Here is a 144,179-nt window from a genome sequence, read left to right on the forward strand (position 1 = left end):
TGCGTTTATTTATACATTCATCACGTTCCATGTCTTCGTGATTAAGTTATAAGCATACTGATATATATCTGTATATATATACATAATATATATACATCATGTATCTTATTATTTGCAATGTCACTCTACTTGGAGAAAGTATAGGAAACAACGGCCGTAATGTTGATGATTTCTTGAACTGAATTGCCGTATTGTTGATATCTTTCGTTTTGAGGAAGACGCCTTTTAAAGTAGTATCTAATTTATATTGGGGTGAAGCTTAGATATCACTCCAGTAAATAACTGAAATTTGAAGCCAATTAAGGCTTCGCATGTCTCTCACGGGTATAGATATTCGATGGATACTCAAGATGACTTTAATAGCTCCTGAAACAGAAGCGCAACTGAGCCACAGGACGAAAGGTGGAAAGGTCAGCTCTTGACGAATTAATTTCAGTCTTTTATGGAACCTCTCTCTCTCTCTCTCTCTCTCTCTCTCTCTCTCTCTCTCTCTCTCCAAGTACATTTATAGATATTATATATATATATATATATATATATATATATATATATATATATATATATATATATATATATAAACATATATTCACGAATTTTCCGCCACAAACGTCGTTTGATATCCAATGCACCCTTCCTCAGGAATAAGTGTATATATATATAATATATATATATATATATATATATATATATATATATATATATATATATATATATATATACTGTGTGTTTGTATGTTATACATATATGTATGTAAACGTAGCCTATACACACACACACACACACAAGCATGCACATCACCTGTCCACTCATTTTTCCCCCTTGAAGGAGGTGGCCGCAGAAAGCGGCAGCTTCCGGTCTTAAGCGTTGATTTTGTGAAGGGGTTTCTCGATCCATGGAAATAACTACCGGGTATTTTGCTGATATCGTCGACAGACTTTGGTGATGACCAGTCGTGTCCTTATTTGACCGAAGAGCAGCTGTTCAGTGGAAGGTATGTTTGAATTCAAGGGAAGAACCACACAAGAATGAATGAAAGCAAAATGTGTAATATCATATACAACAAAAGATGGATGAAATGTGTATAAGCCATATACGCATCATCTTACTTTAAGAAACCTGATAAGATGAGTGGAAAATTCCACTGAAGATAGCATAATAGGAAAATAGCAGTTGTATCTTAGATGGTAAAAGAGCTCTTGTGATCTGAGATCTTGTGACAAAGACGTGCAGTAAACAGAATGATCCGTATATAACAGAGATTTTCTTGCGTAAGCATATATATGGCGACTCTCCCGGGATAATAGAAGTGAAATGTCTAGCAAGTCTGGAGATGTTTGTCATTTTTAGTAAAAGGAATCATATGATGAGTCCTTTTACCATGGCAAGGTGTTTAACAAAAAAAAAATGAAAGACCTTTGTTTTCAATGCCGGGTAATAGTTTGTATGAGAAAAACATCTAGAAATCCTGATAAAATTAACGATAATGCATAAAAAGTAACTCATATTAAAAGCATTAGATACTGCAAATGACTGACTTGTACGGCCAAATAAGAATAGATCTCATATCACAAATAGGAATGGAGTGAGACCGAAGGGAATAATTAAGTAAAAACTAATGATAAGGAAATAGTTGATTTTGTGAGTCCTATACATCTTTTAAATTAAATTACAAAAGAAGGACATATTCCTATGCTCTCTTGGATAAGATTTTGAAAGCAGAAGTTCGTATACATCTTTTAAATTAAATTATAAAAGAAGGACATATTCCTATACTCTCTTATTCTTATGCTCTTTTGAATAAGATTTTGAAAGTAGGAAAAGTTCGTATACATCTTTCAAATAAGATTATAAAAGAAGTACATATTCCTATACTCTCTTGAATAAGGTTTTGAAAGAAGGAAAATTTCGTATACATCTTTTAAATTAAATTATAAAAGAATGGCATATTCCTATGCTCTTTTGAATAAGATTTTGAAAGCAGGAAAAGTTCGAAATCTTATAAATTAGATTTTGAAGGAAGAAAAAATTCTTATACGTCTATTAAAATACATTGTGAAAGAAGGAAAAATACGTATACAGCTTATAAATTGAATTAATTTCCGCGAAAAATGTATAGAAATGACTATGAAGACTCATCGATACACTTTATAAATTTTAGGGGGGGACCAAAGTGGGACAAAAACCATACATATAGGGAAATGATTGACCGATCGACGGAGAGACCGGTTAAAGGGGATTATGGTTACAGAACAAAGAAATAAGAACAAAAGGGCAATGACTGTATATATTAGATTTATAAATAAATTTCTAATGCGTAGATTTGTGAAACTCTCGCACCTGGTGACGCCTCAACACTTGTGCCTTATTGTGAAGCGGGTGGAACCGAGGTGTTGGTTTGCCATCGCCGCCCTTCTTTTTTTTTTCCAGTCTCTGAAGTCACGCCCTCCGTGGGAAATGGTCTTTTAGTGGCCATACTCGTAGGGTAGAGATGAGAGAGCCCGTTGCATTCTGCGCCTCCGCTCAGGAGTGGGATACGGCTGCATGAGAAGAAGAGCTATAATTCATTGTATTGAGTTGTAAATAACAATGACGTCATATATATATATTATTTATAAGCGTGTGCGTGTGTACATGACCTTAGCATCTCAATTTTCTCAGTCTCAGGAACCCCATGCAGTTACAACCCTTGAATTCAGATCGGTAATAAATGAAGATGTGTCCTTCAGCGGTGAGATTCGAACCCACGTCCAGTAGCAGCTAGAGTGAGGTAGTACCACTTAACCTACTATACTACGAAGAAACATAGCGTGGTGGAACCAGAATGACAGGGGAAAAAAAGATGTTTAGGCAAGATGCTAGTCAGTGGAGTCTTTTGAAATTGGGTCACACGGTCCGAAAGAAAATCATGCAACCTGATACAACAGCAGCATCATCTCGGAAGCGTACGTCTATGAAATCATACGCCTAGCAACAGGATGGTAAAAATATCAATAAATAAAAGAGTGAAACACGAAAACTAAAGTATATGATTGGAAAAATATACAATAAAATTAGACTTTTTTTGTTAACAAATCAATCAGAACTCGGTGTTAGTATTAAAACTGAGTCAAGTGGTTACTGTCTTGAGAAGACACTCCGCTAGACTAAATACTTATAAGACATTGCATGATTATTTTATAAAAAGAACAACGAAATGCATTTTCAGACTTCACTGGATTGATTAGAGAATCACTGTTATCAAAGTTTCGGGAAAAAAGCAGAATCCAAAAGCTATTCTTAATGTTTCCAAAAGCTATTTTGGAAATTTCCAAAAGGACTTTCTGTCAGTGGCATCTTGCAGATGTTCTAATAAACCCTCTTGAAGTGTTATTCTATAGTTTTGAAAATTATGCCTTACTTTTTTCAGAGTTTAACAATAATATATTCAGGTTAGACCAATGTCCTACGGTGCCTTCATGGCTTATCGAACACTCTACGACTCTCTTAGAGCTCACAAAACTACGATATTGGGACTGTTACTTAAAAAACTGAATTGTGTGCCTGGTAAGTAGTTGACTGCGTGAGTCGTAGCCAGGATGGAGTATCAGGAGGTTAGTACTTTGCTACCCCTGATATATATATATATATATATATATATATATATATATATATATATATATATATATATATATATATATATATATATATATATATATATATACTATACATATGTGTGTGTGTATTCGTAATGAGGAGACACTCCGAGATAGATTGAACAAAATGAAATGGTATGAATTGGCTCACCAATCTTTCACAAAGTACTTGTATATGAAAAAAGGGTGAAAAGATAAATAAATAAAAATCAAATATATTGTATTTGAGTATATATATATATATATATATATATATATATATATATATATATATATATGTGTGTGTGTGTGTGTGTGTGTGTGTGTGTGTGTGGTGTGTGTGTGTGTGTGTAATGAACAATATAAATTTTGTTATAGATGCAGCTGCTTAACAGAAGAGATCGTGTCCGTGATACAATATAGTTAATACATTTGAAAAAGAGAGAGAGAGAAAGAAGAACGTAAATAGTGAAAATACAACACTAAATCCAAGCAATTACTCGTACTTACGAGAAAAAAAAAGTTATTTAAGGTAATAAATACAGAGAAGGGTTGATGAATGAATGAAATGTGCCCTAGACTAAACGCTGTTGTCCGATGCGACTGCGATCCTCGGTCGATGAGACAAAATTCGGAAGAGTTGTTGAATGTGAATGATGGAGGAGAAGCAGATCTGAACGACGCAAGAGTGAATAAGGCAGTTTATGGCGTTACAAGGGAGATGCTCCGGTACAGTGGTGATAGTGTGACTGAGTGGCTGACTGGGGTTTTATAAAAGTACGTCAGGTTTCGAAAGGAAAAGAAGAATATTATTTTGTTGCATTGCAATAAAGGTGATAGAGGCGTCTGTAAGAATTATACGGGCTTGGCATTATCAAGCACACCTTTGGGTACGTTTAGAGTAGGACTTCGATTGTGAAAGTAAGAGATAAACTTACAAGCGAATGATGTTGGTTTAGACAAGGACTGGGGTGTAGAATTCGTGTCCGATACGAGATAGTGATGTGAGAAGCCTTAAAGTAAAGGGATGAAGCTTTATGGGGCAGAAAGGTACTTAGGAAAAGCATATGATAGAACTGCTAGAGGAACTTGGACGGTTTTGAAGAGCAAGGGTTAGAAAATGAAATTGTCGAGAGTTTTTGTATTGGAAGTGACGAGTTTCTTAGAATATATAAGTGGTTGAATGAATGTCTAGGTGCAAAAGTAGGTAGGTCTGTGACGATCCTGTGTTATGTTCCATGGCTGTTCAACATCTTCATGAACAACATGATCTGTGAGAAAATAAACGAACGGACGAGATATAGGTCTAATGTTGAGAGAAGTACTAAATGAATCGTGAAGGAGCGTGGAACAGTTGTTGTTTACACGTATACAGTACTGACCAGGGACAGTAAAAAAAAATGCATAAGAGTAAAACAGTTTAAAAATGTTTACAAATGGAGGACGGTGAGAACAAATATGAATGACAATTTAATGAGGATAACTGGAAACCGTTGAAATGGAAAAATAAATATTATTATGAAAGGTGAAATAAGCAGGCAGTTAATTTGTATACGTATTTCACAGTGAATGCAAAGAATGATGAAAACGAGAGAGAGAGAGAGAGAGAGAGAGAGAGAGAGAATGTTATGGAATAGGCAAAACGAGAAAGGTAATCAGAGTATGTGTGTAAAAGATTGAAAAAAAAAAAAACTCACTTTGTCGATGTAAACGAAGGCAAAAAAGTATTGTTTAGGGTAAGTATTGTTAAGGATAACTGAAATGATGTTGAATGTGAATGAAGGAAAAAAGATGGAAGCTGTTGGCATGAGCTGTGCGTCGCGTATGCGGCGTAAGATGAATCAAAATGATGAGAAATATGAAGATACTTCGTAGTGGTGAAACGGTTGTATAAGTGAAATAATGGATCATGGTGTTTATAAATGGTTTGTTAATGCAAGAAGAGTGGAGAACGATGGACTGATGAAGATGAAAGGACCAGATAGATAACATGAAAGATATATTTCAGAGGCAGGATCATAATGCCCAGGAAGAGTGGTGGTGTGTGCAAGACAAAAATCATAATAGTGAAGGGTGCAGTGTATATAGGGGGGTTCAACACGCTTCTGGTGAACTTTCAGTGTGTGTGGAGCAGCTATTGTTACTGAGGCCTTCTAATACAGAGTGCATCATCAGCTCATTTGTTAAAGCAGGTGAGAAGCAGTGGCTTCTGTTGCTCTTTCTTTAGGCCTGCCTTCCTGTAAGGTAAACGTCTTAATATACTGTATACACATATAAATAATGCATATATATCTAAGAGAGAGAGAGAGAGAGAGAGAGAGAGAGAGATCGAAGGAGGTTTGTAGCAGATACAGTAGATGAAAGAGGCTCAAGTGGAGGATCATAAGAGCTTCGAAAATCAGTTGCTGATCAAAGGAAGGAAACTGCGAGAGATGGAGGAGAACAAAGAAGAGGAAAAGAAATGAAAAGATCTTCAAGATGAATTGCTCAAGGACAGTGAATCTAAGAGCATAAAAAAAATTGCGGGTGGGTTGTGGGGGGGGGGGGGGGGGGGGAGAAGCCAATTTATAAGAAGTTAAAAGAGTTCGTGGGGGATGTGAAAACTACAGTCGTCCTTTTGTCAGTCCAACCTTTGGTTCTCTGCTTGGTCAAGACAGGTTGGTTTGCAGGTATTGCCCTGGCATATCCTGATGCTGTACATTAACAGAAAATACAATATGGGTACAGAATAAAATGAATATTGCTCAGACCAATAAATGTATGGTAAGTAAACCATAATGAAATAAGGAACGGTATTGCGAAGAAACGTAACCTTGTATGTATATTATATAATATTTATAATATATATATATATATATATATATATATATGTGTGTGTGTGTGTGTGTGTGTGTGTGTGTGTGTGTGTGTGTGTGTGTGTGGTACTGACTGAATCATGAAAGCTTGGAACGTGATAAACGGATAAATAAAATGAAACACGAGCTACTCCGGCGGTGTTTCACTTTCCTTTGTGGCTTATATTTACCTTTATATATTCTATATCTATATATATATATATATATTATTTATATATATATATATATATATACTTGTAATAGCTTCAATACTAGTGTGATAACTCCGTGCATCTTCAAGATATGACTTCATTTCTTAAAACCGGTTTCATCCTATTGCGCAATAGTATTCACGTCGCACCACAGATTGCCTTCATATTACTGCTGGTCTGCAGTGTATGGAATCGGTGGTTGGCTGAGAGTTAAACCGGAAATTTTCAAGGAATAAAAAAAGAAAGAAAAAAGGGATGGGGAGGGGGGGAGTGAGGAATCGCCACAGGTGGAGAAGAAATGTAGTAATCAGGATGCGTCATCCCATGTGAATGAAACTCACGCTTGCCTGTCTGATCTTCCTGCAGTGAAGACTGGATAAGGTGACATCAGCAAAGAAACATGGAGCGCAGTTCGAGAGAAAAAGAATAAACTAATCTGTACCCGAGAACTGGTAGCGAGGCGTCTTAATTCGATTGGTATCATATTTGGCGTGCATTTTGTTTGGTATGGATATTGTGTATTGTTCGGCCAAGTACGGCACTGATCCATTTGATTCTCGGGGCGAGACTTGGCTGAATACAGATGTGGAACTAACTGCCGCAGCCAGGACAGACATCGGGATATAGCAAAAACAGCCATTTAGTGTGCAAGTCCATACACGTATTAACGAGATGACCTTGAAGGTGTACTGGCTAGACCATTTCCGTCGGAAATGAAATGGATTTAAAACAAACTTGTTATTCTTTACATAAAGACTGCTGTGCGATCTAAATAAATTTTCACACTTTGAGTGAGAGAAAACGCTAATTCATTATCCTGTGACGCATTTATAAATTGGCAAGTTTGGACGCGTGTTTGCAAATATGGTAATGGTGTTAGTAAATTGTTTGTTTTTAAAGGCAACACGTGCAAATATAAATATACTTCTGTCATACTCGAAAGAAACGATTATGTCTGTTACCCAATGAATGACGTATCTATTGAGTAATGCACAGTGATTGCGCGTACGTGCGTGTAGGTACAACGTGAAACTGGTAGTGTTTACTTTCTAAGAGATTGCATTACGACGTCTTCATAAATATAAAGAGAATATTCCTAAGACAGTAAGGAAAACTGACCGCTAATCTTCTAATCTACGATACATTAACACCATAAAACTAATATGTACGAATGTTTGTTCGTACATGTGTTTGTGTGTATAATGTGGATGGATGTGATGCTTTTGGTCGGCAGCAGATGGCAGTAAGTGTGCGCCGCCCCACGCAACCTTAAACATGGAGCAACTAGAGAAGGCGGCGCAAATATTGATGGTTAGTGGAGTCAAATTTCATCTTGGTTTACTGTAACCGAAAGAATAGGTCATAAAGATCACGTGGATACCAAGAAAAGAGTGAAATTCGGTTACATGAGAGGTCACGAGACGAGTGAAATGAGAGGTGCTGGCGGGCGGGTGTGAAGTTGTGTCTGGTATAGACAGGATGTAAACAAACGGGTAGGTAGAGGGGCTCTCTGTCTCTTTGTGTGGTGGTGCATCTGGTTCGGTGGTACCTGTTGCCCACGCCCACCACACCCATGCCATGGGGAGGCCTGTGGTGTCTGTTATCTCCATTCAATGCAGTTTTTTGACTCAACAAGGCGACCATAAGGCTTAGGCACGGGTGCCCCGTCGTCGTCGTACTCCCCCTGCTACTCCTGTCATTTCCTGGAACGACTGTCGGAAAGGCGTGACAGAGCGACCTACCCTAATAAACGGGCACCCAAAATTTTCGTTCGGAAATTTCTGTGGCCTGTCTCTTTAGCTTAGGCCAGCCGCGTTTATAGCCTTTCGACTGACCTTTCTTGTAAAGTCTACCTCGTAGGCTAGTTTACAACCTTAGTTTACCATTGGCTAGTTTACAGTTTCTTGTCCAGGAAGTCAGGCCTTAGTTAGCTGTTGACAGGGTTAGGTTAAACTGAAAATACACATACTATATTATGGAAGGCTCACTGGTTTGGATACTAGGCTTTAGGTTAACCCACTAGGTATAAGTTAAACTTTTTGGTTTGCCAGTATTCCAATCTTTAAGAATACATAAAATTATGTTACAGTAAAATACTGAATGGCCGGCCTCTACCATAGAACGACCACCTTCTCGAAAATCGGAAATTACATCCTTAATATTTTACTTGAAGAAAAACTTATTTCAAAAGGAAAGTAGAGGTCTTGAGGTGCTGCTGCGACGGACGCTGGCTCTTGACTAATGTCTATCCTGGGTTACAGAACATGTTGAAGTACTAGTGTTTTGGGAAGGTGGTCGTGCTACGGTAGAGACTGGCCATTCTGTATTTTACCCTATTAACACTCACAGTACCTGCAGAAACACATGCCAGAATTAACCTTATATGTTGCTCAGCCCAAGTTTGAGGACTTAACAGTTCCGAACACCAAGCCACTATAGTAGTGGTTTACTTCAATTAGCTAAGGAATGTAATGATTTTCCTTGATGGGTGAAGGATTTCCCCCATTTGTTATCACTATACACTTCTTGTCTAAGAGTCATGATAATTAAATAGAATTAGCCTGTATTTGATTTATATGAGTGGGTAAGGGTGTTAATAAAGAGCGACTTGCTTTAATGGCTGAAGAAGATGCTGGAAATCTTTTTGCTTGTATTGCAACTAGAAGTATTTAAATTTTTCTTATTCTAATTGATAGTTACATCCTAATGCATTATACATAAATAAACAATCAATGCAGTGAAAAATAGCCATGCTGTATTGTTTATTTTTAGATTTATGAAAATATAGAAAATGAAATTAAAATGAAAAATTATGTAGGTGTATAGAATATTTGGCAAAGATACATCATAATGTTGGCCAAAACACAGACTTTTAAATGCACCATATTTTAATAAAATATGATAAAAGATTACAAAGTTATTAGCATATAAGGGAAAACAATGAATCTGTTGGACACGTAAATTTTAGCAATGTGGATACCACTCGCCTCCCATTTACGTGTGTTACACTGATAAACCTTTTCCTTCCCCACATTCTTTACATGACAACATAGCACGGAGAGATGCTGTGTGTCATTGCTGTTTTGGATAATTACTCATACCATCACATGTAACAAGGTCAGTTACTATCAAATTTGGAAGCGAAGCCTTGGCATATGCAAGGTGTAATTGTAAATTCATGAGCAATGTTAGGACACATCCAGTAAGTTGAAGATCATCATTGCCTCCAATGTCATGTGCCACAAAGGTACTATGTGAAGTTCTGCCACTGCTCTCGCCAGCGTTTTATCTTCTACCAACCTTCCACGGCCTTGTGTGTTGTCGGCCTCATCCATATAGCCTAGGTCTGAGTCTTTCAACTCTTTTGGTGCTCATAGGAGCCAGATGGCACTATCATTTACTGTTCTCCCAGGGTTAATGTTTTGGACTCGTCCAAGCCATCTATGTGTGATCATTATCTCACTTAAAATGGAACTTCCATACAATTGTTTAGTTATACAGAGCAGTAGTTTCATGATTTATATCCATAGAGCAATAAGTATATACAAATTATGTCAGCCATGTCTACTTCTAATCTTTTGTGTGTAGTTTTAGTCGTATTTGATTTCTAGATCTTGATCAGCTTGCCCATTATTTTATTTACTTTTTTCTTTTAGTCTTTTATACAAAAGTTCCATATCTTGTGAACTTGTGCTGGACATTGATCCTCAATATTTAGATTCTACACATCTTTAATCCTTTCCTCTTATAGTGCTATTTCATCCCTTTGTACATAAGCTTCATTAAATTTGATCCCCATCCCAGAAATTCCATACTAAAGCAAGGTTATCCATTTTTAAGATTCACATCGCTGTTTGGATGCAAATCTTGGTTAAAGCTCCATTAGCAAGTGTATTTGAATACCAAATCAATTTTACAATAATACTAATTTTAAACTTGATATTGGGCAGCCTCAGTGGTGTGACCAGTAAGGTCTTGGCCTGCCACCTCAGTGGCCACAAGTTCGATTCTTGGGCATTTTACTGAGGGGTTAGAGATGTGTATTTCTGGTGATAGAAGTTCACCCTCGATGTGGTTCGGAAGTCACATAAAGCTGTTAATCTTGTTGCTGAATAACCACTGGTTCCATGCAATGTAAAAACACCATACAAACAAAAATGCAGTATATAAGAGGTTTTTTGTGGATAAGAAAGTGTTGAACTTATTCAGGAAAATAAGGAATCATAAAAGCTGTAAAGAAAAGTCTGTTAAACAAGCTGTGCATAAAGTTTTCTTGCTTGAGTTCCAATACCACTTCAGTGGTAACCAAAGGTGTGTGAGAGAACAAACAGGAGCTCTGTCCCTCCTGCAGTTAATGGTAGATAGTATCTCGGCTAATATTGTAGTATCAATTCTCATAAGAAAAACAACCATAATTTTGTATGACCAGTGATTGATTATTATCATGTTGGGTATGTGCAGTGTAGTGCAATAAGAAGCAACCTCAGGTAGGTTTCAGTGCAGTTCCTGGTTCCTGTCATGAAAGAATATCCAGTTCATTATTTGACAAGTAGTCCTTAATCACATGTCATTTTTATATGAGCTTCACCTTCAGGAGGGGTGGCGTGCACACTTGAACAGCATGTATGCTTCAGGTACACGTGTGGACAGATGACAAACCTCAACTGACAGGTAAACTTAAGCGTGAATATCTGGCCTTAGACAGAATGTTATTCTTGGTTAGTACTGCTAGCAAGACAAGGTGTTAAGGAACACCCTTTCTGGCTTCCTGCTGTAATAACACAAGTTTACAACTCATCTGACAAAGTGGACAGTAGTACAATTCAGACGAGAGCTCATAAGACTGGAGATGGGATTGTTCCTTGAATTTCTGAGGAACTTTTTAGTAGCACAGTAATGAGAGCAGTTTCTAGGGACGGCAGACATCCCATACCCCGTTCTACATAATGGACATCTTCCACAAAGTCATAATACTTTCTTGGGACCTGTGGTGGTTTTCCAGTGGTTTCTTTAAGCAACCAGGTTCCTCTTGAATAGAAAAGCATCGTGCCTAAGATACTTTTGGGGGTATAAGGCTAGGGGTGAATTTTGAGTGACTGGCTCGCATCTTTCCTCCCTCTGCAAGGCACCAATTCAAGCAGAATACATTCTGTATCAATTTTATGGGCTACATTTAGCTGCCTCCAACTTGCGGTGCCCCTCACACGGGTGATACTTAGCCCTCTAAGATTTCCCTTGTTAGTCAGAGCCCTCTTAGATTTTCCTTGTTAGTCAGTTGAGAGATAAGCCTCCATATAACGAGTGAGTGTCTTAGTTAAAAATATGATGGTTTTCATTTTTTGTAGGAACAGATCACAAATTTTTGAAGTATCCAAAAAAGGCCTTATATCTTCATCCAACCTCAACCTCTCTTCTTAGCCTTTGATGTTTAAATTTAAATTTCCATCTGATGGCAGACGAGGGGGTTGGTTGTTTAATGACTGATTCCAGCCCCTGCTAAGGAGTAGTCCTATAGGGATTGAAGGAATAGCCCTACATAAAAAGCTTTGATTTGTGTAATTAGGAAAAGTACTGATTACTTTAAAATTCTGTGCTTTTTCTTGTATTGCTTACAGGTAATTGAGTTTGCATGGAATTAATCTGGCTTTAGTGTTGTATGGAAGCTGAATAACTACTTTATTCTCTTAAAGTAAAACAACTGGCTCCAGCTTGCACTGAAAGTTAATCACCTATTGAAAGACCAAGGGTTTGTATGCTAGGAAAAATACAAATTTGCCACGTTTGATTTTGTCATGTATGCAAGACGTTCTGTAACGAGTGCGGGAAACTTGGCTCTGCAGACACGTTCAGTTCAGAGCTATTGCACTGAGTTGCATAATGCGTAAATGTTATAAGTATGTATAACCAATTATTATTGTGTTAGTGTCGAGTCCCGACACACAGGCTTCGATCTTATAAATTCTACCTCATGTATGCAGGGTATGATTCCTTATTGTGTATAGAGCTCTGATGCTCATATGTTTGTTATGATTCTATTAAACATATACGCTTTTTGTATTTTGTATATTCCAAATGACGACAAAACAGATTTATTGACCAATTTCAAGTAGTTTAGTTTCTACAAGGGAAATTTTATGGAAATTATATGATCTGCTCACTTTTTATACTGGGATGTCTTTGCAGCATTTTGTTCTGCTGAAATTCACAGATGGTATTTCATGGAGTATGGTACTAATATTGATCAAATGGTAATTATGCAAGTAACAGATGCCCATATCTGAGCCTCAGTATGCAGATTGTAATAACCTACTAATTTCTTGTGTGATTTTATGTCCTCTGTAGAGTAGCCACTTGTATGCACATATCGTGATTTATATTTAATTTTCTTCAGGCATCACCAGATTTGGTGACATCAGAACAGCGACATGAGGCAGAACAAGTGTTTCTTCAGTTACGTAATACAAAAAATCCTTTCAACTTGTGTAGACAACTCTTAGGTAAGTACAGTATATCATATCTTATTCAGTACTTCATTTTTGTTACCAGATCATAAATCATTAGTTTACTTATTATCATCATTGGTGAACTGTACTTTTAAACAAGTTAATAACCTGACTGTTACAGACACGGGATGAAGACTCAAGGACTTTGATTTGTGAATATGTTCTGTAGGCTTAATATTGTATATTTTTTTATTACCAGCTAGTCCTAGATTCTGTACAGTGAATCTGCAAACTCCTCCATATTTTTACTTTATGTATGTAGTACATTTTAGCTGTTTCAACCTGAACTGTATTAAGTTGATCATGAAATTCGTAGCTGTAACTCCAGAATGGTTGTAAGAAGATGAGTTTATAATTGACTTTTTTCACTCATTTACAATCATTGAACAGGTGTCAAGTCACTAATACATTATTCTTCAAGTTACCTTCTACCTAAGTTACTTTGAGATTGCGGTTTCATATTACTATCATGTGCTTTTATTTTTATTTTCAAGGTAAACTTTCTTTTAGTAGTTATGTAGCTATAGTAGTAGATTCACATAACGCTCCTGATTGGCTGTTGATAAGCCATTCACAGGACTAGAAACTCAGTCTCTCTTGAGAGTTCACATAGGCAGGATGTGTGTTCCACCTCTAGTGACGTATACTTTTGAAAGACATCTCCCTCAGGAGAGGTGGAACATACATCCAACCTATGTGAACTTTCGAGAGAGATTGAGAGTTTCCAGCCCTGTGATTGGCTTATCAACAGCCAATCAGGAGCGTCATAAGGGACTGGCCTAGACATCAGATGCAAGGATGATGTGAATCTACTATGTATAGTTTTCAGAAGTATTCAGCTTCTTCAAATCTAACACAAAAAAAAAACACCATTATGGCATTGACTTTTATCTTTATATACAGCATTATGAATATATTCATGAACCGAATATTATTCATGAAAAACTTTGCTGTTTGGAGCTATTAGACTCTGTTGTTGTGAATTCTATAATTTCATTGTTTTTATAAAAATGTAAGTCAGGGGTAAGATATGTTTGTATGATTTGCTTTGTATATAACCACATAACCACACAAATAAATGCAAACTACATTTATTTGTTGTTTTCTTGTCATTATTTTTATTAGTGATAATGCAGTTCTAAAATTTTCCTTGTTTGAAGAAGGGAAGAGTGCTTTAGTTACTTTGATAATATAACCTTACACACTATGCATTATAAAAACTTTTGAGATTGCATAATTCTCAATTGAAATGCTTTCGGTGCCTTGTAACAGGTAGGTAATACATTACTATTGTAATTTGTGATATTAATTTAATGTTTCAACTGCTGTGTTGTCATGATGCATAACTACTTTTACAGAGGGATCGCAGGTTGACTACTTGTTATTTGAAGCAGCTACTCTTTTACGTGTTGGTGTTATTCGGGAATGGCGAGACTTGAGCAAAGAAGATATTTTACAGCTCCGTCAGTATATTGTCCACTATGTTGTCAGCCGGCATAATCTCCCACATTATGTGAGAGAAACATTAGTACAGGTAAGTGATGCACATTAATATTATTAATGTAACAATTCATTTTCTCACCATCCCCTTCCATATTGCTGTAATTTTATCCTACTTTAGACACAAGAAAAATTGCCCGTAATCAGCAATTTTTGTTGTAACTCTTAGCTAAAAACAGATTTTTTCTTAATTTGAAAGAGTCAATTTAATTTGAATACTCTCTCCATTCCATTAAGTGTTATTTTATTCTTTTATGCTTACTCTTGTTCTCATTATTTCTATTTTCCTTGAATTGTAAGTCCTCACTTTACAAATAAAATGTGTATGATACATACATATATATATATATATATATATATATATATATATATATATATATATATATATATATATATATATATATATATATATATATGTGTGTGTGTGTGTGTGTGTGTGTGTGTGTGTGTGTGTGTGTGTGTGTAGATAAGATTCTCTCTCTCTCTCTCTCTCTCTCTCTCTCTCTCTCTCTCTCTCTCTCTCTCTCTCTCTCTCAGACACAAACAGATGCTTTCATTGTTTGAAGTTACCTCTTAAGGAAAGAGAAAGATAATCTGGAGATTTTACATTTCTAAACTTACTAAGATTACCTTGTAATATACAGTGGTTTGTGCTAGAATTAGGTATGTTTGCTGAAATAAAGAAAAAAAAAAGGGGGGGGGGGGAGAGATAATAGTCTATGACATAATCCAAAAACAAATAACTTTTAAAGACCATTGTTATTTACTGAAAAAATTTAAGTCACCTGCAGTAGCCTTATGGCTGTGAATGATGCCACAGGCCAAAAGGCAAACAAAACCTATTTAAAAAAATACCCAAGAATGTAACAATCGTTAAGAAGAACTGTATGGCACATTACACAAAATGCCAAAAAATACTGATTTTGGAAGAGTAGCTTGAGATGTCAATACACAGTGGAGTTGCATGGAAGAATGGTGTTGTTTAAAAGTGGAGCATCGTCGAATACATAGTGAGGTCCTCTGTTTTTTAAGATTTGTTCCAGTTGTTGCAACTGGAGAACCTTTGCATGGAATAAGGCTATTTATGAACAGGTATGCAGCTATAATAAGATCGTATGTGTAAAGTAGGCTAAATAGAGTGCATATAAGTAACGGTGGGGAAGAGTGCCCAATTTCCTGGCTTATATTTAATGGCTGTGAGTCTAACTTCTAATTGGATTTTTTCTTGTCATACAGTAATAAACAGCAGAGAATAAATGATGCTGTCAACCATTATGAAATTTTTTTTTTTTTTTTACTTTATGGGATTTATCTCTTAGGTAATAAATAAAATAAATAACTGTAAAAATGAGGCAAAAAAGAGGGTTCATTATGTTGTACACTTGCCTTTTTTGAACTATTTACAATTTAATTTTTATATATTTGTTTCAGGTTGTTGGCATAATGGTAAAAAGAGGCAGTGTAGAAGATCAGGGGGAGGATAGAGGAAGACTTCTAACTGAAGTGGAACAACTTGTGTCTGCCGGTGATAACACTATGGTATGGCTTGCTTTTCATGAATTCGGTATTGTTGATATCCAAATTTTTATCAACCATAAACTCACGCTGGGAGTTTTCATTACCATTTCAGGTTGATTGATTATTATCATTGTTATCTGTATTATAGGACTTGCATCCCCAATAGGAGGGTTTAAAAACATGGGAATTGGCACTTTTCTATGAGAAAGGCTCTTTAGAGCCCTGATACGCATATCTGACCAGATGCAAGCCCCCATTGTGGAAGTGTGGCTTGGAGCCCTGTACCAAAAAAAATAATTATTTTAAGGTATACTTTGCAAAGCACTGATTCTTAATACTGTACTTACTGCCTTTTTTTCAGCGTATGATTGGTTGCAGTATTTTAAGTGCCCTCATGCAGGAATATGCTGTGACAGTAAAATCCACTGATGTTGGTTTGACATGGGAAACTCACTTCAAAGCAAAAAAACAGTTTGAGGTATAGTATTAGATTTGTATTATAAGATGTAAATTTTTGCTCTCCTGTCAATTGTTTGAATTTGTTCGAGGTATTTTCAGTAATTATTAATGCATGTAAATGGAAGAAGCCTAGGTATTTTTGGTAATTATTAATACATGTAGATGGAAGAGGTATATCTTTTCTTGTAATAGTTGCTGAATTGATTTTTGTTGTTAATTTGCTTTGACATATTGCAGTACTGTAACTGTACCTCTACTTTCTCAGAATAGGGAAGTGCTATGTTGGATTTAAACAAATGTAATTGAAAGACTATACTCGGTTGTCTGTGGAAGGGAAAATATTAGTGGTGTTTCTTTACCAATAAAATTGGAACTTCATATAGTACTTTGCATTCAATTTAACATGGCTATAATGTAAAAAAGCTTCAGCTATTTAGCAGTTTCTGGATTTGTAAAATCCTTCTATTTCATCTTTTGGTAGTTAGCTGGGCATAAAAGCTGACTTATGGAAGACTATTTTTAAGATTTTTGAGCTTTAAAGAACCACATGAAGCCATCAAGATACATTTCATACCATATTAAATACTTAAACTAGTATTCTTTATCTTTAATCATGCTGAAAGCATTTTGTTTTCTTTCATAATTTTCAATACTTTGTAAGTTACTAGTGATTTCATAATTTCTCCAATAACAGGGGACAGATTTGCGTCGTATCTTCCATTTTATGGTGAACCTACTGGGAGAAGTAGTAAAAGTAGAAGGGAAGCTGAATGAAGAATTGTCAGCTTTGTTGATGAAGCTCTTGCTGATTGCTGAAACTACGCTTACCTGGTCATTTATATCGCTACACTATATCCTTTTTTAGCTTGAACTATAAGGTTTCTACACTGTTTCAACTCATATGGTGCCAGAAAATGATCATTCTTTGACAAAAGTATTCAGAGAGAGACAGACTTGACTTTTTGTTCTAGCATTGATTAATTGAGGAGGTTTAGCATTTTTGTGTGTAAATGTTGAACATTAAAAAATACCTTACTTTTTAAAAGTTAAGGCTCATCAATAAATGTATAAGTTTTACAGTAAGGCCTAGCTTTTCATAGTTATTAGCCTTCATTATTGTTACCTGGTGTGAGGTAAAGTTGGCATACTAATGTTTAGTGATAAATTTTTCCTGTGTTAAGTACAAGAGAAGGGAGGATGCATTCTTGTAAATAGGCTTCTACTGATTTTACCTTACACGTTTACTGGGCTTGATATTTGTAAAGCTAAATGTGAGAGATAGATATATTTCCAAATCTGATAGAGATTAGTTTATATCTTACAGTTTTTTCTTCAGGGAAATGACATTCAGTATGCTCGTTTTAAAATTTTAAAGAATATGGCACTTTGTTTGAATGCATACAGTATAAAGATAAATGCTTTTAATTTTCGTCATTGCTTCTGCCAAAGGCTTGATTTTATTTGTTTGGTTGTCTAAATAATTCCTTAAGTACATCACTTATTGGAAACTATTGGACAAACTTTGATGAGATTTTTAGAAGAATCAGTATTTCACAAAATAATTATTTGGATTTTAATATTTAAAATTTTCTGATTGCTTTATTTTTGCAGTTGTGAATGAGAAGCTCAGAGTTCTTGCGAAAGAAAAGTTAGATGATATAGTCTTTGGTAATCATATATGCATTTATGAAAGGAAATGTGATGCACTTGAATATTTCCTTAACTTTTGCTCACTGCCTAAACGTTTAATGAGTGTTTTTGAACAAGATCAGAACCCATCCCTTAGGCCAGGACAGCAATGGAGGGAAACATTCCTTGATCCAAGTATTGTACAATTATTTTTTAAGGTGAGAATAGCATGTTAAATTTCTTTAGAGCTTCCTGTATTTATACAGCTGTGTTCATACTTGGAGCAAATATAATATTTATAATTTGTGATTCAATTTTAAAATATAATAAGAAAGTGCATTGATATTTTATGAAATACAGCTACAGTGTTCATGTAATTTTATGAGTGATTGTATTACAGTTATATTGGCGCGTAAGAGAGGATTGGGAGCTTGGACATCATGCATTAAATTGCCTAGTCCAATTGGCTTCTTTAAATGGTGCAGTGCTTATAAATCGTCAGGTTCGCATTAAGTATCTCACACAGTATCTTGAGTGCCTCTTCTCTTTGCTCTCCAGGTAAGTTTTATTCTTGTAAAAGTAATACTGTATTGCAGTAATTTCTGTAACTATATTTATTTAGTTCAGATTTATTGTTTTGTATGGTACTATAGAATATCATTGGTTGTTTATTAAAGCTTTTGGTAGCAGCTTTGATTATAATACAATTCTAGGACTTGTGAGTCAGTGGGATTTATTTTTTCTTACAGAGGGTGCTATGTCAGGCAAGTTTAGTTACGCTGATTACCAGTTCCTTTTTTTTCTGGGCTAATTTAGTGTGAGTGACGTAATTTTTTCATGAATGTGTGTTTGGAGTGTTGTTAGGTCATCAGGTTTGTGGTTTTGATTTTTTTCTAATTTTTGAAGTGATTGTGTTTGGACTTGGACACACCATGTGGTATTTTTGAAATAACACGCTTTGCTGTGAATTCCCTCTCGTGAATAACTTTCAAGCAGTGCTTCTTTCCTCCCATAAAGGGTGTTGAGATGATTATGTATTATGTAATTGTAATGTTGATGCACCTGTTCTTAGATGGACTAGATATTCACTCTCAGCAGGTGAGTCGTATATGAAATGTACCAGATAATAGTTATAACTAGCAACTAAAAGAATCATGAATAGAATAGATTTTTTGTTAATCTTAATATTATATGCTTCTTGTACCTTCAGTTCAACATGAATTTAGTTTTTGTTCATTATAATGATGTTTCTAATGTAGTGCAAACTACTCCTAAAGTGAAAGTGTAGAGTAGATATTGTATTGCAATGAAAAGGTTATTCAATTAAAATATTTTTCTATAGTGCTCAGATCACAGAAGTTGAAGCTTTAGGCATCAGCAATATATTCCGCAAGTTGCTGCTGTTCTTTCCGCCTTCAGTTTTGGTTGCGCTCCCAGAAGAAATGTTACATCAACTGGTTGAAAATCTGACTGCCCTTACCTGTAAATTTGCTCAGGGTGCAGCTCTGGAAGAAATGGTAAGCTCTTACTGTACACTGTTCTTTTAATATAGAAGTTTATACTGACATGAAATATTTTGTTGTGTTTAAGAGTAAAGTTAACACCTCACTATTTGTTGTACATATTTATGGAGGAAACCCACGTGAGAGCTGTGAGGTTACGCTAAGTTACTCAGATTTATAACCTAATGTATGGCTAGCTAAACCGAATCTAAAGTTGTTCTGAAGTAATAAATGGATGAAAGATGCAATGCAGTAGTTTTTTAATTCCGATAACACTTTCAATGCAAGCTTACTTTGTTTTTAGGCTATACATTGGCTAAAAATTGGGGGTCGTCTTAAACTACTATTCTAAGAATCAAACCTTGAATTCTTAAATGATATTTATAGGTAGGCCTCGATGTTATAACTACTGACATACTTGAGAAGACTCACATTGATGTAAACTGATGATATAGTTATGATTATTATAAAGGATTAGTTTATCCAGACCTCTGAGCCTAACAACAGCTGTTCTCAGGCTGGTTGTAAAATTATTGGCATGTGTGAGAAAAAATTCCATATCAATGAAGTCTGCTTTTATTCATGGGAGCCCAGCTGAGAAAATGTAAACATCAAGTTAAGGTTGCGCTCACAGAAACACTTATCTTTCGGTAACCTTTCAGAAATTTTGGTAGTTTAATTACGATAATAATAACATTTATGATAATATAATGCTTAATTTTTCATTAAAAATTCAATATCATTTTGGTTAAATAACACAAATTTGGATTACATACAACTATAGAACAATTCAGTCATGTGAATGATAATTATGTTTGATGATTATCGTACATTAGACTAACCTCTTTGCCTCCATCGCTTTATCCTATCCTCTATTTAAGTAAGTTAAAAAAGTAAAAGAGAATGATAAAAGTATCATTAGTAATGCTGTACTTGTGTACACACATACAACCATAAACAACTGAATGAAAGATAAAAGTATAATTAGTAATGCTGTACTTGTGTACACACATACAACCATAAACAACCGAATGAAAAACAGACATTTTGGTATGAACAACTAAATCAGATAACAAAAGCTGATTTGCTTGCATTTCAACCATTGTACGATAGATAATTACCGTATGTTTATTACAGTTGACTTTAGGTAGAATAGAATAGATATATGTTTACATTACAATACTTTATACCCTTATTTGTGATGGAGAAAAGATTGGCAAGGAAATATACTTCTAAATTTAAACTGTAAAATGTAGCTGAAGCTGAGAAAACAATGTTCAAGCTTCTAATGACCATAAATTATTGTGCATCGGCAACATAGGTGAAACTCCCCTAAACTTCATTGTGCCCTCAAATTCAACCATAAACAAAATTTGAGAGAAAAATATTTTAATCGGAACTACTGGGCATGAATGAACACATTTTAAATTCTGGAATATTTTGATGTATTACTAAATTGTCAAATAGTCAAAGGCTATGGGAAATATGAGGTGGAAAGCATGTAAAACTTTATAATAATCTTTAAAACTACTTTTTCATCTTGATATTGTGAAACAATAAATGGATGAATAGGTTTTGTTATTATACATGTTTAAATTGTTTTTTATGTATATCTATCTATATATCTATCTATCTATCAGTAAATGCTTCTCATTAATAGTTTACAGGTCTAAACAGTAGTAAAGCATGTTTAAATTGTTATTTATGTATATCTATCTATCTATCTATCTATCTATCTATCTATCTATCTATCTATCTATCAGTAAATGCTTCTCATTAATAGTTACAGGTCTAAACAGTAGTAAATTGAAAATTTCCTTTTTTGCAGTTGGATCATGAAGACCAGCTTTACATGGAAGCATTTGAACAAATGTTGCAGTCATGGGCTTGTATACTGCAAGAAAGTAGTAATTGCAATAGTGCACAGATAAAGCAGAGTGCAACTTTAATCTTCGACACATATTTAAAATGTCATCTTGCGCCGCCTGATGGATCACGGAGACCTGTGAGTCTTTCTTTTTCCATGTACAGTACAATTCTAGGTACCAATGTAATTACTTTCTCAACTTTTTTTTATTTTTTTTTTCATTTTTAATTGAATAATGCTGGATCATCTGCCCACTTCAGAAGTAAACCAGGGGCAGAGTAAAAATTTGAACTCAATGATTTTAAATTTCTACTGTTTTATTAGTTACCTGACCATTTCAGGTACATCCAAGTGAAATTGCAAAAGTGATGAGGAATGGTACAGAAGGGGAAATAGACCCCATTGTTGCCAAGATCTATTCAGATATTTTAATTTTTCTGGGCTGGCACCCAACCTCAGCAGATTTGGAGGATCATTTCTGTTCATCTAATTAGCTGGTTGTTCATGCGCGAACAAACCTTCGATCTTAATAATAGGATCATTTTTCTAGAGCCCAGCTGGATCTGGTTAAAAATTGGAGTTGAAAAAGCAAGGAATCTTGCGAGATCTGGCAATTCGCGTGTATATCGGGTGAAAACTCGTCAAAGACCGAGCACCCACACTATCGAAGTTTAGTCTTTTGTGCTTGTGTTAAAATGGCTTCCTCTGCTTCATCTCGGCCTCACCAACATACGTATGTTCCTGGGAACTCAAGGTTTCCTGTGCTATCATTTCCTGGCTGCTTCAGCTACAGACCCACACTCTACATGCAGTAGGTGTGCTGATGTTTGCTAGAGTTGTTGTCCCTGTGTCTCCTTCCTTTTCTTCCGTCGATTCATCGTTGGAAGTATCGGGAGGCCCTCAGGCTGATTTAATGTGAAATGTTGCCCCCTCATCCTCAGAAGTTAATTTGCTTCCCGCAAGGGCTACGGGGTTCACCCTCCTTGGAGGGTTTCCTGAAGCATTTCATGGATGCTCACCTCCCCAGCTCTTCCTCCTCCCCATGGTCTTCTCTATGTTGGTGCCCAAGGTCAACCAGTTTGTATTGCTCCGCGAGTGAGGCTGTGATGTCTCTCTCAGCACTGCTGGTGACATCACTCCCAGCTCTTATCGGTTACGTCACTTCCATCGATAACGTCACTCCCAGTCGTTACTATGTCGGCGTCGTCGGTTGGGGCTGCTGTGCTGCCTCACTCCTCTGTGCCGTCATTGTTTGCTCCCTTGACGTCATCGCTGCCATCCAAAACGTATCCTCTAACTTTGTGTCATCTGCATCCTCTCTTGCGGATTTGTCTGAGGCTTTATGTCAGGCGGTTCATTAGAGATTGGACTCTGTTTTGGAAGATAGGTTTCCTGCCTTGTCGGCTGAGAAGGCTGTGAGTAAGTGTGTTGCGTTGCCTCCCCCCCCTCCTGCCAAGAGGATGTGTATGGAATCAGTGCTATCATCCTCTCCTCCATCACCCCCATCTCCGCTGCGTCGGCGTATCAAGCGTTGGAGGGTTAAGGACTTTGCCTTTTCTTCATTGACGAGTGAGGAGCTCCACGTCTGTGTTTCCGAGAGTGTTAGTGTTTCATCCTTTGTGCAATCTGCTGTGGCTGCGTTGTCGTCGTCTTTGAGACATGAGTGTGTTGCAACCTCGCACGTACGTGTGTATGTTGCTGATTTTTCTGCTGCTTCTGCTCCAGAAAGTTGTGAATGCAGAAGTAGTGCAGCCAGTGTGTTCGCCTCCCCCTCCCATTGATGCTGTTTGGGGTTCGACTCTGAGGAATTCTCGCTCTGCGTCGTGAGTTCAAGATGCTTCTCCATCACATGTTTGTTTGTCGCGCTTCAGCTACGAACTCTGCTCGTTGCCTTGTCATCTTAACCCAGATATATGTCTCAAGCCAGGGTTGACTTGGAGCAGGTGAGGTCGGTGGCACCATCATTGTCTCCGCAGGATGCCTCGGCTTTGGAGTCTACGGCAGCCTTCATGTTCCAGACAGTGTCATGGTTAGACTTGTGGTTGACAGCCATTGCCAAGATTGCGTCTGACAGGTCTCCAGAAGGGTTGGTGAGTGCTTCTTCTCTTACACCAGTTTGTTGCAGTCTGGGGGCAAGGCATTCTTGTATCTTGCATGTGTCAATTTGTGGGCTAATCTTCTGATCAGAAGGGACGCAGCAATGTCCAGGATGGCAAGATCGGTTGACCCTGAGTCCTTGTTGACGCTCAGGAATGAGGATCTATTGGAAACTCAGTTCCTTTATCCTCGGACTGAGCTGGAGGATGCGATAGACCAACAGCGAGCTGACACGAAGGACAGGTTGGTGCACCAGGCTGTGTCCAAGTTGGAGTCTCGTTTTCAGAGACATCCTGCCTCTCCTCCTCCTCCTGTTCAGCAGCAAGTGCAGAGATCGTTGCCTGGTCAGCCATCTAGGAGTTCAGTTTCAGTGGGGCCCTCTCATTTGTCTCAGCCTAAGTCAGAGGACCAACGTCCCTTTTGGTCCCATTCTTACAGGTCAAGAAGGGGCTCCAGGGGTAGAAATAAGGGCATCGTCGACAGGTTGGGCGCCTCTCCCTCTCCTTTGCCACAGGTGGGGTTGCCTGTGGGCCGAAGTGGGTAGTAGATGTCTTTCAGGTGGGGTATCTACTACCGTTGGACTTCTCTCCCCCGCTCTCGAACAGACCTCTGCTCAGGCGAGTGTATCCCCCAGATTTTCTGAAGTTCTTAGCTCTCCGGGAGGAAGTGCGAAAAATGCTGGACAAAGGTGCAATAGAGGAAGTGGTGTATCCGTCTCTGGGGTTTTACAGTCACATCTTCTTGGTGCCCAAGGCGTCAGGGGGATGGAGACCTGTGATTGGCCTATCCACCTTGAATCATTTCGTCTTGAAGATGAGGTTCAAGATGGGGACCCCGCAATTGGTGTTGGCAGCTGTGAGGGAAAACGACTTCATGCTGTCGATAGATCTAAAGGACGCGTACTTCCAGATCCCTATTCATCCGTCGTCCAGGAAGTTCCTTCGCTTCTCTCTCGGAGACAAGGTTTTCGAGTTCAAAGGCCTGTGCTTTGGGTTGACCACGGCCCCTCAGGTGTTCACAAGAGTCTTCTCTCTTGTCTCAACTTGGACTCATGCTCAAGGGATTTGTTTGCTGAGGCACCTCGACAACTGGTTGGTCTTAGCGGGTTCCATGGAGAAGCTGCTGCAGGACAGAGATTGCCTGCTTCGGTGTTGTGTCTGGTACTCGGCATCTTGGTGAACCTAGAGAAGTCAAATCTTGTACCTAGTCAAAGGAATCTCTTTCTAGGCATGGTCATTGATACGGCAGTCTCGAGGATTTTCCCGTCTGATCAGAGGCTGGAGAAGTTGTGAGTAGTGGTGCTCGACTTCCTGTCGCAACCGGATCAGTCAGCTCATCATTGGCAGATTCTTCAGGGATTTTGTCTTTTCTGGAGAAGCTGGTCTCTCATGGGCGACTTCATCTTCGGTCTCTGCAATGGAGATTGAAAGACTTTTGGTTTCCCGGGGGGAACTCACCCCTGATAAGGGTACCTCTGTCTCTAGAAGTGAGAGTAGATCTTTGTTGATGGTTGGATGATCAGAATCTCTTGAAGGGTGTTCCTCTGCTTTCTCTTCCGCTGGACTACCTTCTGTTTTCAGATGCTTCCCTTGCAGGTTGGGGTGCTCATTTAGGTGGCCTCATTACTTTGGGCATTTGGAGTTTGGAGGACTGACAGCAGCATATAAACGTCTTCAAGTTAAAGGCAGCCTTTCTGGGTCTGAAGGAATTTTGGGAGAAAGTAGAGATACATTCTGTTTGTTCTCATGTCGAACAACACCAGGGTGGTCGCTTATATGAACAAGTAAGAGGGGGGGACTGGTTCCATGTCAACTTCACGCCTTGACATCCAAGGTCAGCAATTTGGTGGAGCTCTCAGGCAAAAGGAATGTGGTTGTGGACAAGCTCAGTCGTCAGGATCAGGTCCTAGGCACAGAATGGTCTCTTCATCAGGCCGTGGCAGACAGGCTCTTCCAGGTTTGGGGGAGACCTATGCTAGACCTCTTTATGACCCAGTTTGCTAGGAAACTAGAGGTGTTCTGTTTGGTGGTTCCGGATCCTCTGGCGTTAGCGGAGGACGCATTCCAACATCCCTGGGACAACCGGGAGGTGTATACCTTCCCTCTGTTTTGTTGGATCCGCCAAGTCCTGAACAGGATGATGAGTTTGCAGTCTCAGAATGACATTGGTAGCTCCTTTGTGGCCGCAGGCGGGATGGTTTCCGGATCTGCTGCTGTTGTCGGAGGTGCCAAGGGAGATTTCCCACATGGCAGCATCTTTTTTGTCAGCCACATGTAGAAAGATTCCACCAGTCATTAGAATCCCTGTTTCTTCACGGTTGGAGGTTATCAAGTATCTCCTCCGAGCAAGAGACTTTTCTCAGAAGACAGCAGGACATATGTCCAGCAATCTCAGGAAATCTACCTCTGCCGTTTACCAAGATAAAAGGGCAATCTACTGTAGTTGGTGTTGTAAACGGGGTTTTTCTCCACTCAGAACCTCTATTCAGCACACAGCAGACTTTTTGGTCTTCCTCAGGGATGAGAAAGGCTTGTCTGCTTCTGCCATTAGAGGCTACATGCCAGCCCTGAGTTTAGTGTTACATCTTAGAGGTATCAACTTCTCATCCTGGGAACTCTCCTTGCTGCTTTTTAAGGGGTTTGAGCAGTCGTTTTCTCGAAGGGAGCTCAAGCTTCTAATGTGGGATGTTTCCTTGGTCCTGAGAAGTGTCACTAAAGCGCCTTCTGAGCCTTTCATCGTTCATCAGACAGGAACTTGACACTCAAAACGGTTTTCCTCCTTGTCCTTGGCTTCTTCAAAGAGAGTGGGGGAGCTTCATGGCCTGAGCTATGATGTGAAGCACACCAGGAGTTTGGGGTCAGTGTATGAATTTGATCCGGATTTCGTGGCTAAGACCCAGAATCCCTCGGTGCAGGATGACAGGTTTGCCTCCTTTTCCCTTCCATCTCTGGATGACTTTGTGGGCAGTGATTCTCAAGAGCTCTTGCTGTGTCCTGTCAGGGCTCTCATTGCTATTTTAAGAGGACACGACTTCTTAGGCCAGGTTGTCGTAGGCTTTTTGTTAGCATGGGGTGCACGAAGAAAGAGGCGTCCAAAAATACAATCTCTTTTTGGTTACATGAAGCTATCAAATAGGTGTATTTGACTCTTGATGATTTTGCCGCCACGTCTGTGCAGGCTAGAGCACGTGATGTCAGGGGTATTGGTCCCTCTCTGGCTTTCAAGAAGAATTTGGCTCTTCATAGAGTTTTGATCACTGCTACTTGGTTACACCAGTCCATGTTCACCTCTTTCTACCTTGAGATGTTGCCCACAGATCTGTGGACACTTTTTTCCTGAGGTCCTGTGGTGGCTGTCCAACAGATTGTGTAATTCATCGTTGCCCTTAACCAGGCACGTTTGTATCTTACCGAGGATGATTGTGTGGAAGAGAGAATGAGTGAGTTGACTGGTCTCTTTCTTTCTCTTGTTCCTTTCCTTCTTCCTATGGGTAGGTTGAGGAATAGACATTTCATATGGTGGACTGGTCTGAAACAGGTGAGTAAGGTAGTCATACTGATAATTTGGTTGCTTTGTGTTCAAATAGTCAAACCCTCTATTCAGTAGCGTGTACTCCGCTCTCTAGCAAGGGGGAGTGAGGAGTAACAACGAACCCTGATGCATTTATTTGTTATCAGACAGTCAGAGTTTCTCTTTAGTTCCCTACTGCAATGAATCTTCCCATATATCATTGTATGTAACCCAGTGGCTGAGTTGTTGGATATCAGTTTATCTAGCTTCTCACAGGCATCAGTCCCTTTTCTGTAGATATTTCTTTTGGAGTTGGACTGGTGGGTAGGCCCCCAGCCAGTTTAGGATGTCTGTACCTCCCACCAAGTTTAATTCTATCCCATTGTGAAGACTGAAGGTTTGTTCGTGTATGAACAAATGACAAATTTTCTAAGACAATTTGTATTTATCATAGCTACAAACCTGAAGTCTTATGTTTTACTGCTGACCTCTAGCTGCCCCTGTCTTCTTATGACATCCTGGGTTGGGAAAAACTAAATAGGATAATGTGGGTGTGTGGTCTTTGACCAGTTTTCACCAGATATATGCACATGTTGCCAGATCTCACAAGATTCCTTACTTTTTCATCTCCGATTTTTAACTGGATCCAGCCAGGTGCTAGAAAAATGGTCTTATTGTTAAGACCTCAGGTTTGTTAGTTATGAAAAATACAATTGTTCATACACAAAAACCTTCGATGTTAACATTAGGATTTACTAGCGCCAAGGTGGAAACCGGTAGAATTAAAATTAAACTTGTGAGATCTAGGGACTATTGGCCTCTATACCAGGTCACAGGGCATGTATTACCCAGAATGCCCTTGGCGTCCCGTGACCCACTAGTTATCTTTCTACCGCCTTTAAGATAGGATGTGTTAACTGTCTTATCTGTTTTAAAGCCTGTTTTAGTTGCCCGTTTTTATCCATTTCACTTTCATTTTTCTTGTTAATTTTCTTTCTCTGAGTGTGCTCAGTGTGGGCGTGATCTGTAAGAGTGTATAATTGGTGAGATGGAGATTTTTGCTTCACCATCGAGATCTTCTTCCGTTTTGAAGAGAAGACAAAGGAAATGCCCTGGAGTCAATGGTTTTCCGTGTTCAAGATTCTTAACTTCGGTGTCGACGGATCCTCATCCAACATGTAGTAGGTGCAGAGAAAATGTATGTACGATTACTAATCGTTCTGTTTGTCACGGTTGGTCAGTGGAACAGTGGAGGAAGTTTTACGAGAAAGGCCAGTACAAAAGAAAGGAGACGACGCCAAGGTTGGTAGGCCTAGCGCTGCCCACGTACCTTCCCTCCTGTGCGCGTCGTCTGGAGCCAGCACCTGGAACAAGATGGCGATGCTCCCCCCCTCCCTGCTGAGAACAACGGAACGTAAATATTATGCATAAAATTACCCAAAACCCCTCCTGGAGTTTCCAATAACGAATCGCTAGGAGAAACCGAAGGGGTATGGGACAAATCAAAAGCAGGTGGCGAAACATGTGGAGCAGTCTGGTTTATTGCCGATACAAAAGAAGCTGCCAACGCTTGATCATCCAAAGATGGCGTCATTTCCTTTCTTTTGTACTGGCCTTTCTCATAAAACTTCCTCCACTGTTCCACCGACCAACCGCGACAAACAGAACAAGGAATAGTAATTGTACATAAATTTTCTCTGCACCTACTACACGTTGGATGAGGCTCCGTCGACACCGAAGTTAGGAATCTTGAACACGGAAAGCCATTGACTCCAGGGCATTTCCTTTGTCTTCTCTTCGAAACGGAAGAAGATCTCGATGGTGAAGCAAAAATCTCCATCTCGCCACTTATACACTCTTACAGATCACACCCACACTGAGCACACTCAGAGAAAGAAAATTAACAAGAAAAATGAAAGTGAAATGGATAAAAACAGGCAACTAAAACCGGCTTTAAAACAGATAGACAGTAAACACGTCATATCTTAAAGGCGGTAGAAAGATAACTGGTGGGTCACGGGACGCCAAGGGCATTCTGGGTAATACATGCCCCGTGACCTGGTATAGATGCCAATAGTCCCTGGATCTCACAAGTTTAATTTTAATTCTACCGGTTTCCACCTTGGCGCTAGTAAATCCTAATGTTAAGACCTCAGGTTTGTTAGTTATGAAAAATACAAGTTAGTTACAAATTTGTCATATTTGTTAAAAATTTGTCATATTGTTGTAGAAAATTTGTCATTTTTGTAATTTTGTCATTTTGAATGTATGATGAAAATATTAATAAATAAAAAAAATTCAGTGTCAGTGACAAGCCTCTCTTCCCCAAAGGTTTTATTACTTAAAATCGTGGAAAATTGCAGCAAGAGCACACTGGTAGTTAGACTGCTTGCCTGGAATATTATTTCTTATGTGAAACAATTAATATTCCATGTTTGCATCTTTAGATTCTACAGTATTATGCTGGATTAAAGGAATGGTGTATATTCTGTGAACCATGAAATTTTCCATGAAAAATAATTAATTTTTTATTGTTTATTATAGATTGATGCTGATGAAATCCCGGAAACTGTTCAGCAAGATCGTGTAGCCTTCAAGGATCAAATGGTGCTAATTGGTCTCTGTGGGAGGCAGGTGAGAATTATTTGTTTTATTAAGAATGGAACTCTCAGAGTTTCAGATAGTTCAGACTTGTCATGAGAATAGGGATGGAGCAGTTTGTCAAAAGAATAGCAGGCACAGAAGTAGCAGGATAGTCCACAAAGCAGTAGGAGGTAATGACAAGTAGCAGGAGAGTTCTCAGAGGAGTAAATGTTTGAGAGCTCTAATTTCTTATGTTATTAAATAAAGGAAATATCTTATGTATAAACATTGATGCTGGTGGTAGTTATATCTGTTAAGTTGCATACTAAAACTGACGAGATGATTAGTTCATGATGTATGTATGGCATTTTAGAAGAAATTCACTCATACATCTCGCAAATTCAAATAATTGGTAACCTGGTCCCAAGGGTGCTGGTTAGGAGGGATTTTACTGTATGTACTTACGGTTTTATGAACCTGTACATAACATTTTATGAACCTGCATTGTGCTTGTAAGGGCTGTGCCAGAACTATGACTTTAGTAGTTCCTCTTATTCTTTCATTCTTGATCCTGTCCTTTTTTGGTACTCCACACATCCACCTGAGCATTTTCATCGCTACCGCATCCAATTTTCTCTTGCACTTACTTTACCGGCCATGTTTCTGCTCCATACATCAAAGCTGTCTCACTACTGTCTTATACATTATTCCTTTAACCTTCATGTTGATTCTTTGGTTGCACAAGACACCTGACATCTTTCTCCAAGTTTACCATCCAGCTTGCACTCTATGTTATTACTACATTCAAATTTCCAATATCAGCTACTGTAGAACCAAGATAGTACTTTTATTTTTCTATTCTGTTCAACCTTGTCCCTTCCATACTAATCTCAGTCTTGATCTTTATTAAAACTTAAGTATTCAGTCTTCTTTCTACTGAGCTTTAATCCTCTATCTTCCAGTAACTTCCTCCACTGCTTTAGTTTTGACTCCACTACCCCTCTTGCAGTGCTGCATAACATAATGTCATCAGCAAACAACATACACCAGGGGGGCTGATCTCTTATTCCTTGAGATAGCGCATCCATAATTAGGTCAAAAAGATATGGACTTAAAGCAGATCCCTGATATAAACCAACTCTTACTGGTATCCATTCAGTTAACCCAACACTGCTTTGATCCTGTGTTTTTGCTCCTCTGACTACCAGAACTAGATGCTTTGAAAAATGTCCTTTCATTCACAAAATTTGTGAACAGTTTAAATTTTTAATTCAGACATTTTGAAGCATTATAGCTTAAAAATTCTTTGGTAGATTTCCAGATGAATTTGTGAAATTACTTTAGCATCCCATAAACTAGTGGATTGCTACAAAAAAATTTGAAGGAAAAATTTCTGACTTCTGAGTAGAAAACTTTTAACTAGTTTTTCTCACAGTTCCCACACATCACTAGTGTAAACCTTCAGATGTCAGGAAAAGGAACCAAGATGTATGGTTGGCCTTCATTTTATGTAGTTGAACAGTAGCCATGCAACCTCGACAGCCTTCAGGACTGTTCCTTGTAGGCTTGTTGTCTAATGACAGCAATGGAGGTTATATCAAAGCACACATCAGCTCCTTTTCACTTGATGTTGACCAGCTGAACCAGCTGGCGGTGCAAAACCTCGGAGGAATATGATTTGCTGTTATACTTTTATTGCTATCTTAGAATGGTCACATATCCTCTAGCAAATGTGCCTTTTTTAAAAGAATGATAAGGCAACCAAGGGGAAGTTAACCTTGACATCGATCACAATATCATAACTTTATCTATGGCAGCATGTTGCTGCCCTTGGATCAGTACCCATCTTCTTTTCCATTGTCTGGATAATGGAAGTTAAGAGGCGCACTTGAGTTTATTCTTTTGCACAGCAGTTTGACTCCCAACTAGCTTTAAGCAGTTTTCTTTCCAAGAAAGGACCATTGCAATTCCAAAGAAACCTTTAACATCAGCAGTTTGGTGCAAAAGGTGCCTGTATATTGCACACACCTTCAGGGATTTATGGATTAAATTTTTGTTGCACAAGATTTATATTTATGAATTGAATATTTGTTGCACAAGATTTGGTTGTAGAGCATTAGGTTATTAGATTTTTTATGCCACCTGTAGACAATGTCTTGTTTCTTAGCCCATAAAAGTCAGTCCAGTAATTAGAACCAAGTTTAATGTGAGTCTTTTATGATATTCTTTATTTGAAATCAGTTTGTTTTTATGTACATTGATGTATGTGTTCATGTGAGATTCTCATCAACTGATCTGTTTGTAAGTGAAAAGTGGACAGGAATAGGCTGAAATGGGTCAGTGATTTGGGAAATGAATAGAGCGATTGGATAAAAATTAAAACTATTAAAGCTTTGCATCTAGTAACCAAAGGGGGACTGCTGAGAACCTTTAATACTATATGCAGTATGTATTGTTAAACTTCAGGAGTGATCCATGATAGTGTATTATGTGGATGGTAAATTTAATTGTAGGGTTTGGATATTTGAGAATGGATGTAAAGTTTCAGAAATGTCGGAAGTAAAATTTTTTATGTTATTAAATATTAATATTCAGATCAATATTTTTCATTGTCAGGCTCCAGAACACAGTGTACCATTGCTAACGCAACTCCTAGAGGACAGAGTTGGTCGAATGCGCACACAGCTCACACACATTCTTAGTAACAACCTGACCATTGCTGAAAATTCGCAGTTGGACCAGTTGTATGAAGATATTCATTGGCTGTTACTCATTGCAGGTATGAAATGTACTTGTTCCATTAGTGATTAATGTCAAGATGCTAAATGTATCACAGTGTAGAACCTTAAGAAATGTATTCATAAAAATTGGTTTTTATCACTAGGACATGTGACGACAATGGACAATGAAGGGGAGACTGCATTAATTCCAGCAGAAATGGTGTCCTACAGTATTAGTGCTGTGCCAAATGTTAATTTAGAAGCTACGTTAAGATTATTAGCAGCACCAGCTCAAATGCCAGCTGACATACCCAACAGTTCATCATCAGACCCTCTCATAAGGTCAGGGAATTAACTTTTATGGTAGCATTTTAATTGTTGAGGAATCATTTTTAGTTTTCCTTATGGAAAATTTTCAAGAGATACATTTTTTTTGTATGTGCCCTTTAATTTTTTTAACTTTTTATACATTTCATCAACAAGTGATGTAATTCTTGTAATTTCTGTGTCTCATGCCTTGAACAACAGATCTGCTTTCTTTCCAGGATGATGAGCACAGTGCTGAGGTTGTGCGAAACAGAATCACAAGCATTAAAAGCAAATTTAGGCCATTTACTTAGTCCTGAAGTTTCATCATCATTAATGTGGTTCTTAAGAAGATTCTGTTTGTCATATCTGTTACCAAATGAGTCTTTCTATACAGAGGTGAGTTATCCTTCCATAATTAGATGCATTCATGTTAATAGTACCGGCAATTTAGCTTACATCAGGAGTGAAGGGTTTAAGTTGAACTAAGTCAAATGTTGAGTGTTTCCATGTTGTTTACTATATATAACTGAAATATACTTCAGACTTCAGAAATAGATAAGTTTCTTGTTATGTTGTCTGACTCCAGATCCAATCAGTATGAAAAATGGCATTTTAGTGCTGGATCATTTTCAGTTAACCTAAGCAGTTGCATATCAGGTAATTGTGACTAGAACTTTTGTTAGATAGTAGGGTATAGTCACTGGCATTCAAGGTCATCATGGCTCTTTTTATTTTATGCATAAGAAGCCATGTTATTTAGTTATCAAATGATTCTTTTCTCATTTGGTAGTACTCTGTTCATTTACTTGAGTCAAAAAATATATTAGCAAAGGTTTTTGCAGTTTGCTTGCTGAGTTAGCAATGCCCATCAGCTCACCTTCCACCTATATTGGTCTCTGTCCCAAAGATGGTCAGTTTATGGATTTTTACTTTCCCTTTTCCCCTTATCTTTGTAATATCTTCATGTATTCTAAGGTTTCCAGACTTATTGATAGGAAGATACGTCACTTCATGGAATGTAACTTATCTTTTTAGTTTTCTCCCATTTTTAATTATTCTTATTGGCCACATTGACAGGTCTATCCCCTCATTAAATATTTGCCTTCAGATTTTTTCTTTTCTCCCTATTCTGCACTCTGGTTTTCTGTAAAGTTTGGGGCTTGTCAAAGACATTTGGCTTTCATTTCATTGTCTCCATTTACAAGAAATTGAATCTTGGCTAGTGTTGGATTAGGACTGCTCTGCAATGGTATGATGATCAAGAACCTTGCTTATCTGCAAGTTTACTTTAACATGTCCTGGAATTTTGATATTTTTGTACTAATGTGTTGTTTGTGTATTGTATGTTGTGTTATCTTTAGGTTTACTGCATATTAAATTTCATAATTTGGAATAACTCTATGAGAATTTAGACTAGATTAGAAATGAGAATAAATTGTCTCTCCCTCTAAAGAATTTTTATACCTTATTTTTTAGTTAAGTTTAGCGTTAATATCTGCGTTTGGTCGTGACTCTGAGGGAGCTGCATGGACTCTAAATTATCTGCTGTCAGTTGTGGAACAGACGTTGAGATTGAGGAGTGCTGAACCAGGATTGGTTGAAGACACAGTTAACCTCCTAGTCACCATGGTGGATAGTAAAGAAAGGTAATGGAATTAACTTTAATTTGCTTTTGTGGTGTAATGTAGTATTGATACTTTATTTTGTAAAGAAAAATACCATTTATATTTGTTATCTTGCCCTGATTAACTGGCTCAACTATTATTGGATGTCAGCCAGTTTATAAATTATGTCATTAGGTATTGTGATTATGGTTTAATGCTAGTTTTGCTAATGAAATGTTATTTTGCAGAGGCCAGCATTTAGTGAAAACGGAGGGTTTGATGGAACTGGTGAAGTTACAGCAAAGCGGTACCCTTGGGTCACTATCTTCAATTGCTCAAAGAGGTCTTATGCAAGTAAGGGAAACATATTTCTTTATATATTTGGGTAGTTGGTGAAATAGGTTGAAGTTTTAGGTTATAGATATATATATATATAGATATATATATATATATAGATATATATATAGATATATATATATATATATATATATATATACTATATATTATATATATATATATATATATATATATATATATGTATATATATATATATATATATATTGTTACGTATATAGGGCCTTGTGAGAGACTAGATACGTAAACGGAAACAATTGAGGGATTTCAAGAGGGAATTGCTTGAACTTACCGTAAACTGATAGTTATGATTTTTCTTTCTTTAGAGGGAAGGTCGCCAGAAAACTCAGCTCGTTACTTTAAAACTATTTATTTACAAAAAGGCCCGTGCTGGCCTGGAGAAAAGTTAAATGATATTGGCCCCCACGTTGGGGCTTATAGTCTCATTCAAGTCAAGCTGATTTTCATTCACTTGGGTTAATGCACACTTGCGGCAGAGAGACGGCACGTGACTCATGGAATCTGGAAAAAGAATCCCAGATTAAACGAGATAAAAGGAAAAATGACTTCTTGCTTTGATTAATTAATTCTCTAATACTGGGGAGAAGGAACTTTTAAGGTTTCACTGAAGTATGCAATGACTCCATTGGTCTGGGACGATCACACAAGGGGAAGCATGCGGCCATGAGGCAGTGAGAGGGAACAAAGGGATGAATTCCTTTTGTTGCTGGAAATTGAATTGGGAGAATGAGGATCACAATGATAATTGGTTGGGAGAGACTGGCAATATGCTGTTCCACAAGACGTACCTGGATGTCGTGTTCAGTGTGGACCTTTGAAGAAAATGTGGCTCTTTGTAGGAAAGTATGGGGGCCCCTTTGTCTGAGGCCTGGGTCATCGGCGCGCCACTCACGCCCTGGGTAGGCCTAAAGGAAGGCAGGTAATTTGACCTCTGTCCGAGATCACGTCTCGCAGCCGACTGAGACAGAATTCAGTTGGGTTGCTTGGGGGTTGGAGGTCAGCTTAACCCCCACGATCAAAGGCAAAATCCTGGAAAACAAGCATACAGCCAGCAGAGGGTCACAGGAAAGAGAGCTTAAGGTATAGGTCTAAGAAGTACCAATCTGCCTACACCCTTCTCTTTTGAGAGATACGTCCCTACAGCTGATAGAACTCTTTTCCCCCAACTGGGGAAAATTCCTTATCTCTAGTGGCGGGTTTTGGGTTTCCCGCGGTTACTAAAAAATCAGCTGATATTCTAAAGAAATGGCTGCCGTTTTCCAAATCTAATTAATTAGTTAATTGCGGGGTAGACGAACGATCTATAAACGTCACAGCTCCCCCTGTTAAGAAGGCATTCACTCCCTTTCGGGTGTGAAGGTCTTGGCTTAAATAAATTGATCGTCTCGACTACCCCGTTCTCCTACTCCAACTTGAAGTTTTATTGTAGTGTCTTACCGAACAATTATAGAGCCGTGATTTCCACGAGCGGCAGGATACTAAATTCAAATTTAGCGCGTCGGCGTCGCCAACACTGGTGGTGATGACGTCATCTCCCTCCACTCGCGGGAGAACCAGGTACAACTGCCCAGGTGAATCCAATTCTTTTCCTGCCGGCGTCCGTGAACATCGGTGGTCGGTGCGGTTGGATGGACTTTGTGCTTCGCTTTTTTTTCTTGGTGAAATTGATCTTCGGAATTGGTGAAGTACTCTTTTTTGGCGTTGTTGTTATTTTGCTTTTTATTTAGGCGTTGCCATGTCGGATTCTAGTCCGTCGGGAGTTAGGTTTTGCATCTCAGGATGTAAAACTAGATTATCCAAGTTAGAATATGATTCTCACAATAAATGTGTTAATGTAGGGGACAGGTTTGTTCAGCAGATCGAACATGTAACGAGTGTAGTGATTGGACTGATTCTCAATGGAAGTTTTTAGTTCATACTCGGAGAAATTAGCTAAAGACAGAATTAGAAAAGCAGCGCTTAGGGAAAGTAGACTTAGCTCCGCTTCGTCTTGCGATGCTTCTGTTCCTTCTGTTTCTCCTCAAATTGTTATGTCTCCTTTCAAACTACACCTCCTATTCCTCCTACTAATCCCGCTTCTCCGGCTTCCCGTGTAGTTTCTTCCTTACCGACCATTGCCAGTCTGGAATCGAGGCTAGATCAGAAATTTTCGGTACTAGCGAATACGGTTTTGCAACTTGGTAATTCAGTTAAGACGTTTTTGGAGAAAGCGGCTTCAGGTAAGAGTGTAGTTGAGGGTGCGTCTGTCTGTCCTGACACGTCCTCCTAGACAAAGGTCACTGTCCAGCTCCCCCGCACCGGGGAGAAGACATACCGGAAGTCCAAGGGAGTCGATCGGGATTTGCCCACAGACAGGCGCCTCTCTTGTTGAGCCTGTTGCGCCTCAACAGGGCTCGGTTAAGCGTTGGAAAGGTGTTGCGGTCAGAACGCCTTTCGAATGATTCAAGCGATTCGTCTCCGGTCGCGCGGCGCTCTTGGCGAGATTCGCCCGTTTCGCGTCCCTTAAAGAGGCGTTCAGGCGCCGATTCTTCGCCTCCTCCAGTCAAGCGGTATAAGGAGACTGAGAGTAGGGTTGCGCCGCGACCATTAGCGGCTCGTTCGTCGCCTCAATCTGTGCCTTTTTCGGCTCCATCTACTAGTAGAGATTGTGGTTTTAGCGCTGTAGCTAGCAGTTCTAAGGGTGTTTCTTTAGGCGCTTTTTCGTCTGTTACGCCTGATGCGCCTGTTTCGCCTCGAATTTCGGCGGCTCCGAGCGAGGCGCAAGTAGTTTTTCCGCCTCCATGCTGAAAACATTTAGGCTCTTCCAAGCCTACGTTAACTGTTTTTGATTCGTCTCTGGCGCCTTTGCGCAAGCAGTTAGAGATGTTAACCAACTGGATGAATGAGTCCAAGGGTGGTTCGAAACCTTCAGATCCGGTTGTAGTTCCGTCTACTTCTTCGGCGGTATCGGAGAATGAAGAAGAAGTAGAGGAGGAGGATTCACATCACCTCTCGTGTTATTCACGTCTCCTTAGATTTCTTTCCTGGTATCTTATCCAGATTATTTTGGAGAAGCGGCCCGCGCTCCCAACTTCGACTTTTTTGATGAGGAGGAAAACTTTCAGACCCTCTCCTCCCAAAACTGTTCTATCTAAAGCGGTTAGACATTCGTTGAAAGAGACGGAGAAATGGATGTCTATGAAAAGAGACTTAGGGAAGGCTCTTTTTGCTTACCCTCCCTCTAAGTTTGCTTCGTAAGAGGTATAGGTTTTATGTAACTGGGGAAGCTCCTTCTCTGGGAGTTTCTGCCTCCTCCCAGGGAGACTTCTCCAGTTTAATCGACTCCTCTAGAAGATCTGCTTTCGCCGCAGCGAAAGTTTTCTTTACAGCGCCTGAGTTGGACCACGTTGTAAAGAATCAATTTAAACTTTTGGAAGTCTTTAGCTTCCTTGATTGGACTATTGGCGCTTTAGCGGCCAAGATCGAAGACTGTCCTTCTCTTTCTCAGGAGTTAGCGGAGGATTGGATTGGTGTTCTGTCCTGTGCGGACAAATCCATTAGGGATGGATGTGATGAGTTAGCTTCACTCATCGCCTTTGGTACACTTAAGAAAAGGCAACTTTGGTGCTCCTTTGCTTCTAAAAGGGTTACGTCCCAACAGAAGTCTGCTCTCTTGTTTGCTCCTTTTGTGAAAGATAACCTCTTTCCAGACGATGTAGTGTTGTCAATTTCGTCTGCGCTAGATAAGAAATCTACTTCGGATTTACTGGCACAGTCTACTAAGAGACCTAAAGCTCCTGTGGAGACTGTTCCTTCGGTTTCTCCTCTGACCCAAGCGCCTTTTCGAGGGAGAAAAACCCAAGCGCTTCTTTCGGCCGAAGTCGAATTTGCGACCTCAGTCTAAGGCCTCGGCCAAGGTTAACAAACCTTCCAAATGAAAGCTCGGTTCTTCATGCACCAGTGGGAGCCAGGCTGGCGCTGTTTTGGGAGGAATGGGAAAACAGAGGAGCAGAAGCCTGGGTAGTGCAAGTACTCAAGTTCGGCTATCGTATTCCTCTCGTTTCACCTCCCTCGCTCTCACCTGTGCCAATTCCATTCCAGGCATACTCTCCGCGGGCTCAGACAAATTTCTGGCGCTAGCCGCAGAAGTGGAAGCGCTTGTTCTCAAAGAAGCGATAGAACAGATAGAAGGGGATTTTCCCTCCAGGCTTTTACAATCGCCTTTTTGTAGTTCCCAAGTCATCAGGGGGCTGGAGGCCGGTTTGGATGTGAGCGCCCTGAACTTGCATGTCCAGAAAACAAAATTTCATATGGAGACCACTCGGGTCGGTTCTGGAGTCCATCAGACAGGGGGATTGGATGGTCTCTCTGGACATGCAAGACGCTTATTTTCACATTCCGATACATCGCGAATCTCGGAAGTACCTGAGGTTCATGTTCGAAGGCAAGGTGTTTCAGTTTCGGGCGCTTTGCTTCGGACTAGCAACCGCTCCTCAAGTTTTCACCAGGGTTCTATCCCCGATAGGAAGCTGGCTGCACATATTAGGAGTAAGAATCTCCCTCTATCTGGACGATTGGCTTCTCCGGTCGGAATCAGAGAGTCGGTGCATGAAGGACCTTGGAACAACTCTGGATCTTGCCAGAAAGTTAGGAATTCTGGTCAACAAACAGAAGTCCCAGTTGGTTCCATCTCAGAGCATCCTTTATTTGGGGATGATTCTGAATGCTCAAGTTTTTCGGGCTTTTCTGTCCCCGAAGAGGGTTCAAGCTGTCTGAGACAGTTCAGGATTCTTGGACAAAAAGGTAAGTTCTGCCAATCAGTGGATGAGGCTCCTGGGCAAATTGCGTCAGTGGAGAAATTTGTGACGTTGGGCAAGACTGCACATGAGACCTCTGCAGTTTTTCCTGAGAGCCTCTTGGTGCAGGAAGACACAACCAGACTCAATTACCTTTCCTGTCACAGATCAAATAAAAGAGGACCTAAGGTGGTGGCTCTCTCGAGCAAGGTTGGAAGAAGGGTTAGATTACGACCCATCCTCCCGAAACCTACAGTTCTTTTCCGACGCATCGAACACAGGTTGGGGAGCCCTACTGGGAAATCAACGGACTTCAGGAGCTTGGTCGGAGAAGGAGAAGAAGTTCACATAAATGTAAAGGAACTGTTAGCAATTTCAATTTCTTGGGGCTCAGACAGTTTCGGAGCTTAGTAGAAGGTCGAGTAGTGGCAGTGCATTCCGACAACTCCACGGCTCTCTCGTACGTGCGGAAACAGGGGGGGACTCAGTCTTTCTCTCTGTACGAAGTAGCCAAGGATCTCCTCCTGTGGTCAAACGAAGCGAAGGTTCAGCTAGTCCCGAGATTGTTCCGGGAAAGATGAACGTCCTGGCGGACGAGTTAAGTCGTCAACAGCAAGTGTTACCTCTGGAGTGGACTTTGGTACAACAAGATTTTGTCAGAAACTTTGCGCCTTTTGGGGACGACCGTCAATAGACCTGTTCGCGACATCAAGGAACAACCGTCTTCCTCTCTTTTGTTCGCCAGTCCCAGATCCTCTAGCTTGGTCGGTGGACGCAATGCTGTTGGATTGGTCGGGTCTGGAAGCTTATGCATTCCCTCCGGTTGTCGGTCTAATAAGAGAGGTGCTGAACAAGTTCTGTCGCACAGCAATGGTAAACGCTAACGTTAATCGCTCCCTTTGGCCAGGAAAGAGTGGTTTCCGGACCTTCTCCAGTTGTTAGTAGACTTCCCCAGACTTCTTCCTCCAGAGAAGTGGCTTCTCAAACAACCTCACTTCAAGAGGTTCCACCAAAACTTGTCCGCTCTAGCTCTGACAGGGTTCAGACTGTCCGGAATCTTGTCAGAGCGAAAGGATTTTCAAGAAGAGCTGCAGAAGCTATCGCTCGTTGTAGGAGAGAGTCTTCTAACAAACTCTATCAAGGGAAGTGGAGAATCTTCAGAGAGTGGTGTAGAAGTGCTAAAGTCTCTACTTCTGCGACCTCTTTAACAGAAATAGCAGATTTTCTTCTATTTCTTAGGAAACTCTAAGAAACTGGCTCCTTCGACGATCAGAGGATATAGAGCCATGCTCTCTTCGGTTTTTCGACATCGAGGTTTGGATATTTCCTCCAATCAGATCTGTAGGACCTCATTAGGTCTTTCGAAACCACTAAGCTCCCGCAAGATACAGTGGCTTGGAACTTAGATGTGGTGCTTAAGTTCCTCATGGGGCCACCGTTTGAGCCTTTGAAGTCGGCTTCACTCAGGAACTTGACTAAGTAGGCACTCTTTTCTTATTGCACTAGCTTCTGCTAAGCGTGTCAGCGAATTGCACGCTATAGACAAAAGAGTCGGTTTCTCTCAAGGCAATGCTGTATTTTCGGTTTCTTTGACCTTTCTAGCCAAAAATGAGAATCCTTCTAATCCTTGGCCGAGGAGTTTTGTGGTAAGGAACTTATCTGATTTGGTTGGACATGAGGAGGAGGAAAGGCTCTTATGTCCAGTCAGGGCTATTAAGCAGTATCTGTTTGCCACTAAGGGTATTAGAGGACAATCTTCTAAGCTCTGGACCCGGTCGGTTCAAAATCCCTCTCGTCCTTTTCTTTCTAAAATGCTATATATCGTTTCTTTATTAAGAGGCTTATCAATGGGAAGTGCGACTCGCAAGTCCGAGAACGACAATCTTTTCCTTCCTTCTGAGAGTAAAGCTCACGAGGTTAGAGCAGTGGCAACTTCTTTAGCATTCAGAAAGAATTTATCTTTAGCTTCGATTCTTCAGAGCACGTTCTGGAGATCGAATTCGGTTTTTGTTTTGGCGAGTCATTATCTCAAAGAGATAGAAACGGTTTTCGAGAATTGTAAAACGTTAGGTCCGGTGGCGGTTTCTGGCATGGTGTTGGGAGAAACGGCACAGGGGTCGTCACCTCTATGCTAACTTTTCACCTTGAATAGGTTGTCGAGTTCAAGGGAAGCTGGGGGTACTGAGTACCTGGGATACTCACCAGTCTGTTAGGTCAGATTTTACAATGGTTGGGTATATGTGAAATCTGTGTTGTGACAAATGTTTTGTATGATTGAATTTCTGGTCTTAGCCAGGGCAAGGGCAATCTTTGTTGTTACTATCCTCCGTCAGTCAGCCTTGACTCGCTTGAACTACGGAAGGATTCCACTCCTGTAGAGGCTAACTTTGGTCAAATTCCAATTCCTCTACATTAGTAAGAAGAGCACCGACCAGAGGCAGTAACAGTCTGCTGACCTTATAGCTCTCTTAACAAGGTAAGGGTTAACAAAACAAGACCACTTGAGTTTTTGTTTTACTGGTATTGCAATAAATGTAACCATTTAAAAATACTAGTGGTCCCACTGGAATTCCCACCTTCCCATAAATTGTGTAATCAGCTCTATAATTGTTCGGTAAGACACTACAATAAAAAATGAAATTTTCATTATTTAAAATGAAGTTTTATTGTATACTTACCGAACAATTATGATTATACCCACCCTCCTCCCCTTAGGTGGACGGACGGGCAGAAAGAATTGGATTCACCTGGGCAGTTGTACCTGGTTCTCCCGCGAGTGGAGGGAGATGACGTCATCACCACCAGTGTTGGCGGACCGCCGACGCCGCTAAATTGTGAATTTAAGTATCCTGCCGCTCGTGGAAATCACGGCTCTCTAATTGTTCGGTAAGTATACAATAAAAACTTCATTTTAATAATGAAAATTTCATTTTTTTTGAGCAGCGATACAGCTAACTACAGTGGCCTACCTAACTTATAGGCAAAGATGCTAAGTGTACTAACTTAATTTAGTGATGTAGTCTAGCCTAATTAATAACTACGGGTTGTCTTGTGACGACAGTCTACTCTACCCCTAGATAAGGTTACTTGAAAATTCTACTTGCTACTAACCTAATGCCCTGGTACTAAATCATTAGCCTAACCTACTCAATACAGTTAAATGAAGACGCAATCATTCCAGAGTGTGGTACGCACAGCAGTAGTTCAGCGACGGAACTGTTAAAATACATAATGAGAGGTAATGATGCGTGGGGATGATGAGTGGTTTAATTACCAGGAGGGAAATGCAATGAGGTAATTATATTTAAGTGAGGGTTAGTATTACAATGGCTAGGGGTTAGAGGGTTAGTGCTACTGGCAGAGATCAGGCTGGCTACCTTCTCTGGGTAGGTGCCAGGATCATTCTGCAAATGAATGCGACACTGTACCTCGGGCACAGGTGTCAAGGAGAGCATGTGGCTCTTTTGTGTTAGTTTGTTAATGACGTCCCTTCTTCTTCTTCTTCTTATTCCTCCAGGACCTGGCTATACCAGTCCTTGGAGTAGACGGAGGCACCGACTCTGGGGAAAGGCCAGAAACGCTGGCAGGAGCAGAGGCTAGTGGTAGCCTGAGGGATTGCAGGAGAACACCCTACTTCGGTCTCTGCAGCAACCGTCGTAGAGGTGGAACCTACTGCAGGGGAGGCCCTCACTCCGGCTGCTGCGGCAACCGTCGTGAGGGGAAAACTCCAGGCTGACTCCTGGTTGGGCAGTTCCTGGTTTTCCAGAGGAGGTATGAAGGTTAGGTCTGCCGGAGGTTCATCCTCGGGCGACAGTGATGAGGGTGAAGAAGACTCATGGACTTTGGGTTGGCCATGGGCTGCGGTAAGCTCCATGCCTGTTGGAGGATCTCCTGTAGGAGGATCCTTGGTTAGGTTTGGCGCCGGCACTAGCTCGGGGCCAGGCGCAGAAGTCAAGTTCCGTGGTTGCTCTACGTCCAGGCTGGACGGAGCTTGGCACTGCTCAGTGCTGCCAAGTGGCACTGGCAGAGGGTTGAGGTCGACTGGACCTGTGGCGGGTACCGGAGGTGCAATACCTCTCAGCGTGCCCTTGGTTATGGGAGACAGAGGGTCCTGTCTCTTTTGGAAGGCTAAGCCTTGTGGGACTTGGACAGTGCCCGCTGCTGGTAGTTTGCTAGGGCACCTAGGCCAATTAGTAGAGTGCCCTATTACGTTACAGGTTTTTGCAACGGAACTGCGAATGGTCAATCTCCCTCCTTGGTAACGGGGGAGACTGTTGGTGGACATACTTCCTAGAGGAAGTAGAATTTCGATGACTCCTTGCTTTGGAGTGATTTGTTGTGGGGTTAGGACCCCTAGGTTTTTTGGAATGCGAGGGAGACTTCATGTCTTGCCCTAGGAGGAGGTCATAACCTCCTGGGATGTAGCTTGCAACTGCAAGAGTACAAACTCTGGAGAAGTGAGGTCTGGTGACCCTCAATTGGACGGTCGGAAGGATCAGCTTAATATGGTTGATACCTTCAATGGTGATTAGTTGTCGTCTATCGACGGTAGCCCCTCGGGGGATTCTGTCTTCCCGTATCAGGGAGATTTGAGCGCCAGAGTCGTCGTAGGCTCTGACGTGGCTTGGCTGATAATGGCTTTGGAGGGGTGCGACGGTTATAGGGCCCTTAGCTGGGGGTCCTAGAGAAGAAGGATTGGTGACGGCCATTGCGATGGCCGGAATATTGTGGTTCGCGCACCCTCCGTAATTTGCAGACATGTGACCCTTGCGGCCACAGTCTCGGCAGAACTTGTTCCAGAACCTCTTCCGTGGCACTGGATGATAAGGCCGAGATGGCCCCACAGGTTGCGAATCTGCGGAGTCACCAAGGCTGGCAGTGTGCTCTGGCACAGGTGAAGAGTCCTCTCTGGCAGTGATGTGACGTGGGGAGGTTAAGGAAACCTCCGTTGAATCATCCTCGGAAAGCAAGTCCGGGGTTAACTGGTGGGCTTACCTCTTTCAAGTGGAGGAGGTAGGCGGTAAAATGTAAGAGGACTGAGATGATGCGGGAGAAACGTCTGGCTCTGACAACTGGGTCAGGGCCAGGTTCCCAAATAAAAGGGATGTCTGGGACATCGGAGGCACTAGCCTCTGAATCTAAATATTGAGGGTTGATTATGAGGCATGCTCCAGGGATCCGGTGCATCTGGTAGTGGGAGTCTGCGTCCAGGGGAGATACGGCTTAAGTAGATCTCGGCCCAATATTACCTGATAAACATCATGGAATTGGTCAACTACGTCCAGGCGGCACAATGTGGTTTCCTTGGTCACCTGGTCCAGAAAGGGCATTTTTACATTCAGAAGGACCGAAGGAAACAGAATAGAGGTTACCGTCAATCCATTCAAACTGAATTTCTTCGTTCGTCTGGATTTTGGCACCCCTAGGCAATGCCTTTCTGGAAATAAGGGAGACCTGGGCTTCGTGTCGGCCATGACTTGTACCCACTGATAGGCCGTAGGAGACTGTTCATCAGGCAGGGCTACATGGTAGCCTTGGAGAAGTTCACCCTGGAAGCTCTCCTCCCAAGGTAGAGACCGACTTGGGCACTGGTCGGAATCCACAGCATGCCCACGCACACAACAAGTGGTGCAGAACCTCCGCAACCACCTCTTACCGGGAGTCCAGCTCATGGTCTGGGGCTTGGAAACTAGCAGAGAGATTGCGTCATCTAGGAGAGCTAGCTCATGCTTTCTCTCTTCTTCTCTTTCCTTCCTCCTCTGCTTGCTCTTTCTTTTCTCTCTGCTTCTCCGGCTTTCTCCTCTGCTTCTCTTTCTTCCCTTTCTTGCAGGTGCGCAGCAGCCTGCTGCGCCTTTATCCACTGGTCAAGTGCTGGTCCAGTGTAACCGGCCTCCTTGCCCAGAGTTATGAGGGCTCCGAGCTTCTCTAGCTCTCTGGCAAAGAAGTCGCGGGAAGCAGGGGAAGACATTTCCCTTAGGCTGCAGTAGAGGCTCGGAGGAAAATGAAAATAATGGCCAGGAAAGGGTACTGAATGGAATAGGCTGCCTACTGTGGAAAGTGGCACTCACTTGGAAATGGGTTCTGCAATGTGGTAATGAAAAGTGAAAAGACTGGGTGCTCGGTGGCACTTTGTGAATGGCACCTTCTGCTGAGGGTGAAACAATCGAATGAAGTGTGCTGTGTACGTCACACTTACGGCGTTCCCAACTTGGGAGACGTTGGAATGGGCTACCTGTAGGTCCAATACAGGTGCAGCGGCACTTATGAGGAAGCGTTCCTTGGTTCAGTGATCCAAAATGGTGGATACTCTATAATGATGAGCGTTCCGTAGGACGGACGACGCAGGTATAGGGCTACCTGTACGTCTGTACAGGTGCGGCGGGACTTATGAGGAGGCGTTCCTTGGGCAGCACTAGTAGTGGCTGGTATTGCGGCACTTCGGGAGGCGTTCCCTGATTGGTCCGAAGGATCACTGACCCTTGTACACGGATACACTAATTATTTGGGCGTTCCGTAAGGACGGACACGCAGGTTTAATGGCTACCTGTACGGCCTGTACAGGTACAATGGCACTTATGGAGGCGTTCCTTGGAGCACTGGTATCGTGCTGTGTGTCCCGGACACTACATGCAGTATACTTAAAACTATACTGAGTGAAATGGCACTGCTCATGGCAGAGTGAAATAGTGGAGGAGAGAAAGTAAAAGGTGGGAGTACTTCAGCAGCCAGTCGATGGACAGTGTCAAGAATTAGTGGCACTGTAAAAATGGTAAGACCTGACGTGCACTGGTGGTGGCCAGTCCTAAACTGGTAACGACTTCCCTGTCTGGAAGTAATGAATTTGCGTGGCACACTGTGCGAATTGTGCTTGCGTACAACGCAACGTCTTTTGTGATAAAGAAAATGAAAAGACCACTCGGGCAACGACAGGTAATGGAAATTTTAGAAATGCTCAGTCACTCGCTGAAGTACTCGATAAATGAAACAAATAAATGTTTGCAAACTGCACTGGACACATGCGCGTACGTATCACGCTGTGTAAATGAAAGACACAAGAGACTAAAATAAGGTTAATTCGGCATGCTATAATTAATGGTAAGATGTAGTACTCTTGGCTTCGTGAATAATGGGTTCTGGTTTTCTCTCTCTCTCTCTCTCTCTCTCTCTCTCTCCTCTCTCTCTCTCTCTCTCTCTCTCGGAGAGGGTGAAAAATGATATGTGAATGAACTCCCTTATATTTGAATTGAACCACTAATGTTCGTTTAATATGACGCAACTTGCGTTAAATGATTTACTTACGTTAACGTGAAATGAAAGAATTGCTTTGGATAACGTTTTATGAAGAATTATAACGCGCTCGCGGTGAACGATTTTTACGTTACTAGTAGCGGCTCGCGCTTATGAAATGATTTGCGTTTCAATATGAATTTTACAACGACGCGTTTTACGTTAACAATTCTTGTGATTTACTCTACTTGAGATTTTACGTTAACTTTATGTAAGATTACTAGGTCCCCGTGAACGTGAAATGACGGTAAGGATTTTAAAACGATGTTACAAACAATTGTAAATGAGGTTACGTTAAGTGCGAAGTGAAATGAAGCTTCGCTCAGCGCGCGAGTGAGCGATGCGAGGCTTGCAACACGTGACGGCGAGAAGCGGGTTAGCACCACGGTGTGCTAGCAGTGATGGCGAATCAGCTGATTCTCTGTAAATGCGAAGGCAATTTACAACACAAAATACTACTTTCTTATTCAAGGCGAATTACGTTAATTTTTCTGGCAGGACGATAGATACTAGTACAGACATTGATATTATTTACGTTAAAACTTCGTGACTTACGTTACTTTGCTTAAATTGTTTAGATCATGTTGAAAGAGAAACACATGGCTGCCGCTGTGAATGAGACGAAGGTTGGTGTGAGACCGCGCAGGCTGCGAGAGAAGCGCGAAGCTGAATTTAAGCTGAGAGGTAGCGGTTACCAACACTTGGAATGAAAACTAAGTTTAAAAATGGATTCCCTAACATATCACAGACAAAAAAATTGTACACTTCTTTTGCCATAACATTAGTAAAACACTCCTAACTAGCTAGGCTTTCAAACACAGCAATAAACCCTGGCAAAGCACTTCCTAGTTTTGATCTGGTTCTTTCTGGCATCTATTCTACACACGTGCTCTGTCTCGTCCGACGAGCACAATGCGATTTATAAAATAACAGAATTCGCTCGGCGCTCTGGCCGTTACAATATAATAATATTTCTACCTTCACATTTGTTTAAAACACTTCTAAATAAAAATACTTAACGTACCTTAAGCTAACATAGGTTATAAATAATCATATTAATGAATGGAATACCTTACCGTGAGTCAGTGTGTCTTCTTTCCCTGCAAGTGTGCTTGATTTACGCTTTGTAAAATAATTTACAGTTTACGTTTTACAACGGATAACGCGATTTACAAGCTTTTTTTAAGCAAGCTAGGTTCAATCCAGGCAAGATTCGCCAATGTTACGTATATAGGGCCTTGTGAGAGACTAGATACGTAAACGGAAACAATTGAGGGATTTCAAGAGGGAATTGCTTGAACTTACCGTAAACTGATAGTTATGATTTTTCTTTCTTTAGAGGGAAGGTCGCCAGAAAACTCAGCTCGTTACTTTAAAACTATTTATTTACAAAAGGCCCGTGCTGCCTGGAGAAAAAGTTCAAATGATATTGGCCCCCACGTTGGGGCTTATAGTCTCATTCAAGTCAAGCTGATTTTCATTCACTTTGGGTTAATGCACACTTGCGGCGAGAGACGGCACGTGCTCATGGAACTGGAAAAAGAATCCCAGATTAAACGAGATAAAAGGAAAAATGACTTCTTGCTTTGATTAATTAATTCTCTAATACTGGGGAGAAGGAACTTTTTAAGGTTTCACTGAAGTATGCAATGACTCCATTGGTCTGGGACGATCACACAAGGGGAAGCATGCGGCCATGAGGCAGTGAGAGGGAACAAAGGGATGAATTCCTTTTGTTGTTGCTGGAAATTGAATTGGGAATGTAGGATCACAATGATAATTGGTTGGGAGAGACTGGCAATATGCTGTTCCACAAGACATACCTGGATGTCGTGTTCAGTGTGGACCTTTGAAGAAAATGTGGCTCTTTGTAGGAAAGTATGGGGGCCCCTTTGTCTGAGGCCTGGGTCATCGGCGCGCCACTCAACGCCCTGGGTAGGCCTAAAGGAAAGCAGGTAATTTGACCTCTGTCCGAGATCACGTCTCGCAGCCGACTGAGACAGAATTCAGTTGGGTTGCGTTGGGGGTTGGAGGTCAGCTTAACCCCCACGATCAAAGGCAAATCCTGGAAAACAAGCATACAGCCAGCAGAGGGGTCACAGGAGAGGGCTTAAGTATAGGTCTAAGAAGTACCAATCTGCCTACACCCTTCCCTTTTGAGATACGTCCCTACAGCTGATAGAACTCTTTTCCCCCAACTGGGGTAACTTCTATCTCTAGCGGTTGGGGGTTTTGGGTTTCCCGCGGTTACTAAAAATCAGCTGATATTCTAAAGAAATGGCTGCCGTTTTCCAAAATCTAATTAATTAGTTAATTGCGGGGTAGACGAACGATCTATAAACGTCACAATATATATATATATATATATATATTATATATATATATATATATATATATATATATATATATATATATATATATAGATATATAGATATATATATATATATATATATATATATATATATATATATGATATACAGTAGACCCTTGACTCACGAACGCATTGACCCACGTACAACTCGATCCCCGACCAAAATTATAGGTAAAATTTCACCCTTGACCTACGAACTAACTTTGAGATACGAACAAAAAAAAAATGCGGAAAATAAAAATTCTGTTTGGGTCATGAACTAATTTTGAGACATGAACATTTGAAAAATGCTGGAAATTTCTGGAAAATAACAATTCACTTTGTTTCAACAAACTAATTTTTAGACACAAACATTTGAAAAATGCGCGAATCGCCCAGCACACGTGAGAGCTTTTGAGTTGCCATGGGAACAGCCATCCTCCCAAGCCGCCCACAGTTGCACGGCGTCACCCACGCATCGCTCTTTGTCTCATCTCATTGTGTACAAGACGTTCGTCAATCGCTTAGCATTTTTTGCGCTAAAACTTGTGATTTTCTTCATAATGGGCCCTAAGAAAGTGAAGATGGTGGTGAAAGTAAGAAAGTGAAGAGTGATGGTGAGAAGAGGGTGCAGAGGAAGATAACCATTGAAATAAAGAAAGAATTATAGAAAAGTTTGAACGTGGTGTTCGCAGTGACCGATATCGCAAGTGAGTACAAGATGGGCCAAGTCGACAATTTCGACAATTTTGAAAAAACAAGGATGCCATTAAAGAAGCAAATGTTGCGAAGGGAGTACAGTACTAACCAAGATGAGATCGCAAACCCTCGAAGAGGCAGAAAAAATAATTTTGAAGTGGGTACATGAGAAACAGATGGCAGGTGATAGTGTAAACGAGCGATCATCTGCGAGAAAGCTCGGCAAGTGTATCAGAGTTACGTACCGCACATGAAATTCTGCGTGGCGGAAACTTTGGCCCCAGTGCGTAACTGTCCGTGACTTTGAGGGCTTCGATGCAGAGATTGTGCAAGAAATTGTGTCCATGGGCACAGTATGGGTCTACAAGTCAACGACGAAGATGTTGAAGAATTGGTCGCTGAACATTCAGAAGATTTGAACTGCGGACGAACTTGTTCAACTCACAAAAGAGCAGCAGGAGCAACTTGCTCGAGCAATCAACTGACGAAGAGGAGGCTGGGGAGGAAGGTTTACGATGTCAGCAGTGATGTGATAAAAGCCACATTGAAAAGTGGAATGATGTCCAGTGCTTCCTTGAATTGTATCATCCGGACAAAATTGTTATGAACAGGATCGTGAATATGCTCAATGAAAATTTAATGAGCCATTCAGAAAAGTTATGCAAGGAAGGAAAAGGCAACAGACATTGGAATAAGTTTTTGTGATTAAACGTCACCAAAAAAAACCTAGAAGAGTTGAATCTCCGGAACGAGATCTCCCCGACCTGGATGGGGGAGGGTCTCCTTCCGCACAATAACCTCCTCCCCACCCACCACCCTCCTCTTCTCTTGTCCGTCAAGCCAGAAGTCTCGCCAGTCATAGTAAGTGTTCACTTTACAAACGTTTTTATAGTGTTAGTTTACCATTTTAAATTATATTATTAGAATATATTAAGGTTTTTTTACACTGACTTTTACATTATCTGTGTAAAATAAGGCAAAATATACATAATATATATTGGTTCGTAGGGTCGAGAACCAATTAATATTATTCCCATTAAACCTTATGGGGAAATTAGCTCCGAGTCACGAACAATTTGGAACACGACCAAGGTCTAGGAACGGATTGTGTTCGTGAGTCAAGGGTCTACTGTATAGTAGATATAGATATATATATATAGATACTATATATAGATATATATATAGATATATATATATATATATACATATCTATATATATATCATATATATATCTATATATCTATATATATATATATATATATATATATATATATATATATATATATATATATAGATATATATATATATAGAAATATATATATAATATATATAATATATGTATATATATATATATATATATATATATATATATATATATATATATATATATATATATATATATATATATATATATATAATATAAGGATATTTTGGGAATGATAGGAAAAATTAGGCGTAAGGCATGTGATGTCAGACACTTTATTGTTATTATATTATTTCAGTTAAGATGAAAGAGATTATGTCAAGATAAGTGGACCCACTTTTTTTCAAGACTATTATACCAGTGATTTATATATATATATATATATATATCATATATATATATATATATATATATATATATATATATATATGTGTGTATGTGTATGTGTATGTGTATGTGTGTGTGTGTGTGTGTGTATGTATTTATAAACCAAATTGGCATATTCTTGAAAAATGTGGGTTCGCTAATCTTGATGTGATCCAATTAAACATTCACATGGAATAATCACACAGGGCCATTGACTTGATATTCAAGCTTCCAAAGAATGTTGGTTTAAACATCCCACCACAGACCCCACACTGCAGCAGTAATTGGTCGTGATACAAAGCCAGATGATTTTTCATTGGTTGGGGGAGACGTGAACTCGCGATATCTGAGCGGCATGCCACGATACTAGTGAATTTTTTTTGTAATACTTATCGTTGCTTTTCAATATTTTTATTTTATTAAATCACCAGAATGGGAATTTGAATGAAAGAGTGGAAAATGCAATACAATTGAAAATGATTCAGAATACAGTTGAAATTCCTAAGGGATTATTACACCTGTCTGGATAGGTATATATTGTATTAGGTAATGACCACTTGCAGTCATGAACTTATACTGCAAGTCATGGTTGTTTTAGCCCCATAAGTCATGGGGAAGAGGGGGAAATGGAATCAAGTTGCTGTATAAGGGAAGATCTTGGAAGTAGTAGAACATTCATGTTACTTTGTGGATACTAGATTGGGAAGTAGTTATCAAGAGGGTAATAAGGCAAGTAGTATCAACAGACTGCAGGAAATTTAGAGAAGTTGGCCCTGTATTTTTCTTTGCTGCTGAAACATAGATACTGGCACTGTGAATTGGGAAGAGCCAACTACAAATGAGGATCTTGAAAAGGCATATGACAGGCCACCAAGAAGAAATAGTATATTGGTGTATGAGAAAGAAGTACTGGAGAAGTTTGTAAGGTTAGTGAAGATGATGTATGGGGAGGCCAAGAACCACTGTACAGACTGTGGAGACTGAGGCATTCCCTGTGGAGGTTGGCCTTCATCAGGGATCAGCTCTCAGTCCATTCTTGTTTCTCGTCGTTATAGGTATTTTGACATCAGAATTAAGGAACAACAAAGAACTGTGGGAACTGGTGTTTTCTGATTATTTAGTCATTATAGCAGGCACAGAAGGACTGCAAGAAAGTTTTAGCATGGAGAGGAGCCCTAGAAGGAAAGGATTGAAAGAACATTAGAAAGACATGGCTAGTGATTATCAGTAAAGAAGGACAGAAGAAGTAAACATTCAAGTGGAAGATGGTACAGTGCTAAAACAGAAAAATGAGTTTTATATTGGTAACTTACCCAGGACAGAGGCAACATGTTTTTCTTTGTTAATAATTGGAATTACCCTTTGCTGCAAAGCACCCAGTGAAATAGTAGGCAACTCACGACTATACCGCCGCTCCACTTGTGAAGGGTAAGATGAGCGCCAACCAGAGGCAGTTATCTTCCTGCAGCAGCTCTTATCAGTGAAGGAAACAACAAGCATTATATTAATACTTGAAATTTTTTCTCTTCTCAATCTTACCATTTCTAATGTTTTGGGGGTAGATATACAATTTTATGATAAAATATAGTTTTATATATACTTACCAAGTACTAATTACATGATTGGAGCCTGCCCCCCTGCCCTCGTTGTAACATAAGGGCATAAACAAATTGGAACTCTTATGTTGGTTATTCCTCTCTTTCCCTGAAATTGAGCACGGCTAGTCACCTACCCAAATCAAAATAGCACGAACCGCGAATTTCAAAATATTAGCTATGACGAGTGAAACTAATAGCAATGTAATTACTTGGTAGGTATACACAAAACTTTATTTTATCATAAAAATGTCATTTCAACTACTTTGGATCAATAATAAGAGAGGAAGGAGGTACTGAGAAAACAGTGAGACAGAGTGAAAGAAGCATGGCAAAAATGGAGAAAAGTAAGAGGAGTTATTTTAGACAAGAAAATGCCATTAAGGCTCAAAATGAAGATTTATAAGACAGTTATCAGACCCATACTACTGTGTAGTGCAGAAACTTGGGCACTTGGAGGAAAGAGGAGGAAATGTTGGAAAGAACCAAGATGAGGATGATGAGGTGAATTGCTGGAATATCACTACGTACTGGAAAGGAGGGAGAGTCAGGATATAAGAAGAATGTGTGGTATATGTAATGTAAAGGAGAAGGCTAGGGAAGCTTGTTTGAGATATTATGGCCATTTAATAAGAAGAGAAGAGATGGAACCAATCAAGAAAGCTAAGAACATGCCAGTGGTGGGGAGGAGGAGTGTGGGCCATCAGCAGATCAGATGAATGGATGTGGTGAGGAGGGATGTGGGTGAGGTGGGACTTGGGGAAGAACAAGCAAGGAATAGAAATAGATGGAAAAAAGTTGACTTAAGCAGCCAATACTGTATACGTACAGTGGGACTAATAAGGTTGAAAGAAGAATTACAAATGAAATGGCAAAAAAGATATTTTGCCCAATTACTGTAAAAATAGATCAGAGATTTAAGTGTCTTTTGATTGGATGTTGTCTGGCTTCTTGACTACCAAGAATAGAATTGTCTTGGTCAGGTGATGGTAAGAGATGAGGTACAGTAAGCCTGAAAAACAATAGCTATGGAAATACCAAGGCCAAGACTTGTAGGAACCCGGAAGACATTTTGGGAAGACATAGGTGAACACCCGGATTGGGTTAAAAATTTGGCTGCAAGTGTATAAAACAAGGCATGGAGAAAACTCGGTTCTTGCCTAACCCCAGGAAGTGAAAAAGCCATCATAAGATGATGATGATGTAGATTCAAGGGATTTTTTTTTTACATTTAATTCATGAACAGGTGATGTTTAAATGTGAAATTAAAAGGTACTACTATTATCATTTCTATTCCTGTCCAGGGTTTGGTGATGTGTGCAGCAGCATTAGGTGAATCTGAAGCCCGTACTCAATTTTGGACTCATGTTTTAGATCCTCCAGTTACCTCATTTAAGCAACTTGTCTCAGCAGAGTCCTTTGCAAAACAATACCAGCAAGAGGAAATGAAGAAGCAGGTTCTGTATCATATTGATAATTTTATAGGTAAGTGATTAATTCCAGTATTTGAGATCTACCATATGTTAACTTTATAGTTGTTCTGAGATTTGATTGAGAAAGCTTGATCCTCTGTTTAAGGGGGGCCGGCCGGCTAATGCCATTTTTTAAGGACAGGACTTTGATATTCATACCACTTAATAAGGTGACTTGGGACATCTCCAAACCGCATATGATTTTCACCTCTGACCTTCAGTTTTGTGACACCAGGGCAATTTATCCCGAAAATAATCATTTTCCAAATACTATCCCCTCCCTTGATATTTAATATTAACACTTGGGATTACTACCATATATAGACCTGATGTAGACCTCAGTCAAATGAGGAGTTTTTTTTTTTTCTAAAAGTCATTATTTTTCTTGATATGAATTTTTCATTATGGTAATAAAATAAACCCTATAAATCTGGGGGGGAAAATTATAAAAAAAAGACGAAACAAAAAAGGGCTTGATTTGATTGTTCTATAATGTCTCTGAGTAATATACCAAATTTCAATGTTATAGCTTTAAAACTAAGTGAGAAGATAGATTTTGAAGGACAATAAGTATAGTTTTGAGATACTGGTGTTCAAAGTTTTCCTTCGCATTTTTATAAAGACAGTGTTAATAAATAATGATTATTATGAATGTATATTTCTTTTTTGTGTATCAATAAACCAAAACTATGTTACCGTAATTTAATCATAAATGATGATCCCTTTGCTCATATATTGTAGCCTGGGGCACTGCGTCAAGCAAGATGGAACACTCCTTCCTACACAACTCTCTCTCTCTCCTTCACTAACTCGGCTTATTACAGCGAATTTTCTTCTGTATGTTAGCGAGATGTTTTCCATGTATTTTCCTCTTTGGCATGATGAAATTCTTGCTGAAACTATGATAAACAAACGTAAATGCAAGAGAATGTCAGAGGTGAAACTCAAAGGTGTACTCTCTTTTTTCAGAGGCAATGTTAATAAATCATGATTATTATGAATTTCATATTCCTTTTTGGGTATAAATAAACCAAAACTATGTTATCAGAAATGAAGATCCCTTTGTTCAAAGATCGTAGCCTGTGGCACAGTGTGACGTGTGTCAGGCAAGACGGGGCCGTTACTACGCAACCCTCCCCCTCTCTCTTCACTAACTACGCTCATATCACGTATATTATGATATTCTGAATCATATTAGAGTGAATTTTCTTCGTCTGTATGTTAGCGAGGTGTTTTGCTTGTCTTTTCCTCATTGGCATTATGAAATTCTTGCTGAAACAAAGATAAACATATGTAAAAGCAAGCGAATGTCAGAGGTGAAACTCGAACGTGTAGACTACTTGGGGTTTGTGCTCGCACTGAATCGTGTTAGTACTTGGGAGTTGACTGACTTCCCTTCTGCGACTCATGGAATCTCTACAGATGCCACTGATCACAATTTCCTTGACAATAATTATCAAAATTTACGATAACAGAAGAAATGTTGCATTTTCTTGTACGAATCAATGTTTTTAGCTTATTGAGTTACGTTTACTAATTACCCTGTAACTAAGAAAGTAAGAGGAATTTTGACGAAATATTTAGTATATGTATTCTCAATTGCCATATGAAGCTCCATGAATTTTTTCAAGACTGCATTTTTCATCCTGTACCCCCGTAAATAAGGGTTCTGGCCGGCCCCCTTAAACCCTAAGGGACAAGGTAAATATATATCATGCACACCCCCTGACCAGGTCAAAGTTTAAGGTTGGCCAATTTAAAAAAAAAAAAAAAAAAAAACATAGTAATAGAAAGAGGAAGATAAAAAATGCAGATGATGTAAGAAAAATAATTCTAAAAAATTTTCCCTACGTGAAAGGAAAGTTGAAACTGACTATTTACAACCCCGTGTGGGTCCTCTTTTACAAGACACTTATAAATTTTACCAAGTTATACATGTTTTTTTTTCTAAATTTATTTTATTTTGCAAAATATTAATTGCAGTTCATACAAAATCTTAACAGATAAGAACTAAAATCCAAAACAAATTCTGAGTGTGTTTGTTATAGGATCAAGGAAATTATTATTGGAATGCATTAACGTATAGTGACAGGCACTATAATGAAAAAAACGCTTTAATGACTCTAGGTGAAACAGCGAAGCCACAGAATCATTGTGTTAACAATCAGGCATTTATGGGCCTAAACAGGTTTCCTTGAGAGTGCATGAAAGGACCTTTCACACTCAGCCCTCGCGTGACAAGGGAAGTTGTGTCAAGTGTTGAACAAAGCTTCACAGATGTCCCAGAGAATCAGAAAACCCAAGACACATTTTACACCTTCCTAGACCTATGTCACCCCACTACATGAAAATTAAATTGACGCTACGCCTCTTCTGACACCTACTGACACGTCCGAGTACCAAGAATTAATTTCGGATAGGCCAACGCAAGAGGCTGTCTGGCTTAGTGTTAGTAAGAAGAATTCAATGGCCTTTTGTTTGAAGGAGAAGTTTGAGGCTCCTCCCTGTATAAGACAAGCCTATAGACCTTAGCCAATAAGAGTAACAGTGCACAGTCTACAAAAGATGACCTTCAAAGGCCTTAACCAATGCCTATAAGGGCACACCCTCAAGGGTTAGAGTATAAAAGGAGGAGGCATTTCTCAATGAGAAACTTATCAATTACAATAGAAAAGACGACAGGAGGCGTTTTGAAGAAAAGGGAACAACCACTCACACATAATGGTTCTCACAGAAAATGCCACACCCAAAGTCAAAATCGAGAACCCAGAGGCAGTGCTGGAAAAATTACATCGAAAATAAAAGAGCTCGACACAGCCCTGAAGGAAAAAAAAGAAAGTAGAGAGAAGAAGAGAGAAAGGGGAAGAAGCCAAATTTGAGGGAGTGAGAAAGGGGCATGGAGGTGGGTGTGAAAGTGTTGATTACAGCACATAGACAAAGTGAAGCATATAATTCTTGAGTGCCAGTAGACAGAACGAACTTGCGAAGAAACAAAATGCCTTTTTAAAATAGTCTGTCTTGGTTCAAACACCCAAATCATAGATGGAAGAAGTTATAATTTTTAATATCAAGAATAAATATATATAAGGGACACATTAAATTTATTTTCCCAAGATAATAAATATTTCCGAAATTGTCTCCCGTATGCTGACGGCGTTCGCGAGTGAGCACTGAAGCGGAAAAAAGTTTTTTTTCAAAAAATCACAGCATGCTTAATTTTCAAGATTAAAAGTTAATTTTTGACTCCTTTTTTTGTCATTGCCTGAAGTTTAGTATGCAACCATCAGAAGTGAAAAAAATATCATTATCATATATAAATATTGGAATATCTGTCTTCTGCAGTATAAGCATCTCTGATCGTCTCCCTTAGCCAAAATGATATTGTATTCTTGGACACTTCCTTCTTGTTCCGTCCTGTACTTACGAACAACCTCTGGCACCCTGGCCTGAGGTGCCTTGTTCTCTTTAAGTACTCCCTTAGTGCCCTGACGGGGCACAGGAGCATTTCAGCTTTGTCGTTGTCTACAAAGTCTGCCAAGGAAGGTATGGTAAAGGAGTCGAATCTGCCGTCTACTATTGTTGGATTTTGGGTCTTTGCCACGAATTCTGGGACAAACTCACACACCATTGATCTCCAACCTCTCGAGTGCTTTATGAGATATGAGAGGCCCATGAGCTCCCCCTCCCCCACCCCGCCTTTTGGTTGAAGCCAGGGCCAATAAGAAGACTGTCTTCCAGGGTCAGGCTCCTATCCGTGGACTGCCTTAGTGGTTCGTAGGGGGGTTTTGTCAGACTACTCAGTACCTTGGTTAGATCCCAATCTGGGGCTTTTAGCTCCTTTGGTGGGCATGACTGTTCAAAGCTCCTCATCAGCATGGCCAACTCCCATGAAGACGATATGTCCACTCCTTTCATTCGTAAGACTGAGGCTAGAGCAGTCCTGTACCCCTTCACTGCAGATACAGACATATGTTTTTCTGTTCTGAGATATATCAGAAAGTCTGCTAACTGCTGAATAGTGGTACCGAGTGGAGACACGTTCCCTCTACGACACCAATCACAGTATGCTGACCACTTTCCTTGGTATACTGTCGCAGATGATTTTCTGATATTACCTGCCATCTGAGTTGCTGCTTTCTGCGAAAACCCTCGCTCTCGGAGGAGATACTTGACAGTCTCCACCCGTGAAGCGATAGGGACTTCACCGACCTGGTGGTACCTCTCCACGTGAGGCTGACACAGAAGGTTGCTCCCATGGAGGTAACTCTCTTGGCACATCTACTAGGAGTTCCAGTAGGTCTGGAAACCACTCTGCTTTCGGCCATAACGGGGCTACCAGGGTCATCTTGAGGTTCTGAGACCGCATTACCCTGTTCAGAACCTGACGGATTAGACAAAATGGAGGAAATGCGTACACGTCCAGATTGTCCCAGGGGTGTTGTAGCGCATCTTCTGCTACTGCCTCTGCGTCCGGGACTACTGAACAATACACTTCCAACTTTTTGTTGTACCTGGTTGCGAATAGTCTATGATCGGTCCTTCCCACAACATGAGCATCCTGTCCACTACCTGTTGGTGAGGGACCACTCCGTTCTCAGAATCTGATCCCTGCGGCTCAACTTGTCGGCCACTATGTTTCTTTTTCCCGGAATATACCTGGCCTTGATGTCTACCAGGTTCTCTATAGCCCACTGGTGAAGTTGAACTGTCATCACGTGTAACTGCGAGAAACTAGGCCTCCTTGCTTGTTTATATAAGCTACTACTGTGGTGTTGTCTGACATCAATACCACTGAGTGTCCCTTTACTCTCCCTGAATTCTTGTAGAGCCAGGAAAGCTGCTTTCAACTCCAGCACGTTTATATGGAGTTCTCTGTCCTTGCAACTCCATTTTGCTGACACCATCAACTCCTCCATATGGGCTCCCCAGCCTTCTAGTGACGCATCCGAGAACAGCAAGAGGTCTGGGGAGGATTGTTGAAGGGGGACACCCACTGTCAGATTGTCGTCGTCCACCCACCACAGCAAGTCTTTCCTCACTTCTGCCGACAAGGGAATTTGCTCGTACGGGTGATCTACTGTTGGTGACCAAAACTCCTTCATCCTCCATTGTAGGGACCGAAGGTGTAGCCTTCCTTGTGGTACTAGCTTCTCCAGGGAGGTTAGGATTCCCAGCACCACCTGCCACTGTCTTGCTGGCTGTGTCTGCTTTCCCAGAAAGGCATTCACCACTTGTTTGCATTTCTCTACTCTTTGGTCTGTCGGGAATACTTTGGCTTGTGTTGTGTCTATCACCATTCCCAGATATTCCAAACGTTGACTTGGATCCAGCTGCGACTTCTGCTGATTCACCACAATACCTAGGCTGTGACAAAGCTGCAGGAGGGCCGCCCTGTCCCTGAGTAATTTCTCCCTGGACTTTGCTATCACCAGCCAATCGTCCAGATATCTTATTAGCCTGATCCCCTGAGCATGCGCCCACGCCGACACGAGGGTGAACACTCTTGTAAAAACTTGAGGAGACGTTGTCAATCCGAAGCACAGGACCTTGAATTCGAAAGCTTTCCCTGCAAGACTGAAGCGGAGAAATTTCCTTGAAGACTGATGGACTGGTATCTGAAAGTATGCGTCCTTTAGATCGACTATCAGCATAAAGTCTCCGATTCTGACTGCTTGTAGAACCGTTTTCGGAGTTTCCATCTTGAAACTGGTTTTCCTTATAAACAGATTCAGCGTTGACAGGTCTATTACCCTCCTCCACTCCCCGTTGGCTTTGGGTACCAGGAAAATCCTGCTGTAGAAGCCTTTTGTCGGACTGCATACTTGTTGCACAGCTCCTTTTTCCATCATCTTCTTCACTTCGTCCTGCAGAATAGTGGCCTTCTGAGATTTGTGGGCATAAGTGACGTGGGGTAATGGTTGATCTGTCAGGGGCGGGGTTACCTCAAACGGAATCAAATACCCGATCCTGAGAACATCCACCACCCACTGCTCTGCCCCTAGTTCCTGCCACACCTTCCAGTGATTTGCCAGGCAACCCCCCACTGGTGTGGCCGAGTGATGGGAGGCGCCCATCCTATCTTCTTGAGCCTCTCCCTCTTCCCCTATTGCCCCTTCCTCTGTTGTTTTCTATTGTGAAAGGGCCGATGGGTTATCCTCTTTGGGGAAGAGGGTCTTGTGACTCTATTAGGGATGCTATGTCTCACTGTCTTCTTTCGAGACATCTGCTGTTGTCTTCCCTCCAAAGGAGTAGTTTGACTGTTAGAGGTTTTCCTAACTGCCTGTTGCACCAACCTATCGTTAGTGTCCATCCTTCTTCTATCTATCGCCTCTTCCAGTATGACCTCTGGCAACAGTAGTTGCGATTCCAAGATATCCCCATTCCTCATTGCTAACAGGGAATCCAAATCCACATTGCGGCTTAGTCTAGCCAATGCTGCATCTCTCCTCATTAGCAGGATATTTGCCCAAACATTGGCACTTACGTTTGTCAGGTACGCAATCGCCTTGGACCCTGACTGTAGTAATCTAATGAACAATGGTTCATCCACTACTTTCCTTGTTGCTTCCGAGGATGCAATTTTCTCCACTGCTGTTGACCAAAGGTCTAACCAGGACGCAGCCTGAAAGACAGAAGAAGCTGTTGCTTCTAACGTAGCAGCCTCTTGGTACGTCATCGAAGGGCACTCCATTTTAACCTGATCCAAGGTTAATCCAGGCCTTAACCTTACAACATTAGGGTTCATTTGTCTAGACAGCAAAGGGACCTTCGGTGTCGTATAATATTTCCTTTGCTTTATCATTGGAGGGGGAATAAATTTAAATGATCTATTAGATCTTAAGGAATTATCCCTCCTGCAATCTTGCGTTTACGTGTTGCAAGACCAATTCCGCATGACTCGAACAAGGCAATTCATACGACACCTTGGTATCCCTCTTTAGTCCAAACGCCATGTCAATTCCAGGAGGAAGCATACTGGCCGGTGTTTCTGTCTTCTCCGAAAGGCTATTGAATTGACGAATCAAATCAATAACCTCTGCATACGAAGCCAGAAACTCTTGGTTTTCTCCTTCCTCCGGCTCTAGTGTACCACTCTCCGTCACGAGAGATGTTGTCTCGCCTCTATCTTCTGACAGACGGCCCGGAATTCCAAGGCCGCCTGCCCCTACGGCCGCGGTCTCTTTGATCTTTGCTGGCCGCTGTTGGCTCGATCCCAGATAGTCAGCAGGGAACGAGAACGTCTCACTCTTTCTCTGCTCACGGATCTAGAGCGAGAATCTCGTCTAGATCTCCAAGATGAAGGCTCCCTTAAGACAGAGGTAAGTTCGTCTCTATTAGCATTGGCATCGTTTTCGAGCGTCGGCGAGCCCGGCCTCGGCCTTCTATCCAGACGGACACTGCCTTCCACGAACGTATCCGCCGAGGTTGCCAACTCTCTATTTTTCGTACTTTTAATAGGAGCCTTATCGTCCTTCGTACGTATTTTGAACGGCCTTACGGGCGAAACTGGGACCTGCATTCCACCCTCTGCTGCACCTTTCGCCGCCAACGTCGATTTTACCAGAGGTATCGCAGTTTTTGCGATCCGAACTGGCAAACTTTCCCCGGCCCTTTCTCCCCGGCCCTAAGCCCCCTTTTTTTTCTTTTCGCCCGGGCCCCCCCCCCCCCCCCGTCACCTCTCTCGCTTGTTCGGACTCTTGCGAACGGCTTCGTCTGCCAACCTTGTGCTTAATAGCCACTGATTTCCCGACCTTCTTGCTGACTTGGAAATGACAGTCTTGGTCCGAAGAAGAGGAAGAATTGATTCTTCTCCTCTTGGCCCGAGGATCCGCTAGGAACTCCCGAATCCTCCTCCAACGCTTGACTGGCGCTCGCCGTGACATTATCGGACTTAGCGATGACGCCGAACTAGAGGAAGAAGACGAAGAAGGCGAATCACACTTTTTCTTTTTGTCTCTCTTATTCATTCTCTCCTCTATATCCTGTAATTTCTGCATTACAGTTTGCATTGACGGGTCAGAAGGCGTATTAGCGTCTGGGTGCAGCGAAAAAGGCCGAGAATCGGTCTGTGACGTCATCACGCCTGCCATCTCAGAGTGTGACGTATGTTGTGATGTCATCCCTCTCGTAGGGAGAGACTGAGAGGTTTCTGCTGGCAACCGCACGTTTGCTGCCAAACTACCTCCCACGTTCTGCATCGCTGTAAATACTGAGTGGGATGGTGAAGCCGCAGCATTAATTTTCCCATAAAATTGCAAGCCCGGGGGATGAGGAACATTCAGCGCTGCCGGACCCTGCTGGAACCGTGACGTCATATAATGCGCAAGCCACCATCCAAGGTTGGTACGCCTGGTAGGCCTAGCGCTGACCACGTACCATCTAACCTATGCGCTTGAGTAGCAGGAGCCTGGAACAAAGATGGCGGATCTCCCCCTCTACTTGCTGGGAACAAAGGAGAGTGCAAATTATTCATAAAATTACCCAAGGCCCCTCCTGACGTTTCCGATACAGAACCGCTAGGAGAAACCGAAGGGGTATGAGACAATTCAAAAGCAGGTGGAGAAACATATGGAGCAGCCTGGTTTATTACCGATACAAAAGAAGCCGGTAAGGTTTGGTCATCCAAAGATGGCGTCACCCCCTTTCTTTTGTATTGGCTTTTCCCATAGAACTTCTTCCACTGTTCCACCGACCAACCGCGACAAACAGAACACGGATTAGTAACCGTACATACGTTTTCCCTGCACCTACTACACGTTGGATGAGGATCCGTCGACACCGAAGTTAGGAACCTAGAACAAGGGAAGCCACTGACTCCTGGGCATTTCCTTTGTCTCCTCTTCGAAGCGGTAGACGATCCCGATGTTGAGGCAAAATTCTCCATCATACCACGTATACACTCTTACCACACACTGATCACACTTGGAGAAAGAAAAGGAATGAAAAATAAAAAATGAAATGGATAAAGAACGGGCAAACTGAAAAACCGGCTTTAAATGAGATAGACAGTAACACGTCTTATCTTAAAGGCGGTAGGAAAATAACTGATGGGTCACAGGTAGCCGTGGGCATTCTGGGTATACATGCCCCGTGACCTGGTATAGATGCCATTAGTCCCTGGATCTCACAAGTGTAATTTTAATTCTACCGGTTTCCAGCTTGGCGCTAGTAAATCCTAATGTTAAGACCGAAGGTTTGTTAGTTATGAAAAATACAAATTAGTTACAAATTTGGTATTTCAGATATAATTGTATACAAATTGCACTGGGAACAAAAAGGTTAAAGCTAATGAGTTAGTTATTTTTTCATTGTATTGTACACTAAATTGTGATGATTTTGGTATATAACAAATTGTAAAACAATCAAAGCAACACAGAGAAAATGTTATCACAATATGATGCATGAATTTGTAACGCTCGGACGTAAAAAAAAGCAGTTTTCAAAAATTCACCATAAATTGAAATATTGTGCTAGAGACTTCCCGTTTGTTGCAAAATGAAGGTAATTGATTGAATATTACTAGACTTTAAGTGTTGTAGCTTACAATTACAGTTTTCGACCATTTCAGTTGAGTTAAAGCTGACCGAAGGACGAATTTTTTCTAGGTATCGTTGTTTATATGAAAATATCTCAAAACTAATAAAAGCTACAACCATGGGTTGTTTATTGTTGTATTTTACATGAAATTGCGCACATTTTCATATATAAAGCTTTATGTTACGGTTAATTTAAAATGGTGCAAACATTACGACAATCGGACGAAAAAATTATGATTTTTTCGGAAGAGTTACCGCACGGACATAAGGAAAAAGTTTACTCCATAAATTCACCATAAATCAAAATATTGTGCTAGAGACTTCCAATTTGTTGCAAAATAAAGGTAAATGATTGAATATTACTAGAATGTAATAGTTTTGGCTTACAATTGCGTATTTTTACCATTTTGGTCGAGTCAAAGTTAACCAAAGGTTGAAATTTTGGCACTTATCGTTATTTATATGCAAATATTTCAAAACTGATAAAAGCTACAACCATGGGTTGTTTATTGTTGTATTCTACATGAAATTGCGCACATTTTCATATATAAAACTTTATGTAACGGCTAATTTAAAATGGTGCAAACATTACGACAATCGGACGAAAAAATTTCTGATTTTTTTCGGAAGCGTTACCGCGTGGACATAAGGAAAAAGTTTATTTCATAAATTCACCATAAATCGAAATATTGTGCTAGAGACTTCCAATTTGTTGCAAAATAAAGGTAAATGATTGAATATTACTAGATTGTAATAATTTTAGCTTACAATTGCGTTTTTTTACCATTGCAGTCGAGTCAAAGTTGACCAAAGGTTGAAATTTTGGCACTTATCGTTATTTATATAAAAATATTTCAAAACTGATAAAAGCTACAACCATGAGTTATTTTTAGTTGTATTCTACATGAAATTGTGCACATTTTCATATATAATATTCCATGTAACAGCTAATATAAAATGGTGCAAAAATTATGTCAAAGTGAAGAAATAATTTCTGAGATGTGTCGCTGATGCTTTTTAGTGCGAGAAGAAAGAAATTCGAACTTGCGCGCCTGGTTAACTATTGTAAAGAAAACAACGCCTTGATCCGTGAGCTCCCAGCATCCTACAAGGCGCGTGATTCAAAAGTTTTTGCCTAGTAGCCCTATAACTATTTTTCCGTGAATTTTTAAAAAAACTTTTTTTCGTTGACGTACCATACGTCGGTTCGGCACCCGACAGACAATTTTCGTCGACGTTTAATACGTCCAATCGGCGTTAAACAGTCAAGATATGAAGATAACTAACATCTTTTGCACAAAGCAAACTAATTATATGGCCACCTACTTTAGATCAGTAGACCAGTCTACATATTTGTTGTAAAGTGTTACGAGATTTATGAGATGAAGTAACTTTTTGGGAGGTATACATGTTTCTTCTAATATTTTTACTTGCACTTTTCTTTGCAAAATTACAATTATAACTGACTATCTTAAAAAATGAGAACTAAAACTGGCAGCAATCCCTGGGTATATTTATGAGCAAATAAATAAAAGATGTCGTGGGACAGACAGTGGTGAAACATTCCCCCTCAAGTCTAAAATCATACTGAGAGCTACCTCTGACTCCTGACACCCCGAGCAGTGAAACCACAGTTGCCACAAGTCATTTATAGGGTTATGGCACAGTTATGCCTCCAGCCATCAGAAGATACACTGAGGTCAGACTCCTTTATGGATGTAGCAGTAACTCCTGTGCCAATTTCTTCATTGAAAATTTCTATCTGGTAGTCTGATGCAAGAAAAGATTACTCCTTAACAAATATCCATCTTGAGTAACAACTCTTATTCCACTGTGCCTACCACTACAAAAGGCTTAAACCCAAGATCTTCTTGTCCTTTGGTGACCTTTTTCAGTAGATTGAGATGCTCACATTAAGCTATGGTCAAAACACCCACCTATACTTTCTTGGACACTTACGTCCTCCAGGTAGAAAGGGCCACCCATCATCATTGCTGAATCCCAAACACCAGAGTGAACTCTCCAGACACCTTCCAGCAGTTCTTACCATCTGCTTCTACCAAGGATTTGAGGATGGGAGGAATTGGTTACACCTTTTATGGGGGAAAGTTTGAACATTTGCAGCTGTCTCCAGCAAGAGGTGAAGTAGATGAGGTTGCTGTCTACCCACATACAGTTCTTCAGCCAGTGGAGTACCCCAGAAAGATGAAAGAACTGGGCTAAAGATAGGGGCAGTTATGTGAGCCGTGGAGGATGTCTTTGAGATTTCATTATTGACTTGCCTCTTTTGGAGACAGTGATGACATGAAGAGGTGTTAATCCGTGGAAAGGTTTTTGAGGTTTATGTGAAAAAGTGAATTTTTTAATATTAAATATTTATTACATTAAACATCATATCAGTGTTTGTTATCATTTGATTGAATAACACTATTTATTTATGCTGTAATGTTATCAACTTGAAGCTCCGAAAAATGCATTTCTCATCATAATATATTATGTAAATTGCAGGTGCTGTTCAAGGTTGTCTCATGCCTACTGCACAGTGTCTTTTTACTCGTTTGGTTGGTGTTCTGAATGACAGTGTTCGACTGTTGGATTTGTATCATAACTATCCTACTGTTGTAGAAACAGTTTTGGAACTGTTTGTTGAGTGTGGGAGACGGATGTTGTGTTATCTTACCCCGGTAAGTGATTTATTCCTGCTTAATATGATAAAAACTAGATTATTTGTGAATAAGCAGTTTGACATTATTGTTTAGAAACTCTTAAGGATTTGTTAAGGAATTCATATACCTCTACAGCTGTATTTGTCATTACTGGTTTCAGTCAGGACATAAACACTCTTGCTATATATAAATATTTAAAGTTTGTTTATAACTTTGGGAATTTTTTCCACAATTTCTAAATGTTTCCCTTTCTTGTGATCCCCATTAATGGTAGTGCTGCAGTGTACCTCATACAATGCACTGTAGGCATTACCGAAAGGTGTTTGCTGTATCCAGTTATTAGCTTTTTACCTCCATTCCTACTTCTTTTCTTGCTGTTACCTCTTAGTGCAGTTGTGAGGTTTTCTTCCAGTTCAACCTTTAGCTTATTGTATTTTATTTCTTTTATGTTCTAGATCTGTTAGTTTCATTGTCGTATGTGATGTATGGCTGAAAGAACCCCAGTGCTTGATTTTGCAGACTAAATTTCATAAATCGTAAATCTTTCTTGTGATGAACTTTAGCTGATAAAACATTATGAATTTATTTGTTGTTTTAACTTTTTTGTTATTTCTTTATTTAAACTTTCACTAGTAAATTACAACCAAAAAGTCAGAGTCTGAGTATCTTCTAAACCTTTTTTTTTTTTTCAGAGTGCCAGTAAACAGCTGTATGAAGCATCTGTGCAGTTAGTTGGAACATATGCAAAGCACAACATTGGTCGGCGAACTGTAGAAGCTCGAGGAGAAGAAGACCAATGGAGAGATTTACAGTTACTAATGGAATTATTAACATCACTTCTTTCCAAAGTAAGTCAATTTTAGTCACTGTCAAATGGTCTTAGATAATTATTTTCAGTAGTCTTAAAGACTGATCACTATTTATTTATTTTTATTAATCTTCTAGTAGTTATTTACCATAAGCTGTGGCAGGATCACAAGCTAAAAAAACAAGCTGGCAAAATCCCCCCACATAAACTTAACCAATCCAGCTACCCAACTCACCCTCAGTCACACTTTCCTCTTTACACTACGGAACATGCAGGACAATTGACCTACCTACACACAGAACAAAAACACACAAACACATGTACTACCCAACTGCAGATACTCAGGGCTATGCTGTGCTGTCCGCTGGTCGAGGTCGCTGGGACACTAACAACAACCAAGAACCACAACCCCACAACTCAACAACAACACAACAACCAAGAACCACAACCCAACACCACCACCCAAGGACCACAACAACAACCAAGGAATACAACAACAACGCAACAAACAACCAAGGAACAACCACAACCCAACAACTAACAAGGAATACAATCACAACAAAAGACCACTGCACAAACAATCACCAATACAAAAAACAACACAAAAGGCAACACACACACCCACTAACAACATCAAGGTATCCCAACAGCTCGCTAACAACAACTCACATTCACACCAAGAAACTACAACAGCCCCCAACAACAACAACAACCCAACCCTCAACTATAACAATCACATACAACCCTCAGGAACTCAAAAGCACAACAAATCCAATAGCACAGGCACAACAACTCAAAGCAAACAACATCAAACTTAACCAAACAAACAACAAATCAATAACACACCTCAACTGACTTTCAATTCCTTCAATACTTAACAGACCGCTGCCGACACTACCTATTTCACCAGTTCTGACCAAAGACTGACTAAAAACTGACTGAAAAGACTCACTCTAAACACAGAACTCCAACAACTAACAGCACTAGCAAACAACCCAGAACCCACCAACAGCCAATTCAGTCGTTAGCCATCCAACCATCAATTACTCTCTCTCTCTCTCTCTCTCTCTCTCTCTCTCTCTCTCTCTCTCTCTCTCTCTCTCTCTCTCTCTCTCTCTCTCTAGGGGACACAGATGTTGTCAAATGGAACTCCATAACTCCATAAAGCAAACTGTACTGCATCCCAGTGTTTCAATTCAGATCAACATCTTTAAATTGCTCAGCTCTCTCCCTCTTAGGGATGATTTCTCTCTCTCTTTCCTAGAGATGATTCTGGATTCACAGACTTTTTCAGCTTTTCTGTCACCCAAAAGAATCGATTGCCTGCAGACTGTCCATCAGTTCATTGCTTTCCCGTCATGTTCGGCAGTTCAATGGATGAGTCTCCTGGGAACCCCTGCATCAGTAGATCAATGTGTGACACTAGGCAGACTGCATATGATACCCCTGCAGTTTTTCCTGAGGGCAAATTGGTGCAGAATTCCTTCATCTTCATGATTACATTGGAGATTGAAGAGGATCTTTGTTGGGGGTCTTATGAAGAAAGACTTCTGGAGGGGAAGTTGCCTCTTCGTGTGAACCCATACCTTCACTTTTATTTAGATGCCTCTGACCTAGTCTGGAGTGTGCTCTTCTGGATGGTGGGGAAGTCTCCGGTATTTGAACAACAGAACAAAAAGGCTCATGTCAACATGAAGGAATTGAGAGCAGCTCTTCTGGGTCTTCAGACTTTCTCAAACCTAGTCATGGGAAAAATGTTCACTCAGACAACACGATGGCCCTCTCTTACCTTCGCAGATGGGGGAGCATGCACTCCTCTCTGTACGAGACAACAAGGAGTCTTTCTGTGGGCGCAGAGAATCAAATTTCACTTTCCACCAGGTTCATTCAGTGGAGGATGAATGTTATTGCAGACCAACTGAGCCGCACAAAGCAGGGCCTTCCAACTGAATGGACCCTGGACCTGTTAGTTTACAACAATCTATGGAGGTTATGGGAGAAACCGATCACAGATCTTTTCGCCACGCCTAGGAACTACAGAGTTCCTCTCTTTTGCTTCTCTGTTCCAGATCCCCGACCATGGTCAATAGATGCCATGCTTCAGGATTGGACAGGTCTAGATGTTTATGACTTTCCTCCCTTCATGTTGGTCAGGGAGGTCATCAAGTTGTAAGCACATCAGGACACCTTCATGACTCTGATCACCCCCTTTGGGCCAAACAAGGAATGGTTTCTAGATCTAGTTTGCCTATTAGTGGATCATCCAAGGTTACTCCCACAAAAACGGTCTCTGCTCAGACTACCCCACTTCCACAGATTCCATCAAGGGTTGTCAGCTCTTTCCCTGACAGGCTTCAGACTGTTAAACGCCTCATCTTAGTAGGAGAAGGCTTTTCATGACAGGCGGCAGAAGCAATTGCAAGATGCAGGCAATTGTCTTCTACAAAGCTCTACCAGTGTAAATGGACATTCTTCAGGAGATAGTGCAGCTGCTATAACATTTCTTCTTCTGAGACTTCTATAAGTCAAATAGCAGACACTTTACTATTCCTAAAGCCTGTTGAGAAATTGTCGACCTCTACCATTAAAGGGTACAAATCGATTCTTAGCTCAAATCTTCAAACATAGAGGAATGGATTTGTCCACGAATCAAGACGTCGGCAACCACATCAAATCCTTTGACACATCAAAGCAAGAAAGTTCTTCCAATGTTGCTTGGAACTTGGTCATTGTACTGAAATGTTTCTCTTAGTTCTCAGTTTGAATCTCTCCAAAATGCCTCCCTTAGAAATTTCACCAAGAAAACTTCTTGGTAGCCCTGTATGTACAGCCAAACATATTGGCGAGTTACATGCTGTGGACAAGAGGGTAGTATTCACACAAGGAGATGCAGTTTGTTCTCGGTTGCTTAATTTTCTGGTGAAGAACGAGTCCTTCCCTTCCCTTGCCTCGTTCCTTTTGTTATTAAAAATATGGAGATTTTAGGGCCAGAGGAAGAAGAAAGGCTCTTATGTCCAGTGAGTGCTCTGTAAGAAGCCCAGTTTGTCCCTTTTCCAAAAATGCTTTATCAGTTTTTCAGAGGTACTTTATTTTAAAAGCCCACTCTTAGATAGGAGAGGACTCCTCCTTTGGTTTACTGAAGGCGAAAGCTGATGTCTGGAGATGCAAGTCAATCTTTGTTTTGCACTACCTCAAGGATATAGAAAGTGTTTGAATATTGTAATACTCTAGAACCTTTATCCATGGCTGGCATGGTTTTAGGGGTGATGCTTAGGGAACATACTGTTCCTCAACTATCTGCTTGCCTTGAATCAAGGTTTGTGTTTGGGAAGCCTGTGGTTACTGTGTACCTGGAGCACCCACCAGTGCTGAATTTTTTTTTGTTCATATACGAAACAAACCTTCGGTCTTAACATTAGGACAAATACTCAGTGCCAGCTGGAAACCAGTAAAGTTTAAAATAATTGTGTACGCAAGGGACTATTGGCATCTGTGCTTGGTCGCGAGACATGTGGAGCCACCCACATACCCCACTTTAACTCGTGACCCCGTTAGTTATTTTCTTACCGCCGTTAAGAGAGGACGTGTTTTGCCTCCGTCCTTTTAAAGCCGGTTTAGTTTGCCTCCTGTTGTTTTGAATTTGTTGTTTGGAATTCCCGGGCATGTGAACATGAAGCCTTCTTATGTTTCAAGACTTCCTGGATATCACAAGAAGCAGATAAACACCCTGATATTTTCTTCAACGATTTCGACGTCGAGGTACTCATCGTGTTGTAAGTCGTAGGTGCAGAAACTCTTAAGGAACAGTTAATTCGTTACCTGTACTTTGGAATATCTCATATTCATATGTATTGCCTATAAATCCAAAGCTTGTATGTATCAGGATGTGCTTTGGGAAGTAATTATGACTATTTGTGCTCCTTTTCCTGCGGGGAGAGGTGAGCATCGCCATCTTGTCTTCGTTCCAGATACGTGGGTAGAGATGATGCAGGTGTGCGGTCGGCGTTAGGCTTATCAGGAGAACTAACCCAAGAAGGACAGTTGGTTTGATGTATAACGTCGTGCTGCCATCCAGGGTCCCACGTGATGGATGTCCCTTTTATCCTGAAATGCACTGAATGGCAGTCAGATATGTCGCCATCTGGAAAGAAGCAGATAGTGCAACAAGGTAGCCTTTATGTCAGGTTGCTATGCCTACAAGAATAACATCAACACCCTTGTACTTCTGATAGGGTGCTGGCTTTGTATTCGAGATGCTCAAGAGTAATTTACAACTATGTTTTTTTTTTTTTTTTTTTTTTTATATATGGGGATTTTTAATGCACATTGTTTTTGAGAGAAATTACAAGCATTAGGAGATATAACAGTCACATAATGGAAAAGACAAGTCTTTCCTCTGTAATGGAAAAGACACAAGTCTTTCCTCTGTATCCTTCCACATAGGCGTCAACAAGCTTAGGTGACTGGCTTTGACGCCAGTGCGTTCTCCTGCCAATCCTGGTGGAATAGGGACTTCGTAGCTGATCCTCGGCCAAGAGGAGAAGTTTCTTCTCCATCTTCGAGCCAGGATTGTTACATTCCTATTATATGAAAGCACAAGTGTGATGATGTCATAGCCAAAACCACTTGCAAAATGGCAGTTGTCATGATGTCACAGCCCACTGCTGCCAACCTCTTGTCATCTTCGGTGGTACCATTATATTACACTTTCATTTCGGGAGCACACACTTATGGAGAAATATGAATTTTCTCGTAAGATAAGCGGCTGTGCCGCTGTGTGCTCCATTTATGTTTGGAATAAGAAAGCTTAAGCAGTTCTTTAGCTCAGTCAACTTTAGACGGTTGCCGTTTAGGTTGTCAGTTAGTTTCTTCTCCATCTTCGAGCCAGGATTGTTACATCCCTATTATATGAAAGCACAAGAAGTAGTTGTAATTGCCGAACAAGTGAATGATGGAAGTTTAGTCTAGTTTGGCTGTGAAGAGTTGGAGAAGTCTAGAATCAGGGACTTCGTGACTGATCCTCGTGCCAAGAGGAGAAGAATAATTTCTTCTTCATCTTCGAGCCAGAACTGTCATATCCTCGTAAAGTAGAAATGCCACAGCAGGTTGGGTCTCTTGATCTTGGCTGCAAGAGTACCATCAACAGCCTCATGCTTCCATCAAGTGTGATGATGTCATAGCCAAAACCACTTGCAAAATGGCAGTAGTCATGATGTCACAGCCAACTGCTGCCAACCTCTTGTCATCTTCGGTGGCACCATTATATTACACTTTCATTTCGGGAGCACACACTTATGGAGAAATATGAATTTTCTCGTAAGATAAGCGGCTGTGCCGCTGTGTGCTCCATTTATGTTTGGAATAAGAAAGCTTAAGCAGTTCTTTAGCTCAGTCAACTTTAGACGGTTGCCGTTTAGGTTGTCAGCAGTCCAGTGGTAGACTAAGCTGTGATAACCATGTCGGCTGTAGAGCTATAACGGCCGTAGAGCTGTAATGGCCGTAGATCCATGATGCCGCGATGACGTCACAGTCTACTGCTTCTCGATCTACTTTGCAGCCTCCGGAACCAAATACACTTTCTGACTCATTGGTACACACAGTAATGAAGAAATTACAAGATCTAGAGGTGAAAATTGCTAAGAAAGACAAAAAGAAAAGGCGTGATTCGTCGTCGTCTTCGTCTTCGTCCTCTAGCTGGTGTCATCGCTAAGTTCGATGTCACTGCGTGTACCAGTCAAACGTTGGAGGATACGGGATTTTGTGACTGATCCTCGGGACAAGAGGAGAAGAGTAAATTTCTCTTCATCTTCGAGCCAGGACTGTCACATCCCAATCAGCAAGAAAGTCAAGAAGTCAGTGGCCGGTAAGCTCAAAGCAAGCGGACGAAGCCGTTTACAAGAGTCCGAACGAGCGATAGTGTCGACGGTCGCTGGGCTAGCAGCCGACGCGGAGTTGCCAGTGGAGACTACAAAAAGTCCAGAGAGACTACAATGCCGTTGGTGAACTTGATACATACGCCGATGCTTTTACAAACTTTTTCCATGGACTATGGACTATAGATGTCAGAGTAATGCAATATGATAAAATTTCCCTCATATTTGTATATAGGATTGCAAATAGATACGCTCTCAATCCTACTGACTATTCGAGATCGAGCCATCAGTGGCCATTAAAGATCAAAGATGCCGCGGCCGTATGGTCGGACGGCCATGACGCACCTGGACGTTTGTCAGAGGATAGGATTGAATTAACGTCTCCTGGGGCTGAACACAGTACGTTAGAACCAGAGGAAAGAGAAAACCAAGAGTTTCTGGCTTTGTATGCGGAGGTGATTGATTTGATTCGTCAGTTCAATAACCTTTCGGGGAGCACGGAGACACCTGCCAGTATGCTTCCCCCGGGGATTGACGTGTATACGGGTCTTGCCTAAGTATAGGAAGGCGACCCGTTGAATGTTATAGCTTGCGACTGTCATACGCAAGTATGGTGTTTCTACTTCCCATTTCGTCAATGACTTCGATGTAGAGAGATTTCTAAGTTCCCGTTTGTATCTTCCTTAAGTTTAGAGGCGATGACTCAAACCGAGTTAACAAACTTTAACAATTTATTAAGAACTACATCTCTGGAGTAGAGGAAGAGTTAGTTTCAGAGAACTGCTCTGATGGAGAGAAGTAGAGATCTAAAGTTACAAAGTCTTTCACAAAGATAACAGAACAAAGCTATCTCAGCATACATAACATACAGACAAACGAACATGTGACTAGGAAGTCACGTGTTACCTCTGCAGGTGATAGGTCACCAGCTTCTCATAGGAAGGCGCTGTGACCTGATAATGATTACACAGGCAAATGCAAACCAGGCCACTGCAAGCATAGCACGCAGTGTCTAGCTTACGTCCTGTTGTGAATACATATCACGCTCCTATCTCGCCAGTGACCCTTTGGGTCATGGGGGTATTTTCATATATATATAAATATATTATTTATAATGTAATTTATTACATTAATGCTTGGTCAGCTACAGACCAAACACTGAACATTAAAGCTTACTTTATATAGCTACAATTAAGTGGTTAAGGAATAAATTCCAACTGATTATATGTAAAAAAAATACATACATACGATATATAGAAATACTCATAAGTAAAGAATAATGCATGGAAGATACGATCCATGTATAAGATAAATACATATGATATCATACTAATGTTAATATACTGTTAGTCATGGGGATACATACACAACAGAAATTTTTGCCGTTCTGCTGATAATTGCATGACTTAAGAATTACATTCAAAAATGCATATGTGGTTAAATGGTACCAAAAAAAATTTGTGATAAGATAAAAGGTTAGCATGTACATGAAATGATTGAGATAATAGGTAACTGTTTAAGAATAGTTGTTACCAGATTGAGATATATAATTAATGATTGAGAAATAAAATTCAGATAAATGTGCACAGCATATATATTCCAGGTACGTACACGCACCATGTTAATACGTAGGGCTTCAATTGATTTTTTATTAGGTGCCCTACCCCATAATGATACTGATACTTAAGTTTTTCACATTTATACAGTGGTACCTCGAGATACGAAATTAATCCGTTCCGAGGCGCCCTTCGTAATTGAGGTTTTCGTATCTTGGACCACATTTTACATGTAAAATGGCTAATCCGTTCCAGGCCCTCCAAAAACACCCCAGTAAATTTCATAATAAAGCTAAATTGACCTATAAACAATGAAATACTACAACAATTTGGACCATTCAATACCCAACTTAATAACGTAATGCTAATTACCTGTAAATAAAGTGTATTAGTGTACACGATATACAAGAAATACTGTACGTATGTAGTAAAATGTGGAAGCTTACCTTTCGAGTGAGGCTTTTCTCGCAGCGCAGCAACAGAGATGGCTGGATACCTCAGACAGTCCTCTGCAGCTATCTACCAGGGGGAAGTGGTCCGTCTTCTGTGGTTAGTCCGTCTTCAGCAGGTAGCGGATTTCCTCGTCTTCCTTCGCCGAGAGAAGCTCCTCTCCGTCTTTGCAGTTAGAGGATACAGAGCCGCCCTGGCCCTAGTCCTTAAACTGCAAGGTGTGGATATCTCTTCTTTCAAGATCTCCCTCCTGATGAAGAGCTTCGAGAGGTCTTGTCCACCCAGAGAACTCGGGCCCCCGGGGTGGGATGTGACTCTCGTCCTTAGGAGTTTGACTCGCAGACTCTTCGAGCCACTCCGAGAGTCGTCAGACAGGGATCTGACCCTCAAGACCTTCTTCCTGCTGGCCCTGACATCGTCGAAGAGAGTAGGGGAACTTCATGGTCTTTCCTTCGATGTCAAGCATTCCGGGGGATGGGGATCCGTTACGCTCGATTTCGTCCCGAACTTTGTAGCGAAGACTCGGAATCCTTCGGTCCCTGACGACCGGTTCGAGTCCTTCACGATCCCCTCCCTGAAGGATTTCACCGATAATGATGCGGATGAGATGCTGCTTTGTCCTATGAGGGCGCTACGGCGCTATCTGAAGAGAACTCGGCACCTCAGGCCTGAGTGTTGACGCCTCTTCGTTAGCACTGGGGTTACCAAGAAAGATGTTTCCAAGAACACTTTCTTTCTGGCTGCGTGAGGTGATCAGGAGGGCATACGACACAGATGGTAGTGAGAACACCCGTACCCTTTGTCCGAGAGCCCACGAAGTCAGAGATATTGGTCCAACCAAGGGTTCCGCAGGAACTTCTCCCTGGCACAGGTTCTGAAGGCAGGGGTTTGGGCCAACCAGACCACCTTCACTTCATTCTACCTTTGGGATATCACCCACAGGTCCTTGGACACTTTTTTCCTTGGGACCCGTGGTGGCTGCTCAACAAGTTGTGTAGTCTACCCAGCAACCGAGCGGACAGAACAGCATCGCATCCTTGTGTGAATGCATGAATGGACGAGTGAAAGAGAGTGTGACTTGCTTCTCTTCCTCCTTCTTTCCTCTCTTCTACCTGTGGGCAGAGGGCCACGGTCGTCACTACGCTGAACAGGAGGCCGATGCAGGTAAGCTACACAACCGAGCTCCATTCTATCCGAGTGGAAGCCAACAAGAGACAAACCCATGACTTCATTTTGGCTCTTGAAGTAGGAACTACTTCTTGCTTTTTGCTATTTATTAGAGGTACGCTTGCCTCCCTCTTATAATTTGGTCCAGAAGTCTGATCACTGATCCTGCGGTGCACACCCCGATCAGCTGGACAGAGGCTAGGATCCCTCCCTCTGCTCTTACGACCAGGGAAGGAATCCAAGGTAGGACGAACACCAGTCTGTTCATAAGACTCAGATTCCACCCACCAAGAAGTGTCTTCCTATATTGTTAAAGGACCGAGGGGTTGTATATGTATCGGAACAAATAACAATTTGTCGGAAATTGTATTTTTCCTAACTATACAAACCTGAGGTCTTTTACATATAGTCCCACCTCATGCCACCCTTCACTGCGTTTCCTGGGCCTAAAGCAAAGTGACTCCTCTCCTCGCAGTCGAGCTGACCACCAACTGCCGGACAAGTAGTTAACTACTGAACCCCCTTGTTCGAAGCTTACGACCGGTTCAGCTGCCGCTAAGTACCTTCTTATTGTTAAAGGACCTCGGGTTTGTATAGTTAGGAAAAATACAATTTCCGACAAATTGTTATTTTAGTGGTTTGGGCAGTGGTGTTTTATATTCAATGGTGTAAGTGCTAGTGTTTGTTTGCTTTTCTGGTCTATGCCTAGGGAAAAGGCAAACTTGTAAACTTTGGTTGCACACGGTGTACTTCCTCTGCTGCAAAATTACCTTTAATATAGGGGCAACCATTGGCTCCATTACCACGCCCACTGTAAATTGAGAGAAGTGCCGACCAGAGGCATCAACCACCTGCAGCAGCTCTCTCAACAGGTAAGGAAACAAACAAGCATTTATTTAATGCTGGCAATCCTTCTATTGCAAATTAATTACTTACATTATACTTTGGAGTAGAATGTATCCATGCTTTTCCCACCTCCTGTCAATGTGGAATCAGCTATGTACGTAGTTGCTTGGCAAATTACTTATATAAAAATGACATATTTATGATAAAATTGAATTTTATATACTTACCAAGTACATAATTACATGATCGGGGCCCTCATATGGATATTAGATCACGAAACTAATTGTGCTCTTTGCTAGTTTGTTAGTTATGAAAAGTACACATTGGTTAAAAATTCATTTTTATCATAAAAATTTTATTTTTATTTTCCTTTTACCTTTCTTACTTTCAAAGTGGTTCTTTATAATACTGCATGATTTAAAGGTACAGTGAAAATAATGTAATCTATGACTCCTGAGTTAACTCAGGAATGAAAACAACAAAAATTATGCACTACATATTAAAAACCAACTTAGAACAATTCAAAATATGAACAGCCGTTCAGAATGTAACTATTTCATGAGTCAGGTAGTTATTGTACAGGATTAATGCTTATGTTGAGTAACAAGAAAATATTCTTCACATTGCAGTGATTTCATGATTATTAAATATATATATCTTCCAGGATTTTATAGACTTGGCTCCCACTGGACATGGTGAAGATCATGAAGTTGTAGCTGCAGCTGATGTGTGTTTGTTTGGTTTGAACATCATTATGCCCCTCATGTCACATGAACTCTTAAGATTGCCAACATTATGCTCTCAGTACTTCAAAATGGTCACATTTATTGCTGAGATATACCCAAGTAAAGTGTGCCAGTTACCTGAAGATCTTATGAAGGTAAGAGGTTTCTCCAGGTACCCTGCAAAGGCCATTATGAGGATTAGAAGTAGGAAAAATGAATGTTTATCCTAAAAGAATCTTTTATGCAGCCTTGTGTCTTTTTCATACTTTGAATATTATAACGTGACCACATGATATGAGTAGTGTGCTTTTAGCCTCTTAATGCTTACTTATGAAATTTATTTATAATTACATAGAAAATGCTCTCCTATCTTAGGAAATTTGTTATTCTTGTTTCAAAATATTGTTATTATATAATCTTTATGACTCATGGCCCTTCTTTTGGGTGTGGATCTTTTGAGAAACTATCTAGGTCTTAACTTGGCCATTTGTAGTTGCGCTAAACAAAGTTAAATAGAGCTTTCTTAGCGTTTCTCACTCCATTAAGCCTTACGTGGTTGCTTTAACTAACTTAATTTACTGTAACTTTCTTACCAGTTTCTCACTCCATTCTTCAGTTCAGCAGCCATCCAAACTGAATAGTTGTTAAAAAAAAAAGTGAGAGGCTTTGAATATGTAACTAATCAACCACATATAGAACTAAAGTGTATAAAAAAAGGCCAAGAGAACACAAGATAAAGACTCATCTTGATTGTGAAGATATCTTAAATGCCAAATTTCTTCAGTCTTGTAATGGAACAGAAATACTAAGGACTTCTGGAAGGGGGTAGAATGAAACAATTTGTTTTTGTCGGTCTTGTCTGGGAGTTATAAAACTCAAAAGTCCTGCTTAATTAAAATAGATAGGAAATTATTGCCACTAAGGAAATTATTGCCAATAGTAATTACTAGCAAAAGAAAAGTACTATCAAATAAAATCTGTTAAATCTATCAGGTGGAAAAATACTTGATTAGATGAAAATATGAGAATTACACAGTTGCGAAAAGTCAGCAAAAAAGGGATTTTGACGAAGGAAAAATCTATTTCTGGGGGAAGACCTGTGTCGCCCGGTGAAAAGTCCCTGTAGCTCACTTTTCTAAGTATAAATAGATTCTAAATATACCAGAGAAAAAAGCTAGCATGGTATGCTGAGGCTACTACCCTCGCGCGAGCACCCAAAGGGTGTCGAGTATAGAGTATAAGGCGAGTGGAAGCCACTATTCACAGGTCTTCTGCCAATTAGGGGATTCCTTTCCAAACTTCCTCTCTTGGAGAGAACCGTTGCAACGGCCACTCCTCCCTCCTTGCTCCCGCTACTACTACTACTACTACCCGACTCGCGCGCCATCTAGCATTCCTGGATTAGACACCCTAGCTTGGATTGGTTAAGGGTGGGAAATTTAATTAGAAGGGATGGGTTCACCGGGCGACACAGGTCTTCCCCTAGAAATAGATTTTTCCTTCATCAAAATCCCTTTTCTGGGTTCGACCTGTGTCCGCCGGTGAAAAAGTATCAGAGAATACCCATCCAAGCTTACCAGATACCAAACCAGAGTATAAAAGAAGTAGTTAATGAAACCTAAGGTTCATTTAAGAAATAAATTTACTTATTTGCTAATTACACTAGGACTTAAACTATGACTTAGAACTAGTAACAATATGACAATATAATACACTGAAGAATGGTATCCAGAGCAAAAAACTAGGGTATGTACAGATAGGTCCATAAAACAATTATGGCCTCAACATTATGTATACATGATCCAGTGGCCAGATGACGACCAAACCCTCTCAACCCAGAGGAAAGAGGTTTAGTGGGGAATACGAGTGAGGCAGGCAGGAAGGAGAGAGTATTTAAGGAAAAAGGTGACAGTCTAAGGAAAGGATTTGACCAGGTTCATCAATCAGGGAAGACTATGCTCCCTGCAGCAACTGCTGGGAATTTAAGGGCCTCTAGATTCTTGAGATAGTGGCGCTTAAAACTGCTGAAGATTTCCAACCCGTATATTTCTTCAGGTCTTCGAAATTCATATTGTGAAAGGAATTAATAGAGGTAGCCACTGCTCGGATGTCATGGACGTGTGGAACTGAATCCGGGTTGGCCTGTTTAATAAAGTAGAGTATTTGTTGTCTAATACCTCTAAGAGAAATCGTACCAACTTTCTCTCTAATGCAAAGGGGGCCTGAAGATTTTCCGGAAGTTCTGGCTCAGAAGGATTTAAGGGTAGCGACAGGGCACAATGATGTGTCCTGTGCTAAGGGTATGATTTTCCATGGAGTTTGTGGGTACTCATTCTTAGCTAAGAACCTCTGGTCTGGGGATAGTAATACTTCCCCCGACGGAGGAATTCTATATGGTCTGGATTCCTAGAGAGAGCCGAAAGCTCAGATATTCTGGCACCTGAGGCCATGGCCAACAGGAATAAAGTTTTCCTAAGCAGGGTATATAAGAGCATGACTCATTATTAGTGTCCGAGGCTAACTTAAGTACGTCATTCGAAAACCAAGAGACCGCCAGTATGAGGGCGGTCTATTGGAATTGAGGTGAAGTATGAATCTGACAAGTTAATATTAAAGGCAATCTGGAAAATCTTCCTTAAGGCTGACTTGATTGTTGTAATGGTACTAGCAGCCAGGCCTTTCTCAAATAGAGTTCTAAAGAACGAGATTGCCAGATTCGTAGTCATTTCATGAGCAGCTGAGTCTTTTAGAAATTTGGCCAATTACTTTACTGCTGAATCATATTGTCTGAGCGTTGACTCTCTTTTATCTGATTCTATGAATAAGATATTTAGTGGATTAATACTAGCATCCTTTTGAGCTGCAAACTTCATGAAGTCCATAAAGTTAGGGCATTCAGAATTCTCGAGGAAGCTGACACTCTGAGTTTGTACTGTCTGTGTCAGCTCTGGACGAGGGATCCGTCTGGGTCGGAGCTTCAATTCTAGAAGGAGCGGAAACCAGTTGCTCTTTGGCCAGTTGGGTGCCACTAGTGCTACTTGTCCTGTGAAAGATCTTAGCTTGTGCAGGACCTTCATCAGAAGGTTCACCGGTGGAAATAGGTAAATCTTCTGCCAATTGTTCCAATTTCATGGACATTGCATCTGTGGCGTAAGTTAGGGGGTCCAGGTTGGTTGCCACGTAACATGGTAGTTTGCGGTCGGATTCTATGGCGAATAGGTCTGCAGTGGTCCCCCTGTATTCTGGGGGGATGCGTACCAGACACACACACACACACACACACACACACACACACACACACACACACACACACCCCGTGAATAGTTAGAACCCGCGAATGTTTGGAACCCCTATAAATACGGTAAAAACGGCCTATTTTGTTAGTTAAAACTCAAGAAAAACCACTAAAAATGTTCATACTTGGTTTTTTTAATAGTTTTATCACAAAAAGTGCATATTATGATGAAATTGATAAAAAAAAGCCAGGAATTTGTGGATATTTTGGATATTTCCCATAGAAAAATACCGCGAATGTGCGAATTTTCCGCGAATAATGCAGGGAAACGTTCCCAAGAGAAATCCGTGGATGTGTGAGTCCGCGAATCCAGAGAACGCGAATATGTAGGGGCCACTGTACTTGAAGGTCCGGGCTTTGATTGCAAATCCACCGGAATGACTTTCTGTCCAGCGACCACTCCGATCCCAGCAGAGTTGTCCTGGAAAGTGTGTCTGCGATAACATTCTTTACTCCTGCCAGGTGAGTTGCTGACAGGTGCCAATGATTTTTCGTCGCCAATGAGAATATCGCAATCAATACGTGATTTAGTTTGCTTGACCTGGAGCCTCCTCTGTTTATGCAGTGTACCACCACTAGGCTGGCCGAGACTACTCTCCCCTGATTGTTCCTGGCCGGAGCCAGTCGTTTTCCAGGTTCCGACGTTTCGGCCATGGACGAAGCCGCTTGTTAGAATAGGTGGCTATCTCTCTCCAGACTTGATTGATGTCCTTCAATCTGGCTTTTAATAGGACGTCTGTTACTGACACGAACTGCAATGAACCTAGGATTCTCTCTTGGGTATGCAGAGATGCCTTCTTGTTCTGGAGGAACTGTTTCGTAGCCGCTGCTATCTCCTTGGCCTTCTTGGGTGGAAGAGATAGCTTGTGTTTCATTAGGTCCCATTGGATCTCCAGCCTTTGGAAACGGGAAGCCGGAACAAGCCGAGATTTTTCCCTGTTTATCTGGAAGCCCAGAAATTTCAAGAATTTTATCACTCTGGCTGTTGATTTGCAGCACTCTTCGACGCTGGCTGCCAAAATGAGCCAGTCATCTAGGTAGGCTACTAACATAACCTCTTGAGTTCTTAGTTCTTGAACTATCGTTTCTCCTAGTTTTGTGAATATCCTGGGCGCGATGTTGAGCCCGAAAGGCATGACTCTGAATGAGTAAGCCTTGTTTCCTAGCCTGAAGCCTAGGTATGGAAAGAAGTTCCTTGCTATTGGAACATGATAACAAGCGTCTGTAAGATCTATAGAGGTGCTGATGGCCCCACGTGGAAGTAAGGTCCGCACCTGCAAGACTGTCAACATGCGGAACTTGTTGCAATGAATGTATGAGTTGAGACAGGACAAGTCCAGAATCACTCTTCTTTTGTTAGAGTTCTTCTTTGGGACAATGAGCAGACGTCCTTGAAACTTTAGTCGTTTCATTTTTATGGCCGCCTTCTGCAGGAGATCTCTGGTATAGTCTGTAAGGTCCGCCATTGGTATCTGATAAAATTTGATTGGTGGATGGGCCCTTTCTCCCATTTCCACCTCAGACCTTTTGAGACTATACTGTGGGCCCTTGGACTGAAGGTCCAATGGTCCCGGAAGAGATAATCTCCCTCCTACCTGCGGGCTCTCACTGACTGGTTGCAGGTCTATTACCTCTACCTCCTTGGAAGCCTCTACCCCTTGGTCCGCCTCGTAGCCGGGAGCCACCTCTGGCCTGCTACTTCTCGCATGCCTGTTGTGGCTGCGAAATAGATCCATTGCTTCATAGGTGGGGTTAAAGGGTGGGGAGGTCATTATAGCTGTGGAGGTTGAAGGCTGTGGGTTGGCGGAGTTTGTCGTAAACAAACTGTTGCTGCGGATGAGCCTTAGATGTCGAAGGCTTACTGACTTGTAAAACCGAGACCGCTTGTACGACCGTTAGAGGATGGGAGGCCTGGTAAGGATTGAATCTGATTGGCCTCTTCTTGGGTCTGGTTTGTTGTCCGGGGGGTCTCAAATTTCCGTTTGAAGGGGAGTCCCCAACGGACCCGGAGGCTCTGGTTGGCTGTGGTTCCTTCTCAAGAGACGTTGTTAACCTCGTCTTCCGGAACAGGTTTTCTCCCCATATTGAGGATTTTATCAGCCTATTAGGTTCATGCCTTATCGAGGCACCCGCCAGGACATATTTCTTACAAGCTCGTCTTGCCATCGCAAAGTCGTAGAGGTCTGACTGGAAAGTCTGTAGTAGACCTTTCGTCAGGACCCGGAACACCTGTTCGTCAAGGTAAGTGGAGGCTACCAACTCCGCCGTAGTGACGGAGCTGATAGATCTTCCTAGACTTGATCTTGCTTCAAATTCCGCCTTGATTAAATGGACCGGAATTTTTAGGCAGCTTCTCGAAAAGTGCAATCCATGTCAAGTTTATCTGTTGTAAACGTGGCCAGAGCATTGTTCCAAAACTCCCTACCTGCGGGGAAGAGAAGAGAGGTAGCCTCTGTCTCCTGAAGTGCTGGTAGGGGTTTGTCCTCTGCTGCCGCTTGTAGGGTTAGTTCCGCTACCTTCTCTGTACAGGGCGACAGAACGTTGGCTGGTGTCACAAACATGGTGTAGGTACCCTTGTATGGCGTCAACTCAGTGTTGACGCGATCCCAGCCGGAGAGGGTGCGAACCCAAATAGCTTGGGCTTGGTCCCTAGGGAACATCCCTGTCTCCTTCGGGACCTTGTCTATTCTGACTAACGCATGTTCTGCTAGTCTGACAAATCCAGGAAAAAGAAATTTGGAGACCCTCCGGGAAGAGGTCAAAGTCCTCCAACGGATGGGTTCCGCACCCTTCAATTGATAACTTCCCATCCGAGAATGGGCCATGTAAAGCTAACCGCCACGGGTTGTTCTTGTCAAATGGCGGTAGTTTTGACGCATCCGGCACTGACAAGCCCAGCGCCCGGGATCCAGAGTGGAGAAATCCGGTCAGCATATCGTCCAGGGGCCTGATCCTCTCGGCCAGAGATGTTATTGCCTGGCCTAAGGTGTCAGAGCCCGAGGCGAGTCGTAACAACTCAAACCTCTCATTAACCGCTTCCCTAACCTTCGACATTAGAAGGTTAGCGAGGGTCTCATGGTCGAATCCAATACTCAAAGTCTCATATCTCATTGTCATAAGTAATGCCGGCGGAACGGGCTGAAGTGGTGGATCAGGGGAAGATAATTCCTCTATGTGAACCTGCCTGCCTCTATTGGGGGGAGCGTAGCTCCTAGCCCGAACCCGTAGGCGGGGCGGACAACGGGGGAGAGAGACCACCGAGCGGCGGAGCTGTGTAAATGCACCATCCGGAGCGATGTCCGCCGGCTGGTGTGGTACCAGACCGCTATAAGGCCGGCGGAGCTATCCACTCGGAGACATAAGGGATTACGTATAATACCAGTAAACCCACCACTCCCACTACTCTCTTCCCCCTTTAAGTGAAAACTCAAGCGGTCGTTCATCGATAAGACTACTAGCACAGCGAGTTATAGCGCACGGCAAAGCCAAGCTAGGAAGTGGGGGGGGGGGGGGGGGGGGGGGTATGTGGGGTGGTCGGTCGTGATCGTCTGGCCACCAACCCGATCAGAGTTGGTCACCTATTGAAAGCTGTGAAGCCTACTACTGCAGGGATAGTAGGCCGACTGGGCCTATGGCCCGTCGTGATTGGTACAGCGACCGATCGGTGATCGCTCTGAACTGGGACGTGGCCTACTACTAAAGGTTGTACTAAAGGAGGCTAGGCCAAGACGATACACAAACCAGACCACTTAATGTACCGCAGTACAATAGACAATATATAAGAATAATATATATAATTGATAATGAGGCATCATGGAAGAGTTGCAAAGGAATATAAGGCAAAAGGATAATACCCAGTATGGATCTAGCTTAACCTTCCGAGATCATTACAGAACCGGACAGGTAGGCCAAATCTCCTCCAAGACATCATGATGTGGACAGTGGCCCTCAACCAAACCTACTAAATTAGAATTTTTTGATCTAGATCGGCAGGGAGGATAGGTCCAACAATGTGATAAGAGAGAGGCTCTCTATCCTTGACATCCTCCCCTCGAGCACCGTAGCGCCAACAGGGGGAGAGGTATAAAGGGTACAGCGGTAGGGACACTTAGCCTACCTTCCAAGCCTGACCTAGGCTTGGTCATTTAAGCCAGGGAAGGAAGCAACTCTACCAAACTCTCAGTGATATGAAATCAACATACATAATTTAACCTTTATTTGGTTCGTATTAAACAATAACTCATTCATATCTCACACCGGGATAGAGAGAGAGAGGGGACTATCTCCTCTCCCGTGATAAATGCGATAGGCTACTAGTAGCCTAACAATTTTACATGTACACTATGCTAAAATTACGCAGAGATAGGCACGAACACGCTCTTGAGAAGCTGGGGGTGGTGGGCCAGAGGCCAGAATAAAAACTAATCAATCTTTCTTTAAAACCCCAGAGGACATCGTGAGCGCGTTAGGCCTTCCTCCGAACCAATCCTAACTTGGTCGGTTAAAATTAAGCACGTAATATGAAATACATCACTGATAATTGTATGGCGTACTCAAAAAATCATAAATGTGCATACACAATATAATATACAATAAACAATATAATATGCAATACCTTAATGAGGTATCATGGAAGAGTTGCAAGAGGAACATAAGGTGTAAGAAAAAATATCCAGCATAGGTCTAGCATAACTCTCCGAGATCACTATGGATCCGGTCAGGTAGGCCAGATAAACCTCCAAGGACATCCTGGCGTGGACGGTGGGCACTCAACCAAACCTTCCATACTCGAAAATTTCGATCTGGTTAGGTAGGGAGGATAGGTCCAACGATATGACATGAGAGATACTCTCTATCCTTGATATCCTCCCCATTAGCACCGTAGTGCGGACGGGGGGTCAGGTAAGGGTATAGGGGTAGTGGCACCTAGCCTACCTTCCAGAGCCTAATCTAGGCCTGGTCGGTTAAGCTCGGGAAGGAAGCAACTCCTCCAACCTCATGTGATATGAAAATCATAAATGTGCATAAACAATATAATATACAATAAACAATATAATATACAATACCATAATAATTTAATAATGCGGTATCAAGGAAGTGTTGTAACTAAGGTTAAGGAGACTACCCAGTATGGATCTAGCCTAACCCTCCGAGATCACTATGGAACCGGACAGTTAGGCCAAATCTCCTCTTAAGACATCATAATGTGAACATTAGCCCTCTAGCAAACCTACTAAATTCGAATTTTTTCGATTCAGATCGGCAGGGAGGATAGGTCCAACAATGTGAAAGGATAGAAAGGTTTACTATCCTTGATATCCTCGCCTCTAGCACAGTAGCGCCAACAGGGGGAAAGGCATAAAGGGTACAGGGTTTGGGACACCTAGCCTACCTTACAAGTCTGACCTGGGCCTGTTCGGTTAAGCTAGGGGGGGGGAGGGGAAGCAACTCTTCCTACCTCTTCAGTGATATTAAATCTACTTGTATATTTATATCTATTCGGTTTGTATTAACAGTAATCATGGAAAGTCAAATCAGGGAGGGAGAAAAAAGCTTTCTCTCTCCTGTCCCATAATTATGCGATAGACTACTAGTAGCCTACTGATCAACATGCATAATATATTAATTTTACCCCGAGATAAGCACGAACACGCTCTTGAGAAGCTGGGGGGGCCAGGGGGAGATCTAATTATGAACTAATCAACCTTTCTTTAACCCCTCAGACCTTGACTCCAGATTACGACAAGAGCGTGTTAGGCCTCTCTATGAATCAAATCTGGTTGAATAATAATTAAACACGTAATATAAGATACGTTTGATGATTGTAATGAATAATTTTTTATCTATTAAATCTTTGAAGAAATTGCGCTAGAGCTCCACGCGTTCTGATGATGCTCTTGAAATGGCGGACAAACCGACGACCCCTCAATACATTTCTAAGGGGCCGAAGGCCAATTGGGAAGTCCCGCAACCGTCGTAAGTTACGAAAACATAAATGGGAATACTCAAACTTCGAAGGAGGAAGAAGTTCTGCAGACGCCATCGCAAAATTAGAGAATTGCTGGGACAACGAAAAGAACGCGTGCACTCAGAGCAATGTCTAATATAGGAATGATAGATGGAGCGCGAGTCGGGTGGTAGTAGTAGTAGTAGCGGGAGCGAGGAGGGAGGAGTGGCCATTGCAACGGCTCTCTCCAAGAGAGGGATTTTGGAAAGGAATCCTATAATTGGCAGAAGACCTGTGAATAGTGGCTTCCACTCGCCTTATACTCTATACACGACACCCTTTGGGTGCTTGCACGAGGGTAGTAACATCAGCATACCATGCTAGCTTTTTTCTCTGGTATATTTAGAATCTATTTATACTTAGAAAAGTGAGCTACGGGGACTTTTCACCGGCGAACACAGGTCAAACCCAGAAATGTATTTGGGGACACGCAAAACCTGTAAGTATACAGTGGTCCCCCCGTATTCGCGGGGGATGCGTACCAGACCCCCCCGTGAATAGTTAGAACCCGCGAATGTTTGGAACCCCTTTAAATATGCTAAAAACAGCCTATTTTGTTTGTTAAATCTCAAGAAAAACCCACTAAAAATTTTCCTACATGGTTTTTTTTAATAGTTTTATCACTAAAAGTGCATTTTATGATGAAATTCATAAAAAAACCCAGGAATTTGTGGATATTTATCATAGAAAAATACCGCGAATGCGCGAATTTTCCGCGAATAATGCAGGGAAACGTTCCCGAGAGAAATCCGCGAATCTGGAGAACGCGAATACGGGGGGGCCCACTGTACAGCATCCTAAGCAAGAAAATTAATATTTGTTCCGATAGTATACAAACCCCCTGTCCTTTAACAATAGGAAGGTACTTAGCTGCAGCTGAACCGGTCGTAAGCTTCGAACAAGGGGGTTCGGTAGTTAACTATTTGTCCGGCAGTTGGCGGTCAGCTCGACTACGAGGAGAGGAGTCACTTTGCTTTCGGCCGCACTAGTGGATGGATGTGCTGCTCGTCTCTCTGCCCACTTCTGTCGTATGCTTGGTTTGCTTCACTGCGTTAAGACTTCTTTGCTTTTCCCTTTACTGTGTGCTATTGCAAAGGATATAAGTAAGTACGTGTGCGTGTTTTTATTCATACAGTGCTTTATTGCTATGTACATGGAACCACGAGGGCCGGAGAGACCCCCTCGCCCCCCTATCAGCCGCAGATTGTGCCCTGGTGTTGAGGGCCGTAAGTGTGGGGCCTTCCGATCATCTGTAAAGGTTGATCCTCATGATTTGTGTACTCGGTGTAGAGGGCGAGAATGCTCTCGCACCGAGACATGTGATACTTTTATTTTTCGGTCGGAGGAGTGGTGGGAGCGCTATGGGGGGAGGAAGAAGCGGAGGAGTGGTGGGAGCGCTATGGGGGGAGGAAGAAGCCGCGCAAGCTGGCCAAAGGGTCGGAGGAGGGTTCTCCGGCTACGCCCATGGTCACGGACACGTCTTCCTCTTTTCTCCCTCCCTCTCAGCTCCCTCGTATGGCTCCTTCCCCTTCGGGGGAGGTTTCTCACTCCTCCTCTCTCGATCAGTCAAGCGTGGAGCAGGGTGCAAGATACCCGACATCCAGATGTACTCGGAGTCCTCCGTTCGCTCAGGGTGGGAACTGTCCCCACCCGGGCGATGGGAGACCCCCCACTAACTCACCCGACTTTTCCTTTCTCAGACTTGCTGGCCACGGGGGACGATCTTGGACAGACCTGGTACTCGCTGGGGCTGTGAGGGACACCGACGGTCCAGGGGCTGCTGAGTCACCTGGCGAGAGGGGCCATGCCGGTAACACACTGGCCGACCACCACGACTATACCACGACGGTGTCCACACCGGGCTACGCTGCTCCACCACACCTGGTGTACACTCAGCATGTAGCCACGGTGACCCCGACAGCCGCTGTGCAGGCACTGCTGCCGGAGGTTTCGATGCCCGCTGTGACACCGCCACCTGGGTTTGCTGCTCCTGCTACAGCCCCGGACTTCCGGTGTCCCAAGAGCTCTCCTCTGGACCTGCCTCCTGTGCAGAGGATGCTGCCGTTCCTGCCCCGCCTCCTGTTCCTGAGTATGCTGCCGTTCCAGCCCTGGTACCAGTTCCTACCGCCGTCGTTCCTGCCTGTGGTGTTGCTGCTCCCACCCCAGGTCCTTCCAGACAGGTGTAGTCAGGCCCTGTTGCTTCGGCAACTGCCCCAGCTCCGTCCTGGATGGAAGACCTGACGGTGGTGCTGAGGAAGCTGACGAAGAAGAAGAAAAAAAAAAAAAAAAAAAAAAAGAGGAGGAAGGTGTCGTCTTCGTCTTCATCGTCTTCTTCGCCATCGTCGTCTGCCGCCACTTCCCCTTCAACTTCTAAGGCCCCACAGCCGAAGAAGAAGAAGGTTGCCTCCTCTTCCCCTAAGAAGGCTTGCGCTGAGACTTCTAAGGGTCCGTCCCACTCCGGTGGGACAGTTGGGACTTCCGTCGGTCCTCTGTTCCTTCGGGAAGGGGTTTGTCTCTCCTTCTGCAAGGAAGAAGAAGACGGGGACTGGAGGAGTGCCGGCTAACACCGGTACCTCATCACCTGGCACCAGAGGTTCTGCCTCGATGCCAGGTACCGTCTCGGCCTCTCGTTCGCGAGAGTCACCGAGTGTACCGTCACCTGCGGGTGACCGTACAGCCAAGACCCAGGCAACCGAGTCCACTCGGCACCAGGATCCAGGCACGGAGCGGAAGACTGGCGGGGGTCGCTCAGGCGACTCTCATCAGACCAGTGATCGCTCTCGCTGCGACATGCTGGTGCCCAGGGTTGACGCAATGGTCTCAGACCGCTCGCGGGCTGAGGCGAGGAAGCGGTCCCCTCGGTCGCCTGAACCAGCCTTGGCTGGTCCAAGCGCCGTGACGCGCCGTGAGGACAGGCCTCGCTCCCACCGTGACAGCGGACTCTGCAGGTCCCCTGACCGCCGCTCCTACCGCGACCTGTTGGAGAGGGGGACCAGCAGCAGCTCTTCTGATGCTCAGGACCGTCGCCACTGTTCTCGGTCCAGCCACTCGACCAGGCCTGCAGCCCGATCACCACTGTTGGTTGGCGATCGCCTGCAGCCCCTTCAGCACACCGGTTCTGCTGGTGGGCGCGGGAGCGAGCGTCAGGTCTGCCTCTCCGATCCCTTCAACTTCCTCGGGCTTCACCGGGAAGAGCGAGGCGATCAGGAGGGATCGCGAGGGGCGTGCTCCTCGCGATCCCGCCACGACGCCCTATGAACTTGGCACGGTCCTCGGACCAACCAGATCGTACGAGCAAGTGGCAGGAGGAGACCAGGAGGGGTCTGTCGTGGTTCCTCCTGTGGAAGGAGGGTCTCAGGAGGCATTCTCGCTGGACGGGCTTGACGGTCCATCTCCGCAGGATCCAGTCACTCCTGAGATTCAGAGGTCGTTCGCGGAGGTTATTGCGCTGATTCATCAGCACAATGACCTCAGGGAAGGATCGCTGCTCCCACCTTCCGAGCCCACATCGGGCTTAGAGTTGTTCTGGGGACCTAAGAAGGAACCCAGGACGACGATGGGTCTGCTGAGATCGGCCTTGGCTGACAGCGTGCTGAGCCAAGTGGACGCTCTCGTCTCTGGACAGGAGGGTTTGCTTCAGTCCGGTAGGTCTGCCAAGCTCCTTCCTCCACCTCTACCACGACAGAGGCACTCCTACGTGCCTTCAGAGGACCCTCTGCCGCCCGAACAGGTTAACCCGGAGCTAGCTAGGCTAACTCCGGGGGTGTCTCTGCCGCAGCTCCTGTCAGAGAACCTTTGGTTCTTGCAGCAAGAGGCTCTTGCCTTGGAATCTACCGCAATGGCAGCATTCCAAGCAGTCTCATGGCTCGACCTGTGGTCCCTCACAGTGTCGAAAGCCGCGGCCTCCTTGGGGAACATCACTCCTGAAGGGGACCCGGCTTTTGTGAGACTGCCAGTCTGGGGGTAGGGCCATCGCCTACCTGGCCCACCAGACGGGTAACCTGTGGGCCAACCTGGTTCTCTGGCGTAGAGACGCTGTTCTCACCCGAGTGACCAGGGTGGCTGGGCGTGAGGCAGCTCTGGGTCTTCGCAACGGACCAGTGCGGAGATGGTGACCGTCTTGTCCACCAGGCAGTCTCCAAGGTGGCTGGGCAACCTCGGACGACTGCGGCTAAGCCCAAAAGCTTAGCTAGCACTTCCTCTGCGGCCAAGACGGTCGCCTCGTCGAAGCCGAGAGGAGAGACTCTGCCTTCGACTTCTGCTGTAAGGAGTGACCGCAGCCAGCCCTCCTCCCAGTCCTTCTCTCGAGGAGGATCTGGGAAGAAGAAGTCGAAGAGAGGAGGGAAACGCTAGGGACGGCGTTCCCCTTCACCTGCTGCCAGAAGTGGGGGGTTGCCTGGCGAGCCATTGGGCAACATGGCAGCGCTACGGTGCGGAGACCTGGATAGTAAACGTCCTTCAGGAGGGATATTTACTACCCTTCGAGTCTTGGCCACCCCTCACTTCCAACCCGGTCCATCTGCAAACCTACGTTACTGGCTCGACCAAAGACGTGACACTTCCGCAGGAAGTAGAAGCCATGCTGAGCAAACGTGCTGTGGAGATTGTACAGGATCAGTCGCGGGGCTTCTACAGCCGACTCTTCCTGGTGGAGAAGTGCTCGCGGGCTGGCGCCCGGTGATAGATCTCTCTCCCTTGAACCGATTCGTTCGCCAGACTCGGTTCACGATGGAAACAGCACGTTCAGTGCTCGATTCCATCAGGGAGAACGGCTTCATGCTTTCGGTGGATCTGAAGGACGCATATTTCCAGATACCCATCCATCAATCCTCCAGGAAGTACCTCCGCTTCATCTTTGACGGGACGGTGTACCAGTTCAGGGCACTTTGTTTTGACCTCTCAACTGCCCCACAGGTGTTCACGCGAGTGTTCACGCTGGTGTCGGCTTGGGCCCATTCGGTAGGGATACATCTTCTGAGGTATCTCTGCGATTAGTTAGTCCTGGCGAGCTCCCGCTCGTAGTTGCTGCAGGACAGAGATCGACTCCTCAAATTCTGCCGCGATCTGGGAATCGTTGTGAATTATGAGAAGTCAGAGCTCGAACCCAACCAGAGGATGAAGTACCTGGGCATGCTGATCGACACGGCAGCAGGGCGAGTCTTCCCCGCAGATTCGCGGATCAGCAGGTTCAGGGAGGCAGCAAGACAGTTCTTGTCTCTCAGGAGCAACCAGCTCAGCAGTGACAGGTCGTGATCGGCCACCTGTAGTCTCTCAAGAAGCTAGTCCCTCACGGGCGTCTTCACCTGCAGTCTCTTCAGTGGAGACTAAAGGAGTATTGGTCACAGGCAAGGGACCCTCCCTTCTTCCCCGTGTCCCTCACAGAGGAGGTGAGACAGGACCCAGCCTGGTGGCTGGACGACGGGAACCTCGTAAGAATAGTGCCTCCCCCCCTCTCTCTCTCTCTCTCTCTCCCCCCGAGATGCTGCAGTTCTCAGACGCATTGACCAAGGGATAGGGCGCACACCTGGAGGAGTTGCTGACTGCAGGTGTGTGGGACCATCGCAACAAGCACCTTCATATCAACGTCCTGGAGCTCAAGGCAGCGTTCCTCACTCTCCAAGAGTTCCGGGACCGTCTGGTGGGACACTCGGTGGTGTTAATGAGCGACAACACCACAGTAGTGGCATACGTCGGCATACGTCAACAAGCAGGGGGGCCTAGTGTCCCTCCCGCTGCACCAGTTGACGTTGCAGGTGCACGAGTGGGCCGTGGCACACTCAGTAGAGCTGTCGGCCCGCTACATTCCAGGCAAGAGGAATGTGGTAGCTGACAAGCTCAGCCGTCGGGATCAGGTGATAGGAACCGAATGGTCCCTTCATCCAGACGTGGCGGAAAGGCTCTTCAACCTGTGGGGGTGTCCAGTCGTAGATCTGTTCGCCACCCGGCACAACGGAAAACTCCAGGTTGTGCCGGACCCATGGGCAGCTGCAGAGGACGCTCTTCAGCATCCGTGGGACAACCTTTTCGTCGACGCCTTTCCCCCGCTCCGTCTGATTCGCAAAGTGATCAACAGGGCGCTGATCACCGCGAACCTTCGGATGATCCTGGTGGCGCCCAAACGGCCTGACCTGCTGGCTATGCTTGCCGGAGCGCCGAGAGAGATTCCCCCCTGGGACAGGAGGGTACCACCAGTCCGTCGAGTCCCCGTCTCTTCATGGCTGGCTGTTATCCACCATCTCTTGCGAGCGAGAGGCTTTTCTCACAGCGCAGCAACAGATATGGCTGATACCTCAGACAGTCCTCTGTGGCTGTCTACCAGGGGAAGTGGTCCATCTTCTGTGGTTGGTGTCGTGGACGGGGTTTCTCTCCTCTCAGAGCCTCTCTTCAGCAGGTAGCGGATTTCTTCATCTTCCTTCGCCGAGAAAAGCTCTTCTCCGTCTCCGCAGTTAAGGGCTACAGAGCCACCCTGGCCTTAGTCCTTAAACTGCGAGGTGTGGATATCTCCTCTTCTTTCTAGATCTCCTTCCTGAGGAAGAGCTTCAAGAGGTCTTGCCCACCCAGGAAACTCAGGCCACCGGTGTGGGATGTGACTTTTGTCCTTAGGAGTTTGACTCGCAGACCCTTCGAGCCACTCCGAGAGTCGTCAGACAGGGATCTGAACCTTAAGACCCTCTTCTTGCTGGCCCTGGCATCGGCGAAGAGAGTAGGGGAACTTCATGGTCTTTCCTTCAACGTTAAGCATTCCAGGGGATGGGGATCCGTGACGCTCGATTTCGTCCCGAACTTCGCAGCAAAGACTCAGAATCCTTCGGTCCCTGACGACCAGTTCGAGTCCTTCACGATCCCCTCCCTGAAGGATTTCACCGATAATGATGCGGATGAGATGCTGCTTTGTCCTGTGAGGGCGCTACAGCGCTATCTGAAGAGAACTCGACACCTCAGGCCTGAGTGTCTACGCCTCTTTGTTAGCACTGGGGTTACCAAGAAAGAAGTTTCTAAGAACACTTTCTTTCTGGCTGCATGAGGTGATCAGGAGGGCATACGAGACAGCTGGCAGTGACGTCACCCTTACCCTTCGTCCGAGAGCCCACGAAGTCAGAGGTATTGGTCCAACCCTTGCGTTCCACAAGAACTTCTCCCTGGCGCAGGTTCTGAAGGCAGGGGTTTGGGCCAACCAGACCACCTTCACTTCTTTCTACCTTCGGGATATCACCCACAGGTCCTTGGACACCTTTTCCTTGGGACCCGTGGTGGCTGCTCAACAGGTTGTGTAGTCTACCCAGCACCTGAGTGGACAGAACAGCATCGCATCCTTGTGTGACTGTATGTATGGACAAGTGAAAGAGAGTGTGACTGGCTTCTCTTCCTCCTTCATTCTTCCCTCTACCTGTGGGCAGAGGGCCACGGTCGTCACTACACTGAACAGGAGGCCGATGCAGGTAAGCTACACAACTGAGCTCCATTCTATCCCTTTCAGTAGGGATAGAAGTGTTTATCCACCACTCCCCACCAAGGGGGGGAGTGGAAGCCAACAAGAGACAAACCCATAACTTTATTTTGGCTCTTGAAGGAGGAACTAGTTCTTGCTTTTTGCTAATTATAAGAGGTACGCTTGCCTCCCTCCTATAATTTTTCCAGAAGTCTGAACTCTGATCCTGCGGTGCACGCCCTGATCAGCTGGGCAGAGGCTAGGATCCCTCCCTCTGCTCTTACGACCAGGGAAGGAATCCAAGGTAGGACGAACACCTGTCTGTTCATAAGACTCAGATTCCACCCACCAATAAGTGAGTCTTCCTATTGTAAAGGACCGAAGGTTTGTATTCCGTATCGGAACAAATAACAATTTGTCGAAAATTGTATTTTTCCTAACTATACAAACCTGAGGTCCTTTACATATAGTCCCACCTCATGCCACCCCTCACTCTGCATTTCCTGGGCCTCAAGCAAAGTGACTTCTCGCCTCGCAGTCGAGCGTACGGCTAACTGCCGGACAAGTAGTTAACTACCAAACCCCTTGCTCGAAAGCTTACGACCGGTTCAGCTGCCGCTAAGTACCTTCCTATTGTAAAGGACCTCGGGTTTGTATAGTTACGAAAAATACAATTTTCGACAAATTGTTATTTTAAAATTGTTCTCGGCGTTCCGGGCGAATCTCGGACTTTGCAGTAGTACACCCTTTTGTAACTTGGATTTTTCATAAGTAGGGACTTTCGTATGGCGAGGTTCCACTGTACTTTAAACTGACTGGATTATCTGGTTTATATATTTGTATTAGACAGCTTACTGCATCCTACAAGAAAAACTGTATTAACATGATTTTTCTTTTACAATACATAGTTTAATGATAACTATGTCCGACAAAATAAATAAACGAATATAAAATTTTGCATAAAAGATGTACAAAATCGTACATCACCGCACTGACGTCACACTCAGCTGACTTGAGACTGAACAAGGGAGTGTTGATATGTTGAGGAGGGAAGGAGAAGAGTGAGTTAAAATATTACTGAATGTAAGGAACAGCGATAACAATTGAAAGAAAGCTTTTCACAATGAAATTTAGCATGAACAATTAACAAAATCATTTGTCATTAGAGAGAGGGAGCTTTTATATTTTTGAGGAATAATGATTGAATTAATTTATCATGTGTCATGATATTGTTGAGGAGAGATGAGAGTAAAATCTTTACTACATGTATGTAAAAGTAGTACCAATTCACAGAAAAATATTAAATATTTCACAATAACTTTAACAATGATAAAACATGAAAACAATCAGTTGCAGTACAGTAATAATAATAGTAATAATAATAATACGTAATAATACATAATAAGTCATACTTGAGTCAGTGTTTGGTACACTGAGTGATACGATACAGCGGAGAGGAGAGATATGACGGGTGTCTGCTTCCTACTGACTTACTAGCTGGGCTGGGATGATTATTTGCCTGTTTCTTTCACTTACTCTTGGTTTGCCCAAATCCCATCTTTTTGGTACGGTGAAATACCTATCTAATTACAATTGCTTTTTACGAATTTTTACCAGTTTAGAAGTAACTCTGTTTAGCTTGTGTGTGCCTTTGATTGTTTGTTTAAACCACTTTCTCGTGGAAAGTTATATCATCTCTCCTTTTCTTCCATTATTTACTTATCACTATTTTTTTTTTTTTTTTTTTTTTGCAAAATCCTCATGTTCATTTGAAATTCTAGTTTGCCAACAGTAAGCTGATGTATTGTGGCATTATTAATCTCTTTCATGCACCTAAGTTACAAGTGTAAACACGTCATCAATCATACTGCTCTCTCTCTCTCTCTCTCTCTCTCTCTCTCTCTCTCTCTCTCTCTCTCTCTCTCTCTCTCTCTCTCTCTCTCACACTATCAAATGCTTTGATACTCCTTGGAAAATGTTAATAAAATTGCTTTTGTTATCAACCTTTTGCCTACTGCAACCATTTTGGTTCCTTCAAAGGGTTGTCTCTCCTCCCTCTATCCCCAGCTGGCCATGCCCCATTTTCACTAAACAGTTCATAAATCATACACTCAAACAAATTTTTTCGAAAGTTTTACTTCATATAATGTACTATTTTATTACATAACACATAATTTAACTTTTGAACACATTAATAATAGAAAAAAATGTGAAAAGGGGGAATTTTTGGGTTGGCTGAAATGAATTATCCTCTTTATTTCTTATGGGGATATTTGTTTCATATTTCGAACAATCGAATTGCGAACAGCCTTCTGGAACAGATTAAGTTAAAGTCTGAGGTACTACTGTATTGATAGTACTCAATCTGATGAGATTTTGAGAATGTAAACAATAGTCAAATGCAAATGGTGTACGATAATGTAATACCTGTAACTTTTGTAAATGACAATTTTCTGCAGAAAATATTTAGGTTTATAGAGCTTTTTGGAATTTAAGAGTTAAGGATATAGATGGTACACCTGTAACAAAGTGATGGCTCACTCATCCCGTCTAATTATGGTAACTATCCACGGTAATTACAGTTGTTTTGTGTATCAATAGTTCTAGTGGATCACTAGAATTACCTACAATTCTTACCATTATTACAGATGTTTTGTTCACAGTGTCAGTAATTGTGACGGTGGTTAAAGCCTGTTATTGAAAATCATGACATCATGTATGGTTTTCTTTTTATACTCCCCGTATAAGACGACCCCCCCCCCCAGCATATACAGTAAACTAAGAATTAGTAATGATAATAATTGTGGTGGAGTTGAGTTTGGAAGTATGTATTGTTTACAGGGTTTGAGGAGACTTTTCTGTAGAGATTTTGTTTAACAGCATGCTGCTCATTTTCTAATTGCTTTAAATATGTAAGATAGTATGTATTCATGTTAGTTCTCATTTGTAACAATACACTATAATAATTCTGATGTTTTTATTTTTTATTATTTCAGAACTTGCTTGCATCTATAGAATTGGGATTGACCAGTTTTGGACCTGATGTTGGTACCCTCTCCTTTGATTTCTTGGTTGTCCTTGGATCTTACATTCACAAAAATTGCAACATGGAATTTCCTGTACGACAAGGTTTAAGGCCATTCTTGAAAGTAAGAAAGTATTTTCCTACATTATGGTTAAAGTCTCAGATAAAACATCAATAAAAAATTTGAATTGAATTTTACTATTTGCAATTTTGTGCAACTAATTCAACTTTTGTTCAGTACTCATTTATTGAACAATTGTTTGTTGAATTATTTTTACAAAAGTTTTGTTAGTGTTTGCTGCCAGTTTATTATTTCAATGCTTATTATTATTAATAGAGCAACATTTAAAAAAATAAAAAATGGTGCAAAAATTATATTTTTTTAGCATAGCTGCTGTTCATCCTCAAAGGAATTACTCTGATGGTCCCTAGATGGCTCCATAAGGTAGACCAACCAACTTCAAAGAATTCCCTTCTAGCTGGTCACAGCCTGTATATTGCACGTTGACACTGATAAGAGTATAGGACTCAAGACAAGAGGGCTCTTTCTCTTGTCTACAATGACTGCCTATTCTCAACTTGTGGATGTAGCAACAGTGCATTGCACGTAAGGTATTATTTTGTCAACCACACAATCTGCGCGAGACTACTCACTCATTACTCTCTTTCAGGTCTAAAGCAATAACCACCCAAATCCCATGTCTTTTCATCAGGGAAAGTGGGTGAGATTGAGGACTCACAGTGGCTACCACAAATAGGTGATGGTATAGCTGCTGTTTGTCTTGAACAAGCTTATCCCAACAACCCGGATAAAATTTTTGGTCCAAGGTTAAGCCACAAGAGCGCCTCAGGGCCATGGTCGGTATGGTGTTGGCGTGTCACCTCAGTGGCCACGTGTTTGATTCTTGGGCATTCCACTGAGGGGTGAGAGATGTGTATTTGTGGTGATAGAAGTTCACTCTCGACGTGTTCGGAAGTCACATCACATGAAGCTGTTCGTCGCGTTGCTGAATAACCACTGGTTCCATGCAACATAAAAACACCATACAAACAAACAAACAACAAGTTAAGCCACAAGTTATCCACCACATTCTTTCATGTTCTCTTTCATGTTGACTAACCTTTATATAAAAATAATATCTTTAACCAGAATACATTTGAGAAATTGAATTACAGCCTTAGTTCCTTAAGAAATATCATACAGTAATAGGAATAGATGGTTTTTTCATTGGATTAGGCTGTGAATGAAAAAGTTTCCTTAACCTAATGATAAGTTATTTTTTCTTCACGAACTCATTACTTTTACATAGCTTTCGGTGTGTCAAATGAAAAAGCCCGAACTTCTCATTTTTAAGTTATCATTGTCAGCAAAACTGTTCACTACTTACAGTCTTCCCCAGATTGTAGGAGAGTTGGTAAGGATTGCTGTTATCATTCCATCTTTCAATTCCTGTACAGGCATTCCCCAGTTATTGGCAGGGGTTCCATCCCTGGGTTGTGCCGATAAGCGAAAACTGGTATTAACCCTTAAATGCCAACTGGACGTATTATACGTCTACTAAAATTTTCTGTCAGGTGCTTAATTGACTTACGATACATCGACTACAAAAATTTTTTTAAATATTCGCGGAAAAATTGTTATAGGCCTAGTTTGTGAAAAATTTTAAATCACGCACCTTGATGGATGCTGGGAGTTCACGGATCAAGCTGTTGTTTTGTTTACAAGCGTTATCCAGGTGCGCATTCACGAATTTCTTTCTTCTCGCACTAAAACGCATCGGCAACACATCTCAGAAATTATTTCGTCAATTTGTCGTAAGTTTTGCATGTTTTATATTAGCTATTACATAGAGTTTTATATGTGAAAATGTGCACAGTTTCATGTAGAATGCAACAAAAAACAACCCATGGTTGTAGCCTTTATCCGTTTTGAAATAATTTCATATAAATCACAAGTGCCAAAATTTCAACCTTCGGTCAACTTTGACTCGATGGAAATGGCCGAAAAACGCAATTGTAAGCTAAAAATCTTACATTCTAGTAATATTCAATTATTTACCTTCATTTTGCAACATATTGGAAGTCTCTACCACAATATATCGATTTATGTTGAATTTTTGAAAAACACTTTTTCCTTATGTCTGCGCAGTAACTGCCGAACAAATCAGAAAATCTTTCGTCAGTTTGTTGTAATGTTTGCACAGTTTTATATTAGCTGTTACATAAAGTTTTATATACAAAAATGTGCGCAATTTCATGTAGAATACAACGAAAAACAACCCATGGTTGTAGCTTTTAACAGTTTTGAAATATTTTCAATAAATCACAATAAGGGCCAAAATTTCAACCTTATGTCAACTTTGACTCCACCGAAATGGTCGAGAAATGCAATTGTGAGCTAAAACTCTTACATTCTAGTAATATTCAATCATTAACCTTTATTTTGCAATAAATTGGACAACTCTAGCACAATATTTCGATTTATGGTGAATTTTTGAAAAACTTTTCCTTACGTCCGCGCGCAGTAACCCTGCCGAAAATCTCAGAAATTCTTTCGTCAGTTTGTCGTAATGTTTGCACTGTTTTATATTAGCTGTTACATAAAGCTTTATATATGAAAATGTGTACAATTTCATGTAGAATACAACCAAAAATAACTATAGTTGTAGCTTTTATCAGTTTTGAAATATTTTCATATGAATCACGATAAGTGCAAAATTTCAACCTTCGGTCAACATTGACTCTACCAAAATGGTCAAGAAACGCAATTGTAAGCTAAAACTCTTACATTCTAGTAATACTCAATCATTTGCCTTCATTTTGCAACAAATTGGAAAACTCTAGCACAATATTTCGATTTATGGTGAATTTTTGAAAAACACTTTTTCCTTACGTCCACGCGTGGTAACTTCCTTACGTCCACACGTGGTAGTTACCACGCGTGGTAACTGCCGAAAATCTCAGAAATTCTTTCATCAGTTTGTCATAATGTTTGCACCGTTTTATATTAGCCGTTACATAAAGTTTTGTACATGAAAATGTGCGCAATTTCATGTAGAATACAACAAAAAATAACTCATGGTTGTAGCTTTTATCAGTTTTGAAATATTTTCATATAAATCACGATAAATAGAAAAAATTTTACCTTCGGTCAACTTTAACTCGACCGAAATGGTTGAAAAGTGCAATTGTAAGCTAAAACACTTACAGTCTAGTAATATTTGCAACAAACGGGAAGTCTCTAGTACAATATTTCGATTTATGGCGAGTTTAAAAACAAAATAAATTTTTTTTTTTTTTTTTACGTCGGCACGTTACAAATTCATGCATCATTTTTTTATAGTATTTTCTCTGTGTTGCTTTGATTGTTTTACAATTTGTTATATACCAAAATTATTGAAATTTAGTGTACAATACAACAACAAAAAATTAACTCATTAGCTTTAACCGTTTTACTCACAGCGCGATTTGTATACAATTATATGAAATTTTTTTTCGCACTGTCATATATTCCAATATTTATATATGATAATATTTTTATCATTTCTGATAAAAATGACAAAAAAGGAGCCCAAATGAACTCTTAATCTTAAAAACTAAGCATGCTATGATTTTTTGAAAAAAAAATTTGTCCGCTTCGTCGCTAACTCCCGAACGCCGCTGCCATATGAGAGACACTTTGGTAAATAGCGGCTCGGCGTTTAAAGGTTAACTGAAACTCTGCAATTTATGGCACCATAAAACCAGATTGCCGATAACCAGGGACTACCTGTATATTTTGCTTGTACTTAATCACCCCTAATATCTCTGTTTAACCCTAAGGAGCCAGATTTAAAAATTAACATGCAGCTCCTCGGGGCAGGTTACCTTTGACGTTGGCCAATTTAAGAAAAAACGTATGAAAGGAAAGAGGGAGATATGCAAAATACACACGTTGTAAGAGAACAAATTCTAAATAATTTTCTCTACCTTCCATGAGAAGTTGAAAATTACTATTTACAACCCCATAAATTTAACCACGTTATATAAGTTTTTCCTAAAAAATTATTTGTTCCAATACGTAATACAAACCATCGGTCCTTTAACAATAAGAATGTAACTTGCGGCAGCTGGAACCGGTCGTAAGCTTCGAACAAGGGAGTTCGGTAGTCAACTGCTTGTTTGACAGTCAGCGCACCGCGCGACTGGGAGGTGAAGAATCACTTTGCTTTCGGCCGTGCCGGGTGACAGACGTGTTCTCCACTTCTCTCTGCCCGCCATCGTCGCATGCTTCGTACCTTTAAAACATTGGTTTGCCTTCTATTTCTAGTATGCTTGTGTGAAAATCCCATAAGAATTTGTGATTTTTGTAATTATTCTGTGATTATGGATTCTCGTGAGCTGGAGAGTTCCCCACGCCCCCCCATCAGCCGCAGACTGTGCCCTGGTGTGGAGGGCCATAAGTGTGGGGCCTTCCGCTCCTTTATCGAGGTAGATCCTCATGATTTATGTGCTTGGTGTCGGGGGCGAGAATGCTCTTATGAGCCTTGTGATTTGTGTCGTATGTGGTTGAAGGAGCAGTGGGCGCGCTACGAGGGGAGGAAGAAAAAACGTAAGCCATGCCAGGGAGTCATCGGAGAGTTCTCTGGGTACTTCCCTGGTCACGAACACATCGTCTTCTTTCCTCCCTCCGTCTCGGCTCACACGTATGGCTCCTTCCCCTTGTTGGGGGGGGGGGGGGGGGGGGGTTGTTTCTCGCTCCTTCTCTTCGCCCGATCATTCCGCAAGGAAGAAGACGGGGACCAGAGGGGTACCTCCTCACCTGGTGCTAGAGCCTCTGCCGCTACATCAGGTTCCGTCTTGGCCTCTCGTTCGCGAGAGGTACCGGGTGACCGTGCAGCCAAGGCTCAGGCTTCCGAGTTTGCTCAGCGCTAGAACCTAGGCACGGAGTGGAAGACTGGTTAGAGCCGCTCAGGTGACTCCCGCCAGATCAGCGATCGCTCTCGTGGCGATCTGCTGGTGCCCAGGGTTGATGCGACGGTCCCAGACCAGCCGCGGGCTGAGGCAAGGAAGAGGTCCCCTCGGTCGCCGACTCTGCCGGTCCCCTGACCGCCGCTCCATCTGGGACCGGACGGGTAGGGTGGACCAGCAGCAGCTCTTCTGACGCTCGGGACCGGAGCCGCTGTTCATGTCCAGCTGCTCTCCCCCGGAGAGCCACTCGACCAGGCCTGCAGCTCTATCGCCACCGCGGGTTGGCAATCGCCTGCAGCTCCCCAAGCACACCGGTCCCGCCAGTGGGTGAGGGGGGAGTGTCAGGTCTTCCTCTCTGATCCCTTCAACTTCCTCGTGATACACCGGGAAGAGTGAGGTGGTGAGGTGAACCAGAGTGATCGTGGGGAGCGTGCTCCTCACGGTCCCACCACGATGCCCTACGAACCTGGCACGGTCTTAGGACCGACCAGATCGTACGCGCAAATGGCTGGAGGAGACTGGGAGGGGTCTGTTGCGGTTCCTCCTAATGAAGGAGGAGGATCTCGGAAGGCGTTCTTGGTGGAGGGACTTGAGTCTGTCTCCGCAGGACGCAGTCACTCCCGAGATCCAGAGGTCGTTTCCTGACGTTATTGCACTGATTCGTCAGCACAACAACCTCGGGGAAGGATCGCAGCTCCCGCCTTCTGAGCTACGTCCAGGCTCGAGTTGTTCTGGGGTCTTAAGAAGGAACCCAGGACGACGGTGGGTCTGCCGCGATCTGCTCTGGCTGATTCAGTGCTGGGCCAGGTGGACGCTCTCGTCTCCAGACAGGTCGTCCAAGCTACTTCCCCCGCCTCTACTGCGACAGAGGAGATTCTACGTGCCATCGGAGGACCCTCTGCCGCCCAAACGGGTTAACCTGGAGCTAGCTAGGCTAACTCTGGGGGTGTCTCTGCAGCAGCTCCTGTCGGAGAACCTATGGTTCTCGCAGCAAGAGGCACTTGCTTTGGAATCGACCGCCATGGCGGCATTCTAAGCGGTTGCCTGGCTAGACCTGTGGTCCCTCACTGTGTTTAAGGTTGCAGCCTCCTCGGGAAACATCACTCCTGAAGGGGACCCGGCTTTCAGGAGACTGTGCCAGTCTGGAGGTAGAGCTATCTCCTACCTAGCCCACCAGACGGCAAACCTGTGGACTAACCTGGTTCTTCAGCGTAGGGACGCAGTCCTCACCCGAGTGACCAGGGCAGCTGGGCGTCAGGCGGTTCTGGGTCTTCGCAACGGACCGGTGCGGAGTTCCTCCTCTCTCTTCCCAGGAGAGATGGTGGACGCTGCGGTGGAACAACGGCGCACTGACGACAGTGACCGTCTACTCCACCAGGCAGTCTCGAAGCCAGCTGGGCAGCCTCGAGCTACTGCGGCCAAGCCTAAGAGTTTGGTTAGCGCTTCCTCTGCGGCCAAGACGATCGCATCGTCGAAGCCCAGAGAAAAGACTCTGCCTTCGACTTCTTCAAGGAGCGACCGTCACCTGCCCTCCTTCTCACGAGGGGGAGCTGGGAAAAAGAAGTCGAAGAGAGGTGGGAAACGCTAGGGACGGAGTTCCCCCTCACCTGAAGCCAGAAGTTGGGGGGGTGCCTGGCGAGCCATTGGGCAACATGGCAGCACTATGGAGCGGAGACCTGGATAGTAGACGTCTGGATAGTACTTCGAGTCTCGGCCACCCCTCACCTCCAACCCGGTCCACCTTCAGACTTACGTTTCCGGTTCATCCAAGGACGTAGCACTTCGGCAGGAAGTCCAAGCCATGCTGAGCAAAGGAGCTGTGGAGATTGTCAGGGATCGTTCACCGGGCTTCTACAGCCATCTTTTCTTGGTGGAAAAGTCTTGGGGGGGGGCTGGCACTCGGTGATAGATCTCTCTCCCCTGAACCGATTCGTCCGCCAGTCTCGGTTCACAATGGAGACAGCACGCTCCATGCTCGACTCCATGCTTTCGGTGGATCTGAAGGACGCGTATTTCCAGATACCCGTTCATCAATCCTCCAGGAAGTACCTCTGCTTCATCCTCGACGGGACGGTGTACCAATTCAGGGCACTTTGCTTCAGTCTCTCAACCGCCCCACAGGTGTTCACGCAAGTGTTCACTCTGATGTCTGCTTGGGCCCACTCGTTAGGGATACGTCTTCTGAGGTATCTCAACGACTGGCTAGGGAGCTCGCAGTTGCTACGGAACAGGGATCGGCTCCTCGAATTCTGCCGCAATCTGAGGGTCGTGGTAAACTTCAAGAAGTCAAGTCTCAAGCCCAAGCAGAGGATGAAGTACCTGGGTATGCTGATTGATAAGGTAGCAGGGCGAGTCTTCCCCACAGACTCGCGGATCAGCAGATTCAGGGAGGCAGCCGACCAGTTCCTGTCTCGGCAGGAACAACCAGCTCAGCAGTGGCAGGTCGTGATTGGCCACCTGTCGTCACTTGAGAATTTAGTCCCTCACGGGCGTCTTCACCTGCGGTCTCTCCAGTGGAGGCTAAAGGAGAGTTGGTCACAGGCAGGAGACCCACCTTACTTCCCCGTGTCCCTCGTGGAGGAGGTGAGGCAGGACCCAGCTTGGTGGCTGGACGACAGACACGTCAACTGAGGGATGGGGCGCACACCTGGAGGAGTTGCTGACTGCAGGTGTGTGGGATCATCACAACAAGCACCTTCACATCAACGTACTGGAGCTCCAGGCAGCGTTTCTCGCTCTCCAAGAGTTCCAGGACCGTCTGATGGGACACTTGGTGGTGTTGATGTGCGACAACACCACAGTAGTGGCATACGTCAACAAACGGGGGCCTGGTGTCCCTCCCGTTGCACTAGTTGACGTTGCAGGTGCATGAGTGGGCCGTGGCTCACTCAGTAGAGCTGTCAGCCCGCTACATTCCAGGCAAGAGGAATGTAGTAGCATACAAGCTCAGCCGTCGGGATCAGGTGATAGGGACCGAATGGTATCTACACCCAGACTTGGCGGAAAGGCTCTTCAACCTGTGGGGGCGTCCAGTCGTAGGTCTGTTCGCCACCCGGCGCAACAGGAAACTTCAGGTTTTCTACTCGGCTGTGCCGGACCCATGGACAGCTGCAGAAGACGCTCTTCAACACCCGTGGGACAACCTCTTCGTCTATGCCTTTCCCCCGTTCTATCTGATTCGCAAGGTGATCATCAGAGCACTGATCACCCCGAATCTCCGGATGATCCTGGTGGCTCCCAAATGGCCTCATGCCATTTGGTATCCGGACCTGCTGGCTCTGCTTGCGAAAGCACCGAGAGAGATTCCTCCTTGGCACAACCTCCTCTGCCAGCCACACGTAGAACGGTACCACCAGTCAGTCCAGTCCCTTCGTCTTCACGGCTGGCTGTTATCCACCATCTCTTGCGAGCGAGAGGCTTTTCTCGCCGAGCAGCAACAGAGATAGCTGGGTACATCAGACAGTCCTCTGCAGCCGTCTTCTGTGGTTGGTGTTGTAGACGGGGTCTATCTCCTCTCAAAGCCACTCTTCAGCAGGTAGCAGATTTCCTCGTTTTTCTTCGTCGAGAGAAGCTCCTCTCCGTCCCCACAGTCAAAGGATACAGGGCTGCCTTGGCCCTGGTCCTGAAACTGAGGGGAGTGGATATCTCGAACTCGTTCGAGATCTCCCTTCTGATGAGGAGCTTCTAGAGGTCTTGCCCACCCAGTGAACTCTCGTCTTTAGGAGCCTGACTCAAAGTCCCTTTGAGCCACTCCGAGAGTCGTTAGACAGGGATCTGACCCTCAAGACCCTCTTCTTGCTGGCCCTGACCTCGGTGAAGAGAGTAGAGGAACTTCATGGTCTATCCTTCAACATCAAGCATTCCAGGGGATGGGGATCTGTGACGCTCGATTTTGTCCCAAACTTTGTAGCGAAGACTGAACTTCCTTCTTTCCCTGACGACCGGTTCGAGTCATTCACAATCCCCTCCCTAAAGGTCTTCACCGACAACGATGGGGATGAGATGCTGCTTTGTCGTGTGAAGGCGCTACGGCGCTATCTGAAGAGAACTCGGCACCTCAGTCCTGAGTGTCGATGCCTCTTCGTTAGCACAGGGGTGACCAAGAAAGAAGTATCCAAGAACATTCTTTCTTTCTGGATGTGTGAGGTGATCAGGAGGGCGTACGAAGCTGATGGTAGCGACAACATCCGTACCCTTCGTCCGAGAGCCCACGAAGTCAGAGGTATTGGTCCTTCCCTTGCATTCCTCAAGAACTTCTCCATGGCGCAGGTCCTGAAGGTGGGGGTCTGGACCAACCAGACCACCTTGACCTCCTTCTACCTGCAGGATATTGCCCACAGGTCCTTGGACACTTTTTCCTTGGGACCCGTGGTGGCTGCTCAACAGGTTGTGTAGCTTACCCAGCACCCGAGCGAACAGAACAGCATTGCATCCTTGTGTGACTGCATGAATGGGAGAGTGAATGAGAGTGTGACTGGCTTCTCTTCCTCATCTTTTTCTCCCCCTCTACCTGTGGACAGAGGGATAGGAGCATTTATCCACCACTCCCCCCAACAAGGGGGGGAGAGTGGAAGCCAACAAGAGACAAACCCATGACTTCATATTGGCTCTTGCAATAGGAACAAGTTCTTGCTTGCTAGTTTTAAGAGGTACGCTGGCCTCCCTCTTATAACTTGGGTCCAGATGGTCTGGACCTTTTTATTGAATCCTGCCGGGTAAACTTACCCCCGATCATTGGGGCAGAGGCTAGGATCTCTCCCATCTGCTTCTTACGACCCAGGGTTTTAGGGGCGAACCAAGGGTTGGACGAGCACCAGTCTGTTCATTGATTCAGATTCCACCCACCAAGACCGAAAGGTTTGTATCCCGTGTCGGAACAAATGACAATTTGTCCAAAATTGCATTTTTCCTAACTACAAACCTGAAGTCCTTTTACACATAGCCCCACCTCATGCCACCCCTCACTCTGCAGTTTTTGCTTGGGCCTAAAGCAAAAGTGATTCTTCACCTCCCAGTCGCGCTGCGCACGCACTGTCGGACAAGCAGTTAACTAACAAACCCCTTGTTCGAAAGCTTACGACCTATCCAGCTGCCGCTAGTAACCTTCAGGTTTGTATAGTTAGGAAAAATGGAATTTTGGACAAATTGTCATATCCTACTGGACATTTTTATTTTCCAAAATAATCTTGTCTCATCACAGTTCAATACTTGTTGGGGAGTAAAAACCCTCAGCTTCACGTAGTTCCTTAATTCATGAACAAATTCATTGGCAGTGCTTTTGTTGGCACTGGCTGCCTCCCCATGCCTCACCACACTGTGTATGCCAGTTTTCTTTTTTTAAAGTTATCAAACCAGCCATGTTTGGCTATAAACACTGCTAACTGCAGCATTTGTACCAGACTTGTTTGTAAAATGTCATGAAAAGTTTTAGTGTTTTAGATCTCTGCTCTGTCCCAGCTTTAACTCCTTTTACCACACCTGTTGTTTGACTGCCTCTTTATTGCCAATGATTTTAGAGACTATAGTTATGAGTTACTTGTCTCAGCGCAGGTGTGTCTTAGCTCGTGTCAAGTACCAAGAAGATGATTACCGTATATTTTGGCGTATAAGTCGACCGGAAGATAAGTCGACCCCCCAATTCTGAGTAAATTTGTATGATTTTAACTAATATTGGGTATATTAGTCGACCTATAAAATGTGAGGCCAGCCGTACGCTCAAAATAAGCAGCAGGGTAAAACGTATCATATAAAATAACCTGAATGTTATTACGGTACATATGTTGCTCTACTTATCATAAGAAATACAGGTAATATACTTAGTATATTAACAAATCTGTGTAATATATAAAAGATGAATATACCGGCAAATATGATTAGAAATGACGAAACAAAAGATACGTTACTTGAGTGTAATGTAAACAAACAAAGCGCTAACTAACGCTGCATAACAGCCTACGTATATATGTATGTACAAACTGCCACTCAAGTTAATGTTTTGATTGGGTTGTTAAAATGACGTGCCGGTATTTTATTATTATGTTGGAATATTCCTTGACCATTGGTTCTTCTATGGCATAAACAGGCTCATTTGAGGGAAAACGAACCTGCCGTTGATTCACCAGATTCAAACTGGGATCCTTATGATGAAACCGTGAATGATAATTTGTTTGATGAATTGTTTAATTCAAGTGATGATGACTCAAGTAATTTTGAAGGATTTTAAATACATACTTACTATTAAATACAATTGTTTTTTTATTTTATTTAGTGATAAATAAAGATTTCATACCATAAATGTTTTTGAACAATACCCCGGTAAATACAAAACTGTCAGTGAACACATCCTTCTCAATTACTGTACTACAAATGGCTACGTAATGTTTACACTTGCTGTGCGTTTGGGGTTTCTTCAAGTTACTTTGATTTTTTAAATTTTATTTAAGGTTATGGATGTTCTAATGTATTATTATTGTCGTATTACAGTGTGAAATGTTTTTAATACTGGTATTTACATACATAGTTACCTCAACAAGGCTGTCATTGTTATTAGCCAACTGTAAAGCCTGGATTCCTGTACCGATATGCCAAAATAATATAGATTCACTTTTTGTTACCGTTAGATAAGTCGACCCCCTAATTTTGGCATGATTTTTTTGGGCTAAAGGGTTGACTTATACGCCGAAATATAAGGTACTGGGACATTTGTTTTTAGTAAAGTTGCGTCAAGTACCAAATTCAGTGAGTACCAAAGTAATACTGTGTCTTGAATAATAGTAAAAAAGTAGCCAGGTTGCAAATTTTAATATGCAGCACTCCAGATCCGGGAACACTTTGAGGTTGGTCAGTTTAAGTAAAAACACATCAGCGGAAAGAGGAAGATATGCAATGCAAAACAATCGTAAATTTTCTCAAGTTATACATATTTTTTTGATAAATTATTTTATTTTATTATGTAAAATTATAATTACAGCTCTCACAATATCAAAACATATAAGAACTAAAATCTGTAATGTCAAGATCACAACTAACTCGTGAGTCGCTTGCTTCATTGATCGTAAACAAGCTAAAAGTTGCCATTATTGGATTTATGGGCCATAGAAGTAATGGCACCTTTTTCCTGCCTGATTCCTTCAAATCAGTGGAGCATAATATTGATGGTCAGCTCACCATGAGTGAATCCGTCCACCACCAAAAGAATGTTAATGCTTCTCATATGAGGGTATCCGTCCAATAAAGGGATGCACTGAAGCTTGTACCATTTTTTCTCAATTTTCAGTTGGTATATATTAGTGTAAATTGTTGTACTGTACTATTTGTTACATTCAATGAATAATAGAATTATGGGAAAATGTAAGAAACAGTACATCTTCACAGTATGTAACTCTAAACGGGTGAAGTTGCAAAACAAATCTCAACAATGCCAGATCATCTCATAAATTTTGTTATGCAGTTTTGTGACCTTCATTTTTTATGCTTTAACATCCAACCCAGGTTAGGTATTATTGTATAGTATTTCACAAGTATACCTTAAAATAAAAGCTTTACTGCCCATATTTTCATTTTAATTTTTTTTTTGCATATGTATTGGGTAAAAGTAACAATAAACTTACAAAAGCAACTTGTCAAAGCATAGCATGTTTTCTGATAAAAAAAGAGTTTGTGTGGTATAGTTTAGCTTGCCTTTATGTACAGACAAACAATAAACAAAAGTTGCAAGAACAAAATTCAATTTATCCAAACACTTTCTGCCATCATTGCACACAACTGTAACTGATGGAGCTGTGAAGTAAAGGGCATTGTTGCCAGATTTTCTTGGGAGTAAATATTATTTCTAACGTATATTATTTCCTTTAAAATGCACATATATAAGTGTATGTGCTGACAATCAGAATACCTGGGATGGTTGGTAATGCCAGAAAAAGATGTGGTCCACATTTTGGACCATCCTAGTTGGGTCTTGGATTTAAAGTGATGAGAGTGATCTGTGTTGGAGTTTAGACATTTAAACTTTCTAGTTAAATCTTTCTGTCTTCCAACAGCTTGTTCTTGATCTGATCTTGTCACAACAAATCAATTCAGATCTTCTGCAGGCAGCTTCAGCCGCCTTGTACACATTAATTTGCTGTTTCCAGGTAAGGTTATAAGTAAAGTATATGTTAAAGTTTACTAAATTTTAAAAAAACAGTTTGCTTATTTTATAATCATTTCAGTGTTAATTTGTTAAACTAGTGCTACTGTTGTTTTAGTCACAGATTGAAATGAATTTGTATTCAGTAGGTTATGCTACAGATCATCAAATTGATGGAGCTTAAGTATTGTTAATTACAGTCTTGTATGAAATGTATGAAATTTGCTTTTTGTACAAACTTGGTAATCATAATCAGCTTTTACTTCTGGGAAATGGCCACATTCACACTAACTTGAAAAGAGTTGAGTTAAGAAAAGCCCTGCCATTCTCTCTTGTTTTTATTCCAACCTCCTCCTCGAAAGGGGACCAGAAAGGCTTTGATTAATGGAATGTATAAAAACGCTTTGTTGTTATAAAAAAAATTGTATTAGGAAACTGTCAATCGTTATTAGCCTGAATCACAATTTATATAAAAGGACAAAACAAAAGCCTTTGGGAAGAATGGTTGGTCCATATGCAAGAAATCCAGTCATCATAAGCATTGGATCCAACAATAACCATGAGGATCCAAGTAGCTTTTGTAAGTAATGGATGCAGTGGAAGATGTAATCCCACATAGTAACAAGCACCTGAGGAGTGAGAGCTGGTCTTGGATGGTAGGACTTTTTTCATTCAAATATTTTCAAGTTAGTAAAACTGGGACTATTAGATAAAGTAGTAAAACTGGGACTTTATTAGATAAAGTGAAAGTGTATGCTAACAAGTAATACTATGAAGTATGTGTAGTTACGTAGACCTTAGGTTAGTAATTTTATGCCAATATGGGTATATATATAGACAGGAATACGTTTACATAAATTATACCTTTTTCTGCAGGTTGAATATCAAGAACTAGTGCAGGCATTGCTTCAGAGTCAGACAGATCAAACAATTGGTCAACGATTAGCAGAGTCATTTACTCAGCTGACCACCAATGTTGAGTTATCTGCTGATCGAATTAATCGCATCAAGTTCAGAGATAATTTTGAAAAGTTTATTGCAAATGTCAGAGGGTTCTTACTTGTGAAGTAACACTATATTACTGAATGCACTGCACATGAATCCCATTTTGTACATAATCTCACAACTTCATTGGTCAGTCATCAAAGCCCATGACTTATTGTAAGTTTGTCATTTCTTTTATTTATATGTATGAGATGTGAATCTCAGTTTTAAGCATTTACATTCAGAGCTGTGAAGGTAGTTCAAGTAACCTTTTTCTCTTAGTGAATATGTAGTATATGTAAATTTTTTTATTTTGATAGAATCCACACTTGGTTTTCATGCAGGTCATGTTTCAGACGTGTTTCAATTAATTCATATGGTAGCTAGAGTATGAGCCTTACTCTATTTAATTTAAGGTTGTTTGTGGTGTTGAGAAGTATTTTAAGAGTATAGTAGTTAATCACATTCTTTCAGAAAATTGCATACCTTGAAAACATGAAAAATTTAAAGTTAAATGTGTATGCAAACCTCTTCATTTATCTTAGCTCAAGAAAGAAGTGAAGGTTTCTGTTGAAATCAAATTTACTAAAAATATTTTTCCTACTAGGTGATTGGTAGCTACTAGCACTTGACTGTTTTCACTGTTCCTCAGCCTCAGTACTGTATTCCTTACAGTGTATTGTTTTAAGCTATATCAATCTTTGGGTACCCAAATGTTAATATACACAGTTATATTACTTTTAGCTGTAGTTAACACTTCATTATGTTGTTAGGTAACACTTGGATGGTATCTGATTGAAGAGAAGACACAAACTAATTATACTCCTTTTATATGTGCTTGTGTAGGTGCAATGTTTGCTTATATAATTGAATTTGTTGGTATACTGAGTTCATTCTTGCCAAAATAATGGGTAATAATGCCATTAAAATTAATTTTGATGTCAGTCAGGTAGTCAAATATTGCACCTACCTAAATTGTTGAAGTGAAATATGTGTGATTAACTATCATATAAAAAATTTAAAAGTTCATTTAGTTTACAATATGTAAAAAATTTTTCTACATATGGCACTCAGTGGTGATATAACTTATTTCTAAATATTTAAAGTCAGTCCCATATTTGTATATTTCTTATCATGTATTAATAGAAAAATTTGTTCAATATTATACAAAGCCACTGATCAAATATATCAATATTACTCTTGAAAATATTCCAAGTTGATTGGCACTAATGTATAATTTGGAACATTAGTAAGGTGTACCATGATCAGCTTAAAGTTATCCAATGGTAAGGATACATTTGAAAACACTTTAAATGAATACTGTTCATTGTTTCAAGAATTTTGCTAGCGCATGTGGCTTATGCTCATTTTCCATTGTTTGTAGTGCTTGAGTATGTTAATACTCAACATATATGCATAACAAAAAAAAGTTTTGCAAATGTTTGTGCTATTTGTTTTAAGTTTTGCCAAAGTAAAAGTTTGATAAGGCTTATTTTTTATGGATATTTTGGTGTACTTCAGTCTTTTGTGTGATAAAATGTCCAAGATAAATTGTGGCTAAAATTTAGTTTTGTTCAACAAATCATAATTGCAAGGAAAATAGAAATAAACTAATAAGAGTAGTTAAGGGTTGAATTCAGTAGTTCAGATTCATATTAATTAAAAGTTTCAGTATATATATATAGATAATTTTTCCCTCATAAGACATTACTTTTCCTCTTTTTATACAACAACTAGAAAGAACTTGTAGTTTCTGCATAATTCATATGCATAGTTAATGGCATGCACTGATCATGCTGATTTACAAAAATATTGTCTTTTTTTGCACATGTACTTAGAAGTATATAAAGCTTAGCATTTCTGTACACTGAAGTTGAATTCCTTTATTGCTTAGTAATGTTTAAATCTACGTTATATTAGTAATGGACCATTTTGCATGTAATTCAGTTTGGGTTTTTTTATTTTTCACTTTTAAGTTGGACATGTAGGGGACTATAAGTATTTTCTATACCAAAATTGAGAATATTGAAAACATGGTAATGTACATTCCCTCTGTACCTTGCCATCTAAAAGATCATTGGGCTTCTCTTCACTACAAACTTATGCATGTTATTGAAGGACACCTGCTTTAATTTAGCAAAGTAAGTTGTTATGGTACCAGTATTTTTATTTACATAAATGTAAGGCTCATTTATATAATGATTACTGTACAGTTTATATGGCATTGTGAACAAATGAAGTGGAGATCATAAAGCTGTTGAAGTGTCCATGATTGGAAGAGAATACTAGAGCTAAAAGTTATTCAGGAAATTTGTTCACAAAGAAAATTAAGGGAAAGATGGTAGGTAGGGAGCAATTTAGAAACTCATAAGCTTAGAAAGTTCAGCCCATGATTAAACGACCCTCCCTCTTAGTCCAAAGAAAGCTATAAAGTTTTGAGAATTAAACATTGTTTTTTGTTAAGTAAAGGCTTTAGTTGTGTTCCAGTTAGTTCCTGTTGCTGTTTGAATTATGTTACATATTTATTTTTGATCATATCAACATGCTATTTACGTTCAGAAGTTCTATTTTTTTATGGAAGACTTTGGTTTTGCTAACGCAGTAATGTTACACTTTATTTTGTGTTACTGCGTAGGATTTTACAGTGAGCATGATTCTGAGAAAATGCAAAGTAGGCCATGATTTTTAATTATATTGGTAACGTTATTTTTAAATAATTTTAGAAATAACCACATAAAAATTGGAATTATGGAATGGGATCATATTGTGATTTAAGTAGTTTTCAAGTTGATTAGGGCAACTACTGAAACTCCTATCCCCCTATGATATGACACTGCTGAGTGAAAATGCCAACATAGGACATTACCAAAAGCTGAATGAAAATGCTAACACATGACAATATCCTAAAAATAGTCATGGAAAATGATAATACGTAGAAGGAAATTTCACATAATAAGTAGTAGAGAGCAGTGAAGTTGTAATTAAAGTGAAAGTAACAATCAAAGCAAAATAGTTGTAGAACAAATTGAGCTTCAACATTCAGTTGCTGAAAAGTAAGAGTGGTAGACATTGGCTCTGAACTTGTGTGATCTTTATAATCTGCTTGACGTAGATCTTGGATGCAGCTGTTATATGATGCAATAAAAAATTGATTTGTCGCTGAACCCCACGCTGTGTGTAAAGCTCATATTTTCTGGGAAGGTAGTTTTCCTTTTTACACTGGTCTGGGATCTTTGAGTAATTTGGTTAAAAGAATCGATTTGGGACTACTACTACTATTTTTTTTTTTCTTTTACCAGTTTGATGGGGAGTTGATTAATTGGCAAAACCATTAATTATTATGTAATAGAATTAATTTGTCTCATGATTTATTTAGCAACTCATCCAAACATGTGCACTTTATCACTTAGATCTTGACAGAAAGAAATTTAGCCTATAGATTTGGTTGCACCAAGTATCGAGTATACAGTTTAGTAGTAGTTAGTAACATTAATTGCCTGCAGTTCAAATTGTTTAGATCTTTGAAAGTGTATAACCTTCGTTATGGATTGACCATTCTGAGTGATACGCCATGTTATTTGTAGTGGAAGTAGTACATGTGCTTCGTCCAGGGCATTGGCCCATGTTAAAATGAGCTTATACCGTAGTAATTTTTCTATCTTTTGTTACATAAGTGATATTTAGCACATATAATCTTAATTGAAGGGATAAGGCATTTTGAAGTGGGTATTTTAAGTGTTGGCAAAGAGTTTACCAACTACCTGCATGTCTCTTAGTTTATTATAATTTTTAGGTTTTTTTCTCAAGGTAACATTTTTTCTACCTTGAAGTCAAGAAATTCATATATTTCATTTCTTTCACTGTGCATATCTTTATATTTTGAACTAATTACTGGAATGCTGTTTATTAAAACGTGTTTTAAGTTCCTGCAGAACTTGAATTCCGCCATTTAGCATCAATAGTAATAAAAGCTTTTGATATACATTCACTTCACATAACTTGTAAATATATGATATATTAAATAACATATCTTGTCTTTATATACAAGGTAATACATCTCTTTGTAATGCATTATGTAAAACCAGAGTAGCTGTAAATATGATAGATTATGTATCAACATCTCATTGTAGTCGCGGTAACTTTCGATTAAACTACAACAACCACTACTACTACTTGAAATCCACTGTCTATTTTTCATTCTTTTAAGGTGCATTTGCAATCTATTGGTTATTTGATATTGCTTGAAGTTTTATTGATGGTATGAGGATTTTATAAATGTTTAATGTAGTTTTCATTCAGCTCCATTTTTTTTAAAGGCCATATTGTTTGTTTATAAGAATGTCCTGCCAGTCTGAAGTATTTTTCCTGTAATATTTGGAATTTAGTGTTACAAGTCATGCTTTTTTTTTTTCCCATTCCATTTTGTGTGGGAAATATTTCTGTTTACACCTAAAACATGGTAAGGTTTTGCCTTGTTTTGATAGGGCAAAAGTGGACCAGTTGTATGTTAGATTAAACCAAACTGGCAGGAAAGAGTTTAAAGTTTGATACGTATATGACTAAAAAGTTTCAAGTATTCTATGCTTGCAGCAGAACATAGTTTCTTCTTAGGTGTTTCTTTTCCATTTTTATATCTCACAACAAGGATACAGTCAAAGTCAGAACTGAAGGGCTTTTAGCAAATGCTCTTTTGACTTCCTAAAGTTACATAGTGGTAGGATTGTATGTAATTTTCAATACTTCAGTGCTGTTTGTCTTTTTAAAATAAAACTTTCTTTTCTTCCTTTTTCAAAAATTGTATTTCTACATAACTGTCCTCTATCTTCTTGCTGTTGTCTTTTTCGAGTGCACTGAATATATGTAATCTAATGGTCTTGTGCACCGAACTTTGGATAAATCAGCCAATCTGTTACAAGCGTCCGTCCATCATCTTTAAAACTGTTGGGTGTTTTGGTAGGTTATGTTTTACATTTCAAAATGTGAAGTTTGTATACACAGGGTGGCTAAATTATATTCCGACTTTAACCTTTTTTCTAATAGGTTGTTTTGTATCATTATTTTTTTTTTCTTTTTTGTTTGTATGCTAAATTACATCATGCAATTTGTACTCTTTAGATTTCCAATAGATTGGTAATTGTTGCTTTTACTTAATAGCAATTACTATTTTTTGTACTGTCCCTTTGGCTGTATATTATAAATGTAACATCTTTTTTAAATTCATGTTTTGAAAGTCTTATCTTGTAACTTCAATTTGTAGTGGTATAGGGAAGAAAGGCCATGATTTATGCTAGGCAAGTATTTTATAAAATTGGGTCAGGATTAGAAATTGTAAACTTGGTAATGGTTATCCATTTTTGTCTGCAAGTAACTCTCTTGACTACTTTTAGTAGGGAATTTTAAATTGCAGCTTGGTTTTTACGACCACCTGTTGCACAAGTTTTTAAGTCAGACTATTCCATTTTTTTCCACAAGGTATGAAAGTCAGGAGTTTATAAATTTTGATATTGTTTCCTGTTAAAAGATCAATAATTAATAAGAGACGTCTAAAGCAAAGGTTGCCTTTATACTTTAGAAATGAGTTACATTGTTAATCTCAAAGTTTCATTAAAGGTTATTTAAAATTAATTTAGATTTTATGCTCTTAATTATTGTATCCTAATTTAAGCAAGTTCGTGTAATTTCATATTATGAATATTTTGATAGAGTGTGGAGGAGGGCTTTATGAGTCATTAATCCTACTATTGCTTGGGTTTCTTTTCTTTCTTTTTTTTGCTGAAAATTTTAAGAAATGAAGGGTTTGAGTAGATACAGTGTTTCTCATTTTTGGCCATTCAGGCAATTTAATTTTACCTCTGAACAGGAATAACATTGGGTCTGTGGTGTGGTACATAGTTAAGGTTAATCTCTTATTGCACTAATAAGCACTTGATGATTGGCAGTTCTTAATCACTTTAGTTCAATATAAATATTTTGTCCAAATCAAAAACTTGTTTCCCTTCAGTCTGTGTGATGCTTGGAAAGTACATGTTTTTTGGTTATTGTATCAACTCTACAGTATAGCATTTAAATATCTAGAACTCTTGTGTTTAAGTTTATATGCGGTTACGTTTTCCTTGATCGGTCATATAACTGACTGCCAATGACACCTGCGTTATTTTAGGTTTTTACTGTTATTAATTCTTTTCTGTGTTCGTGCTCAGACTCAAAAAACCCTGAACTTGAGCCTTTTTCAGAGCAGTCGTGTGTAGATTTGTATGCTTCGCCGTATTAGAGCCCAAACTTCTTGTATTCATACTTGGAAATAATATAAGGATCAGCACTTTATTTTCCTATATGCAGTTGTTAGAGAAAGTAGAGCACTGTATTGATTTTATTGTAAATAATTAACCAAAAATTTATTGTCATGTAGATGGATCACTTATGATGTACATTGCATTTGAAGTGGGGTAGAAATTTTCTTTATTTGTAGGCTCTTTAGCCTTTTTTTTTTTTTTTTTAACTACATAAACAGATTTCTTCAAGACGAATTGAATATAAAGTCATGTCTGTATGGAGATGAAATCCATGAACAGTATACTGTATTTTTGCGAGAAATGTAGCAACTCAAAAAGGTTAGCTTATCGGTCTCTCCATTGCACAACTTGACTATGTTAATGTTTGTTAAAATATATATAAGGTTTTTCTTACATTGTACTTATTATATGTGATCAGTCTTTTTATTATTATTATTTTCATGTTTATGATTTGGAGTTAAACATTTATTTTTGTACATTTCTGATATGTAGTCCTACAAGGAAGATGAAGCAGCATTATGCAGTTATTTCGCCGAATAGTATTACCATAATTTGTGTTAATTGTAGATCTTGGTAACTTTCCTGTTGATTAATACAGTTTTAGTGTGATCATGTAGAAAGTCCTGGTAAGCTCAATGTAATAATGCTGTCACTAGCTTTCTTTTTTAATAACTTGAAGTAAAAGGTGCACAATGCTGATGATATATATGGAAATAAGGAGAAAAAGCTTGCTGGTGCAAGACAAATAAAGTTTTCAGTGTGTTTTGGGTGCTTTGTCATTGTAGATGCTGTAGTGTAAAACAGCCAAGGGTCCATTTTCTTTCATTATGTTATGATATTTCTTGAATATGTTGGAAATGCTTCCAGTACTACTATGGCAGGACTAGTTCATAATTGTAACTATAGTTTTCTGTACACAGTAGGAAGAAAATATTGAATAGAGCCATTGTCTCTAACTGAATGGCTGTAGTAAGTGCTAGGCTATTTAGCATAAATGTTAGGTTAGAGCATATTCTATTTACAGTGCCACACTCTTGTCTTGTCCATCATATTTCAAGCCATAGATAGAATCAAGTTATGAAATTGATCATTAGTTTTCAAATATGTTGCAATGTGCATAAGGTAAGGTATAAAATGGTTTACAGAATGCTACTCAAGTATTTTTCCTGTCAAGTAATGCAAGTTCAAGCATAAACATTGTTACGGAATAAATAGGATGGCCTTTGTATTTGTTCTATACAAAAATAGAGCCTGGGGTAATATTTTTCAGTGAACATTTTGGAAAAACAAAAAAATCATAATGGTCAAATTACATGACAATACTACTTAATTTGTTGTCTAAAATTTTTTGACAAATTCACTTAGTACCATATCGGGTTCATGTCAGCTATCTTAGTTGTTATTAAAAGACACACAGTGTGCTTGGTATATGTTTACAGGAAATGTTCCTCCTTGTAAGATACTGTAGTTCTTTACACACGGCATAACCACTCTCAACCTTCATGTGTTCATGAAACCAATTGTTAAGAGCAGCATCTGTTATGCCATTTTTTTATTAGCCTATGGAAAGCACTGTAAAAAAAGTTTATGCTGTAGCATTTATGCTTCATAACTTTTTATCTATGAATGGTGTTCTGAAAAGTTTTGTGTGCTTTCATTACAGTCTCAAAGAATTAACCAATAGGGGGATCAGAAAATTTAAAATTTAATATTTTCTCAAAAAATTTGGAACTATTCTGTTTTGTATAGATTAATACCTGCAGATCGATAATGTGAAGTCTTGATTTAGGTTAGTATGTCTGCATAGTCCAGCCATTCTGTAGGAAAATAGTTATTTTCAGATTTTTTAAGATTTCAAAGCCTGAATCAGAAGGTACTAGGTAGCAAATAGCATATACTTCTCATATTGCCTAAATGTACAAATTAAGGTGTTTACCTTGTTGATAAAGCTTTGCTTACTTGTATTGCTGAGCCAAAGAAATGAGGCAGTAGTTATCTTTGAAGGTACCACAAAAGATTTAGTATTGTGATGCAAAGTATTGTGTATGCAAAAGTTTGTTGATTGCTTTCACTTACAAAGTTTGTTATATTAAGAATATACAGTTTCTTTTTTAATTTAATTCATTATACCAGGTTGTGTGATTTGGTAATTAAACAGAATTTGCATCTTCATGGATCACTATTGCCTGAGTTTTTCATTCATTCCTGTGCTATTGATGTCATAGAAATATTTCTGTACGTTCATCCCAAATACAGTAAATAGTAATGTGATGCATATCTTTGTGCACGCAGCAAACTTGCTTGGCTATTATTGTATTTCATGTTTTTTCACTATGACCTCTAGTTCTAGTATATATATATTTTTTATGTCAAGATACAAAGACAAAAAATGGTTGAAGTCAGTGACTGTCTCTTGTAAGTATATGAGCTTTATTCAATAATTGTGTATATCAGAATTTAGGCATAAAAGTTTGTCAAAGTGTACAGGGGTTCGTGATTTTGATAATGACATATACAGTCCAGTTTTGTAAAACACTATTACAGTGATTACCTACTTTTCTGAAATGGAATGTTTGTGATTTAAGCAGTAATATTTAAGTATGTTTTATTTTGTTCTTTTATGTAGATTAAATGCTTTAATTGCTGTGCTCCTTACTCAGATGTGAATGAGTTTCAAACTATCCATGTAAATTTGTTTACTTGCCTGAGAGCAATGGTTGCCCACGTGTAACCACGGGCTGTGATTTAACTGCTATAGAAGCAATATTGTGAATAAACTTGGCAATGTTGTGATTCACATTTCATTATTTTTTATTCAACTTTTTTCATTTTATTTTTCTCTACCAAGAGAAAGCAATCTTTCTTTAGAGGTGTGAAATGTGTACAGCATTTCCATCACTTTACATTGTTCTCTTTCCAATAAATGAATAAACAAACGTAATTTGAGCATTAGATTGTACCCATTATAATATATAAACTCGGTCGTTTAAGCTTGAAAAGGCCACGGAGCAAACTACTTGTATGTTAAATTTTGTCAACTCCAACCTGTCTGCTGTTGTTAGGTACTCTGTAGTTTCAAGAATTGCAAGCAGAGTAAGGATGCAGACAGTCATGCAAGCATGAAAGGTCTCTTCAGTCTTCTTACTTATTTTGATGACAGCGCCTCAGTGGCATGGTTGGTTTGGTGTTTGCTTCTCACCTCGGTGGTCGCGGGTTCGATTCTCGGCCATTCCATTGAGGAGTGAGAGATGTGTATTTCTGGTGATAGAAGTTCACTCTCGACATGGTTCGGAAGTCACGTAAAGCCGTTGGTCCCGTTGCTGAATAACCACTGGTTCCATGCAACGTAAAAATACCATACAAACAAAACATATTTTGATGACACTGAGGAATTTGAATCATAGGAGCTGTCGTGAACTTGAAAGGCAGCGTTCTGGTTATTACAATTATAAATATATCTGGCAAAAAGTGACTTATAGATTCTGTTTATAAGTCCTCCTTATATTTAAGAGTTCCTTTCCCATCAGGCTTAATGCAGTGTAAGGGTAATGTGTCCCTTGAATAACTTTTAAGATTAAGATTTAATTTTGCTTCCTAAATTGAAGTCTGTGAAATTGAGAATTTTACTACAGGGTTTACTCCAAAGGGTATTACCTCTTGAAGCAGTTCTTAAATTATGAGTAGTTTATTATGGATATGACCCCCCCCCCCCCTCCCCCCCCCCCCCCCCCAGATAACAGTGATGGGTTTTTTTGGCTAATGCTACACACTAAATTAGCATTATTCACAAACTTAGTTTACAATGTTATTCCAAGTCATTAAATAGGTAAGGTAATGTCTATTGGCGCCATATTTCTCCAGTAGGGCCATCAGTTCATCACCTTGTGGCAGTGGCCTTGCTGAATAAGACATTGCACCTGCCATCCCCTGAGGAAATTTGAATACAGGGATCCAAAGAAACCTCTGCTGTCGAAACTGGAATCATCCTGACTTTGGAAGAGATTCTAATACCAAGGTTGAGTAGGAACAATTAGAACTATACATATGGGATTACTTTCACTTTTATGAAAACCTAGGATTTGTATATGTTTAGGAATAACCAAAGTTGAGTGTGAACAAATAAATTGAACTTCCTACCTGTATAATGTCTAAGAACCTGTGGATGAAGGTCACTAGGGTCTGGGGAATGCTCCAGTTCATTCAGTCATGGTTGTTACTGGAAATGGACATTGGGTGTTCTAGAAAGATTGCTGTCCTAGACCGCTTGGATGAATATTGTTGCTGCAAAATCATGGATGTTGTTTGCTAGACGTTCATAGAAGTTCCACCAATGATGTTATGGAAGCATTGTCAATGCCATTCACCCTACTGTGGAGGTAGAATTGCTCTCAGAAGGGCAATCTTGTTTGCCAGGGGACTCTTCTGTTCACATAATCGTTGCAGCAGGAAACGTTCTCTGAAGAGTGATCCATCCACTATGAAACCTTCACATGCATAAGGGAAGGAACTCAGAAGAGCTGTCTCCTTCTCTAAAACCTCCACATGAACGTGGATAAGTTCTTGGCTCCAGACGTGCCCTGCTGTGGCAACATTCGCAGGAATGAAAAAGTATCCATATACTTGACACCCCCAAACTAAGTAGAAGAATCTCCAGGTCTATATCCATAGATAGTAGGACGGTAAGGAACAGACCAGATACCCAAAAAGAATTATACCTCTTGTCATGCAACCATTGTAGAAAGGACACAGTAGTGCAACATCTCTACTATGGTGCAACTTTGTCTTTGGAGAGCAAATCTTTGGCTAAGGATGTTCAGTGAACTTGCAGGAAAGCCAAAAAATCACAGCCGTGCAATGCCACATCTGCTTACCCAGTGCTCTCTTCCTCCTTGTACAGTGTGAAGCAGAAAACATGGGCATGCAACATTGCATACCTGTGAATTCTCCCTTCCGTGTTGAGTGTATCTTCAACCTAGACATCTGGAAATCCAAGGTTAAAAGGGAGGGTGGGTAAGATTAAACAGCTCTTGATGCTATGACACCAGCAACGAAGCACACACTCATACCCAAACCCAAATAGACTGGTTGAACTGCTGGTTGGCCGTCGCTCTGATGGGGAGTTGACTTCATTTAATCAGTAGTACCACTGTGTCAGTCACCACTATGTGCTATTCTTCCACCCATCATCTCTTGAAAAGTAGGATAGATTACTGAGAAACTGCGATACAGCATATGATGATGAAAAAAGCAATGAAGGCAAAGAAACTTTGTCAAGGAGAGTTTTCCAGGACTTATCCTTCAAAATGGGAACGAGAGGAGGAGGAAGGAGCATAGAAAAGCGCAATCCCCCTCCCTGAAATGGAGCAAGACAGGAACCAAAGACAGAACAGCTACTGGCCTTGGAGACATGCTGAAATGAGAAACTGTCTAAAGGTCTGCAACATCAATCTCTACTTCTTCCTCATGTCAAGGGAGAAGGGGGGGGAATCCATGCTGGAAGGTAAGCAGAGATTTCATATGACGGGTTACAAGACCACCACACTAGTAAGAGAACTGTCTTCCATCTCAGTACTTCTTGAGTGCTACATCATCTGAAAGACTAAAACATTACAAAATGCCAAGTAATTGTGTAGTTGAAAGGAAAACTGCTTGTTCAGAGAAAACACTTCAAATCAATAAATAAGGATGTTCAACAAAACGAGGTCGAGAAGATGGCCAAAGAAAGGGGTTGAGGGGGAACTAGGCCGTTTTTACACTTGTAAAAACTGAAGGAAAACAAAAAATTACTTATTTGCTAAGGTTTGTCAATAACACAGTTATTGTAACTTGTATTTACTGTTTTTATATCAAATGAATATGCAGTATATTCTACTGCTAAAGAAAGTTTGTTCCGATACGTAATACAAACCATCGGTCCTTTAACCCTCTTACACCGGAGCGGTAAATAAAAAATTGTCTCCCGTACGCCGGAGGGGTTTCGGAGTGAGCGCGGAAGCAGAAAAAATATTTTTTTCAAAAAATCACAGCGCGCTTAGTTTTTCAAGATTAAGAGTTCCATTTGGCTCCTTTTTTTGTCATTGCCTGAAGTTTAGTAGGCAACCATCAGAAATGAAAAAAATTATCATTATCATATATAAATAATGCGATATATAATAGCGCAAAAACGAAATTTCATATATAATTGTATTCAAATCGCGCTGTGCGCAAAACGGTTAAAGGTATCAAGTTACTTTTTTTTCGTTGTAATGTACACTAGATTGCGATCATTTTGGTATATAACACATTGTTAAACGATAAAAGCAACACAGAGAAAATACTATCACAAAATGATGCATGAATTCGTAACGCGCGGACGTAAAAAAATATTTTTTTTTTAAATTCACCATAAATCGAAATATTGTTATAGAGAGACTTGCAATTTGTTTCAAAATGAAGTTAAATGATGGAATATTACAACACTGTAAGAGTTTTAGCTTACAAATGCAGTTTTCGACCATTTCAGACGAGTTAAAGTTGACCAAATGTCGAATTTTTGTTTAAAAATTTTTTTTTATATGCAAATATTAAAAAAATGAGAAAGAAATGCTACAACCTTCAAAATATTTTTTTTTATTTTTTTTTATATTTGTGCATGTTTTTGCGCACACATATATAAAACTCTAAAAAAAGCGTAATATGAAAAAGGCACAAATATTAGGAGAATGTGACCTACGCATTTCGGAGATTTTCGACCGAGAATCTGCGCGCGGAGGGAATGAAAGTTTTTTTTTTAAATTCACCATAAATCGAGATATTGTTCTAGAGACTTGCAATTTGTTTTAAAGTGAAGATAAATGATTGAATATTACTAGACTTGTAAGATTTTTATTTTATGTTAAAACAAATGCGTTTTTCGACCTATTTCGGTTGAGTCAAAGATTGACCCGATCGTAGTTTTTTTCCTATTTATCGTAATTTATATGCAAAATATTTTATCAAAAAATGAGAAATGCTAGCAACCCTTCAAATATTTTTTCTTTTTGTTAATATTCTGTGCAAAATCTGTGCATGGATTTTGTGCACATTTTTCAATAATATAAAACTCTAAAAAAAAGCATAACATATGAAAAGGCCACAAATATTAGGAGAATGTGAACCTACGCCATTCTCTCCGGAAGATTTTTTCGGCCGAGAATTCGGCGGCGCGGAAGAAGAATGAAATATTTTGTTTTTTTTCAAAAAATTTACCATAAATCGAGATATTGTTCTAAGAGACTTGCAATTTGTTTTAAAGTGAAAGAAAAATAAAATGATTCGAATATTACTAGGACTATTTATGTAATTTGCTTACCCAAAAAATACCAATATGTATAATATTTATTATATATATATATATACAAGGCAGTCCCCGGGTTTAACGACGGGGGTTCCGTTCTTGAAGATGCGGCGCGTAAGCCGAAAATCGTCGTAAGCCGGAACGACGCTTTGGAAATAATGTCCTTAAAACTAATAAAAAGTTATAAAAAACCTTACTTGGTAATCCTTTGGTTACGACCTCACATGTTGTTTTCCTGGTAGTTTTATGTACAAGCCTTGGAAGATTATTTTATTTTCATAAAAGAATGCTGGTTTCTTGAAGGTAAAAACTATTGGTAATCCTCGTGGTGACACTAACATTTCTTGAAGTTTTATGTACAGCCTGGAGTGAATTTTGCAAAATCTTGAGGGCATACAATGAACAGCTGAATTTACTATTTACGTATCATATAGAACTAATTAAAGTAAATGTATTCTTTAAATAATAGGCTTAATGATAAATTATTTGTATCAACAAAAACATTTCCTGGCCATGAGTCAGAGGCCGTTTAATGAAAGAACGAACACCTTTGTCCTATCTGTTCCAGAAAGTAAACGTTACGTCAATCCCCGAGACCATTGTTGCCAAAGTCGTCTCTCTCTCTCTCTCTCCTCTCGATCAAATTAACAATTGGAAACTTTGACATTAACGAATTTGGCCCGTAATATACGAATGTTTTGAGATATAACAGAAAATTTGCGGAAAATACAAGCTTTTGATATAACAACGAAATATTTCTTGAGATAACGATTTTCGCGATTGAAGTGTTAGTTGTATAGGCGGACCGAATAAATATGGCGTTCAGGTCTGTTTTGTTTGTTGGTGGGCTGCATGTTAAAACACGTGTCGTTGTTTGTTCGTTGTATTTGCGCCGCTATTTTTTCGTGTTTTTTTGTTGTCTATTTTATTAATTAACCATGGGTCTCAAAAGCTTAAAGACAAAGCAAAGGTGATAGAAAAAACCCAAGAAAGATGATTTATTCGATGGAAGCAAAAACATGAAAATTATAGCAAAGAGGTTATGGTCGAAATCCTTCTACAATATCCACGATCATCCAAGGCCAGAACGGAAGCTATAAAAACCCCGAAGACCATTTGTTTGCCAAAGCGTTCCTCTCTCTCTCTCTTCCTCTCTCTTCTCTCTCTCTCTCTTCTTGCTCTCTCTCTTCTCTGATCAAATTTTTTAACGTACTGGATTAATGTCTCTCCTATTGGATACTTACGATTTTTGCCAAACTAATTGAGGGCTACAAGAACAGTTGAATTACTATTTACGTATCATTATGAACTAATTAAAGTAAACGTTATCTTTAAAATAGGCTTATATTAATTAGTATCAAACAAAACATTTACTGGCATGAGTCCAGTAGGCCGTTTAACGAAACGAACACTTCTCTGTCCTTTAACTCGGAGCGATCGGAAGACGCCTCTCTCTCTCTTCTCCCCCTCTCGTCTCTCTCTCTCTCTCTCTCTCTCCTCTCTCTCTTCTCTCTTCTCTCTCTCCTCTCTGATCAAATTACTGGATTAATGTCTCTCTTTGGATACTTGCTTGGAATTTGCGTTGTAATCTAAGCAGAAACTTCGTTTTGTTTTATTATACTGGAAACAATGAAGCAATGATTTTTTGATTTTAATTTGCCGCTTTTGGACTGTTATATGTAAACTAGTATTGTTTATCATTGTCGCTCGGAAACTAGTTCCGCAATTATGAGGCGTCACTAAAAAACATAGAATAAATAGCAACATAAAAAGTGTCGAAAATCATCATAATATCTCAAACCGTTTAACGAAACGAAACACTTCTGTCTGTCCTTCTCGGGAGCGTCGGAAGACCCGCTCTCTCTCTCTCTCTCTTCTCTGATCAAATTTACTGGATAATGTCTCTCTTTGGAATACTTTGGAATTTGCGTTGTTAATCTAAGCAGAAAAACTTCGTTTTGTTTATTATTATCTGGAAACAAGCATGGATTTTTTCATTCATTTGCCGCTTTTGGACTGTTATATGGTAAACTAGTATGTATTCATTTCCGCTCGGAAACTAGTTCCGCATATGCAGGCGTCACTAAAAACATAGAAAAATACAAACATAAAAAGTGTCGAAAATCATCAATAATTTTCTCAAAAACCTGTTTAACGAAACGAACACTTCTCTTGTCCTTAACTCGGAGCGCGTCGGAAAGACGCCTCTCTCTCTCTCTCTCTCTCCATCTTCTCTCTCTCTCTCTCAATCTGCTCGTCTCTGATCAAATTACTGGATAATGTCTTCTCTTTGGATACTTGGAATTTGCCGTTGTAATCTAAACAGAAACAAACTTCGTTTTGGTTATTACATTACTGGAAACAAGCAAATGATTTTTTTCATTAATTTGCGGCCTTTTGGGACTGTTATATGTAAACTAGATAATGTATTCATTTCGCTTCGGAAAACTAGTTTCCGCAATATTGGAGCGTCAACTTAAAAAACCATAGAAAAAATAACAAACAAAAATGTCCGAAAATCATCAATAATCTCTCAAAATTTTTTGTTGTAATTCTAAACCAGAAACTTATTTTTATTAAATATACCTGTGCTAAACTATTAAAGGGATTTTTATCATAGTATGGCGTTTTTTAAAAAGCGTCGTTAACTCGGGAGCGTCGGAAGCGTCAGCGTCGTAACCTCGGAACAAGCGTCGTTACCGCAGGACGGATTTTTCCATTGAATATTTAAGAAAAAAGCGTTGTAACCTCGGAAACGTCGTAAGCCGGAACCGATCGTAACCCGGGGGACCGCCTGTATAATAATATATAATATATATATAATAATATAAATATATATTATATATTAATATTATATATTAATGTATATATAATATATATATATATTATATTATGTATATAATATATATATATATAAAATTAATATAAATATAATAATTTAGTATATTATTATTTTTTTTTTTATTATTTTTTTTTTTAATAAAATATAAAATTAATTTTATTTGTTTTTTTTTTTCTTTTTCGAATTCTGGTACCGTACCAATATATAAATAAAAGGAATGCAGGTAGACACATCTCTTTTCGCGATACCAATGAAATGTTTCTTATTTTATTATTTTATCATGCACCAGAATACGGATATATAAAAAATTGTAATAAAATATTAAAAAGAAAATAAAGAATATTTAAAATAAATGCAGGAATACCTCACTCGTAATCCTGAACTCTTCCGTTCTATTCTTGGTTTTCTCCCTCCTCCCATTGTAAGAGTACTTGCATTTTTTTCCAACTCGACATGAACGGGAGGTTACAGGTGGAGGAGGGAGAACGCGCGCCCTTACTGCTGATGGTGACCCAGCGGCCCCGTTGCGCCCGTCCGCTTGTAGGTTTAGGGGGCGTGCTCCCAATACGTGACCTTAGTGTGGTCTTTAACGGTCCAACAGGTCCCCTAATCCAGTATGTGATCCCCTGGCTGCAGCCGACACCAACAGGGTCCACTACCCGATCGAGAAGCGGTGGATGGCGGGCCCGGCACCAAGAGGGGCGTCGTCAGCAGGGGCGCGGCGGCGCAGGTTCGACCGAAAAGTTGGCCCTCCTATCTGCCCTTTCCGCTCGGGGCAGGGGGTCAGTCATGGAAGGCCACCTCATTTCGGGATCGGAAGTTTGATGGAGGGCATTCCCGGCTTCCGTCTAGGAACTGTAAGTGGGTCCAACCTCGGAAAGATTGTCACCTTGCGGTACCCCACCAGTACAGTATGTAGGCATTTTGGAGGGCCAACTGAAGGATGTAATTTGAGGGAGGCTTCTGGGTCCACCTTCTGGTTCCCTTCCTGGCGAAGGGATAATACTGGATTGAGCTGATCAAAGAGATCAACCCTCCTCCCATGTGCCCTGTTGTAAGTGCCCAATGACAGTAGGACCGCTCGATATCGAAACTCTTCAAACACAACAACTCGGCCCTGTCGGGGACCGTGTCTTCTTCCGTTGTACGATTCTTCTTCTTGGATGGGTTCATGACTCCTCGTGAATCATGGGGACGAGTCGGGACACCCTTCCAACAGATGACGAAGACAGCGCCCTTTCGCCGCCACTCTGTCTCTCCTCTTCGCCAGGTGTTGCGGATGACTAGCGAAACTTTTGAGGACATTCGGGGCCCCAACCAACACCAACCGAAGGGTACCACTGTCGTGCACATCAGCTTCAATATCAGTTCCTGGGCCAGGGATAACCGAGTTATAATAATTATCCATAAAACAGGTGAATAATCCCTGGTTACGGAAACTGTCCCAACAACAAGGACTGAATACAGTGTCAACACAGCGGGGTGGAGAAAGACCCCGGAATACACTGAAAAGGTCCCACGACGTTATGCCAGTCGTTGGCCTCGGTAATTAAGAAAAAATTTCACACCCATATTTCTTTCTTCGGCTTCTTGGGGTTATACACTTTTTTATACTGAGAAAGTCCTTTGTAAGGCATCATCCCCTCAAATCCAAAGAAAGGTTTCTTTCCAGGAATCACGAAGATTTTTCTACAACCGAATCACGAATATAATCCAACACTGGGCGCACTGAAATGAGGCGATCACTGTTTATTCCGGGGTATGGCCCTTCGGGTTGAAGGCGTTGAAATACTTTGTCGCGCCAGGAAATTATCACGGGGACATAACGCCAGGCACATTGGGCATACATAAAAAAATTCCTCCACTCCAATATTGCCTGACGTCGAAGCCAGGTGTCATACCAAAATAAATGTGGAGCCCCGCAAAAAATGCTTGCCATGTCAATGAGGTTGCAAACCCCGCCAGTAATTAAAGCAAAGGTCGTCCTTAGTTCATTACCGGCAGTACCGAGCGATAGTCCACCGTCTCGTTGTACCAGGTATTCCAGCAATTCCCGCGTAAGGAAACAGCTGGATGAACCCCAAAACAGTTCAGGGGTTTACTTGGTACGGTGAGCCCAGGGGTTTGCCGTTGAAGGGGAGGTGCATGTTTAGGAGGGGTGGGGTTCCTCCGTCCAACCCCTCGTTCACTCTCCGACGACCGACCTTTCACCTTGGCTGGGGGCGACGAGCCGACCTTCTACGTGCCCATGCACGCGCTGGGCACGACATTGGAACACTAACCCATGCCCCTCCCCCATTGGCCCATCACCCTCACTTATAGGCCTTTCGCTTTCGTATCGTCCTCCCGCGATGAAACTAGACCCCATATTCCCCACCCCCCCTCCCCCTGCCTCAGAATTCCCCCTCATAAAGCACTGAAGCCACTGAATTCGAGGCTCACTTTCGGGACTGTGAGCCCTCGATCTTAACGGACATTGGGGGCATATATTCGTTCCTCACTGTCATCGGGGACTGACGATCCTCATCAACTCGATGACCATCCGCCATCAAAATGAGGACTTTGCGACATGTTCCCGATCAAGCTCCGAAAGAGATATTCGTCTATGTCCCTTGGTTGGAGGCCTTCCCAAATGCCTACGAATGCCCCTAAGGACGTGTCACGCCCAATGCTTCCTAGGGGTAACCAAAGGCATACGATGTGTTTCCTGAAACACTTACATCCACACGTGGCCGCACAGAACGGCCTAGAAGCGCGGGGTCATGCTGGGTGCTTGGCCCCTCGCCAGCATCCAAGTCCAAAACTCTCCTAACACGATCCCTTCCGACGGGTAAAACGCGCCTTTCGCGGTTCACACATCGTTGAGACATCTCTACGAATGTCCTGTAACAACACAAATGTTCAAAGTCTCGCACAAGTCCAGAAAAACACACTTCCGACAAAAGATCGCTCTCGGACGATGTGCCGCTGATGCTGGCTGGAGCGAGAAGAAGGCATTTCGCGCATGCACACTTGGGTCACGCTTCAAAACAAAACAAGGCCTTGATCCGTGAACTCCCAGCATCCCCCAAGGCGCGTCATTCAAAAGTTTTAGGCTGGTAGGCCTATAAGTATTTTTCCGCGAATTTAAAAAAAAACTTTTGTAAGTCGACGTAAAATACGTCCAGTCAGCACACGTGAGACAAAAAATGTCAACGTAAAATACGTCCAGTCGGCATAAGAGGGTTAACAATAGGAATGTAACACGGCAGCTGGAACCGTTCGTAAGCTTTGAACAAGGGAGTTCGGTAGCCAACTGCTTGTCCTTGCGCTGACTGGGAGATGAAGAATCACTTTGCTTTTGGCCGCGCTGGGTGACAGACGTGTTCTCCACTTCTCTCTGCCCGCCTTTCATCATATGCTTTTAGCTTCAAAACTTTGGTTTGCTCTCTAATACTAGTGTGCTTGTGTCAAAATACTGAGTACTTGTGCATTTTGTATTTTTGTTATTACAGTGGTCCCCCCGTATTCGTGGGGGATGCGTACCAGATGCCCCTGTGAATAGTTAGAACCCGCGAATGTTTGGAACCCCTAGAAAAACGCTAAAAACAGCCTATTTTGTTAGTTAAAACTCAAGAAAAACCACTAAAAATTTTCATACTTGGTTTTTTAATAGTTTTATCACAAAAAGTGCATTTGTTCCGATACGTAATACAAACCATCGGTCCTTTAACAATAGGAAGTAGCTAGCGGCAGCTGGAACGGTCGTAAGCTTCGAACAAGGGGAGAACGGTAGTTAACTGCTTGTCCGACAGTCACTGGGAGGTAAACAAACCACTTTTGCTTTCGGCCGCGGGTGTGAAGGACGTGTTCGTCATCGCTCTCTGCCCGCTTCATCGTCGTATGCTTTGTTTATATTGTGTTTTCTACTAAATGGTTTGTTTGACTTGAAAATGAAACTGTAAGTACACTGTTTTCATTTTCATTACTTAATTATGAACCAACATGGAGCTATCGCCGTAGATGCGGAGATTTCCTCTCTTTTCATGAATTGAACCCTTGAATTATGTCTCGGTGCCGAGGGCGGGCGCGCTCGCGCAGAGTCATGTATTTTGGGCGAAAGTGTGTAATTGAAAAATGTAAGTACTTTTTCATTATATTTTTGCCCTGTGCGTTCGTTACCGAGAGCGTGATTGCGCTCGGCACGAGCCTTTTATTTTGTATGATAAAATGCAATGAAAGTGGATTCGCAATTGCAGTATTCTTTTCATTTTCATTTATTTATTTGCATAAATTTAATTTGGATCAATTTTCGCTCTTACCCGGGAATTGATCCTTACGATTATTTTCTGTGAAACTGAAATCGCAAGTGCAGTATTCCGTTTCATTTTCATATATATTTTATGATAGCATCATATTATTTGGATCAAGTTTCCGCTCTTACCCGGGAATTGATCTTTTCCCCTTTAAGTTCTATGAAGTGAATTGCAAGGGCAGTATTCTGTTTCATTTTCATATTACTTTTCACTGCTGTGCGGGTAGGGGAAGCGAAGGTCTGCCAGGAAGTCGTCGGAAAGCTCTCCCGCGACTCCCTTGGTATCCGATTCTTCGTCTTCCTTCCTGCCCCCCCCGCTCAGCTTCCTCATTGTATTTTGTATTTGGGTCATTCCTTGCGTTCGGTCGGTGGGGCATGTCTTCCCCCCGTGGCGTGAGGGAACCCCTCTTACTAATCATATCTATGCTACCGCAGGTGCTACATCCGTGGGAGACGACCTTGGACCAGGTATGGACCACCGCGGCGGCAGGGCGTGCCTAGCATCCACGGGCTGCTGCAGCGTCTAGCGAGGTCTGGGGCGGTCTCCACTACTACACGGCGCTTATGCTGCTCGCCCCCCCCCCCCCCCCTCGCCTGGTCTACACTCCCCATGCTGTGTCGGTGACGCCGCTGCCGCTACTAGGGCCGCCGCCGTAACCGAGGGGGGTTGCCCGCCGCCGCCTGTTTTCCTTCGTGTTGCCTGCCCCAGACTTCCGCTGTTCCAGCAGCTCGCCCCTGGACCGGCCGCCAGTACCCAGGTTCCCGCTGGCTGCCGATGATTCTACGAGGCGATTGCTGGGCCTGCCGTACCTGCCGCTGATGTGATTCCCGCTGCTGGCTTGGCTGTCCCTCCTGGGTCTACCGCTGCCGCTGTTCCTGCCGCTCCTGAGCTGGTTGCTGTTCCTGTCGCTCCTGGTTCCTGAGCCTGTCCATGCTGGTCCTGCCCACGGTGTGTCTTCCCCAGTCCCAGGTCCTTCCGGACAGGTGCAGTCGGGCCGTGTTGCTTTGGCAATAGCCCCGGCTCCGGCCTGGATGGAGGACCTGACGACTGTCCTGCGTGAGCTGACGAGGAAGAGGAAGAAGAGGAAGGTGTCATCTTCGTCTTCATCGTCTGCTGCTGCTCTTCCCCTTCGACTTCTCGTCCAAGGCCCTAAGCCGAAGAAGAAGAAGGTTGCCTTCCCCCCTAAGAAGTCTCCTTCGGGAACTTCTAAGGGCCCGTCCCACCCTGGTGGGACGGGGGGTCCTTCTGCTGGTCTTCCTGCTCCTTCGGGAGCGGGGCCCATCTCCCCTTCCATAAGGAAGAGATAGACGGGGACCAGAGGAGTACTGGTTAGCACTGGTACTTCCTCGCCTGGTGCTAGCGGCGATGCCGCTACGCCAGTCGTTCACAATCCCCTCCCTAATGGACTTCACCGCCTTCGATGCGAAGGAGATGCTGCCTTGTCCGCAAGAACTTCTCCGTGGCGCAGGTACTGAAGGCAGGGGTCTGGTCCAACCAGACCACATGCCCCTCCTTCTACCTTCGGGATATTGCCCACAGGTCCTTGGATCTTTTTCCTTGGGACCCGTGGTGGCTGCTCAACACGTTGTGTAGCGAACCCAGACCCTCGCAGGCTGAACAGCATCGAGTCCTGGTGTGACCGTAAGAATGGATGAGTGTATGAGAGTGTGACTGGCTCCTCTTCCCATCTTTTTCTTCCCCTCTACCTGTGGTTAGAGGGACACGGTCGTCACCCTGCTGGATAAGGACAAGATGCAGGTGAGCTACTCAACAGAGCCCCATCTTATCCCTTTCACTAGGGATAGGAGCGTATATCCACCACTTCCTCCAACAAGGGGGAGGAAGTGGATGCCAGCTTGAGACAAACCCATACTTTATGTTGCCTCTTGCAAACAGGAACAAGTTCTTGCTTGCTGGTACGAAGAGATACGCTTGCCTCTCTCTTAGTACTCGGCCCAGAGGTCTGACCATTGATCCTGCGGTGCACACCCCGATCAATCGGACAGAGGCTTGGATCCCTCCCTCGCTCTTACGACCAGGGAGGCATTCCAGGGATGGACGAACACCAGTCTGTTCATCAAAAGACTCAATTCCTCCCACCAAGAAGTGAGTCTTCCTATTGTTAAAGGACCGATGGTTTGTATTACGTATCGGAACAAATGACAATTTGTCGAAAATTGCATTTTTCCTAACTATACAAACCTGAGGTCCTTTACATATAGTCCCTCCTCATGCCACCCCTCACTCTGCTTATTTTGCATGGGCCAAAGCAAAAGTGATTTGTTTACGACTGTCGGACAAGCAGTTAACTACCGTTCTCCCCTTGTTCGAAGCTTACGACCGTTCCAGCTGCCGCTAGCTACTTCCTATTGTTAAAGGACCTCAGGTTTGTATAGTTAGGAAAAATGCAATTTTCGACAAATTGTCATTTTATGATGAAATTGATAAAAAAACCATGAATTTGTGGATATTTCTCATGGAAAAATACCGCGAATGTGTGAATTTTCCGCGAATAATGCGGGGAAACGTTCCCGAAAGAAATCCGCGAATGTATGAGTTCGCGAATCCGGAGAACGCGAATACGGGGGGCCCACTGTATTATGGATACTCGTGAGCTAGAGAGTTCCCCACACCCCCCCATCAGCCACAGACTGTGCCCTGGTGTGGAGGGCCGTAAGTTTGGGGCCTTCCGCTCCTTTCCTGAGGTTGACCCTCATGAATTATGTGCTCGGTGTCGGGGGCGCGAATGCTCTCGCACCGACCCTTGTGATATTTGTTGTTTGTGGTCGGAGGAGCAGTGGGCGTGATATGAGAGGAGGAGGAAGCAACGTAAGCCTGCCAGGGAGTCATCGGAAAGTTCTCCGGCTACTCCCCTGGTCATGGACACGTCGTCTTCTTTCCTTCCTCCAACTCAACTCCCATGTGTGGCTCCTTTCCCTTTGGGGGGGTTTCTCGCTCCTTCTCTTCGCCCGATCCGTCAAGCGTAGAGGAGGGGGCTATGTACCCTGACATTCAGTTATACCCGGGGTCTTCCATTCGCTCAAGGTGGGACTTGTCCCCCCCCCCCCCCCCCCCCCCCCCCCCCCCCCCCCCAGACAAGGGGAAACCCATCTACTAACCCGACCTTTGCCTCCTCAGGTGTGCCTGCTGCGGGTGACAACCTTGGCTAGGTTTGGTTCTCGCTGGGTCTCCAGGGGACACAGAGTGTTCGGGGGCTGTTGCATCACCTGGTGAGTGGCTCTGCACCAGTAACACACGGTCCGGTAACCACCACTGTCTCGACCCCGGGGTATGCCACCCCTCCTCACCTTGTTTACACTCAACATGTGACTATGGTAACACCTTCAGCTGCTGTTCAGGCGCCGCTTCCAGGTATTCCGAGGAGGGTCGTGACACCACCGCCTGGGTTCGCCGCTCTCGCCTCAGCCCCCGACTTCCGGTGCCCTAAGAGCTCGCCCCTGGACCTGCCGCCAGCACCCAGGATGTCGCTGGCCGCTGCCCCACCTCCTGCCATACCTGGACCAACCCCTGCCGACGTCGTTCCTGCCCGTAGTGTTGCTGCTCCAGTCGCAGGTCCTTCTGGACAGATGCAGCCGGGCCGTGTTGCTTCGGCAACTGCCCTGGCTCCGTCCTGGATGGAGGACCTGATGACTGTCCTGAGGAAGCTGACGAAGAAGAAGAAGAAGAGGAGGAAGGTGTCGTTGTCGTCTTTATTGTCTTCTTCGTCGTCGGCTGCTGGCGCTTATTCCCCTTTGACTTCCAAGGATTCACAGCCGAGGAAGAAGAAGGCCACCTCCTCCCCCCCTAAGAAGTCTCCTTCGGGAACTTCTAAGGGCCCGTCTCACTCCGGTGTGACGGGGGGTCTTCCGCTGGTCCTCCCGCTCCTTTGGGAGCGGCGCCAGTCTCTCCTTCCGCAAGGAAGAAGATGGGGACCAGAGGGGTACCGGCTAACACCGGTACCTCCTCACCTGGTGCTAGGGGCTCTGCCGCTACATCAGGTTCCATCCCGGCCTCTCGTTTGTGAGAGGTACTGGGTGTGCGGTCGCCCACGGGTGACTGTGCAGCCAAGGCTCAGGCTTCCGAGTTCGCTCGGTGCCAGGACCGAGGCACGGAGTGGAAGACTGGTGAGAGTCGCTCAGGTGAATCCCGCCAGACCAGCGATCCACTGGTACCCAGGGTTGACGCGACAGTCCCAGACCGGCCACGGGCTGAGGCAAAGTGGCACGACGCGCCGTGAGGACAGGCCCCGCTCCCACCGCAACAGCGGACTCTACCGGTCCCCTGACCGCTGCTCCCACCGGGACTGGGTGGTTAGGGGGACCAGCAGCAGCTCCTCTGACACTTGGGACCAGAGCCGCTGTTCTCGGTCCAGCTTTGTCCCCCAGAGAGCCGCGCGACCAGGCCTGCAACTCAATCGCCACCACGGGTTGGCGACCGCCTGCAGCCCCCCAAGCACACCGGTTATGCCGGTGGGCAAGGGGGGAGCGTCAGGTCTTCCTCTTCGATGCCTTCAACTTCCTCGGGTTACACCAGGAAGAGCGAGGCAAACCGGAGTGATCATGGGGAGCGCGCTACTCACGGTCCCACCACGACGCCCTACGAGCTTGGCACGGTCTTAGGACCGACCAAATCGTATGCGCAAGTGGCCAGAGGAGACCGGAGGGGTCTGTTGCGGTTCCTCCTTCTGAAGGAGGAGGGTCTCGGGAGGCACTGTTGCTGGAGGAACTTAACGGGCCGACTCCACAAGACGCAGTCACTCCCGAGATTCAGAGGTGGTTTTTGGAGGTTATTGCGCTGATTCGTCAGCATAACGACCTCGGGGAAGGATTGCCGCTCCCACCTTCTGAGCCTACGTCCAGGCTCGAGTCGTTCTGGGGTCCTAATAAGAAACCAAGGACGACGGTGGGTCTGCCGCGATCTGCTCTGGCTGACTCGGTGCTGGGCCAGGTGGACGCTCTCGTCTCCGGACAGGAGGGTTCGCTACGGTCTGGCAGGTCTTCCAAGCTACTTCCCCCGCCTCAACTGCGACAGAGAAGATTCTACGTGCCATCGGAGGACCCTATGCCGCCCAAACAGGTTTACCCGGAGCTAGCTAGGCTAACTCCGGGGGTGTGTCTGCCGCAGCTCCTGTCAGAGAACCTATGGTTCTCGCAGCAAGAGGCACTCGCCTTAGAATTGACTGCCATGGCGGCATTCCAAGCAGTCTCCTGGCTAGACCTGTGGTCCCTCACAGTGTCTAAGGTCGCGGCCACCTCGGGAAACATCACTCCTGAAGGTGACCCGGCTTTTGGGAGACTGTGCCAGTCTGGAGGTAGAGCCATCTCCTACCTAGCCCACCAGACGGCAAACCTGTGGGCCAACCTGGTTCTTCGGCGTAGGGACGCAGTCCTCACCCGAGTAACCAGGGCGGCTGGGCCTGAGGCGGCTCTGGGTCTTCACAACAGACCGGTGCGGAGTTCCTCCTCTCTCTTCCCAGGAGAGATGGTAGACGCTGCGGTGGAACAACGACGCACTGACGACAGTGACCGTCTACTCCTCCAGGCAGTCTCGAAGGCAGCTGGGCAGCCTCGAGCTACTGCGGCCAAGCCCAAGAGTTTGGCTAGCGCTTCCTTTGCGGCCAAGACGATCGCATCGTCGAAGCCCAGAGAAAAGACTCTGCCTTCGACTTCTTCAAGGAGCGACCGTCACCAGCCCTCCTACTCACGAGGGGGGAGCTGGAAAGAAGAAGTCGAAGAGAGGTGGGAAACGCTTGGGACGGTATTCCCCCTCACCATGGCAGCGTTATGGAGCGGAGACCTGGATAGTAGACGTCCTTTGGGAGGGGTATCTACTACCCTTCGAATCTCGGCCACCCCTCACCTCCAACCCGGTCCACCTTCAGACTTACGTTTCCGGATCATCCAAGGACGTAGCACTTCGGCAGGAAGTCCAAGCCATGCTGAGCAAAGGAGCTGTGGAGATTGTCAGGGATCGGTCACCGGGCTTCTACAGGCGTCTTTTCCTGGTGGAGAAGTCTTCGGGGGGCTGGCGCCCGGTGATAGATCTCTCTCCCCTGAACCGATTCGTTCCCCAGTCTCGGTTCGTGATGGAGACGGCACGTTCCGTGCTAGACTCCATCAGGGAGAACGACTTCATGCTTTTGGTGGACTTGAAGGACACGTATTTCCAGATACCCGTTCATCAATTCTCCGCTTCATCCTCGACGGGATGGTGTACCAATTCAGGGCACTTTGCTTCAGTCTCTCAACCGCCCCACAGGTGTTCACGCGAGTGTTCACTCTGGTGTCTGCTTGGGCCCACTCGTCAGGGATATGTCTTTTGAGGTATCTCGACGACTGGTTAGTCCTGCCAAGTTCCCTTTCGCAGTTGCTACGGGACAGGGATCGACTCCTCGAGTTCTGCCGCAATATGGGGATCGTGGTAAACTTCGAGAAGTGAGATCTCGAGCCCAAGCAGAGGATGAAGTACCTGGGTATGCTGATCGATACGGTAGCAGAGCGAGTCTTCCCCGCAGACTCGCAGATCAGCAGATTCAGGGAGGCAGCCAACCAGTTCCTGTCTCGGCAGGAACAACCAGCTCAGCAGTGGCAGGTCGTGATCGGCCACCTGTTATCACTCGAGAAGTTAGTCCCTCATGGGCGTCTTCACCTGCGGTGTCTTCAGCGGAGACTAAAGGAGAGTTGGTCACAGGCAAGAGACCCGCTGTACTTCCCTGTGTCCCTCATGGAGAAGGTGAGGCAGGACCTAGCCTGGTGGCTGGACGACAGGAACCTCGTAAGAGGAGTGCCTCTCAGCAACCCCCCCCCACCCCCGGAGATGTTGCTGTTTTCAGACGCGTCAACCGAGGGGTGGGGCGCACACCTGGAGGAGTTGCTGGCTGCAGCCATGTGGGATCATCACGATAAGCACCTTCACATCAACGTACTGGAGCTCCAGGCAGCATTTCTCGCTCTCCAAGAGTTCCAGGACTGTCTGATGGGACACTCGGTGGTGTTCATGTGCGACAACACCACAGTAATGGCATACGTCAACAAACAAGGGGGCCTAGTGTCCCTCCCGTTGCATCAGTTGACGTTGCAGGGGCAAGAGTGGGCAATGGCTCACTCAGTAGAGCTGTCAGCTAGCTACATTCCAGGCAAGAGGAATGTAGTAGCAAACAAGCTCAGCAGTCAGGATCAGGTGATAGGGACCGAATGGTCCCTACACCCAGACGTGGCGGAAAGGCTCTTCAACCTGTGGGGGCATCCAGTTGTAGATCTGTTCGCCGCCCGGCACAACAGGAAACTTCAGGTTCTACGCCTTTCCCCCGTTCTGTCTGATTCGCAAGGTGATCAGCAGAGCGCTGGTCACCCAGAATCTCCGGATGATCCTGGTGACTCCCGAATGGCCTCAGGCCATTTGGTATCCGGACCTGCTGGCTCTGCTTGCAGAAGCACCGAGAGAGATTGCCCCTTGGCAAAACCTTCTCTGCCAGCCACACGTGGAACGGTACCACCAGTCCCTTCGTCTTCACAGCTGGCTGTTATCCACCATCTCTTGCGAGCGAGAGGCTTTTCTCACTGAGCAGCAACAGAGATGGATGGGTACATCAGACAGTCCTCTGCAGCTGTGTACCAGGGAAAGTGGGCCGTCTTCTGTGGTTGGTGTCGTAGACGGGGTCTTATCTCCTCTCAGAGCCACTCTTCAGCAGGTAGCGGATTTCCTAGTTTTTCTTCGCCGAGAGAAGCTCCTCTCCGTCCCCACAGTCAAAGGATACAGGGCCGCCTTGGCCCTAGTCCTGAAACTGAGGGGAGTAGATATCTCGAACTCGTTCAAGATCTCCCTTCTAATGAGGAGCTTCAAGAGGTCTTGCCCACCCAGGGAACTCAGGGCCCCAGGGTGGGATCTGACACTCGTCCTTAGGAGTCTGACTCGAAGTCCCTTCGAGCCACTCCGGGAGTTGTCAGACAGGGATCTGACCCTCAAGACCCTCTTCTTGCTGGCCCTGGCATCGGCAAAGAGAGTAGGGGAACTTCATGGTCTTTCCTTCGACGTCAAGCATTCCAGGGGATGGGGATCTGTGACACTCTATTTCGTCCCAAACTTCGTAGCGAAGACTCAGAATCCTTCGGTCCCTGACGACCAGTTCGAGTCATTCACTATCCCCTCCCTATTGGACTTCACCGACAACAATGTGGATGAGATGCTGCTTTGTCCTGTGAGGGCGCTACGGCGCTATCTGAAGAGAACTCGGAACCTCAGGCCTGAGTGTCGACGCCTCTTCATTAGCACCGGGGTGACCAAGAAAGAAGTATCCAAGAACAAACTTACTTTCTGGCTGCGTGAGGTGATCAGGAGGGCATACGAAGCTGATGGTAGCGACAACGTCCGTACCCTTCGTCCGAAAGCCCATGAAGTCAGAGGCATTGGTCCTTCCCTTGCGTTCTGCAAGAACTTCTCCGAGGCGCAGGTCCTGAAGGCGGGGGTCTGGACCAACCAGACCACCTTCACCTCCTTCTACCTTCGGGATATAGCCCACAGGTCCTTGGACACTTTTTGTCCTTGGGGACCCTTCCGTTGGTGGTGCTCAACAGTTTGTTTGGTAGCTTACCCCCAGCACCCGAGGCGGACAGAACGCATCGCATCCCTTGTGTGACTGCATTGAATGGAATGAGTGAAATGAAAGAAGTGTAGACTGGCAAGCTTCTCTTCCTCTCTTTTTTCTCCCCCCTCTACCTGTGGGCAGAGGGACGTGGGTTCCGTCACCCTAAGGCCTAGCGCTGGAACAGGAAGACCGAATGCAGGTAAGCTACATAGACCCGAGGCTCCATACCTATCCCTTTGCATTAGGGATAGGAGGGAATTATTCACCGCTTCCCCCACAACAAGGGGGGGGGGGGGTAGTGGAAGCCAACAAGAGACAAACCCATGACTTCATATTGCCTCTTGAAATAGGAACAAGTTCTTGCTTGCTAGTTTTAAGAGGTACGCTGGCCTCTCTCCTATTACTTGGGTCGAGAGGTCTGACCATTGATCCTGCGGTACATACCCCGATCATTGGGCAGAGGCTAGGATCCCTCCCTCTGCTCTTACGACCAGGGAGGGAACCAAGGTTGGATGAACACCAGTCTGTTCATTGACTCAGATTCCACCCACCAAGAAGTGAGTCTTCCTATTGTTAAATGACCGATGGTTTTGTATTACGTATCTGAACAAATAACAATTTGTCGAAAAATGACAATTTGTCGAAAATTGCATTTTTCCTAACTATACAAACCTGAGGTCCTTTAACAATAGGAAGGTAACTAGCGGCAGCTGGGACGGTCGTAAGCTTCGAACAAGGGGAGAACGGTAGTTAACTGCTTGTCCGATCGTGCGCGAGCCCGCGCGCCCGAGAGGAGGTGAAGAATCACTTTTGCTTTAGGCCCATGCAAAAAGTTGCAGAGTGAGGGGTGGCATGAGGTGGGACTATATGTAAAGGACCTCAGGTTTGTATAGTTAGGAAAAATGCATTTTCGACAAATTGTCATTTGTTTTCCGATACGTAATACAAACCCTCGGTCCTTTAACAATAGAAGACTCACTTCTTGGTGGGAGGAATCTGAGTCTTTTTGGTGAACAGACTGGTGTTCGTCCAACCCTGGAGTGCCTCCCTGGTCGTAAGAGCAAGGGAGGGATCCAAACCTCTGTCCCGATTGATCGGGGGTGTGCACCGCAGGATCAATGGTCAGACCTCTGGGCCAAGTACTAGAGAGAGGCAAGCGTATCTCTTCGTACCAGCAAGCAAGAACTTGTTCCTGTTTGCAAGAGACATTCATAAAATGATGGGTTTGTCTCAATTGGCATCCACTTCCTCCCCCTTGTTGGAGGAAGTGGTGGATATTTACTCCTATCCCTACTGAAACGGGATAGGATGGTGCTCTATTGAGTAGCTCACCTGCATCTCGTCCTTACCAGCAGGGTGACGACCGTGTCCCTCTACCCAAAGGTAGAGGGAAGAAAAAGATGGGAAGAGGAGCCAGTCACACTCTCATTTCCTCATCCATTCTTACGGTCACACCAGGACTCGATGCTGTTCAGCCTGCTAGGTCTGGGTTACTACACAACGTGTTGAGCAACCACCACGTTCCCAAGGAAAAAGATCCAAGGAACTGTGGGCAATATCCTGAAGGTAGAATAGGTGCATGCGGTCCGGTTGGACCAGGCGCCTGCCTTCATTACCTGCGCCACGGAGAAGTTCTTGCGGAACGCGAGAGAATGATGAAGAGGCGTCCACACTCATCCTGGGTGTCGAGTTTCTTCAGACAGCTCCGTCGCACCTTTACAGGACAAAGCAGCATAGCCTTCGTATCGGAGGCGGTGACGTCCATTAGGGGAGGGTATTGTGAAGGACTACTCGAACCAATCGTCAGTTACCGAAGGGTTCTGAGTCTTCGCTACGAAGATCGGTACGAAATCGAGCGTCACAAATCCCCATCCCTTTGTGCTTGACTTCTCAAGAGAAGTCATGCAGTTACCTAAGACGAAAAGAAGGGAATAGTCGTATGACCTATCCCTCTTCTCGACTTTGGTTATGTACAGTACTCATACTGACAAGCTATTAAGACGAAGTAATGATTGCTCTGGAACAACCGAACTAAGTCCACAGCATAGTTCGTAACTGACTCGGACGCTCTGACAGCTGCCGACTGACTGGTTTCGGAATCAGTAGAGGCAAGTTGTCCAAGCATCCGGGTAAGTCACGTGACCTTCGCCCTTTAAAGAGTTATGCTGAGAGACCAAACAAATAAATATTTGTTAGTCACCGATGCCGGACGGCGCGGCGATGATTCTCTTAATGCATAAGCTCAAAAGGCGAAAGTCAATTGCCTTCAAAAGACCGAGGTCCCTGATGGCAAGAAAATCTCATAGACGTTGAATCTCAGCTTAAGGAGAAACAACACTATTGACGTTGAAGACGAAGGTAGGCAATGAATGCAACCTACGTCTTCCAGCTGAATCGAGAGAAGGAATCTCAAGATTCTAAACCTGTGCTTACAAATGACTGAAAACGCTAACCGCCATTTCATTGCTGTCCGTTGTGCAATGAAAGCGGGGCGTTCTCAGTAATGAAACACAGGGGAGAGCCGCTTGAAGAACTGCTTCTCATGGGCTGAACGTTTGGAAGTAGAGCTGGCAGGTGTGGGTAGTAGGCGATGTCTTTCAATACATCTGCTAATCCGGGGTGAACAATGAACAATTGTACACCTCCGAATACAAGATATTTTGAGGACAACTCAGATTCCGCAAAAAATCATTCGCATTATCGGATACGATGCAGCAAGAGACTATTACAGAATTCTGTTACCGTGCGGTAAACAGAAAAAGATGAGAGTCGAATAGATATCTCTGTTTAAAATTCTCGCAATACCGAAGACGATGAATACTAG

At 42.3% G+C, this 144,179-nt stretch overlaps 1 protein-coding gene across 1 annotated transcript; it reads left to right on the forward strand.

Annotated features, from left to right (window-relative positions):
* The first annotated feature begins 6,933 nt into the window (after positions 1 to 6,933).
* Positions 6,934 to 121,260, forward strand: LOC135217198 (exportin-4-like). The gene is made up of 23 exons (XM_064252926.1): positions 6,934 to 7,968; positions 13,049 to 13,154; positions 14,519 to 14,694; positions 16,092 to 16,199; positions 16,540 to 16,656; positions 17,332 to 17,488; positions 18,372 to 18,484; positions 18,667 to 18,824; positions 19,609 to 19,783; positions 21,597 to 21,773; positions 29,787 to 29,876; positions 32,442 to 32,604; positions 32,710 to 32,887; positions 33,091 to 33,250; positions 34,331 to 34,500; positions 34,707 to 34,812; positions 54,414 to 54,594; positions 66,626 to 66,801; positions 67,476 to 67,631; positions 78,148 to 78,363; positions 97,936 to 98,088; positions 110,954 to 111,046; positions 111,919 to 121,260. The coding sequence occupies exons 1-23, from the start codon at positions 7,933 to 7,935 to the stop codon at positions 112,111 to 112,113; spliced, it is 3,360 nt and encodes a 1,119-aa protein (XP_064108996.1). The 5' UTR covers positions 6,934 to 7,932; the 3' UTR covers positions 112,114 to 121,260.
* Positions 121,261 to 144,179: the final 22,919 nt, after the last annotated feature.

Source organism: Macrobrachium nipponense, chromosome 7 (genome assembly GCF_015104395.2).
Source record: "Macrobrachium nipponense isolate FS-2020 chromosome 7, ASM1510439v2, whole genome shotgun sequence".
In the NCBI taxonomy this organism is placed as follows: domain Eukaryota; kingdom Metazoa; phylum Arthropoda; class Malacostraca; order Decapoda; family Palaemonidae; genus Macrobrachium; species Macrobrachium nipponense.

Bases quoted from the DNA above. Each gene is read 5' to 3' on its own strand.
- LOC135217198 (XM_064252926.1), top strand. From the start codon at position 7,933: ATGGAGCAACTAGAGAAGGCGGCGCAAATATTGATG. The intron at 14,695-16,091 runs GTAAGTGATGCA...TATTTGTTTCAG, and splicing joins TGAGAGAAACATTAGTACAG to GTTGTTGGCATAATGGTAAA. The intron at 16,657-17,331 runs GTATAGTATTAG...CTCCAATAACAG, and splicing joins AAGCAAAAAAACAGTTTGAG to GGGACAGATTTGCGTCGTAT.